The 137,554-nt window shown below is 55.5% G+C and overlaps 5 protein-coding genes across 11 annotated transcripts; 4 read left to right on the forward strand and 1 right to left on the reverse strand.

The window, feature by feature from the left end:
• Window positions 1-9,236: 9,236 nt before the first annotated feature.
• On the forward strand, window positions 9,237-33,626 carry POU2F2 (POU class 2 homeobox 2). Its single transcript, XM_081217213.1, has 16 exons — window positions 9,237-9,929; window positions 10,620-10,685; window positions 10,798-10,832; window positions 10,974-11,030; window positions 14,077-14,193; window positions 14,449-14,685; window positions 25,108-25,213; window positions 25,303-25,394; window positions 27,732-27,893; window positions 28,194-28,335; window positions 28,426-28,574; window positions 28,653-28,829; window positions 30,096-30,162; window positions 31,529-31,730; window positions 31,864-31,937; window positions 32,195-33,626. Exons 2-16 carry the CDS (start codon window positions 10,628-10,630, stop codon window positions 32,524-32,526), a joined length of 2,007 nt encoding a protein of 668 aa, XP_081073339.1. The 5' UTR covers window positions 9,237-9,929; window positions 10,620-10,627; the 3' UTR covers window positions 32,527-33,626.
• A 7,482-nt stretch (window positions 33,627-41,108) lies between these two features.
• ZNF574 (zinc finger protein 574) lies at window positions 41,109-53,793 on the reverse strand. 3 transcript variants are annotated; one of them, XM_081217212.1, is made up of 2 exons: window positions 53,507-53,793; window positions 41,109-44,173 (listed from the first exon to the last, which is right to left on the reverse strand). In XM_081217212.1, the coding sequence occupies exon 2, from the start codon at window positions 44,151-44,153 to the stop codon at window positions 41,457-41,459; it is 2,697 nt and encodes an 898-aa protein (XP_081073338.1). In that variant the 5' UTR covers window positions 44,154-44,173; window positions 53,507-53,793; the 3' UTR covers window positions 41,109-41,456. The 3 variants fall into 3 exon arrangements, with proteins under 3 accessions (XP_081073338.1, XP_081073336.1, XP_081073337.1); XM_081217210.1 differs by having other exon boundaries at window positions 53,429-53,509; XM_081217211.1 differs by lacking the exon at window positions 53,507-53,793 and adding an exon at window positions 46,449-46,603.
• Window positions 53,111-104,520, forward strand: GRIK5 (glutamate ionotropic receptor kainate type subunit 5). 4 transcript variants are annotated; one of them, XM_081217206.1, is made up of 20 exons: window positions 53,111-53,238; window positions 56,724-56,852; window positions 57,160-57,324; window positions 59,651-59,748; window positions 59,845-60,010; window positions 62,683-62,861; window positions 64,654-64,707; window positions 64,807-64,968; window positions 66,568-66,720; window positions 67,087-67,191; window positions 67,318-67,425; window positions 77,891-78,094; window positions 90,790-90,903; window positions 91,091-91,200; window positions 91,612-91,785; window positions 96,587-96,752; window positions 97,302-97,527; window positions 99,351-99,479; window positions 99,574-99,695; window positions 103,527-104,520. In XM_081217206.1, the coding sequence occupies exons 2-20, from the start codon at window positions 56,774-56,776 to the stop codon at window positions 103,953-103,955; spliced, it is 2,943 nt and encodes a 980-aa protein (XP_081073332.1). In that variant the 5' UTR covers window positions 53,111-53,238; window positions 56,724-56,773; the 3' UTR covers window positions 103,956-104,520. The 4 variants fall into 4 exon arrangements, with proteins under 4 accessions (XP_081073332.1, XP_081073334.1, XP_081073333.1 ...); XM_081217208.1 differs by lacking the exon at window positions 59,651-59,748 and having other exon boundaries at window positions 57,160-57,350; XM_081217207.1 differs by lacking the exon at window positions 64,654-64,707.
• Window positions 104,521-113,118: 8,598 nt separating this feature from the next.
• Window positions 113,119-129,437, forward strand: ATP1A3 (ATPase Na+/K+ transporting subunit alpha 3). 2 transcript variants are annotated; one of them, XM_081216815.1, is made up of 22 exons: window positions 113,119-113,203; window positions 113,299-113,358; window positions 113,501-113,704; window positions 115,154-115,267; window positions 115,381-115,515; window positions 115,973-116,090; window positions 116,224-116,492; window positions 117,996-118,194; window positions 118,272-118,381; window positions 118,464-118,598; window positions 120,895-121,087; window positions 121,380-121,555; window positions 121,641-121,777; window positions 122,760-122,910; window positions 123,031-123,199; window positions 126,018-126,172; window positions 126,251-126,374; window positions 127,153-127,298; window positions 127,858-127,988; window positions 128,512-128,613; window positions 128,883-128,974; window positions 129,290-129,437. In XM_081216815.1, the coding sequence occupies exons 1-22, from the start codon at window positions 113,201-113,203 to the stop codon at window positions 129,316-129,318; spliced, it is 2,952 nt and encodes a 983-aa protein (XP_081072941.1). In that variant the 5' UTR covers window positions 113,119-113,200; the 3' UTR covers window positions 129,319-129,437. The 2 variants fall into 2 exon arrangements, with proteins under 2 accessions (XP_081072941.1, XP_081072942.1); XM_081216816.1 differs by having other exon boundaries at window positions 113,120-113,203; window positions 128,889-128,974.
• A 4,878-nt stretch (window positions 129,438-134,315) lies between these two features.
• Window positions 134,316-137,315, forward strand: RABAC1 (Rab acceptor 1). Its single transcript, XM_081217867.1, has 5 exons — window positions 134,316-134,474; window positions 134,767-134,979; window positions 135,294-135,391; window positions 136,887-136,988; window positions 137,071-137,315. The coding sequence occupies exons 1-5, from the start codon at window positions 134,419-134,421 to the stop codon at window positions 137,157-137,159; spliced, it is 558 nt and encodes a 185-aa protein (XP_081073993.1). The 5' UTR covers window positions 134,316-134,418; the 3' UTR covers window positions 137,160-137,315.
• The last annotated feature ends 239 nt before the right edge of the window (window positions 137,316-137,554 follow it).

Genomic DNA, 137,554 nt, shown 5'->3' on the forward strand with positions numbered 1-137,554 from the left:
AAGGCTTTCGCCAGCTCTGCCACTCAGCTGCAGACCCGGGAGGACAGCACCGGAAATGGGTGGTGCTTCTCTCCCTGCTTTGGGTTGTGTCCCAAAGCTCGCTTCTGACATGGATGATGACTATGTCTAGGGTGGAGCATGGGGGTGTTTTGGTGGGGTTTTGCTCCACCCACACCCCGCTGTAATGTCCTTATTACCCTCATTTCCAAGTCCCCCAAAACATAAATCCTAAATCAAAGCAGAGCTTACTGGGCAATGCAACTTCAAGACAAGGCCCCAGTACCACTGCCACCAGACTGCTTCCAAGGAGACCCTCCGGTATAAAAAGGCTGCATCTGAGAGAGAGAGAGAGTGGGAAAGAGGTGGACCAGGAGGCAGGAGGTCTGAGTTGGAGCCCAGCTGATGCTGTATGGTCTCTGAATCTCCTCAGTGAAATGGCCTTTACAATATGGAATCTTGTGGAGTGTAGCTAGAGGGGGAACTGCCCCCTCTGTGTGTGCAGATGTGAGGACCGCGGTCATTCCCCCCCCACCCCGCCCCGTGGAGTGGGTCTCCCTGCCTGGGCGTCTCTGGGTGCACAGGGCCCGTGTACAGGCAGAAAGGCACTCACGAAGGTCTGCCTGTGTGTTATATCGTGCGTGAGGGTGCGTGGGTGTGAATGTGGGCACACATGGCCAGGAGGTATGCCTGGGCACACTTGGGTAGATGTGTCCTTGTGCCCGTGTGTCCGCGTGACGGAGCACAGGAGGGGGATCTGTACACGGGAGCGTTGGTAAGGAGCGTTGGTGTTAGGGCTTGTGCGCAGAGGAGTGTCCCCGTGTGTCTGGATGTGCACACGTGTGTGTGAGGTGCTGGGGTCCATGTGTAGAAACACTTGAGCGTGTGTATGAGAGTCTAGGCGTCCGTGTGCGCGCGCGTGGTTTGGGGGTCCCTCAGCGTGGGGCGCAGCGAGTCCTGCAGGGCCCCGCAGCGGGCAGATGGGTTATTTGGAGGCTTCAGGCGGCCCTGCAGCCTCGGACCGGGCGCGGGGAGGAGGAAGAGGGCAGCGGGCTCGGCCGCGCCTTTGTCTGCGCCGCCGTGGGCCGGGAGTCCGGCGCCTTTGTGTGACCCTCGCAGGTGTGCGCGCGGGGGCGGGGAAGGGGACTGGGAGCGGCGGGAGGGGCTCCCTCCTCCGCAGCCGGCCCCGCCCTCTGGCCCATTGGCTGGGCGCTGCCGTCCTCTGGCGGGCGCGGAGGGAACAGCTGGTCCGGGAGCGCCGCAGCGCGAAGGGCCAGCCAGCAGCCCCGGGACCGCGTACTTCCCTCCGCCCCAGCCACCTACGGCGCCTGCATTTGCCCCCTGGCAAACCTCTTGCTGCTCCAGGGCAAGGCCCGGACCTGCCGCCGGTCCTACCACTGACAACGGGTACCGATTCTCCCAGTGGTGGCCCCGGACGCCTCACCTGCGGGCAGAGGCACGGCTGGGTTCCCGACTCCCCACAGCCTGCGGAAACCTATCGCGAACACATCCTGCTGCCCTGCTTCTTGGCTTCAGCGTTTCTTGGCTCTGGGCCCTTGGGGAGGACACCTCACTTCTCTGGTCCTCAGTCTTTTTGTCTGTAAAATGGGGCAAATAGTGAGCGCCTCCAGAGATGATGCCTGTTAAATGCGAGGTGCAGGGGGCCTAGCATTGGGAAAGCCCCCCTCCCCCGACCCAGAACTCCTAGCCAGTGTTTTAGTGGTGTTGTTATGGATCCACCTTCTCTCCCAGACCCACATGCCCTGTTCCAGATGTGTTGGCAAGGTGGAGGCGGCACAAGGGCTAGGGGCACCTTCTGGGGGCACAGCTGTAGGAGTCAGCTCTTCCAGCCTGCTTGCACTCTACGCCACTACCCGCACTTCCCCAACACACACACATGATTTGGGGTCCGCTGCCTGCTGGGGTGGGCCTTCGGGCACGGGTATTTTCCCTTCCGAAGGGGGCGGGCCCTGTGGTTTCCTCCCTGGGTGACTTCCGGCGGAGAGGGCTTGGCCCCCAGAGAGGGCGGGGAGATGGCACAGTCGTCCCCCCAGCCCTGCGGGGCAGGCAGCATGGTTCACTCCAGCATGGGGGCTCCAGGTAAGGGGCCCGAGCACTGGCAGCACCGTGGGGCTCGTCCTGCCGGCCGCTTGCCGGCCCGCCCTGCCCCTCCTCTTCAGCTGTCTCCTTTGCCCTTTGACTCTGTACCTCAGCAGCTGCCCCCTCTTCCCATCCTGGGTTCCCACTTCCAGCTTCTCTTTCCCCTCCCCTTTCACATCAGCACGGGCCGGGGTGGGTAGGGGGGCGCCGGGGGGCTTCCGACCTCTTCTCGCCTTCTCTGCTGCCCTGTTCTGAGGGGTCTGGGGGAGGGGGATGGAGCCAGGTGTTGGTAGCAAGCTCCTATACAGAGGGCTGGTGGGTGGGCGACATGAGTGACCCTGGGGAGGGACAGCACAGGGGCTGGAAGGCTGGGTTGCTGGACCTTTGAGTGTGTGCGTCTGTGTCTGTGCGTGCGCGCGGTAGTTCCGAGTGTTCTGTGTGCGACTGTCAGGTGTCCCGTGTGTGAGGGGCTTTTGTGTGTGGCATTAGGGGGGTAGCCTTGGCAATGCTCTCTTGGTTCACTTCCTCACTTCCTTCGCCTGAGATGTCCCCTCCTCGGGGTGGCCTTCCCTTCCTGCCCCATCTAAACTGGCAACCAATCCCGCCATCCTGAGTCCCTTCGCCCTGCTTTATCTCTTCTTCATGGCACTTATCACTGCCTGAAAATTTATTACGTTTGTGTGCTCATGACCTGCCTCATCCACCAAATGTCAGTCGACTGAGTGAACGTCGTGCGCCAGGCACCATACAAAGCGATGTGTATTTGTCGCTCATTTGACATAATGTGTCCATCTCTGTGTGAGGATAGTTATCTCTCCGCGGTGCTGATGGGAGAGTTAAGTGAGGTAATAGGTAAATGCTTACCACGGGGCCTGGAACTTGGCAAGCGTCCATACTTCAAGGTTGTTTTGTTTGCGGCCCTCTAGGTCTGACCATGGGGATGTGTGGGGATGTGTCCCATTTGTGGGTGTCTGCGGGGATGATTGGTTTGGTGCATGTCTTTGTGCATCCGTGTATGCGGGCATCCCTGTGATCTGTCATCGACATGTATTTATTGAGCAGTTCTGTGCTGGATGTTGAAAATAGAGCTGAAAAAGGCAGCTTCAGGGGTGTGTCCTCCTGGAGTCCCCAGTCCAGTGGGGGAGACAGACCTGTCACCAGACAGGGAAGGAGGCACAGGCTGAGGGGTCACGGCTGGGACAGGGGAGGCACAGGGGACTGGGGGAGCCCAGGAGACTTGCCCAGTTCAGCTGATGGGGTGTCAGGGAGGGCTTCCTGGAAGAGGGCGTGTGTGGTCCGAGATGTGGAGGATGAGTGGGTATGAGTAAGGCAAGGGAGGCAAGGAGGGCTGTGAGACGGAAGGAAGGCCGCTCGCCAGATGCTGTGTGACTGTTTACTGAGGTGACCATGTATGCAGCTGTGGTTGTGTGTGTGTGTGTGCGTGCGTGTGCATGTACAGTGTAGACACAGGGACCCAGGGCATCTGTACACGCATGCCGTCTCTTCCCTGTCTGGGGTTGAATGGGGGCTTTGTACGTGTTGGGCGCTGGGTTAAACCCTTTACTTGGGATTTCTCACAGAATTGCCCTGCCTGTGAGGCCTGCCCTGGGTTCCCTGGCGTGGACATGAATTAATACATGTGTGACCTTGGGCAGATCACTGCTTGGTCTTGGGCTCTACATCTGTGACCTGAGTTCAGGGGTCCACCTTGGCCATCTCCCAGGAGGAGGTGACTCTGGGAGTGTGAGTACATGCATGTCTGTGTGTGTGTCTATCTGAGTTACCTGTGTGTATGTGTGTGTGTGTGTGTATGCACATCTCTGTCTCTATGTCTGTGACTGTGTGTGTGTGTATGTGCACGTGCGTACACATCTGTGTCTGTATGTCTGAGTGACTCTGGGTGTCTGTGTGTGTGTGTGTGTGTGCGTGTACATCTTGGGTGTGTCTATCTGAGTGACCTGGGTGTCTGTGTGTGTATGCACATCTGTGTCTATCTGTGTGTCTGTGAGTGACTCTGGGGTGTGAGTGTGTACGTGTCTGGGGGTGACTCGGTGTGTGAGTGTGTGTAAGCACAGGTGTGCCCACACACGTCTGGGTGTGTGTTTTGCATATCTGCCTGTGTCATTGTGTCTGGGCTTGTGTCTTCATCTGCAAACATTCCTGTCTGGGATCTGTGCACACCTGTCCCTGTGTGCGTTTGCATGGTCTCCATCCGTGTCCGGGGCCCTGCCTGGCTGTGGCTGCAGTGTCTGTGGCAGCTTCTGTCAGCGCAGCTGTAGGGCCACCTCTCTTGTTGTGTCTGCTGCCTGTATCTCCATCCGTCCCTCCTGACACTCAGAAATGTTCAATCCCTGGAGGCCGCCCAGGGACAGCTGTGGGGTATGCGGGTGTGAAATGCGACTCCTGGGGAGGCTGGGCTGGGCCAGTGAGCGAGCAGAGGTTCCCGGCAGTGCAGACCCTGCCCACAGGGGCTCCCAGGCCACAGCCTTGATTGGAGCAAGCTTTGTAGACAGGGGACCCAGGGGACAGGCCAAGCGGGGCCAGGAGGGGTGAGGGGAAGCCCTTGGGCCCTCTATATTTAGCCCCATTTTCGGTAAGTGCTAACGAGAAGCTGGCCCAAGTCTGCTAAAACCGGCTGGGGGAAATGCAGAGGAGAAGTGAAAGTCCGGGGAGGGAGGGGCGAGGAAGGGCGGAGGGGACCCAGCATCCCAGGCCTGGGGCAGTCGGGCAACTGAGTGTGAGCCCAGGGGCGTGGCCGCCCCTGGTGGGTCTGACCCAAGGATGGTGGGGTTTGAGGGGCCCAGTCGGGCTCTGCATTGCTTTTGCCTGCCTGTTCCTCTAAAAAGTGGCCCGCTGCCTGCGATGGGAGAAGGGAGGGGTGACCCTAAGCAACCAACCAAACTTCCCTTGCGAATGAACGAGGCTTTGAGGGGGGCCTTCTGAAGGCGCCAGGGGGCTGTAGCAAATTAGAATCACCTGGAGGGGGGCTTAAAAGTTTCGGACGCCTAGGTCTCTGTCCCAATGAAATCAGAGTATCGGGGGGAGGGATTAGGCATCAGTATTTCTCTAAAGTCAAAAGAGAGAGAGAGATTGAGAGAGAGAGAGAGAGAGAACCCTGCCTGGGCCAAGGCTGAGGCAGCCTCCAGGGTGAGCAGGCTCAGCAGGCCCCTTGCCAGGGTCGCTGCGCCCTCGAGGGTCCCCATTAAGACATCACTTAGCTTTGGGTCGTGGTGGAAATGGAGTTCCCTATTCATTGCTGGTGGGGATGATTTGATGAGACCCTTTTCTTGGGTTGGGCTCTGATGGAGGGGAAGGAGAGGGCAGCAAAAGAGGCCTGGGCAGGGCCTCCCTGGTGGCGCAGTGGTTGAGAGTCCGCCTGCTGATGCACAGGACGCGGGTTCATGCCCCAGTCCGGGAAGATCCCACATGCCGCGGAGCGGCTGGACCCGTGAGCCATGGCTGCTGAGCCTGCGCGTCCGGAGCCTGTGCTCCGCAACGGGAGAGGCCACAGCAGTCAGAGGCCCGCGCACCGCCAAAAAAAAAAAAAAAAAAAAAAAAAAGAGGCCTGAAGGACAGCTCTGGCCATTTTGCTGTTGGCCCAGCTGAGCGCTGCAGGGGTGCGCGGGCTGTGTGGAGGCTGGGAGTAGTGGGGGGCAGGGTCAGTGAGAACAAGGGAAATGGAGTGCTGGAAATTTCCCCTCAAGCCACTCTTTCCTCTGCAGCCAGTATCCCTGCAGAGGGGATGTTACCTTAAATGTTTAGGTTGGAGCTGCTTGGGGACTGGGGCTGAGGGTCGCAGTGTCAGGTGACAGCAGGGAGAGGAGACGCTTTCATGCTTTCGTTCATTCCAAAGACACAGCCCCAGACTGTGCAGCCTGGGCCCTAAGGAGCCCACAGTCTGGGACGGGGGTCACTGTCCAGGCTGTCAGGGTGTGCTAGGGGGCAGGGCGACCCCAGACGAGAGAGGCACTGACCGCCTGGGCAGTCAGGGAGGACCTCACAGAGGAGGTGACGTGGAGCTGGAGCCTTAAAGAGGAGCAGGAGTTGGCTAGTCGAGAAGGAGAGGGTCGCCCCAGGTGGGAGAAGAGCAGAGGCGAAGGCCTGGAGGAGGGAGAGCCGGGCCACCCTTGTTCATTCAATCCACACGTCCCACTGGGGACCGCAGATGAGTCAGAGCTGCCCCTGAGGGGTTTCTAGCCTGAAGGAGGAGACATTCTGGGGCCCAGATGGCTACAGCCTTTAGGACAGCGACAGGGGAGATGGAGCCAGGGTGGAGGGAACAGGGGAGAGGCCCTCTGCCTGAAGTTGTCGGGGGCGGTGACTTCGCGGAGGACAGAGCCTGTGCTGGGCCCTGGAGGGTGAGGAGGAGATCGCCAGGCAGATAGAGTGGGGAGCAGCGTTCCAGGCAGAGGGACCAGCCCACGCCAAGGCCTCGGGAAACATTTGTTAAGTGGCAGACAGACAGCAGGACAGAGGCAGGAACAAGAGACAGAGAGAGCTGCAGGGAAGGACGGACGCTCAGCAAACATAACCTTCTGAGCTGGGTGATGCTGGGGACCCAGCGATGAGTCAGAGCAGGCCTTCCCTCTGGTCTAGTGGGAAAGGACTGGGGCACAGGTGACAACAGCCCTGCGGGCTCGGGGCTAGGATGGCAAGAAGGCACGACCAAGGGAGGCTGCATTAGTTTGCTAGGGCTGCCATAACAAAGTACCCCAGACTGGATGGCTTAAACAACAGAAATTTATTTTCTCAAAATTCTGGAAGCTAGAAGCCCAAGGTCAAGGTGTCAGCAGGGTTGGTTTCTTCTGAGGTCTCTGTCCTTGGCTTGAGATGGCCATCTGCTCCCTGTGTCTTCACACGGTCTTCCCTTTGGGCATGTCTCAGTCTCAATCTCCTCTTCTTATAAGGACCCCAGTCATATTGGATCAGAGCCCACCCTAAGGGCCCCAAGGGTCTCATTTTAACTTCATTACCTCTTTAAAGATCCTATCTCCAAAGACAGTCACGTTCTGAGGTACTGGGGGTTAGGACTTCAACACAGGAATATTGGGGGACACAGCTCAGCACATAAGAGAGGCCGAGAATGAGCATGGACTCTCTGGGGTGGAGGTGAGGTCAGAGGCCAGCCTGGTCTGTCAGCAGGAGGGACATTCGCTAGCTAGGTGAGGAGTAAAGAACCTGAAGGTCTGGACTCCCCGTCAAGCAGAGGGAGATACCTGGCATGGCTGAAGAGAAAGTTGCATAAGTGGCAAGAGATGGGCAGCAGAGGGTGACAAGGGTCACACCCTAAAGGCCAGGATGAGGAGCCTGGGCTTTTCTTAGGAGACGGGGAGCCATGGAAGGGTTCAGGGCTGGGCGGGGAGCTCCCGTGGCAACGTGGACACTGGCTGGGGGGGTGCGGGGAGGGGGCTGGGGCACGGCTTTCAGGGATGCTGGGAGGGGTGGGATTTAGGGCCACGTCAGGATTTGTGGTTGCCTGGAGCAGGGCCAAGGTCTGGGAGATTTAGAGCCAGGATCAGGCAGGACTCCCGCGTCTGATGCACCAGAGTCATGAGGGGGCCTCATCCCCTGGCTCTCTCAGCATACTTAGCCACTTGCTGCCCCCTTCCCAGTGCCCAGAAACAGGGCCTGAGCTCCTGTAGCATCTGGGCACCTGCACCCCAACCCTCATAAGCTCATGCCTTGACTATATGCTGGCTTATTATTTTTATTGTTATTAGCTTAAAATTTTATTTATTTATTTGGTTGCACCGGGTCTTAGTTGCAGCAGGCAGGCTCCTTGGTTGAGGCTGGCCGGCTCCTTAGTTGCAGCACGTGGGCTCCTTTAGTTGCAGCTCAAGGGCTCCTTAGTTGCGGCTTGCCGGCTTCTTAGTTGCACCATGTGGGTTCCATTAGCTGTAGCTCAAGGGCTCCTTAGCTGTGGCTTGCCAACTCCTTAGTTGAAGCACATGGGTTCCTTTAGTTGCAGCTCAAGGGCTCCTTAGTTGTGGCTCGCAGGCTCCTTAGTTGCGGCATGCGTGTGGGATCTAGTACCCTGGCCAGGGATCGAACTCTGGCCCCCTGCATTGGGAACGTGGAGTCTTAACCACTGCGCCACCAGGGAAGTCCCAACTCAAAATTTTTTTCTTTTTTTGTGAAAACATACCATACATAAAGTGCTCAAATTTTAAGCGTACAGCTTGATGAATTTTTACATATGTGTAGACCCGCATAACCACCAAAGAGAACATTTCCAACCCCTTGCAGGCTTCCTCACACCCTCTCCCGGTTAGCACCCCCCAAGAGGTGCCCACTAATCTGACCTTAATCATCTGATGTCATCCTGCCTGTTTCTGAGTTTCACATAATTGGAGTCCTCCTGTCTGTCCACTTTTGTGTCTCACGTCTTTACCCCGGCATCATGTTTGCGAGATTCAGTGTGTGTGATGCAGGAGTTGGTTCTTTTCCCCGGCTGTGGAGTATTTCATTGTATGGATGTACCAGTGTTGTTGACCCGTTCCCGTTAATGGGCCCTTGAGCTATTTCCAGTGGCGGGGACTGGTTATGAAAGCGCTGCTGGGAACACGTGTGCCGGGGGTGGTGATGGTGGGCAGGACGCTCCTTTCTCTTGGATGGATGCCCGGGAGTGGATGTGCTTGGCCACAGGGAAGGGGCACAGCTCGGCTTTCTTGAATTGTGCTTGTATTGATTTACACTCCCACCAGCAGTGTGTGACCTGGCTTTTTAATCAGGAATTTTAAATCCGAGTGGCGTTCCGTGTCGAGTAATTGCAAAATTTCTGGACTTTTTTTTTTTTCTCAGTTGGTGACGCTGTCCCAGCTCTCTCTCTAGCTGGCCTTCTTTAAATATCTTGGATGCAGAGCACACCAGAGTTGGATAGCTCCTTTGATAGGGTGGGGTCTTGGTGGGGATTTGGAGTGAGCTGTAGGGGAGACTTTAGGGTCAGAGTCAGGGTCAGGAGTAAGGTCTGAGGCCGAGTTGGGAGTTGAGGTCAGCAGAAGGACTCGGGCCGTCTGGACAGGAGCTGGGAATCAGGGTGGGCAAAGGGGATCCAGAACGGGTTGGGCAGAAACCCAGATTTGTGTGGGGGTCTAGGACCAGGAAGAGCTGGGTTCAAGTCGGAGTCAGGGTGAGCTTGGGTTGGGGTGACGGTGAGAGATGAGGTGGTGAAAGTCACGACGGGCCCATCAGAGACCGCAGCGATACTGATCAGAAGTGGGAGCCCTGGGGCTTCCCTGGTGGCGCAGTGGTTGAGAGTCCGCCTGCCGATGCAGGGTACACGAGTTCGTGACCCGGTCTGGGAAGATCCACATGCCGCGGAGAGGCTGGGCCCGTGAGCCATGGCCGCTGAGCCTGTGCGTCCGGAGCCTGTGCTCTGCAACGGGAGAGGCCACAACAGTGAGAGGCCCTTGTACGGCCAAAAAAAAAAAAAAAAGAAGAAGTGGGAGTCCTGGAGTCACAAAGACCCAGGTCCGATGAGGGTGCCTCTGCTGCCTCACCGTGTTCTTGGGGAGGTGCCATCCCCCCTGGAGCCTCAGTTTCCTCCTCTGTACAATGGGGGTAATATTAGCACCAGCTGCCGGCATGAGCTCTGAATCATACTTGGCGCTGTGCTTGGCCCTGGTAGCACTCACCTTCCCGTGACCAGCATCACAGAGCGGTGAGGACGGGGGTTTGTCTCCATCGCTTCGTGTCCCCTGCTTGCCACTCCCCTCGGCCACCTTCTTTCATTTCCTCTGCCCGCGCAACTCTAGGGTGGGATTGCGTCTGTAGGGGCAGGGACTGTAGGTTGGATTGGGGCGTGCAGCTGCAATTCCAGGCTGAAGTCCCAGGTAAGGTCTAAGATTAGGTTTGAGGACAAGGTCGGGGCAGAAGCAGATGGGGTCGGGGTCACAGAGATCAGGGTGGGGCCGCCTGTGTGCTGAGTACCTGAAGGGGAGGTCGGTGGGCGTGGGGTATGGACAGGAAAGTGGTGGGCCGGGGAGGGGGCCAGAGGGCGGCTGAATCACAGCTGGAGATCTGACAACTCGTTCCTTTGGGGATGCTGCAGTCCCCTCACACCTCCCAGGCCCTACTCAGAGTGGAAAACATGCCTCACCGAAACCTGGTGAGGCAGGATGGGCGCCTGGGCGGCAGCCTGAGAGGAAGCCTAAGGCTGACTCGCTGCTCTGGAGCATCACCAGCCTCCCCCTGGGCGGCCAGAGCCTTGTCAGGACCAATGGCCAACCTCTACCCTCCCACCCTGCCCCAGGGTCTCACAGGGGGGTCGCGGGCTGACCCTCCCTGTGCCACCTCCTGGAGGGGTGAAGGGGATCCCCAGGGCCCGAAGGCCCCTCACCTGTCCTGCCGGAGGAGAGCAGAGACTCAGAGCAGAGGGCACGTCTCCCGGAAAGAGCCACTTGCAAGGCGGCAGGGGGTGTGGGAGTATTTGGGGAGAGGCTGGGGTGGTGCCGGAGGAGGGGCCCCAGAGCTCTTCAGGCTTCTGCACCCTCACCCCACTTGCATCCCTCCTCTGTCCCCAGAAATAAGAATGTCTAAGCCCCTGGAGGCCGAGAAGCAGGGTCTGGACTCCCCGTCAGAGCACACAGGTGAGTGGGGAAGGGAGCAGGGAGGGCAGAGGTCACCACGGGCGGAGGGCAGGTGCGCCGGGGGAGTTTTGGGGGTGGCTCGTGACAACTCACCCTGTCCCTCTCCTTGCAGACACGGAAAGAAATGGACCAGACACTAACCATCAGGTCAGGGGGGGGAGGGGGAGGGGGAGAAGGGAGGGGGAGGGGGAGAAGAGAGCAGAGGGGAGCTCTGTGGGGGAGGGGCAGGGTGTCCGAAGCTGCTTCATCTCACTGTTCCCATCTCCCACCCCAACTCGCTCTTTGCAGAACCCCCAGAATAAGACCTCCCCGTTCTCTGTGTCCCCGACTGGCCCCAGCACCAAGGTAAGCACCTGTCAGGGCAGCCAGGGCAGGGGGAGAGGTGTCCTGCGATGGGCCGGGGTTGGCATTTGGGAGAGGGTCCCAGATGCCTGCCGAGGGCCCAGGGCCTGGTACCTCGGTGACAGGACTCCTCCAGCCGCTGCCCCTTCTCACCCTCGGGCTCCCGCCCCAGGCCTGTGACTCACCAGGGCTCCTTCCCCTTCCCTGGGGGAGTGGGGGTGGCCAGGGAAATCCCCCCCAGAGCCCCAGGGCGATGAACAACAGGAAGCTGAGGGCCCCGCCCCCATCCCAACGTCCCTGACCGAACAGAGGCCGGCCCCGTCCCCCCATCCCCCCAAGCACACACTCAGGGGCCAGCGGAGGACTGGGGAGCCGGGAGGGGAGGGCAGGCCCAGTGAGGATGCTGGAGGAGAGGACGATGGGGAGGCCGGAAGTGACCACGTAGAGCAAATGCCAGATCCAGATGGGGCCCTGCTCCTGGGCACTGCTGGGCTTCCTGGGGTGTCTGGGGCCCAGGTCTCCACCCTCCAGTCTGGCGGGGGCAGCCGGCAGGTTCAGAGGCCTGAAGATGGCGCAGAGACAGAGGAGGGGGCACGGGCAGGACCCCTGACCCCAACCAAAGGTGGCAGAAGGATGGGGCGGGGGCCCCAGGAGCTGCTCTGTGACTATGGGAGAATCACTCCCCCACTCTGGGCTTCTCGGTTTCCTCTTCTCTAACATGGGAAATGGGAATGGGGGGTGGAGAGGGGGATCTCTGAGGTCCCTTCCATGGCTGGTGTGCCTTGATCTGCTTGGTGGGCAGGTGTCTTGTTCTGAGGGCGCTGGACGGGACCCAGGGAGAAGGGCTCTGACTCTGACCGTCTTCCGTCTGATCTCAGGCTGGGCTCTGGCCATAGCCCTTGGAGCTGAGAGCATCCATCACCCCCACCCCCAGCACCAGCCCTCCAGCTGAATCTTTGCAGCCTCTCCTTGCTCCACCGCAGCCCTGCTTCTCCCCTAGGAGACTAGTGGGGCCCAAGGAAGAAAGGGTTCTCACTCCCCTTCCCCAACCTGGGCCTGCTTCCCGGGGAAAGCCTGAGGCAGAGAGAGCGGCAGCGGCCTCTGACTCTGGGTCTCCATCCACAGCTGGTCTCCGCTCCTGGCCTTTGCTGTTCCACCTCGCTGCATCTCTTCTGTGTCAGTCTTTCCCTAATTGCAGTGATTCATGTGCTTCCATCATGATTTCAGACAAATGCACACACCACCGTGTTCAATTATTTACATCATAATTTTGTTAAATTGGCTCAATTAAAAAAAAACATTTTATTATGGAAAGTGTGAAGCAGATACAAAAGTAGAAGGAAGACCATAGCGAAAACAAACCTCCAGGTACCTGTCAATCGGCCTCAACAATGATCAGCTCATGAGCTGTCTTGCTTTTTCAACAGCTGAAATAAAACGTTTTTTTAAATGGAAATTTCATGAATGGAAAACCAGAATCACTTGCCATGGAAATAAATACAATGATTATTAAAATGTACCCAGAGACTCTTGCCTACTGTCGGGTATAAGCCTGAGACGGGTTTCTCTGTTTGTTAAAAGGGGCGATTAGCCAGGGTTGGAAGGTGTTAGAGACGTCCTAGCACCTGATGGAGGCTTAAAAGAGAGAGGACAGGGCCCTGAGGGGGTTAGTGTTCTCACCATGGCACACAACGTTGGTTTTTTAAAAACTTTTAATTAAAATATGACACACACTTAGATCCCCAGTGTACAGCTCTGTGGATTTTCACAAACTGGACACCTGTGTCACCAGCACCAGATCAAGAAACAGAACACGACCAGACTTCCAGAAGGCCCTTTATTTCCCCTCCAGGGCAGCCACTGCCCTGACTTCTAGTACCTACTACTGTTTCACGCTGCATCCCTGTACCCCTTAGACTTTCTGACACTTGTATCCCGTCCCTTGGGGCATGCCACTCACCCTCTGTTATTTGGCCCTTTCCCAGGCCTCTGTCTGTCTCAGTCTGTATTGCAAATGCCACGCTCGCTCCTGCCAAGTCAGTGTGTTGCCTTACACAAGATGCTTTCCCTCTCTGGATCTCCTTTTGCAAAACACTGTTGGGGCACTGGGCTGAAGGATGATCCCTCATGTCCCCTCTGGGCCTGAGAGTGTGCGACTCATCAAGCCACACCTCCCACCCCATGGGTCTTTCACCAGCAGACCTCTCAGGCAAGGCCACCATTGTCTGGTATTTTCAGGTAGGAGAGGAAGAAGGCTGGGACCCCTCTAAGCTGGTCTGTCCTACGTGGTGGATGCGAGATGCATCTGTATCCTCCACAGAGAGAGGAGGAGGTGCTCAGCGGACTCCGGGGTGGAGGCTGAGAGCCGGCAGCACCTGGGCCACATCTGGCCTGCAGACGTCCTTTGCTGGTCCTGCAGCATTTTTGCTTTGGGTTTTTTGCCGGCAGAAGCTGGGTGGGGCTGGGCAGGCCTCCCCTTCCGGCAGGCGGGCATGCTCTTTTCAGCCCACTCCGTCCACACTCGCCCAAATCACCCATTTGTGCTGTCTGCCTGCTTCCTTAGGCTTTGAATTCATGACCCATATTCTAAGGCGGTGATTTTTATTTCATACCCTAATCCTCTTTCTTCCAATAAAGTCTTACTCCACTGGACAGATAAGAGGTGCACCTCTGGCTGAGGCAGATGAGGGGTGTGGCACACAGGACCCCCTTCTTTGATGTCCCGGGGCCCCTACTGGCATCCTTTCCCATTTTAAAGATGAGGAACTGACCCCCAGGAGGGTAAAAGCGCTCTCCAAAGGTGACCCTCTCCTGTCGGGAGTTCGGGTGTGTTAGCCTTTCCTGATTGGTGCTGAAACTTGGGCCAGAAAGGTGGCCCGAGGTCCCCGCGGGCCACTGCAGGCCCAGCCTCCGCACCCCAGTCTTCTCCCTTGGTGGTGCGGGGCTGCCGTTGCCACACACGTGCCCTCTCTTTGGTTCACAGGTGGGCATTCTCTCTGGCCTCCACTTAACATTCTGGGGTCCCGGACCCTGCCTCTCTCCCCCCCAGATCAAGGCTGAAGACCCCAGCAGTGACTCAGCCCCAGCGGCACCCCTGCCCCCCCAGCCAGTTCAGCCGCATCTGCCCCAGGCCCAACTCATGTTGACGGGCAGCCAGCTAGCTGGGGTAAGTACTTGGGGTGCACGGGGGCAGGGACAGGCCAGCCCCCTCCCGTCTGTTACAGGACTGGTGGCCTGGGGAGTCCCGCCCGGGCCACGGCCACGGCCACTCTCTCAACGCCTGCCTCTCTCCCTCCTCTGTTCTCTTGGAAGACCTGCCCCCTAACCCGCTTGGCTCAGGCGCTAACCCCTGTCTGCTTTCTCTGCTCCCCCCACGCCCCTCCTCCGGCCCCTGCCGCCCCCGCCCCCGCCCCGCCCACAGCTCACGGCGCTGATGCCAGCTCAGCAGCAGCTCCTCCTGCAGCAAGCGCAGGCCCAGCTCCTGGCCGCCGCGGCCGCCGCCGCCTCCTCCTCCTCCTCCTCCTCTTCCTCCTCCTCCTCGACCTCGCAGCCCCCAGCCTCCTCCGGGGGAGGCGACCTGCCGCCACCACAGCCTGCCAGCCAGCCCCCCGGGACCCCACAGCTCACCCTGTCCCAACCCATCCAGCTCACAGCACAGGTAAGGGCAGCCCCGGGGAGCACACGCCCTCCAGCGGAGGCCCCGAGAAAGCCGAGACGGTGCAGGGGGCTGGCCGGTCCACGCGGACCGTTCTGACCACCAGCGCTGGGCCAGGCAGTCCCCGGCAACCCCAGGAAGCCTCGGGAGATGCTGCCACCCATCTTTCAGAGGGGTAAAGCGAGGCTCAGGGGGAGGACACCCTCTACGCGATGGGCGCGCCTGACTCTCTGCTTTCTGTGCATCTCGCTGAGGGTCCACAGCCACCTGGGAGGCTGACACATTATCCTCAGTTTACAGCAGAGGAAACCAGGGGTCACCTCCATGCACAGGACCTGTGTGGTTACAAAAGAAAGGCTGAGAATCAGAATCGGTGCCCCACATCGAGCGCCCTGGCTCATCCAGTGAGACGCTCTTTCAGAAAGGGGCCTGTGGTCTGTGAGTTAGGAAACACTGCATTCTCTCTCCCCATTCTGGAGACTTCTGGTCTACGTGGAATCATGCACGAGTGGCTGTATTAGCTTCCAGGGCTGCCATAACAAAGTATCACAAACTGGGTGGCTTAAAACAACAGAAATGTATCATCTCAGACCAGAAGTCCAAAATCAAGGTGTCAGCAGAGCTGGGGTCTCTCTCGAGGCTCTACACGAGAATCCCTCTTTGCCTCTTCTCGCTTCTGGTGGTGCAGGAAATCGTTGGCTTTCTCGTAGATGGATGACTCCAGTCTCTGCCTCTGTTGTCATGTGGCCATCTTTTCTCTGAGTGTGTCTGTCTCTGTGTCCAAATTTCCCCTTCTTATAAGGACACCAGTCGTTGGATTAGGGTCCACCCTAATGACCTCCTTTTAACTTGATTACATCTGCAAAGACCTCGTTTCCAAACAAGGTCATATTTATAGGCACCAGGGGTTAGAACTCCTACCGTTTCTTTTCTTCTTATTTTTTTTTTAATGGCCGCACCACGCGGCATGTGGGATCTTAGCTCCCCGACAAGGGATCGAACCTGTGCCCCCTGCAGTGGAAGCATGGAGTCTTAGCCACTGGACCACCAGGGAAGCCCCCTACCGTACCTTTTTAGGGGACACAATTCAGCCATGATATTGGCCAACAGACTTCCCATAAGGGTGGGTGGCAGGAGCGGAGCCGAGGCCGGGCAGGCCTCCTCCTCCGACAGGCTGCTCTTTCCAGCCCGCCCCTTCCTTCCACCCCTGCCCATGTCACCCGTTTGTGCTGTTACCCTGGTTTCCATAGAGCGTTTGAGTCTGTGGCCCATGTTCCAGGGCAGTGAAGGGCCTGGCAAGTCCTACAGCGAGGGACTGGCCTATGCTGTCTGCGCCAGGGAGCTGTCCACCACCTGCGAGGCTGTTCCCTTGACAGCGGTCGGCCTTCGATGGGCCCGTTCCACTGCTGACCATCACTCCCACTTGGGGCTGTCCTTAACACTGAGCGCGTCTCTGTCTCCTTAGAGCTTCCTGCCACCGGGCCTGGCTCTGCAGAAACACAGAGCACTGTGGCCTCGCTGCTTTGTAGCGACTCTTCCAAACAGGTCCTCCCAATGCCTGGCTTGCCACCATTGCCATAGGTAGTGTGTCGGGTGCTGCCTTTGTACCAGGCACTATGCTAACGTGACCTCCTTGAATCCACAAATCCTCATCCTGGCCAAGGTGCCGGTGGCGGGCGTGCCGGGGAGGCACAGTGACTTGCCTGCCCCAGGTCACACCGTGAGCTCAAGTGGCAGAGCCAGCGTGGAAGCCAGGCCTGGGAGTCCAGGGCTCTGACCACGGGATCTGGGGCTGCTACCTCTAACTGGCACCCCTCCCACTCGAGCCACCAAAGACCCCAGCAGCCGGTGATCTGTTTGCCTTGTAGCACACACGGCTCTTCACTGAGCAAGGCTGAGGCTCAGGGCTCCTCCAGTCTTGGTGTTCCTGCTCCTGTTCTCCTTTCTACCTGGAAGTCAGTCCCCTCCCTTTACCTGGAGAGCTCCTCTCCATCCTTTCAGCCCCAGCTTGGGAGCCTGCACCTCCAGGAAGTCTTCCATGACTTCCCTCCCTCCAGCTGGTTTGATTTCCCGCCTCCTGTCTCCTCTGGGGGCCCCCAGCCCATTGCCTCTCCTTCTGCCACAGCCCTGATCACCCAGGGCTGTGTCCACCTATGCCCTCGGAAATGTCTGTTGAAGGAGCACAGGCTACAGGGAGGGAGGAGGGACGGGGCAGCCTAGCGCAGACCCAGCCAGGCCCTCAGCCCCTGTGAGCAGCAGGCACTCCTTCTGTTCATACACCCCCAGAACCACCTCTTCCCGACTCCCTATGGACACCAGCAGCAGCAGGCCGACCCTCTGCCACCTGTAACCTGCCCAGGCCCTGACTCTCAAGGTCCCCTCGAATCCCTCCTGCCCAGCCCTTTCCCCTCTCTCCTCCTGCCCCAGCTTCCCTCAGCTCTGATCTCCATCTGTCTCCTGCAAGTGCAAAGCTGGGCTGAAGTTGTTTCCTGGGAGTTCTGTCACCCTGTGATCTCACTTCCCCAACAGACCAATGTTTATCCCGTACAGCCCACGAGCCGGTCACCATACTGCGCCCAGGCCGTGGTGGGGACCACCGTCCTTCTGCCCTCGCTGCCCGCTGCAGCCACAGCTGGCCTCGGCCCTGGCCTGGACCCCCTGCCCAGCCTGTGTTGCCCTCGTTTCGCAGACACTTCCTGCCTGCTGGGTCAGGCCCTGGTGGGAAGCAGGCATGACTCAGACCCAGCCTTGTCCCCAGAGGGGCTCCCTGTCTTGTAGGGAACCAGACACACCAATGAGCCACTAAGAAATGCTTTACTTGAAAAATAATATGGAAGTCAAAAAGCATCCATAACCCTATCACTTTAAAATGATATAAAGTACGAAGGGAAAGTCCCCCTTCTGTCCTTCTAATGCCAACTTCCAAAGGAATGTCAGTCAGTTTGGCAGGAACCTTCCCTGCATTTCCCTAGCCTGCACAGAAGGGACAGTTATAATACAATTTTACCACTGACTTTTTTTTGGCTGCGCCCCTCGGCTTGTGGGATCTTAGTTCCCTGACCAAGGATCGAACCCGGGCCCTCGGCCGTGAAAGCACAGAGTCCTAACCACTGGACCGCCAGGGAAGTCCCTATAATACAGGTTTACAATTTGTGTGTCCAGCACTCAACTCAGCATGATGCTTTCTACCGAGGGGGCCACACAGGCGTTTACTGAATCAATGAGGGATGTTTTGCTGCAGCTTTTCAATCAAGGGTAGGGAAGACATCTCTCCAGGGGAGTAATTCAGAATGCCTGGGGTAGGGTAGGCATTGACTGAAAGTTTACATTAACTGTTAAAACATCATTTTGTATTTGGAGAGCGGCGGCGGTGGGGGCGGGGAGGAACGTCCGTGTTTTCGTAATATGACCACGGCAAATAAAGCTTGAGAAGATCTTTCAGGGGGTAAGACCTAGTGAAGAAGGGTTTCCCAGAGAAACCTGCTGGGTGTGGTGGGGATGCGGGAAGAGAAAGGGGTCTGTGTCTGAGGGAGTCAGGGAAGGCTTCCTGGAGGAGGTGGTATCTGAACCGAGCGGGGGAACAAGTAGGAGTTTACCAGGTGGATGAGCTGGGGAAAGGGTTCCAGGCGTGGGACTGGTGAAGGCAAAGCGAGAGAGCAGGGCAGGCTTGGGGAGGTGAGGGGTGGGAGGCAGCAAAGGATGAGCCAGGAGGGGGTGTCAGTGGGGCCACAGCCACACTCTAGTCAGCTGAAGAGGAAAAGGGACTGTTTGGCTCCAATCACAGAAAAGGCCCAACCTGGAACATCAGGCCTGGCCCCAGGGATCTGTCTCCCTTTTCATTCTGGGTTGGGGGTAATGGGTACCAGCACTTCAAGACTGGCAGCCACCCTGCCCAGAGAGAAAAAACACACCCAGTGGCCAGGTTTGAGTCGTTGCTTCCAACTCCCGGGAGGGTGGGGTCAGCCCCACCTGGACTTCGTGACCTGAGAGTGGGGGAGGGCAGGTCCCCAAGAGGAGGAGATGGGTCCTGCTGCTGGAGAAGGGGCGGGGGATGCCAGGTCAGCTCAGCCACCCACCTGGCACCACAGGCCCCAGAGTCCAGGAGCTGGGCCGGTCCAGAGGCATGCCAGTCACCCCAGAACTCCTGGGCTGGGATCTGCTGTTGCTCGTCTGTCCTGGAATTTTAGCATGAGGGAGCATGGCATGTAATGTGCAATTGGCAGGTAGGTGTTTTTTTCTCCCTGTTGAATGGTTCTCTGCGCCACAGTGTTCTGCCGCAGTCGCCAGGACCTCGTGGGCTCCATGTGGCAGGGCCAACCTCTGGGGGACGGGGGGACGTAGCAGATCCGACGCTAGAGTCAGGCTACCTCTGTCCACCGCCCACCTCCAACCTTTAGAGCTTCCCCTAGTGGAGGGACTGGAATAATCATAGTCATTTATTCATTCAACTAGTACTTATCGAGCACCTTGTGTATGCCAGGTGCTCATTCATGGCCCTGAGGGGACAGCTGTGAACAAGGCAGAGGTGGCTGCCCTTGAGGACATTATGTTCTAGTGGCGAGACAGTAAACAAGTAAACATATCAGCAAAACAAGACGGTTTTAGTATAAGTGAAATGAAGAAAATGACACAGGGCGCTGTCCTAGATGGAGGAAGCCACTTTTTTTTTTTTTTCTTGCCTCGCTGCACGGCATGCAGGATAGGGGATGGAACCTGTGCCCCCTGCAGTGGAAGCGCAGCGCCTTAACCACTGGACCGCCAGGGAAGTCCCAAGGGAGGAAGCCACTTTTAATGGGGTGGTCAGGAAAAGTTTCACTGAGAAGGTGGCCTTTGAGAACCGAGACCTGAATGAGTCAGGCATGAAGAAGGCAGTGGGAGAGATTAGGAAAGGGCAACAGCAAATGCAAAAGTCCTGAGGTGGAAACCAGCTTGACTTGTTCAGGGTACAGGGGAAAGTGGAATGGCTGGAACAGCAGAGTGAGCGGGAGACAAATAACTGGTGAGCTGGGGAGGCTGGCAGGACTGGCTTTTGCAGGGCCTCGTGGGCAAGATCAAGGAGTTTGGAATGTGTGCTGAGTATGATGGGAGGTTGTTGGGGGTTCTAAGCTGGCGGGGGTCCCAACTGACCCTTTACAAAGCTCCCTCCAGCTGCTGTGGGGAGAATGGACTAGAAGTAAGGAGTGGGAAGTCCTTGCAGGCATCGAGGGTTGGGGGGGTGGCGATGAGGGTGAAGGTGGGGTCCGGGATGCTATTTTGTGTGGATCCGATAGGTCAAGCGTGACTCCTGGGATTTTGGCTTCAGAGATTGGTGGTGGTGAGGTGGTTTCCTGAGCTGGGGGAAGCAGGGGAGGAACAGGGTGTTTTGGAGGGTGGGGCTAGGGAACCAGGAGTTTCACTTTGGACGTGGTAGTGTTCAAAGAATCTGTTAATCACCCAAGTGGCAGACATCAAATAGGCAGATGGATATTTGGGGCTGAAGCTCAGTGGAGGGTCTGGGCGGGAGCTAGAAGTTGTAAGTTTTCAGGAAGAGGATGGAGTGGTGGAGCTCCCGCCCTCAAGAGCTCATGGGGTGACATGAGGCGGCTGATGTGAGGGTGCAGTGCTAGCAAATGCTGGTGTTGGAGGAGTAGGTTGTGATTTCCAAAATGCTTTGAGAATAATAATATTACTCAGGCCTCAAAACAACCCAGTGAAGAGTTAGACATTATTACTCCCATTTTATAGATGACAAAACTGAGCCCTGAGAGAAATGACTCAGTTATAAAGGACTGCCATTTACGGAGGACCACTTCAGTGAACCAGGGATCAGACTAAACGTTCTACACCTGTTGTCTCATTTAATTCTTTAACAGCTCCATGAGGTAAGAATTATTGAGGTGTCACCTGAGGAAGTTGAGGCTTAAAGAGGGTAAGGAACTGCCCATGGTCTCACGGTGTGTAAGGGACAGAGTCAGGTGTCTGGCCATCTCCAGAGCCCAGGTGGTTCCAGGACACCATGCATTGTCACCCTATACAGTAAGGCCCAGAGAGGCAGCTGGCTTCCTCCAAGTCACACAGCAAGAAGCAGGCACGGGAATTCCCTGGCGGTCCAGTCGTTAAGACTACGCACTTTCACTGCCAAGGGCCCGGGTTGAATCCCTGGTCGGGGAACTAAGATCCCCAAAGATCCCACAAAACAACAACAACAACAACAACAACAACAACAACAACAAAAAGCAGGCACGATGGCCAAGACTCTAACCCTCACGGTTCTCAGCTGGAAGGGATCCTTGCACACCGAGGTGACACGGGAACTCCCTCTGCACCATTCTGGGGGTGCAGTTTCACCTAGATGGCCCCCAGGACGGTGCTCACTGCCTCCCTCCCTAGGCGGCCCCTTCCACAATCGATTGCAAGTAACTTACATGGTCCCCAGACCCCATCCCTTCCCCACTCTGGACGTCACTCTAGGCTGTCCACGTCTTCGCAGCACGCAGTGTCCAGAACTGGTCAGAATTTGCCGTATCAGGGACAGCAAGTGAGTGTCGATGTGCATGTGGACACCATCCCCGCTGGGGCTGCGGGAGTGTAGCGTGTGAGGCCAGTCATGGGGGAGAGGGGAGTCGGCCCTGCGCGCTGGAGTGAGGCGGCGCACCTGCACGGCTCTGGGGCCCCAGCGGCCTCTAGTTCCTGCTCAAGCCTGCCTTCTCCCCACCAGGTGGAACCAAGCCCAGTGGGTGATTACTCTGCAGTTCAGCCATATGAACCCATATGTGTCATATGAACCCTGTGTCTCAGTCTTTCTGCCCCCCGTCTGTGGCCAAGATCCCACCTGTGGCAAAGCACAGCCAGCCTGCCCCCAAACACCACCAGTCCTAAGGGTTACCTTATTTATTCACTGAAAATTCATGGATTGCCCGTTCTATGCCTGCGCTGGGGCAGGGGAGTGAAGAGAATATAGCGATGAGCAAGAAGTTGTCTCCTCTCTTCGCGGTTTTAATGGGCTGTGCTAGCTCTCTGTGCTGGTTTTTCTCACGGGTTAGGGACGGAGCAGATGATCCACTACGGGGGGGCCCTGCGGAGCGCTGGCATCCCTCCGCCTACTCCAATTTCTCCACCCTGTCTCCGTCCTAACACGCCCCCAAGTGGCTTCAGCTGGCGTGCCGATTCAGATGGCTCTAGGTTGTGGAGAAATGGCGCCTTCTACTGGCTAACCCCAGTCTTTTTTTTGTTTGTTTTGGCTGCGTTGGGTCTTCGTTGCTGCGCGCGGCCTTTCTCTAGTTGTGGCGAAAGGGGACTACTCTTTGTTGCGGAGCTCGGGCTCTAGGCGCGCGGGCTTCAGTAGTTACGGCATGCAGGCTCAGTACTTCTGACTCATGGGCTTAGTTGTTCCGCGGCATGTGGGATCTTCCCCGACCAGGGTTCGAACCCGTTCTCCTGCATTGGCAGGTGGAGTCTTATCCACTGTGCCACCAGGGAAGTCCCTAACCCCAGTCTTGAGGCAGCTCACTGTTCACCCAGAATCTTCTCTCTCTCTCCTTCTTGAATTCCTTTGGTCAACCAGCGTTTGGGGATCATCCACCACGCCCAGGCACCTTTCTGCATGAGGGTTACAGTGAGGAATAAGGCAAACAAATCTGTGCCCTCGTGGAGCTGGCACCAACCCTTTCTGAGGAGACAGACAGGAATCTGATGTTGCTATGAGGGAAGGAAAAGAGCAAAATGTTAAGAGAGCGACTAGGGGGAGAAAATCTCCGTGTCAGAGCAGGTGGCCAGAGGAAGCCTCTCTGAGGAAGGGGCATTTGATAACGGCTTAAATGATGATGAGGGGCCAGTTATGTGCAGATCAAGAGCGGGGGTGGGGGGGAATAGCACGTGCAAAGGCCCTGAGGTGGGGATTTCTTTCTGGGTTCAGTGGCAGGAGGGAGACCGGTGTGGCTGGATGAGTTAGGGAGTGAGAGAGTCGAGGGAGGTGAGGAAGGCCACGTCATGCAGGGCCATGGCAAGGAGCTGGATGTACAATCGATATAACAAATTTGATGAAAAGGGACTTCCCTGGCGGTCCAGTGGTTAGGACTCCACGCTTTCACTGCCAGGGCCCAGGTTCAGTCCCTGGTCGGGGAACTGAGATCCTGCAAGCCACCTCACAGCCAGAAAAAGAAGAAGAAGAAGACAAAATTATAAAAAAAGATTAGGTATGGGGGTCTTGGAAGGGTCCACCGTAAATGGCAGGCCTTGAAGCCCAGGCTTCACTCCCTGCCCAGGGTCAATCCAAGTGCGGAAGAGAAATAGCCAGGCAGGCCTTATTGGGTGGGTGGGGAGGGTCTCAAAAGGGAAGGCAGAGTGGATGCAGTTTCAAAGGATATAGCGTAGGATGTCAAACTCCTTAAACTGTATTCTTAGATGACTAGCAGCTAGAGTGAGAAAGCTGAGAGGTCAGGGAGCATCTGGGGACTCTGTCCACTTGCTAAAGCACACGGAGAAAGCAGAGGCCTTTGCGGGTAGACAGGGAACAGCCTGGAACTCTTGTAAGATGAGTGGTTGGAAAAGCAGGGATGCTGGGCATAAGTGACTGCTCAACTGGGTGAGTGGGGGTGGGACACCTGGGTATTTATTCCTTTATTTGGACAAGGTAAATGTTCAAAATTCAAGAGGTACAGAAGGGTTTATAGCATTGCCAGTTTCTGGTATCTTTTTTTTTTTTTTTGTGGTACGTGGGCCTCTCACTGTTGTGGCCTCTCCCGTTGCAGAGCATAGGCTCCGGATGCGCAGGCTCAGCGGCCATGGCTCACGGGCCTAGCCGCTCCGCGGCATGTGGGATCTTCCCAGACCAGGGCACGAACCCGTATCCCCTGCATCGGCAGGTGGACTCTCAACCATTGCGCCACCAGGGAAGCCCTCTTGTATCGTTTTTTAAGTATAATCTATGCATACCCAAGCAAGTACCAGGGTATAATTTTTTTTTAACACAAACAGTAGCACATCATACCCACTGTTTTGCCTCTTGAGCTTTCCATTCAACAGGACATTTTTTAAAAAATTATTTATTTATTTATTTATTTATTTATTTTTGGCCGTGTTGGGCCTTCGTTGCTGTGTGCGGGCTTTCTCTAGTTGCGGCGAGCGGGGGCTACTCTTCGTTGCGGTGCGCGGGCTTCTCATTGCGGTGGCTTCTCTTGTTGCAGAGCATGGGCTCTAGGCGCACGGGCTCAGTAGTTGTGGCACATGGGCTCCGTAGTTGTGGCTCGCGGGCTCAGTAGTTGTGGCTCGCGGGCTTTAGAGCACAGGCTAAGTAGCTGTGGTGCACGGGCTTAGTTGCTCCGCGGCATGTGGGATCTTCCCGGACCAGGGCTCGAACCCGTGTCCCCTGCATTGGCAGGCGGATTCTTAACCACTGCGCCACCAGGGAAGCCCTCAACAGGACATCTTGAAGATTGTTCCCTATCAGGACAAAGAGTGTCCTCGATCTTTTTGACGAACACATAATATTCTGTCATGAAGATCTACCCTAATTCACTCACCCATCCCCCGCTGCTATACATTCAGCTTGTTTCTACTCTTTTGCTAAAACACTGCTTGCTACTGGGAGTATCCTTCTAGTGAGGTCATTCTGCACAAGTGCAAGTGTATCCCTAAGATAAATTCCTAGAAGTGGAGTGGCTGGGTCAAAGGATACGTATACTGGTAATTTTGATAGACGTTGCCTGATTACCCTCTCACCAGCGATGTGCAAGAATTTTTGTTTACCCTCACGCCCCAACATAGTGTGTCATGCACTGTCATCAGGTAAAAATAGTATCTCGGTACAGCTGTAGTGCATCTGTCTCCAGATTTCCCCGTATTATATGGACACTAGTCGTACTGGATTAGGTCCCACCCTAATGACCTCATTTTAACGCGATCATCTGCACAGACTCTATCTCCAAATGACGTCACACTCTGGGGTTCTAGGGGATGGTTATGATTCCAACATATCTTTTTTTTTTTGGTGGTGGGTGGGGCGGAACCCATTTCAACTCATAAGTGTGCCAGAGAGTTTCCAAAGTCTCTGTATCAATTTAATCAGCCGCTAGGGGCTGGAGTATTTTAAAGCTAATCCCAGACATGATGTAATTTGCCTTGGGAGTGTTTTAAAAGGAAGGAGGACTTGGTCTGATTTACATTTTTAAACGATCCTGTTTGTTCTGTGGGAATATAGGACAAGGCAAATATTTCATCAAGAAAGAAAAGGTAAATAAAGAACGAGCCCTCCTGTGATGACCCGTGTAGGATGCTCCGGCCTCCTGGATGCCCTTAGCTCAGGGCTGCACCCAGTGACCCAGGCTCCGTCCCTCTATGCCTTATGCCAGCCTGCCCTGTGGCACACCCCTCGGGGCTCAGGCGATGCAGAGGGAAGAGCCGGGCCAGGACTCAGGCTGTCGTTCTCTCCACCCCCCTCCCTGCCAGGACATCCAGCAGCTCCTCCAGCTCCAGCAGCTGGTGCTTGTGCCGGGTCACCACCTCCAGCCACCTGCTCAGTTCCTGCTGCCGCAGGCCCAGCAGAGTCAGCCAGGTAAGGCCCTCACCCCGGATGGCCTCCCCAACGCCTCCACAGAACTCTCTCTGCCCCCTCACCCCATGCGATCCCTCTTGTCCCCCCAGGCCTGCTACCGACGCCAAATCTATTCCAGCTACCTCAGCAAACCCAGGGAGCTCTTCTGACCTCCCAGCCCCGGGCAGGGCTGCCCACACAGGTGAGTGGTCCACTGAGTGCGTCAGGCTGTGGCCAAGTGGCGTGGAGTGGTGGTGAGTGAGGGTCTCCTCTCCATTTGCCGCCCCCCCCTCCACAGCCACAGGGGACAAGATAGGAGTCCGGAGCCCTGGGGCCCAGCGCTGCTCTGCTACTAATTTGCTGTGGGACCCCAGGCAAGCCACTTTCCCTGTCTGAGTCAGCTTCCTCCTCCATGGAATGAGGGGAGTCAGCCAGACCAGTGGCTCTTAACCCTTGCAGGCACATGGGCTCCTTTGAGAATCTGATGGATTATTTGAATCCGACCCCCACTGCCCCAAAATGCACGTGTGCACAAACACAAAATTTCAGGGGGTTCACAGGCCTTTAGGGCATGAATGCCTCAGATCCCTTCCAGCACTCCAAATGGGGGGCGTTCCCTGAGGGTCTGTTGGGTACTAGTTCGTGTCCCCTTCCCAGACCAGAGACTGCAAACAAGGGCCCACACTCATTTAAAAATTGAGTTAGTTGTCCACAAAATTCCCGGAAAACACCAGATTTCCAGATTCTTTTGACAAGCCAGAAGCTCTGGGAAGGCTGGATCTGTGTACACGTGGCATGAGCTCAGGCCGCCTCCTGGAAGGCTTGAGTTCTTCAGGCTGCCTTAGTGTCCTCCTGCCTGGTCCCCATGGCCTTTCTTGAAGTTTGCTGCCTGGGTTCTAAACTTTTTTTTTTTTCTCTTTTTCCTGGCCGCACCTTGGGGCTTGAGGGATCTTAGTTCCCCAACCAGGGATCAAATTCACGCCCCCTGCAGTAGAAGTGTGGAGTCCTAACCCCGGACCACCAGGGAATTCCCACTGGCTCCTAAACTTCAATAATTTTTCATGATTATGGATTTTAAAGTTCCCTCCTACCTATTTTTTTTTTTTTTTTACGGTACGCGGGCCTCTCACCGTTGTGGCTTCTCCCGTTGTGGAGCGCAGGCTCCAGACGCGCAGGCTCAGCGGTCATGGCTCACGGACCCAGCCACTCCGTGGCATGTGGGATCTTCCCGGACCGGGGCACGAACCCGTGTCCCCTGCATCGGCAGGCGGATTCTCAACCACTGCGCCACCAGGGAAGCCCCCTCCTACCTATTTTTTAAAACAGCCCTTTTAAAAAATATATGAACTGTTTCAAAAAACCCAAAAAGTTAATTAATTAATTAATTAATTTATTTATTTATTTTTGGCTGCATTGGGTCTTCACTGCTGTGTGCAAGGCTACTCTTAGTTGCAGTGCGTGGGCTTCCCATTGCGGTGGCTTCTCTTGTTGCGGAGCATGGGCTCTAGGCGCACGGGCTTCAGTAGTTGTGGCACGCGGGCTCAGTAGTTGTGACTCACGGGCTTAGTTGCTCCGCGGCATGTGGGATCTTCGTGGACCAGGGCTCGAACCCGTGTCCCCTGCATCGGCAGCCGGATTCTTAACCACTGCGCCGCCAGGGAAGTCCGCAAAACCTGTCTTGGCCTGATGCAAGGCAGCGTGTGACTTTTCTTTATCCCTCGTATGTGGTACTTGTGCTTTGCTGACAGCTGTGGATATGTCCGAATATGGGGTGATGCCTTGACCCTAACGGTAGAGGTTCACATTATCTATGATATATGCCCTATGTAGGCTTTCTAAAATCTGAAAAAATTCTGAATTCCAAAACACATCTGGTCCCAGGGTTTTGGATAATGGATCAAGGACTTGTGCGTCCAACATCCCTGTACCCACCACCTACTTAGATGTTTTATTTTTAGGGAAATGAAGCATTCCAGAGAGAACTGTTGCTTCCTTGTAAATTCCCCCAGTCACCCTCCTTGTCTATTTTTAAAAATACTTTTACTTTATTTGCAGCCTACTCCCTTTTAACCCGATTCTCCCAACAACCCCATGGGGTAGGTAGAATAGCCATGATTGTTCCCATTCTGCAGAGGGGGAAACTGAGGCCCAGGGAGATTAAGAAACTTGCCTGAGTTACCCAGCAATTCGGTAGCAGAGCTGATCCTTGATTCCCTGCCTGAGAGGAGGCTAAAACCACCAACCCTTCCCCCAGCTTCAGGGAAAGAGCCTTTGGTGAAAGGAGATGGCTGCTCCTTATGAAGTCTGCAGACTGGGAGGAATGTGCAGAGAGTTTCAGGCAGTGAGCGGGCCCTTGTGGGGTAGCAGAATGTCACCTTGATTGGCAATGAGTGTGGAGGGGCCACCTGGGGGTGGGTGGAGGGGAGTCTGCAGGAAGCGGCTGGACGGCAGGGAGGGAGGGAGGGGGGACAGCGCAGCCAATGCTGAGCCCCGTCCTGGTCCTCGGTCCTGCATCCCACCCGCCTGCCCACCCCACCAGGCCGTGACCCGCCCCACGCTGCCCGACCCGCACCTCTCGCACCCGCAGCCCCCCAAATGCTTGGAGCCACCATCCCATCCCGAGGAGCCCAGTGACCTGGAGGAGCTGGAGCAGTTCGCTCGCACCTTCAAGCAACGCCGCATCAAGCTGGGCTTCACGCAGGTCTGGGGCCACCCAGCAGGACAGGCGGTGGGCGTGGGGTGACAGGGCGGTGTGACCAGCTGGTGGCCGGGGTGTTGGGCCCTAGTCATCTAGTGGGCGGGGTAGAGAGCGTAGCCATATGGTAGGCGGGGTGAGGGGCGTGACCGGCAGGTGGGCAGGGGGAGGGAGCGTAGCTGCCTAGTGGGCGGGGTGAAGGGGGGCATAGTCACCTGGTGGGCGGGGTGGGGTGTGGTCAGGTGGGCGGGGCTGAGCCCTTTGCCCGGCTCTGAACGCAGTCCCATCCCTGCCCCACTGGCCCAGGGTGACGTGGGTCTGGCCATGGGCAAGCTCTACGGCAACGACTTCAGCCAGACGACCATCTCCCGCTTCGAGGCCCTCAACCTGAGCTTCAAGAACATGTGCAAACTCAAGCCTCTCCTGGAGAAGTGGCTCAACGACGCAGGTGGGACTTGGGCTGGGGGCTCCCCGGCGGGCTGCGGGCGGCGGGCGGGGGGAAGCGCCCTCTCATGACCCTGTCTCCTCCCGGACACAGAGACTATGTCTGTGGACTCAAGCCTGCCCAGTCCCAACCAGCTGAGCAGTCCCAGCCTGGGTTTCGACGGGCTCCCCGGCCGGAGACGCAAGAAGAGGACCAGCATCGAGACAAACGTCCGCTTCGCCTTAGAGAAGAGTTTTCTAGCGGTGAGGCCCCACCCTCCCGGGCGGCCCTGAGGGCTGGTGGGAGGATGGGCCTGGGGCTAACGAGCCCTCTGCCCGCAGAACCAGAAGCCTACCTCAGAGGAGATCCTGCTGATCGCAGAGCAGCTGCACATGGAGAAGGAGGTGATCCGCGTCTGGTTCTGCAACCGGCGCCAGAAGGAAAAACGCATCAACCCCTGCAGCGCGGCCCCCATGCTGCCCAGCCCGGGCAAGCCAGCCAGCTACAGCCCCCATCTGGTACCAAGAGCCCCTCGAGGGGTGGGGCCACAAAGCTCTGGCACACCCTCGCCCCCTGGCAGGCACCTCGTGTGAAGCACAACCTACCCGGTTGGCCACAGTTCCTAGAACAGAGGCAGGGAGAGTCACCCTTGGGAAGAGGCTGTCACAGGGGTGGGGCACAGTCACACAGAGAAACACCGTTTCCAGGGAACTGTGGTCTTACATGGGGGATACAAGCACCCACCGACACACACTGATGTAGCCGAACACAGAGTTATCACAGGATGTAGCCACACGGGGATGGATACTAGGTAAAGGATACAGGCATCCCCACTCACACAGGTTCACGACCACACAGACGCTGGCAGGGACATCATTATACCCCTGGGTGTGCACTCAGGTCCACAGCCTGCTCGAGATCAGACACACTGGGACATCCCTTTATTCCTTCTAGTGTGGAAAGGGTTGTGACACTACAGAGAGGAGCAAGGGGCCCAGGGAGCCCCCTTCCCCATGGTGTAAAGGAAGGAGGGAGCATCTAAGCTGAGTCGTAAGGACAGAGAGAGTTAGTCAGCCACGTGAAGGACAGGCAAAGGGATCTATGTGCATGAAGGCCTAGAAGCCAGAGTGCCGAGCCCAATTTGAGGAACTCCAGTGCGATTTAGTGTGATTGGAGCTGGAATGATTATTTATGAATGAGTGTGGGGGTAGGGTGGGGGATGGGCAGGGGCCAGACACCAAGTCAAATGCTGAAGGAGCTTGAACTTGAACCGTAGGCAGTGAGGCGCTAAGGATGAGTTTTGAGCCTGGGAGGGACTGGGTCACATTGAGAGTGAGGCTTCTGGGGTCGATGGAGGATGAGACTGGAGGCAGGGAGGCTAAGAAGGAGGCTGGTGGACGGTCCCAGAAAATCAAGCAGTATAACATCTCAACACTGTGATGCAGAGACACGCCTTATCCTCATAACCCAGCCCACCCCCTAGCCTCACAAGCACGTGTGCTTGCGCGCTCTCACATATACACACGCACATACTTCAGACCTGCAACTGGACAGTGTCAGAGGAGAGGCAGGGAATGACTGCCTCCTGTCTGGGCCCCAGGATCACCTAGGGTAAACGTGACGAAAGCTGATGGAAAGCGCTTGGCGTGATACAATCAGCCTTGCAGCCAGAGCCGCCTTTCTCCGTTTTGGAGGCAGAGGTGTGGGGATTGTAACCACAGCGACCACCGTGGGAGCTGCTGGAAGACAGTGGCCTAACCATGCCTTCTTTCCTCTCTCCCCAGGTCACGCCCCAAGGGGGCGCCGGGACCCTGCCGTTGTCCCAAGCTTCCAGCAGTCTGAGCACAACAGGTCAGAGAGGGCAGAGGATGTTGAGGGGGGACTGGGAGAACACAGTGCAGGCCCGAGCGCAAGATTCTCAAGCGGTTCAGGGCATCCCTAGGCCTCAAGGCTGAGCCTGGAGGTCGGGGGGGCAGGGCAGGGAAGGGGAGAGGGCAGCCTCACCGCTCCCTGCCAGAGCAGCTCAGGCTTCATCTGCTCCATGATTTCATGTGAGAAAAGCACGGGGCTGATAAAGGTGATGTATTTGGGTTCTCTTTCTGGCATTTATGAACTGTGTGAACTCCAGAAGTGACCCTACTTCTCTGAGCCTCAGTTATAAAATTATTGTGAATATAACATACATACAGAAGCTGTATCCATGAATATATACACAGAAGAGTGTGTATGAGTGTGTGTGTGTGTGTACACACACACACACTCACACACACTTTTGTACCCAAAGCCCTCCTTTGCCCCTTCCTGGGGTAGGGCATGTATAACACCATATGTAAGAATAATAGAAAAACAAACGCCATATTTCCCCTCCCAGGTTAAGAAATAATAAGTGGAAGTTTATAAAGTAATAAGGGTGTTCCTGGCACTGGTCTAAATTCTTTATAAAGAATATTGACCCATCTTGGGCTTCCCTGGTGGCACAGTGGTTGAGAGTCCACCTGCTGATGCAGGGTGCCCCGGTCCAGGAAGATCCCACATGCCGTGGAGCGGCTGGGCCCGCGTGAGCCATGGCCGCTGAGCCTGCGCGTCCGGAGCCTGTGACCCGCAACGGGAGAGGCCACAGCAGTGAGAGGCCCGCGTACCGCAAAAAAAAAAAAAAAAAAAAAGAATATTGACCTATTTAATCTTCACACCCATTTTATAAGATAGGCTCTATTACCTTCCTCATTTTCCAGATGAGGGAACTGAAGGCCAGAGAGATGAAGGTACTCACCTGAAGGCACAGCTGGGACGTCACAGAGCCGGGAATTGCTGTCCTGGGTGTCTGGTCTCAGTCCGGGCTCAGAGCCCTCTCAGCCTCAGTGTGCACAGCCACATGCCCGTGCCTGGCCTCTAGAGGGAGCCATAGGGCTCTCTGTCTTCTGGGAACCCTTGGTTCTTTGTATACAGGGGGCCAGAGGTGAGATTCAGGGCTGGATAAGCAGGGTGTGAGCACGCTCCTGGCATAGGGCACAGGCTCAGTGGGTGGCAGCTGCTCTTACTGCGATTACTGTCACCGTGGCAGAGGCACAAAGAAATGGTCGTGAGAAGAAAGGGCAGGAGGCCTCAGTGTGTTCTGACTGAGATGCTGCGGGACGGGGCAGGGAAGACGAGCAGGAGTTGACCTCAGTGGAGGACGAGTGGAAGCTGAAGTCTCCATCTCTCTGTCTCTCTCTGGCAGTTACTACCTTATCCTCAGCTGTGGGGACCCTCCACCCCAGCCGGACAGCTGGAGGGGGTGGGGCCGGGGGCGGGGCCGCGCCCCCCCTCAATTCCATCCCCTCTGTCACTCCCCCACCCCCGGCCACCACCAACAGCACAAATCCCAGCCCTCAAGGCAGCCACTCGGCTATCGGCTTGTCGGGCCTGAACCCCAGCACGGGGTAAGTGGGCAGCTGCAGGTAGGAGGCTGTGGGGAGAAGCAGGGTCGCTGCTGCTTCCAGGGTGGGGAGCTGCGCCCCCAGTTCTGGGGGGGGGCCTCTGCCCCCGCTAATGCCTCTGCTTTGCCTCTTGCAGAAGCACAATGGTGGGGTTGAGCTCCGGGCTGAGTCCAGCCCTCATGAGCAATAACCCTTTGGCCACTATCCAAGGTGCGTGCTGCTGCATGTCACTCCCATCGCCACCAGCCCTGTCCCCCAGGGCCTCGAGCCCCCATCCCATTCCTGCTCCAGCCACGCCATCCTGCCCCTGCTCACTGCATCGCTCGCCTCTTCATACCCATCTCACCTTTGGGGAAGGTGTGAGGGGTGCTGATGGGGGTCCGTGGGTCAGACGGGAAGATGGGGGGCACTGCGGGTGGGACGCTGGAAGGCACCCCCAGCCCAGCCTCTCTCTCTCTCCCCGCCAGCCCTGGCCTCTGGTGGAACCCTGCCCCTTACCAGCCTTGACAGCAGCGGGAACCTGGTGCTGGGGGCGGCTGGCGCGGCCCCAGGGAGTCCGGGCCTGGTGACCTCGTCACTCTTCTTGAACCACGCCGGGCTGCCCCTGCTCAGCGCCCCGCCTGGTGTGGGCCTGGTCTCGGCAGCTGCTGCGGCCGTGGCGGCCTCCATCTCCAGCAAGTCTCCTGGCCTCTCCTCGTCCTCGTCCTCGTCCTCGTCCTCGTCCTCCACTTGCAGTGAGGCGGCTGCACAGACCCCTGGAGGCCCAGGGGGGCCCGAGGTGGGGTCCAAGCCTGAGTGAGCGCCCGCCACGCCCCCCCTCCTCCTCCTCTGACCCCCGCCTCCGTCCCCCACCTGGGAAGAGGGCGAGGAGGCCATTGGTGGGGATGCAGAGGGTCCTCGGAGCAGGAGTGACAAGGGAGGAAAGACCAAAAAACAAGAAACAAAAAAACAACCAACCAAAAAGAAAGAAAGAAAAAAAAGAAAGAAAGAAAGGAACCAACCAACCAACAGAAAAAAGAAAACCAAAAATAATCACAAAGAAACCAGCTGCCCCAAAGGAACAAGAAGTGAAAAACAAACATTTAAAAAAAAAAAAAAGAAAACCAAAAACAAACAAAAAATCCCTCACCAAACCGAACAAACCAAAAACCAGTCTCGAGCCAGACCTCAGTGTGCTCACCCTCACTGCTACGACACCAAATAAGAACCCCAGCCAGGGGCGGAGAAGCCTCGGCAGGGCGGACACGCGGGCCCCTGGCTGCGGGGCGAAGCCTCCCGCTGCATGCGGCGTGGGCAGAGAAGGAAAAAGAGAATGTGCCAGCCTCCCAGCCCCAGCCCTCAGTCCTGGGCCAGCCAAGACAGGGAGGGCACAGCCTGGGGCTGATGGGGTGGGCTCAGAACCACCCGCCAAATATTCTTTTCCAGAAGGTGAAAGAGAAAGGGCCTGAACAACTTTACACCAAATATTCAGTAGCTTCATCCAAAGGATGTACAGAATTTTTAGCGTTGTGCTCAACAGAATGTGTCCCTGTCATGTGTCCCCCCTCTCCCCTGGCCCCCAGCTCTCCCTGCCCCAGGCAGGGGTGTCTCGCTTTAACCTCCTCCCTCCCCCAGCCAGGGGAGAGTTCAGGGGAAGGCCTGGGATGACTTTTCACCCCTTGTACCTCCCCCTTTTTCCCTCTGAAGGGTGGGCTAGGCCGTTTTGCCAAGGTCTAGCTCTCACATGTCCCCCCTCAACCCTGTCACCCTCCTCTGCTCTGGAATCTCCCCCCATCCCTAGTCCGAGGGAAGGTGGAAGCTTCGGGCACGAGAGGATGAGGTGAGGGCATTCAAGTTGTCTTTTTTTCCATCCTCGTCTGTCAGTTTCCCTGAAAAAAAAAATTCATATTCCAGTGCCTATCCGTGGGGTCCTTCACGTTCTTTGACATTGACCAGAAACCAAAAAGATAACTCACCCACCCTGTGCCCCTCCGATACTGGCAGATGCCTCTTCCTCTCCCCTCACACACATGCACACACGCACGCACCCCAGTGGTGGGGTTCCTCGAGATGGCGTCCCCATCAGGGTCTGTGTGGCGGGGACAGTGCCGTGACCTGTGGTCCCCATCCGAGAGGGCGCTGTGGCGGCCACCACTCCCACAAGACCTCCCTCAAGTCTTGGCTGGACCCTGTGTTTGCCCAGCCCTGGACACATCTCGACGGACAGAGGAGAGACCCTGCTGGGAGCCACGTTGCCCTCCTGCTGTTGTGGAGGCCAACAAAGTTTTGAACCAAAAAAACAAAAACAAAAAACCAAACAAACAATAAATTAAAACTAGAAAAAAAAAGAATTTATAGATATATATATATTTAAGGGAAAGAAGACGAGGACTCTTCAAAGGATACGAAGGAGCCGCGAGGGGGAGCCAAGCCCCTGCACCAGTGGCCCAGGCCCTTGGTCCCCGAGGCGGATGGAAGGACGGATGCTTCTTTCTCTTCACAAATACCTCATGGACGTCGTCTTCGGGAAAGCCGGACGGGGGCGGCTGGGGCAGGGCCTGTCCCTCAGCCAGGGCGGATGGAAGCGGGTGGGCAGGGCTGAGAGAGGGTGTCAGGGACAGGGGTGAAGAGCCCCAAGCTCCCCGCCCCCCCAATCAACTGAAAAAGCTTTAAAAAAAAAAAAAAACAGGAAAAGAATAAGAAAGCAAAAAAGAATGGACGAAGGAAAGCTAACGAACTTCCGGGTGGTTTGATTCCGCCTTCGAGTTCTTCTTCTGTTCTCTGCAGCCTGTCCTCTCCCCTGTCTCCTCCTTTCTCTTGGTCTGTCTCTCCCTCTTCCTTCCCTCCGCTCTCACCTCTCTTCATCTCCTTCTTTCTGTGTCTCTCCTCAAACCAAAGTGTTGCTGTGAAGGACGCGAGCCATTGAAATCAGAGTGGCCCCTGCCCCTCGCCGGGCAGGAGCAGAGGGAGGGGAGAGCCCCGGGAGATGGGCAGTGCCGCCGGACACTTCCGAGGAGAGGCAGACAGAGCCTCGGACACCACCCAGGGCCCCGAGGCCTCGGCGTTCTCTTTCTTGTCTCCCTTCTCCCACTCGGGAAATGAAACTGTTCGGCTGGGACATGGAGGCAGCAGAGGCTCAGCTGTTTCAGGGGTCTCGGGGTGCCTTGTCTGGGCAGTGGTGGAGTGGCTGCCCCGCCCACCCTGGCACCGATGGGGGCCTGGCCTGCCGTCGACCCATCCTCGCCAGAATGTAAGCATCTCCGCTGAACCGACTCCCTGCCCTTACCCTACCTCTGAGTTTGTCCATTTTTATTTCCTGAAGAGAAGGGACTGGCTAGAGGGCCTGGGCCCCAGCCCAAGGGTGGAGAGGGGGCCAAGGGCTCCTGAACAGATAGGAAGGACATTTGAGCAGAGCCAAGTGAAAGGAATTACAACCAAAAACCCCTCTGAGAAGACAGGCAGCATGGAAGGCATGGTGGAGATGACTCGAACAAAAACTATGATTCTAGACCAAAAAAAAGGAAAAAAAGAAAAAAAAAAAAAAAAAAGAAAGAAAAAAAGAAAAAAAAAAGAAAAAAGAAAAAAAAAAAAAAGGAAAGAAAATCCAGGACTCACCACCACCCACTTCATCCTGCTTCCTCTCCATCAAGTCCTGCCACCTGGGACCTTCCTCCTCCCCAGTGTGGGAGGAGCGGGGCAGAGGGGAGAGGAGGAAGCAGGGGGCAGGGATGGGGCTGATGCCCTGACATTGGTGGAGGGACCCCTGTGCAGCCGGGGTGGTGGGGACCCTCCCCGTCCGACCCCCATAACTGGGAAAAGAAAAACAAGAAAAAAAGAAAATTCCTGGGAGGGGGAAAAATAACCAAATCCCAAGCTTTAACTACAGCTGTGAAACCAAATATTGGGAAGGGGGTGGGAGGGAGGGAGGGGCAAGTGTGCCCCAGGTCTCCCCCCTGGGCCCCCCTCCCCCGAGGACTCGAGATAAGGCACCAAATACCTCATAGAACTTTAATGTTAAAAAATGGAAACCAAATATTGTTGGCTGGGGGCCAGCCAGGGCAAGGGGCCGGGGGCCTGAGGGAGCCAGGGTTGGGAAGGTGATGGGGGAATTCATGCCCCCCAACCCCCTCTGCCCCTTTCACTCCAGTCCCCCACCCCGTCTCGACTCCGGGAAACAAAACTATCTCATTGTTTTTATTTTGTGGTCTGTACAGAGCCTGTGTCCGTGTGTCTGTGTGCGAGCGAGAGAGTTGGGGGGCTGGGGAACTTTACGTGGGGTTGGGGAAGGAGACCCCAGGCTGGGTTCTGGGCTAGGTGAGATGTCTGAGGTGGGGGGCCAGGGGCCTGGGCTAGAAAGGATGATGAATGGGTTGGAGAAAGTGGGAGCCCTCTGAATTTCTCCTCCCAACCCTGACCTCCTACTGGAGGGAGGGACAGAGACTGGGTCTACCTAATGGTGGGCCTTTTAATTGTGCCAAAAAAAAAAAAAAAATGCCAGTAACTAAAACACCTCTCTCTGCTCTCTTCTGGGAGGGTGGGGGTGGAAGTGGGAGGGAGGGCTGGGGGAGGGTAAGTGGGGGTCAGTGGAGATGAGGAACCCAAGCCTCTGTATGGATTGGGGCTAAGATCAGAAGGGGTAGTAAGGCTGTGAGTTTCCCGCACATCTCGTCCCTGGGGAAGGCCAAGAGAGGGTCTCCAAGCCCTGCACCCTGGGAAGATGGGGTAAGGGACTAGCCACGTAGTAGGGGACCTCTTGAACTGGCTAGATTTCCCCCCCTACCCAAATCCCAGGGTGCCTCTCTCTCCCTTTAGCCCAGGGTAGGGGGAACTGAGTGAGAGCGAGAGTGAGACAGACTGAGCAAGACTGAGACACGCGGGCCCCCACTGGCCTCTGAGTGGGAAAGGCAAGTGCGAGAGATAAAGGCCTCCAAGAGAAAAAAGAAACAAACCAAAGATTTAACCATTAAAAAAAAAAAAAAACCCACAGACAACTCCGCTACCTTTTTATATGTTGGAAAAAAAAGTGAAAAAAATTAAAAAATAAAAATTAAAAAAAATACACAAAAATTCCAAGCCGCAGTTCCTTCGTGCGGTTTGAACTTTGACCTCAGCAGTCTCCAAAGCAAGATAACGATGAGAAAGGTGAACAAAAAAAAGAAAAAATAATGTATATTTTTAAGTATTTGTCCTTGAGATGTTAACTCCTGTTAAACAAACACAAAAAGGAGAGAAAAATCCAGAGAGAATTGTTGCTGGGACGGAGACAACTATTTACTATGTCTGTGACCCCTCCCCTCTGCCTCACCCTCCTCTCCTCTTCCCTTTCCTCTATCCCTGCTGCCCCTCCCCCAGCCTGTCCCCCAAGCCCAGGGGCTCAGTGTTTATTTATTTATATAATTGCAGGGTGACTGGGGTCCTCTCTCGACAACTTGTAGAGAGGTCCTTTGAACCATGGTAGGGTGGGGAAGGGGCAAGGAGTCTTTGGGGAAAAGCCGGGGCCTGACCTTTGGTCAGTTCCTCTCTGCGAGCTCCTTTCTGGCTTCTTATCCCACTGCTGCCACCACCTCCTCCCAAATCCAAGGCTGCACTAGGGCAAGGTGACCATCCCACCTTGTAAAGATCCAACTGGCTTGGCCCTTTTTGGGGTGGGTGTCTCTCGCCTACTCATTTGAAAGACCAGGTTGGAATGGGGATGGGAAGAGGTGGCAAGTAGTGAGCAAGGGAGACCAAGAAGTGGCATCTGGAAATTGAGTAGGCCCTGGAGGAGACCTGCCTCTCCTCCATTCTCAACAAGTTAGCCCCCCTTTCAGTTCTGTTTGACCCCTGTGTTGGTAGCCCCTCCCTTCCCATCCTGTACCCCCTCCCTGTCTCTTCTCGTGGTAGCGGGTTAGCGTTTCAGTGTTCTTAACTCCAATCTGCTTGTTCATTGTACAATGTGCTTCTTTTAAGGCCCCATTTTTGTAACTTGAGTGTGTCATTCATCTGAACAACATCAAAAAATAAAAAATTAAAAACTGTACAGAGAGAAATACAGCCTCTTCTCCCTTGGTCTCCTCTCTGTCTTGGGAAAGGTGGCAGGTAAATCAGGGTATGGGGTGGGTGCATGTGTGCTGTGGAGGGGAGGGCTTTATTTCTGTTCAGGGAATGTTCAGAAGTAAGGCCTGAGCAATTTTTTTTTCACCAATTAAAAAAACAAGCCTCGGGGCTTCCCTGGTGGTGCAGTGGTTAAGAATCCGCCTGCCAGTGCAGGGGACACAGGTTCGAGCCCTGGTCTGGGTAGATCCCACATGCCGCGGAGCAACTAAGCCCATGCGCCACAACTACTGAGCCTCCGCTCTAGAGCCCGTGAGCCACAACTACTGAGCCTGTGTGCCACAACTACTGAGCCTGTGCTCTAGAGCCCGTGCTCTGCAACGAGAAGCCACCACAATGAGAAGCCTGCGCACCACAACGAAGAGTAGCCCCTGCTCTCCGCAACTAGAGAAAGCCTGCACACAGCAATAAAGACCCAATGCAGCCAAAAAAAAGAAAAAGAAAAAACAAGCCTTGAGACTTAGAATGAATTCAAATTCCTGAATTTAAATCTCAGTTCTGCCATTTTATAGACATGTGACCTTCAACATGTGAGCCTGTGTCCATATCTGTACCACAGAGACAATATGTAGCCTGTGGGGTTGTAAGAATTAGATGATGTAGGTGCTTAGGACAGATCTCCAGCGTGCTGACTTCACTAAATGAGAACTATGAGAAAGGCAGGAAACGAGAGAGTAGTTCCCTACTTCCATCCACAGAGGACTAACAAGACCCTTTAAAAGCAGAGTTGACTTTGAAGTTGTCTGGTGGTACAAGATACACACCTGACTTCTTTTTCAGAACATTAGGTCTCTCATTCACTCAAATTTTTGTGCTCATCTTGACTAAGTCATTTGGCAGGAACAACCGTGTCACAGGCCAGACCACGGGCTGATCCCCAGGACCTCACTGCTGAAAATCGGAAATGGTGTCAATAACTGTGTTTTCTCACTGCCGTCGGGTCTTCTTGTCACCGTTCCATCCTCTAACATATGCCTGGCACACAGGTGCTGGGATTCTGCAAATTCAATAGTGAGGGATAGGGGAACAGGAGAAAGGGAACGAGTAGGAGAGGGTTTGATCATTTCGAAAGAGAAAAGGTATTAGTACTGCACCGTTTTGGCAAGAGAGAAAAAAAAGAAAGTACTTCTCCAACTCTCAAGCCAGGTCAGTAGGGATGGGGCAGTGGGATGTTGGGCTGGAAGTTCAGAATAGTACCCCGAGGAAGGTCATTTGTTCCAGCCCCCTGACTGTAGGGGGTGCAGTCAGAACCATACAGCCCCAAAAGGTCTTTGTCACCGAGGCCAGCCTGTGACAAGCACAGATGCCACAGCTGAGAGCACTCTGGAGCTGAACTAGGCATCCACCTGTAGCCTCGTAAACGTGCTCAACTGCTCTACATGGTCTCCCCTGTACAGTCATACTTGGGCCTCGTATCGTCAAGAACATATTGTCCCTAGAGGACCACTGTTCTGTCCCCTTGACAGTTCTGCTTAAGCAGCTTCCATATCCAACAAAAACCAAGCAATGCAAGGTTCTTTTTAGTGGGGTCTGCAAGTCACCTGCATCAGAATTGGTGTGTTCAAAACACAGATTCCTACGTCTCACCAAGACATGCTTGCTGGATCCAAATCTCTGGGGAAATTGCCTCACACACATTAAAGTTCAAGAACCTTTGCCTGTCCAACGCAAAGCCCAGCATCCAAGAAGGGTTTGATTAGTGCGATCTTTTTTAGGAGAGTGGTCCAGCTGAGGACCACGGAAGTTTCAGTAGGGTGACGGTGAACAATGACTTGTTCATAAACATGTTTGCACACGCAAACTTTTCTCAGGGTGGGAGTCTAAAGTTTTCATCAGAGGCTCTAAAAAGGAACCACAATAGAGGAAGGGTGATCCCCTCCACTGTCACCCAGCTGCTTCTCTGCTGAAAGCATCTTTATCTTGGGGTCAACCAGAACCCTCAGGGATTTTTCCTCCATTCCTGTCCCTTGATTCAGCCTGATTTTTATCTGGTTTTGCAAAGATAAATCCTCCAATTGTTCTAAGCATTTATTTGACTTTCTGGATGTTACAGCTCTTCCTGAAAGGAGGCAGTTTGAGAATGAATCTTTACCTGTGGATTAAGGGGCTCTGGCTTGCTGGGCTAAGATGGCTAGAGTCCTCTCTGCAGGGTATGAGGTTACTGAAAGATGGTGCCCACGATCAACACCCTCTGGTCGAAAACAACTGCTTAACAGATTAAGTACTCCACTTCATTAGGAACTGTCGAGATATCAAAAGGCTGAGTGCTTTGCCTTTTTAAAAATGAAGAGAAGCATAAGCTCCAGTGCCCACAGATGGCTACAGGATTGCTGAAGGGAGTTGAGAATAATGGAGAGGCAGAGTGGGCGGCTCTCAGGCCTCCCTTTCCCCTCGTGTCAATGCAAACAACTTCCCTTTACCTCTCATTTACTAGGGTTCCAATAAGAATTCTAAAAAGACTACAGTAACCCTGGGGGGTGGGTATTTTTCTTGGAGTGTGGCTCTTAAAGACTAGCACAGGAGCCGAGCATTTCCACCAGTCACACACTCACCATCTCCTCTCTCCATCGCCCTCCCCCAAGTATGGAGAAGGCAGAAGAGTGTAGAGGAATGTATATAGGTGCGTATAGGTGATTAAACCAAATCAAACTACACTGCCCTATCTGGTTTGAATGACCTTGGGCACCGCTTTTGACTTCAGATTCCTTTCCTACAAAACGTTCTCTTCACGGGATCAGTGTGAAGATCATTCCCAAAAATGTAGGAAAATACTTCAAACTGGGCATTCAAACATCAGTCAGCCACCCCAACCACCCCTCTCCCCACAGCCAACATCCGTGGGCTGAGCCGGAGGCCAACTCCAAGTGGGTGTCAGAGCACCTCCCCTTGTGAGGCTTCCTACCCCCCGAGACTGTTACTCAGAATCTTCTCCAATCCCACAGCTGGATCTAGTCCCAGAAGCCACCTCCTCTACTGCCCCGGAGATCATGCCTTTCCGAGACCTGCGTTTGCCTTCAGGGATGCATAGTGAGAAAATCAGATGGCCTTGAAGGAGACGGCTCACATCAGGCCAGAGAGAAGTGAGAACAACCTGAAAATTTTCCTTAATGTTCCTGCCACCAGCAGAAACAGCTTCAGGCTTTTCTATGGGGCTGTGGGGACCTCTAGTGGCAAGAGAACCATGATGCCCCCATCTACTACCACAGTGAAGTCCCTGCTCCCTGAAAGCCATGCCCATGGACTTCAGGTCCTCCTCTTTAGTTTCCGTTTACTGAGCTCCACTACTTGCCAGGGCCTGTTCTAAGCACTGGGAATGCAGCCATGAAAAGTCAGACCCAAGAACCTGGGGCTCACAGCTCCCGAATTCCACCACCCCACACGGCCGGGCCAGACAAAAGCACATAAATGTCCAACTCAGTCTTTATTGACCATTTCACCTTGGGGGCAACAGGTGTGTGTGGTGGGGGGGCACCTTTATGCACGTCAAGGACCCTAGAGCACCCCCCTCAGAAGAGAGAATAAATCCAGTTACAGAACTTACATGGCAGTTGAGAGGGGTGGAAAAGGGGCACAGTATGTACAGAGACTTAAGGGGATGGTAGAGAAAGTTCTTCAGCAAGAGGGCACGGTGGTGCTGAAGGAGGACATGAGGCAGGGTCAGCCACTGATCTGGACCCCCTCAGCCTCAGCCAGAGGGTAGATCTCAATGGCCTCCACCAGGGGCAGAGCCTCCACTGCAGTCTCCATCACAGCCAGGCCGACGGCAGCCTCTGCCTCTGCCAGCTGCTGCCGCACAGCTGCCTGATGCTGCTGCTGGTGGGTCTTGCGGTGCTTCCATAGGTTGGAGAAGGAGCGGTAGCTCTTGCCACAATCGGGGCAGGAGTAGGGCCGCTCGCCCGTGTGAATGCGGCGATGTTCTGCCAGGCGCATGGAGATGGCAAAGGCTTTACCACACACTTCACAGGCGAACGGCCGCTCACCTGTGTGCAGGCGGCGGTGGTCCTTCAGGTGGGTACTCTGACGGAAGGCCTTGCCACAGTCTGGACATGGGTATGGCCGCTCGCCCGTGTGGATGCGCCGGTGTACCTGCAGCGACGTTTCCGTGCTGAACAGCTTCTTGCACTCGCTGCACTCCAGGCCACGGCGTCGGGCAGGGGCCGCAGGGGCTGCAGGGGCCGCAGGGGCCATGCCTCCAAGGGTCGTTGGGGAGGCCACTGGTGTGCGAGCAGCCCGTGGGGCCCGAGGGGCCGGAGGCTCCTTAGCCAGCACCTCCCCAGGCCCAGCAGCTGCGTGGGCTGCCTCGTGGGCCTGCAGCCGAGCAGCTGAGCCCACTTTCTTGCCGCAGGTGCCACACTCAAAGCGCCGTGGGGCCTGGGCAGCGGCAGCTGCACAGCGGTGCTCATGCAGCCGCAGCGAGGAAGGGAAGGCAGCACCACAGGACGAGCAGCGGTGGGGCTGGCGCCCGGCATGGGCCACAAGCTGGTGAACCTCCAGCAGCCGGCGCAGCAAGAAGGAGCGGGGGCACTCGCGACACTTGTAGGGGTACTCGCCCGTGTGGTGGTAGCGGTGCATAAGCAGGCGGTAGGGGCGGTGAAAACGCACTCCGCACTCCTGGCAGCGGTAGGGGAAGTGCTGGGCGTGCACCAGGCGGTGCTGCCTCAGGGTGGAGCTCTGTGTGAAAGCCTTGCCGCAGTCCCCACACCGGTAGGGCCGCTCCCCTGTGTGCGTGAGCCGGTGGCGGGCCAGGTTGGCGGGCGAGTTGAAGGGCTTGGAGCAGTCCGGGCAGGGGAAGGGCCGTTCACCTGTGTGTGTGCGCAGGTGGTTACGCACATGAGACTTCTTCTTGAACATCTTGCCGCAGATGCTACACTTATGGCGCCGTTCCAGCCGGTGCACAAAACGCTGGTGCCGTGTCAGTTGTAATGCCTTGCCAAATTCGCGGCTGCACAGGAGGCAGCGGTAGGTGCCTGGAGCAGCGGGCCCTGCTGGGCTCTCCTCAGCAGCGGGTGGCTCCGGGGCCTCTGGCTCTCCAGTCTCTGCTGGGGCTGGCTCAGGGAAGCCAATGACAGGCTCCTCCGGTGGGACTGGTGTTGTGGGCAGAGGGACACCCCCAACCCCATGGGTACGCCGGTGATAAAGGAACTTGGTGAGGTTGACAAAGGTCTTTCCACACGGACACGAATGCAGAGGATTTGGGGTGTGCGCTCGACGGTGGGCCAGGAGGAGGGCCTCTGTGCCGAAGGCCAGGCCACAGTCCACACACAGGAAATGAGACTCGCTGCTATGGTCTCCGAGGTGCTGGTCCAGACTGGAAGGGCTGGGGAAGACACGACTGCACAGGGGGCACTTAAAGACACCCTCCCGGTGACTCCGCAGGTGCTGCTGCAGCTGGTGAGGTGAGAGAAAGAGCTGGTCACAGGCTGAGCAGAAGAGCTCCTGGGTGGCTGCCCCGCCTGGCTCTCCACTGTTGTTCCTCCGTGCCCTGCGCCCCCGGCGATCGCGTCCAATGGCTTCACCGTTGCGCAGCTCGTAACTGTGGTCAGAGGATGGCAGGGGGTCAGGCTGAGACACAGGCACCTCTGCAGGTGATGGGGTCAGAGTCTCCTGCTGCAAGGCAGGCTCCTCAGACTCTGGGGTGGGAGCCGGGAAGTGGGTGGCCTGATGCTCCAGGAAGTCGCCTGGCAGCTGGAAGAGCTGCGAGCACTCAGAACACTTGTAGAGGAGCAGCTCCACCTCAGTCACCACCTCGGTGGTGGCAGCGGCAGAGGGGACAGCTGCCCCTTCCCCACCTTCTTCCGCCTTGCGGTATGAGTGCTCCACAGCCACGCGGGCCTGGCCCACGGGAGACCCCAAGACAACTGGGGATCCCAGGACAACTGGAGCCGGAGGCTTGGTGGGAGTGGCCCTGAGGTGCGTCTGCCGGTGGTTCAGCCAGAGCTCCTGGCTGGCGAAGAGAGCCTTGCAATCCACACACTCATAGTGGATGGTACTGGCGCTCAGGGGGGGCGCCTTGGGTGGTGGCTCAGCTGGTGCTGCCTCCTGGGGCGCCATCATCTTCAGGTGCAGCTCCTGGTGTTCCAGGAGCTGGCTGGGTGACATCAGCAGCTGCCCACACTCCAGGCACTGGTACTGGCTCTCCTGCACTAGGGTCTGATAGAGGCCCGTGCCAGAAGCTGCCTCGGTGGCCACAGTGACTCCAGGGTCGGCCACACCCACCAGCTCAAAGTGCTGCTGGGGCACGTGGGAGTTCTGATGCATGAGCACCTCCTCCAGGGATCCATACAGCTGGTTGCACTCAGAGCAGACATAGCGGTGCTCAATGTATAGGACTGTTTCCTCTGACTCCTCAGTCATGACGGCGGCAAGACCCTGGGCTGGGAGAAGTGGGGACAAACTGTATCTAAGCCACGGCTTCCTCAGCCCTTCCCAGGCAAAGTTCTTTCCCTTTATCAGCCCACTACCAAAATCCTACATCAATTTCCCCATCTAACTTCTTGCTTCCATATTTCCACTCCCTAACAATCCTTCCTCTCCTGAACACACAAGAGACCAAGCACAAAACCTTCCCCGCAGTCCGCTCCCAGTGAATCTGCCCAAATCTCACCTCGGCATCAACTAGCATTAAACTCCACCTGCCAGATCCTTGCCACCTGTCCAATCTCTCATTCTCCGGCTTCACAGCTGGCCCAAAGCCCCAACCCATCACACAGGACCCTCTCCAGATTTCCTTCCACTGACTCTTCTTACCAACACACTACCCCATCCCTACCCCCAGCTGCCGGGGAGAGTCCTCACACGGGCCCAAACCACCCACCGTTCACAGCTTCACTCCTCCTCTGCTTCCACCCCCAGGTTCTCTCTCTCTTTTTACACCCCCGACCACTCAAACTGCCCCAGGGCGCTGCCACTTTCGGCACCCTCTCACGGTGCAACCCTCCTCCTTTGTACACAACCCGTCACCCGCTAACTTTCTCCCTTTGGTGCCCAGGTTCCTCACATCAGTAAACTTTTCTCACATTGGCCGGACCCATCTCCACACGCAGACCTTTTCCAAACCTTAACCACTTCCCCGTGATCCCCAGATCCCCCTCTTCTAATTATTTAACTCCCACTACACATCAAGGCCCTCTCCCACAACCCTAAGGGCCTATCCAGGAGGCCCAGACCCACCTTCACAAAAGCCTAATCCTTTCTTCACATTTAGACCCTTCCCACCACCCTAACTCATGTTTCCAGGGCACCCAGACACCCTTCACATTAATCACCTACCTCTTCTGTGCACTGAGACCTCATCTACAATTCTCTCTGGGGTGCCCAGACCCCCTCTTCACACTGATTTCAACCCTCCTTCTTTATAGACAACCACCCTAGACCATTCAGGGATTCCCAGAACCTCTCTTCACATATTCTTCTTTGCAAAAAAGACCCCTCCCACCCTAACCCATTCTTGGGATATCCAGACACCATTCTTTGTATCAACCTAAGCCCCTCTTATTTGCAGAAAGACCCAACCCCACCCTAACCCATTCCAGGGATGCTCAGACCCCCTCTTCATATCCAAATTCCTCTTTTCCACAAAAAGATTCCACACATACTCTATTCCAAGGATATACAGACTACACTTTATAATGGCTTAAACTCCTTTCCCACATACCCCTCCCACTGTCCAAATCTCATTAAGAATACCCTGAAATCCCCTCTTAGGCAAAACCCCTCCCCCCACCACCCTAACCCGGATACATAGCCAGACCCCTCTTCCTCACACCCAGGGCCCTCTGACCAGCCTACTACCCTGCGGCTACCCAGACCTCCCCCCCTTAACACACAGATCTCTCTCACCACCCTAACCCCCTCCAGGGATCCCCAATTCCTACTCTTCACCTTGACCTAATTCCTAGTACTTTTCAGAAAGACCACTTCTCCTCCAGTTATTTTAGGGATACCCAGACGCCAGTTTCACATAACATAACCCTTCTTTGCACAGAGACCCCTCTCAACCCATTCCAAGGGTACCCAACGCGCCCCGCCCCCACTGTGGTTTAACTCTTCACATTAATGTAACCCCATTCTTCACACCGGGACCTCTCCCTCCCCCTCAGCTCTAAATCTCCCCTCTAGGCCCATCCATTTCCTGATATCTTTTCAAACCAAGACCCCTCTCATTGGCCTAACTCTCCAGGAATAACTAGACTTTCTCTTTATGTTAACTTAACCACCTCTGTTCTCACGGCCTAAACCCCTCCCTGGGCACCCTACTGCCCTCTAACCGTCCACCTTCCTTCGGTCCTGGACTGTCCCAGAGCCCAGCCCTTTGCCGCGTACTCCCAGGAGCCTTGGAGACCCTCCCGGGGGCAGCTCTAACGCCTCCCTTACCACCCAGGTCCCTGCTAGCCCCCAGCCCAAGCCCCCTCCCTCCTCACTCGCCCTTCCCAGGACTCTGGCCCCTTTCCCACCCGCCACCCAGACCCGGCCCCGGCCCGGCCCCCGCCCAGCTTCCCGCGCGCCCCGCGGGCCTTTGGTGCCGCTCCGCCCTCACCTCTCGGCGCGCGCCCCCCTCCGGCCCTCAGTGCGCAGGCGAGGTGACGAGTGGAGGCCGCGGGGGGAGGGTGGGGAGCCCGGCCGGCCCTTCACACGCCCGCCCGCACTTACCCGCCTCAGCCGTCTCGCACCCCCCGGGCCCCGGCCCGGGCCGCAGCTCCCCTCGCGCGGCAACCCTAGCTCTGCGCCCTCTCTAGCTCCCGCCGTCCCCTCTCGCCTGCTCCGCAGCCTCGTTCTCGCCCCCAATCACCCTCAAGAACGCCCCTCCCACCTTCCTCGTCGGCCGCCGCGCCGATGGCGAATGAACCCAATCATCGCCTGTCTGGCCCCTGCCGTTCTGCCAATCGACGCTCACGTCTCCGAGCCCTGGGCCAATAGTATGTGACGTTGGGATCCCCCGCAGCGCCCAACCAATCCTCCAGCGATGTTCTCTCACGGCTGGCCCCCGGGTTGATAGTGCCCGCCCCCTTACGCCCCCTGAAGGATGTTCCTCCTCCACCTCCTCAGCGATTCCGTTTGAAGGCTCTAGAGGGGAGGACAGCGCGGTGACGTCAGACGGTGGAGCGCTGCTTCGGGCGCCATGTTGGGGGTGCCGGTCGGGAGGCGCTTCGGGGTCGAGGGGTAAAGTGGGGGAAATTGAGGCACCCGACACTCGGAGGGCGAAGGCGGGGGACTCGAGGCGCAGGAATCCCAGAGGAAAGAAAGGAAAGAGTGAAGCACAGTCAGCGCGAAGGGGAGACGGGAAACTCTAGCAACAATTGCAGGGAGAGAAAAAGGGGAAATCAAGGCTCCAGACTCACTTCATTAGAAAGAAAGGAGTAGGGACTTCCCTGGTGGCGCAGTGGTTAAGAATCTGCCGGCCAATGCAGGGGACACAGGTTCGAGCCCTGGACGGGGAAGGCCCCACATTGTCGCCGAGCAACTAAACCCATGCGCCACAACTACCGAGCCTGCGCTCTAGAGCCCGTGAGCCACAACTGCTGAAGCTCGGGCGCCTAGAGCCTGTGCTCTACAACAAGGGAAGCCACTGCAATGAGAAGCCCGCGCACCGCAACGAAGAGTAGCCCCCGCTCTCCGCAACTAGAGAAGGCCCGGGGGCAGCAACAACAACAAAACCAACACAGCCAAAAATTAATTAATTAATTAATTAAAAGAGGAATAAAGGCAGCAAGAAGGAAGGGGAGAAAAACCGAGGGCCTCTTGAGGGAGGGGGAGAAGAAATGTCGGAGGAAAAGCAAGGAGAGAAGGAATCAGGGAACAAGGAAAACCTGAAGGATAAGGGAGGAAATGGGAAATGGAGGAGAAAACATAATCAGGGACGGGGCAGTTTCATTTGTTTTGTTTTGTTTTCTATTCGTGATTATTTAATAACCGGCTATGATATGCCAGGTCAAAGTTAATCTTTGTAGGGATAGAGAAGGAACAAGAAAAGTCTGTGCTCTCGTGGAGTTTACCTTTTAGTGAGGGTAGAAAATATCAGGTACAAAAATAAATGTAGGCAGCCAGTGATAGTGTTGTAAAGAAAATACAGCAGGTGGGCAGAGGGTGTGGAATGGACTTGGGTGGCAGGGAGGGCCTCTCTCTGAGGTCACTGAGGAATGACAGGAAGGAGCTAGCCAGTAAACTACTGGTGGAAAGTATTCAGATGGATCATCATTTTTCCCCAAGCTCCCCTCAACCTAGGCCCTGGTCCAAGAGAATCTCAAAGGAAACCAAGTCCAGGACAGTGTCTCTCCCGCCTTTATTATCAAGGCTTTCAGAGCCAGGACAGACAGGACAGAGGAAGTTGCAATGGGGATCTCGAGGGCCCCTTCTCTCCCTGCCATGGTACCCACAGGCTTCCTCTAGCCAAGGGCAGAGGTCTGAATCCCTGCCTGTTGGGAAACCTAGTCCCTGCCCCACCTCCCTTACTCAAGTGTCACTAAGGTCTCAGGCCAATCCCGACCCCAGGGCTGAGCCAGTGGGTGTGGCAGTGCCCAGTCCTCAGACAGCTCAGGCAGTTTCATTTGAAGAAACAGGAAATGTAGGGGGTAGATGACCTGAAGGACAACCAGGGTGAGAACCTGAAGAAAGTGACCCTGTAATGTCTGGACTATATTCTCCTTTCTTCTAGGGTGCCCTCCTTCCAGGCTGATGCCCCCAAAGCTCAGGGAAGCTGGAGTACCTATGTGTTCAAGGAGCTCTGGCCATTCCTACTCAATGTCCCCTTCTGGCCCTCAGAGCCTTGGGAGCAAGTTGCCCCAGCACTGTTATGTTTCCAGTGCTACTTCCCAAGGACAGGAGCTGCAAGAGATTCACTTGTTCTACCCCCCCCCCCCATTTCTCAGATGAGTAAACTGAGTCTAGAGGAATTGGTCATTTACTTTCCTAAGGCCAAAAAGCTCCTAGGGGACCCCAAACACTGAGTCAGACCTATGTCTGACTCTTCAGCCACTCTTCTTGCTATGTCCTTCGATTGGATTCTAACTGGGTGTCCTAACTTTCTACTAGATTAAACTCTAACTCCAGACCCATGTAATTAAACCAGGCTGCCTGGATTGGTATCCTGGCCCTGCCACTTCTTAGCTGTAGTCTTGGGCGAGTCAACTCCTCTGTGCCTCAGTTTCCTCACTTGCAGGATAATAGCCCCTGTCTTGTGTGGTTGTGAAGCACAGAGTAAAAGCTATGTAAGAGTTAAATGCTGGAGGGGGTGTGGAGAAAAGGGAACCCTCCTACACTGTTGGTGGGAATGTAAATTGGTGCAGCCACTATGGAAAACAGTATGGAGGTTCCTCAAAAAACTAAAAATAGAGTTGCTTTATGATCCAGCAATCCCACTCCTGGGCATATATCCAGACAAAACTATAATTTGGAAATATACACGCACCCCTATGTTCATAGCAACACTATGTACAGTAGCCAAGACATGGGAGCAGCCTAAGTGTCCATCGATAGATGAATGGATAAAGAAGATGTGGTATATATATATATAATGGAATAGTACTCAGCCATAAAGAATGAATGAATGCCATTTGCAGCAACACGGATGGACCTTGAGATTATCATACTACGTGAAGTAAGTCAGAAAGAGAAAGGCAAATACCATATGATATCACTTATATGTGGAATCTAAAATATGACACAAATGAAGATACCTACGAAACAAACAGACTCACTGATATAGACAACAGACCTGTGGTTGCCAAGGAGGTGAGGTGGGGGAGGGAAGGATCGAGAGTTTGGGATTAGCAGATGAAAACTATTATATGTATGATGGATTAAACAACAAAGTGCTACTATATAGCACAGGGAACTATATTCAATATCCTGTGATAAACCATAATGAAAAAGAATATATATGTATAACTGAATCACTTTGCTGTACAGCAGAAATTAACACGTTGTAAATCAACTATACTTCAGTAAGATTTTTTTAATTAAAAAATTTGTTTTTAATCTATGTAAGAGTTATTTTTATTAGGCTCTCAAGGAGCCTAGTAATAATAGCTAATGTGTCTTGAGTGTGTTATGACTTGCTGAGTATTATGCTCAGTGCTTTCCATGCATCATCCAGTTTAATCCTCTCAATAACCCTGGGAGGGAGGAACAATTGCTCTCACTTTGCAAAGAAACTGAGGCTCAGAGAAATTAAATAACTTGTCCATCATTAGGAAGAGACAGCCAGGACTGTAACCCAGGAGTTGACTCCAAGGTTTATACTCTTGGCTCCCAGGCTCTACTGCCTGGCAGGTGGGACGTCCAGAGTGGCATGCTAAATGGATGAATGCAAGAAGTAAAGGAAAGAAGTTGGTGGTAACCAGTGAGCTCTAAAGCTAGTCATCTGGATTTGCCCTCAGGATGAAATCGCCAGGGGCAGGAACCAGAAAACCTGGAAGCTAGACTCAGCCTTTGACAGGCTCCGTGCCCTGGGGCAGAGTCTCACTCCTGCCCACTTGAAAATGCAAGGGTCAGGGCTTCCCTGGTGGCGCAGTGGTTGAGAGTCCGCCTGCCGATGCAGGGGACACGGGTTCATGCCCCGGTCAGGGAGGATCCCACATGCTGCGGAGCGGCTGGGCCCGTGAGCCGTGGCCACTGAGCCTGCGCGTCCGGAGCCTGTGCTCCGCAACGGGAGAGGCCACAACAGTGAGAGGCCCGCGTACCGCAAAAGAAAAAAAAAGAAAGGAAAGAAAATGGAAGGGTCAGGCTTGATTTATCAGGCCCCTTTCTGTTGCGACCTTCTGCTTGTATTTCCCAATTTATCTGGATTGACTAGATCCCTTCACTGCAGATGATACAGGAGTAAGCTGAGGCCTGCGTCAGTTTTTCTGGAGGTGGTGGCACAGGACTAGGACTTCTGGGACAGGTTCAGTCTAGGATAGGCATTCTACGCTGGGGTCCCTGCATAAGCAAAGGCCTAGAGGCCAGGGCCAGTCTGCGCTTTCAGAGCGAGCTGGAGCTGAGGGTGGGTGTTGGGGGCCCCTTAAGTAGGGCGAGGAGGTGTATGTAAAGCCGGTGGGCCTTCAGGGTCAGATGTATGTGTCAGAAGCATGTGGGGGATGCAGGGGGCCTCCCATGCCAGGCCGATGTGAGAGTTGCCACGTGCAGAGTGTATGCGCGCGAGGCATGTGGTCACGTGTGCTGGGGGCTGCACGTGAGTGTCTCAGTGTCTCCTCCCCATCACGAGCATTGGGGGTGGTGGTGAGTCATGGACTCAGCCTTCAGCGCCAACTGTCATGTTCCTTCCCCCCAAATTTCACCCCCCACCCAGCCGTGCACCACCCACCCCCACTCCAAGATCTGTATCTCTGCTTCTCTCTTCCATCCCCCTGCCCTGCTCAGCTCTCTCCAAGAGGGAGGGAGTCTTCCACTTCTGCTGGCTCTGCCCTCCAGCTCCCTGCCCTTTCCCACTGCCTCTGTGCTTGGGTGAATCTTCTCCCCACCCACTCAGGTCCCCAGGATTTCTTTCTGCATGATGGAGAATTCCCATACTCACCACCCATCCCTTCACCTCCATGGGGGCTATTTCTATTTCTGGGGGCTTCTCCCTTTTCTCCATGGGCCGGCTGCTCCTGCCTCAGTGGGCCTTTTGTGTCCACATTCTGCCTTTGTGGGTTTTCTGGTGTCTGTGGGCCTCCCTCCATTTCCGTGACCCTCTCCCACTTTTCTTGGCCCTCCTCCTTGTCTCTGTAATATGCGTCCTTGTTCCAATTTCTGTGGTCCTCTCCTCCTGTCCACGGTCTTCTCCTGTCACCATGGACCACTCCCCATGCCTGAGGAGTGCTTTCTGTTCCTGTGGGCCTCTCTCCATCTTTCTGGGGGCTCTCTGAGTCCATGAGCTGCCCCCTGTCCCCATCTTCATGGGGGGCTCTCTGAGTCCACGAGCTGCCCTTGTCTCCGAGGTCCTTAGCTTGTCTCTGTGGTCTGCTCTCTGATCTAGATGGCCCTTTCTTTGCTCTGGGCTTTTCCCTGTCCTTGTGGGGTTTGCGGACATTGGTCCACCTCCGTGGCTCTTGATGGCTGTCTTGCTGTTTCTCTGCATTTTTCTTCATCTCTGTAGCCCTCTCTCCCAGCTCCATGGCCTTCTCCCCAGGTCTCCCTGCCTCTCAGCTGTGTCTCTGTAGACTCCTGTGCCCAAGGGCTGCCTGGGCAGGGCGGTGGCATGGTGTGGTGGAGGAGGTGGCCGGGGGTGGGCCCTCTGTCCAATGCAGCGCCTTCCCCTCATCAGCATTCTCCTCACCGGGGGGCCCCCCAGTTCGGACCAATACGGGCTCCCCCTCTCCCGACTCCCGTCCCTCCATCTCTCTCTCTCTCTCTCTCTCTCTCTCTCTCTCTCTCTCTCTCTGCCTGCCTGCCTCCCTTCCTCCTGCCCGCCCTCCTCCCCATCTCTCCCTCCCTCCTTCCCTCCCTCCCTCATCTCTCCCCCCCCCCGCCCCCCTGCGCTCCAGGACCCAGCGCGGGCGGCAGGCGGGCAGGCAGGCAGGCGGCGGCCTCGGAGGGGAGAAGGAGAAGTGGTGGTGGTGGTGGTGGCGGCAGCGTTGGTGGCAGCCAGCAGCAGGAAGGCAGGCCCAGCTGGGGACCCGGAGCCGGGGGCTGCTCCTCACAGGGAGCCAGGGGTCCATGGCCAGGCCCTCCTGCTGAGGCCCTGCGCTGGGTGCCCCCGGGACACCCCCTCCTCCTTCTCCCTCTTCCACCTGCTTCTCTCCATCCTCCCCTCCCTCCTCCTCTCCCTCCTCCCTATCTCTCCACCTCTCCGGCCCTCTCATCACTCTTTGGGTCTCCCAGCACCCCGTCCTCCCCAGCCCCTCCACTCCTCCGCCTCTCCCTGCCCCCAGCATGCTTTCCCGCGGGGGCTGAGGGCTTGAGGTCCCCAGGCCCTAGCCTCTTCCAGGGCAGGGCCAGGGCTCCAGGGGGGGAGGGGGGAAGGGGTGGCCCCCTCCCCCCCACCAAGCCCTCCCCTCCCCCACTTCTCCCGATGGCCGGCTTCCTTGTCTCCACCCAGTCCTCGCCCCCCGTGGCCCCCCCAGGCCGGCCTGGCTAGGGGAGGGGGCGGGGGCCCTTGCCTGGGCCGGCTTCCCCCTCCCCCGGCTCTGCCTGTGCCCCCTCCCTTGCGTTTTCACCTTCCTTCCTCCTTCCCCTCCATTTGCTCCTTCCCCCTCTCCTCTCTCCCCTTCCCTCCTCCATTTTCTCCTTTCCCCTTCTTCCCCTCCCCGGCGGCCCTCTCCTCTTCCACCTGTCCTTCCTCCCTGCGCCCCGGGAGCACCCCCATTTTGGGTTAGTTGGGGGCCACTGCCGGAGGTGGGGGAGGGGGCCCTGTGGACTGCCCTCTCCCCCCGCCCCAGCCACACCGCCCAGCGTCAGAGCATCTCCTCCTTGTCGTTCCTCGGGCCTCGAGGGAGCCCAGCCCTCCGTCCCACCAGGATCCGTGAGTGTCTGCAGGATGGGGGTTGGGCTGGGGCCGGGCCTGGGTCCTGGAAGGCTGGACTCACTGCGGCCTGGTGGGGCCCCCCCCGCCGCATTCCCCTGCTCCCCGGAACGGCAGATACCCTCCCCCACCAGGGGCCTGCCCTGCGCCCTCCATCTCCCAGCCTTCTTTCCCCTTGGCCTTTCCTCACCCCTTCTCCTGGGTACACAGCTCATCTTGCCTCCCAGCCCCCAGCGGCTGGGCTCCTGAGGGGCTGTCTGGCTCTTACTTGCGGTCTCACTCCCTCTCCGGGACTCCTGGCTGGTCTCCGCCCCTGCTTGCTCCAGCCTCGGCCCCGCGGTGACCGGCTCACACTCTGTTTCGGTCTCTCTTCTTTCCTCTGAGGCTCATCCTCTCTGCCTGCCATGCGTCCCATCCCAGCCGGTCTCTACCTCCTGGAAATGTCCTTCCGTTTTGGAATCTCCATTTCATGTGTCTCTTGGGCCTCGCTCTGGCTCTGTCCAACTTGTTTCTCCTTACTGCTAGCCCAGCCCTTTCTTGGTGTGTCTCTGCTGATCTCTGTCTCCGTCTCCCTCTCCTCCCTCTGTCTCTCAAAACTCCCCCGTCTCTCCTCTCTCTCTTTTGGGAGGATCCCATGCCTGGTCTAGCCCTCTCTCCGCTGCCCTCTGTCCCCTGTTTGCTTTGCCTGTGCCTCTCCTCCCCTGTCTGCCTCTCTAACTCTGGGCTCGGAGGCTGTCTTCCTTCTCTTACTTTTCTGCTTTCTTCCCCCGGATCCACTCCTCATCCTGTCTCCTCCATACCTCACTCCTTAGCAACTGCCCCCCTCCATGGTCCACTTTGTCTTTTCTATGGTGATCTCCCCCCAACCCCCATTCTCTCTTCCCACTTCTCCATTCCCCTGCCAGGCCTTTGGTTCCCATTCCTTCCCTCCCTTTGGGGCTTGCAGGCTCTGGGAATGACCGCCCCTTCCAAGGTGCTCTGAGTGATGCACCTCTGTGTGGACTTGCCCCCCTTATGTGGGTGCTTGTCCTGTCTCCTCCAGGTCACTCACTCTTCCTCCCTCAGTTTCCCTCCCTGACTCTCACTTCTCGCCTCTCCTTGTTTGGGAGTCTGTCTCTCTATCTTGTGTCTGTCCCACTTGACCCTTCCTCTTCTCTAGAGAAACTGTGTGGCTCACATACCTTTTCTCTCTGTCTCTTTCCGACTAGCCCCCCTTCTTTTCAGAGTTTTGCAATTTCTCTTCTCCCCACGGTTCCTGTACCTGTTAGTTGTTTTGCCTCACCTCATTTGCCCTCTCCCCTTTGCGATATCTCTCACTTGCCCACTTGTCTGTCTTCCTGCCCTGGCAGGGCCCTTTCCGCCCACTCAGCTGCTGTGTTTCCATCTTTATCTGGCTTTGCCTAAGTACCTGGGCCTGTGAGACTCGGGCCTGATTCCCTGCCCTTCCTCTCCCACGCTCTCTGTCTTTTCTCTGTCCCCTTTGGTATCTCACTTGTAGGTGATGTGTGTGTGTCCTTCTCTCTCATTTAGCCCCAGTTACTTACTTTTGGTCTGTCCGTTTTTCTGTCTGTGCCTTCCTGTGCCTCTGTGTCCATCTGCTGCCCCCAGCCCTGTCCCTGGACTGTCTCTTTCGGCTTCCACCCGTGTCTGCCACCTGTGGGTCCCTGCCCTTCTGGCCCCTGTCTCATTCTCGGTCTTTCTATCTATCCTCTAGTCTCTGCTCCCTGATTTGCCCCCAGAAGCCCCTGGTGTCTCAGGATGACCCCCTCACTCCCGCCTCTCTCCTAGCCCCGCCCTCCACATCCCTCCCCCTGTGAATTCTCCTTCCAGCTTCTCCCTGCTTCTCTTGCTCCTCCACCCTTGACAGGCCTTCACCTTAGATGCCGATTACAGTCCACAGGCCCCAGGCTGTCCAGCAGGCCCTCCCATCCCCAGCCTGTCTTTCCCAGAGGTCCCGAGAGAGAGGGATCTGCTCGAGGTCACCTGGGAGTCGGTGGCAGAGCAGGGACTGAGGGGGGGGGGGGTCTCTTGTGGCCCTGGCCTAGGTTTTCTGGCTTCAAGGGACGATCTGAAGTTTGCATTGTGCCTCTGTCTCCATTAGCAATTTTCATTCTACCATCTCACCAGCTTGAGCCCTCCTTCTGTGGGCATGAGTGGGGTGCGGGGAGCACCCCAGGCTCACCTCACAGCACTCTAGACCTCTCAGTAACCCCCTCCCATGGAAACCCAAGTGTCCCTTCCCTTGGGGGCATGGCCCTTGGCCAGGGGCCACGATGCATCTGGCCAAATTCATCCCTGCCCAGTGGTCACCCTGCAGAAGCCCAGGGCACCTGGAGCCGTTGTGGGGAGCAGAGACTCATTGTCTGCCCCCTGGTGCAGGGTGCGGGGGCACAGTTTGGCACCCGCTTCTGCAGACAGTGCACCCCTTGCTCTACTCAGTCTTCCCATCCAGGTCTCCGGTGGCATCTCGAGTGGGTTTGTGTCCTCTCTCCATTCTGTCTTCCTGTTCTATTCTGTGTCCCTCCTGTGTCTTGATTTCCCTCTCTTCTGCCTGCCTGCTCTCCTCCTCTCCCTGCCCTGCCCTTTCTCTCTCCATCTCTGTGTCTCACTGTCTTCCTGTCTCTTCCCTCTTTCTCTTTCCTAGTCCTGTCCTCATCTTCCTGTAACTCTCCTGTTTCTCTCCATTGCTATCCCCGTTCTCTTGTCTTCATATCATCTTTCTGTTCCCTTATATTTTGGCCTACTTTCCCTTTCTCCTTTCCTGAGTCTCTTGGTATCCCTCCCACCTCCGGCCTCTCTTCCTCTTTCTGTCTCTCTGCTTCCCCCCTTCCCTCTCTTTACCCTTCTTTTTTCCTTTTTTCTTTTTTAGTCCCTTAGGTGCCTCGAGTCTGACCATCTGACTCCATCTGTGTGTCTCCATGTGTCTTTCTCTTCCCAAGTCTCCTAACTCCTGGATACTCTCCCCTCCAGACCCTGGATGTCCAGGCCTCTCTCCCTGTGGGATTGTGGGAACCAGGGACGTCAGGAAGGTGGCAAGTGGGGCCTGGGATGGGGTTGCCTAGCAACCACTGCATCCTCTCCAGCCGGTTTCTGTTGCCTAGTAACAGCTGCCTGCCCAGAGACAGGGGGCGGAACTGGGTGGGGGGGTGGCACTTCCTGGTCTCCTCCTGGGGTGGGGATGGTTCCTAGAATTCACTCTTACCTGAGATCCTTTTCATGCCTGCCTCCCATTTTGGTGGCTCTAGCAGTGTTTCTCCCACTCAGTGCCTGCGTGCTGTGGGCTTCTCCCTGCTAGTGCTCCTCTGATTCTCAGCTCCCTCTATAGTGATGCCTTCAGTCTCGTCAGCTCTAATGAGGGCAGGGCCCTTCAGAGCTCAGCAACAGTGTCCCAGGCTCTGTGGTCCCCACCCCATCCAGCAGTCCCCAAAGGGACTCAGAGGCCCCCATATCAGCAATCTCCCCGTGGGCTGGGGGTCTCCCTGCAGGTGGCGAGTGGGGGCCGCGGCAGCTGCGTCCCCATGAGGAGGGGAGGAAGATGCCGGCTGAGCTGCTACTGCTGCTGATTGTTGCCTTCGCCAGCCCCAGCTGCCAGGTGCTCTCATCACTGCGCATGGGTGAGGCCCTACAGCGCCCCCGCTGGCCCCTGCCTCCTCACAGACCCTCCCAGAGCCCTCCCTGGGGCTCTTTTCTGGGCCTGCCAGCCCCTCAGGACCCAGGGATCTGGGCCTCGGCCCGGCAGCCCCCGGCTCCTTCCTCCCCCGGACCTAGGTGTCTGGATCCTGGCTCTCTCCAACCTCAGATCCGGGAGTCTGGAGCCCTGATCCCATCTCCAGCCTCCCTCAGAGCCAAGGAATCCAGGAGCCCAGCCCTTCCTCCCTCAGGACCCAGGAGTATGGTCCCCCAACTCCTGTGTCCCCTCAGCTGCCATCCTGGACGACCAGACGGTGTGTGGCCGCGGTGAACGTCTGGCCCTGGCCCTGGCCCGGGAGCAGATCAACGGGATCATCGAGGTCCCAGCCAAGGCCCGCGTGGAAGTAGACATCTTTGAGCTGCAGCGGGACAGCCAGTACGAGACCACGGACACCAGTGAGCAGGGCCACAGGGGCCGTGGGGTGAGGCCGGGCAGGCTGGTGGCCCTCCATCTGCTCCTCGGCCCTGGCCGCCTCAGCTTGCCGTGTTCTCTTCCAGTTCCATCTGCCCTTTCCTTCCTGTCTGCACTGCCCTCTCCTTCCCAGAGATGGTGCTGCTGGGCCTGGGGCGGTGGGGAGAGCATCAGCCCCCGTGCTGCCCTGGAGGAGCTGAGGGCCTCGTTTGAAAGAGAAGCTTCACAGCTGGTTGGGGGCACTTAGCCCCCAGAGCTAAGTAATGAGGGGCCCAGGCAGCGAGGCCAGAGTGCCTCAGGGGGCAGGGACAGCGAAGGTGTTCTGGAGAAGACGAAACTGAAGCTGAGCTCTGAAAGATGGGCAGGATATAGAGGGAGAGGTGTTGCTCAAGGTATGCCCCGTGGAACACAACCAGCCCTATAGTAGGGGTGCATGAGTCTGTTGAATACTCACAGACTGAGCAAACGTCCCTTGAACAGACGTGCTGGGGACATAGACCTTCGGGAGATGCTGCCTTCAAAGGTATTTTAGACAGATTTCTTTCCTGCAGGCCTTTATCAGAGTCTTTGTTAGGTTCATGTGTGTTTCAGATCACTGAGAGGGAGAATGGGGTCCAATGTTTCCTGGACTTTTTTGACTGGTATAGCACAGAACACAATGAGAGACCGGGCTGGAGGGTATGGAGGGAGATGGTATTCCAGGCATGTGCCTGTAGTCTGGAGCTGGGGCGGAGGGGAGGGCTGAGTATTTGGAGCCCAGGAACTTGATGTGGGGTTGCACCTACCCTGAACACCTGGACTCAGGACGTGTTTGGGGGGATCGTGAGAGACTTCTGGACTGGAGTGTGACTCGTCAGTGGGTGGTGAGGCTGGGCAGATTGACAGGCCAGCTCGAGGAGGTCTCCAGGTCAGGTTGAAAGACACTACCTTCACCTACAGGCAGTGGGGAGTCATTGATGGGTTTGGAACAGGGAGCTGCTGGAAGAGGAATCTGGAAGCTAGATTTGAGTAGCTGGCGAGGAGACTGGTGCGTGCCTGAGTTGACAACCCTAAAGTAGGACAGGGAGGAGGGCTCGGAGAGAAGCGGACAGATAGGAGAAAATCTGGGGACAAAAAAGAGACAGAATTTGGTGACTAATTGGCCATTAGGAGGAAGATAGACGGCAAGGAGCATTTCCAGGTATTTGGAGTGTGTAACTGGTGGGACCCTCACCAGCATGGAAGACACAGAATGAATAAGTTTGGAGGAGGATGAGACGTTTAGTTACGCTGCTCTTAGTTGGATGGCAGAAACCCAACTCGGGCTGCCTTAAGGAAAAAAGAGGACTTACCAGCTCATGTCACTAAAAGGCCTAAAGATTAATTTCAGGCTTGGTTGAATCCAGGTACCCAAATGATATCCCAGGATTGTTTCAGGCAAGGCTTAATACAGGCACTCAAATGATGTTCCGGGAACCTCTTGTGTCTTCATCTCTGGGTCCTACTTTCCTCTAAATTGGCTTCATTTTCAGGAATGCCCTCCGCAGCTGGTGGCAAGATGGCCTCAGCTGCTCAAAACATCGCATCTCACCAGTTTAGCAAACCCAGTGATAATTTTAGCAGAGGACCTGGGGAAGGCGCTCAGTGGCCTAGTTTGAGCCTGTCCCCATCTCTGAACCGATCCCTGTGGCCAGCACAATGTGGTTCTTTGATCCTGGGTCAGGTATCAATCAATTCTGGGAACCATGTGATTCCCTCAGGAAAAGTTAGGGTTCTGCCACGGGGAGGATGGGCACTGGACAGGTAAAAACCAAGGCTTCCGTCCACCTCCCAGTCTTGAGATGCACACGTGTTTAAGGAGAAAGAAAATGAAAGAAAGGAGCAAGGAAATGCAACAGAGGAATGGTGTTTGGGGTGTAGAGTGTAGAGGGGACCTTGGCTCTGGGTTCAGGGTAGAGGGGGTGTTGGATGCACCTTAGGTTGTGCGTGGTTAAAAAGCTTAAGAGAGACAAAGGCTGAGAAACCAGGCACTGGATTTGCAGCCAGAAGGAGGTCCTTGGTGTATCCTCTTCATTTCTTCCTTTGTCTCTCTCTTGGTCTGAGCCGGCCCTCTGTTGCCATGTCTCCCTGTCTCCCTCTGTCTCATGCCCCCTCCTTTTGTCTCCTGTGGTGGGCTGGGTCAGGGACTGGGCTTCTGGGTCCCCCGGTGGTGGAGGAGGATCAGGCAGCTCCATGTGGAGTGTCGGGTTGTCTCCTGGGCCAAAGCAGTTCCCTGAGGGCAGGGACAGAGAGGAGGAAGAGGGTGCCTGAATCTGCGGTCTCTTCTCACAGTGTGTCAGATTCTGCCCAAGGGGGTCGTGTCTGTCCTGGGGCCCTCGTCCAGCCCTGCGTCGGCCTCCACCGTGAGCCATATCTGTGGGGAGAAGGAGGTGAGGCGGGAGCGTGGGGTTGGGGGGGGGTGATCCCTGGAGGCGAGGGCTGGGGAGGGGGGAGCAAGGTGGAAGCAAAGGTCCTTCTCTGTTCAGATCCCCCACGTCAAGGTGGGTCCCGAGGAGATGCCCCGCCTTCAGTACCTTCGCTTCGCGTCTGTCAGCCTGTACCCCAGTAACGAGGACGTCAGCCTGGCGGTCTCCCGGATCCTCAAGTCCTTCAACTACCCCTCGGCCAGCCTCATCTGCGCCAAGGCCGAGTGTGAGGGAGGAGAACTGTTTTTAATTTAATTTTATTTTATTTTTCTGGATGCACCGCCCGGCCTGTGGGATCCTAGCTTCCCCGACTGGGGATTGAACCCAGGCCCTTGGCGGTGAGAGTGCAGAGTCCTAACCACCGGACCGCCAGGGAAGTCCCACGAGGGAGGAGAACTGGATGCCTTGTTTTCTATTTCCCCAAACTCCCCTTCCCAAGACATCTAGTCTCTCACAGTCATGAATGCCCCCTGATTTTAAGGCCCGGGGGATCCAGACACAGACTCTCCTAGTCTCCACCATCCCTTCCCCTTCAGGAACCCAGACCTCTGGTTCCACAGACCACCCCCTCCCCACCCACTCTCGCCCCCAAAGAGACTCTTTAGTCCGCAGATGTGACTGGGCACGTGCTCGGAGCAGGACCCCTGCTAGGTTCCGGTGGTTTAGCGGTGAACAACGCTAGGCGTGGTCCCCGGCTTCCCGGAGCTCCGGGGCCACTGGGGGACGCCATGGTTGAGCAGTTGTGATGCGGAGTGTTGCAAGCTCTCAGGACTTAAGCGGGGGTGATCCAACCCTAGTCTGGGAGGTTCAGAGCCTGCCTCCCAGAGATGGGGACCTCTAAGCTGGGCCTGAAGGGTAGGGAGGAGGTGAGGTGGGAGAGGAGAGGAAGAGCATGTACCAAGCAGAGGGCAGGGCAGGGCAGAGGCGAGGCCCCGGGAGGCTCAGAGATGCTCCCAGCGTGGGAGCAATGAAGCAGGACCCGGGAACGGGGCATGATCACTGAGGGCCTTATGTTTTTCCCTGAAGACGATGGGGGCAATGGAAAGTACCCACACCGGGCAGGGACGAGTGTGTTGCAGGAAGAGCTCCTTGGGCTCTTTGGCTGCAACACAGAGGGCAGACTTGGAGACTCCATGACACGAGAAGTGGCATGGAGAGTGGCTAGAGGCGGGGAGGGATGGTCCTGGTTAGGGCTCAGGTGGTGGCACGGGGACGGAGGGGCCAGGATGGATTTGAGGAGAGTTGTGAGGGAAGGGAGAGGGTGGGGTCATGGATGGTGACCAGGTCCTGCCCGAGGAGGAAGGGACAGTCAGTTCAGGGGCACACGCTGGGTTTGAGGTGTCTTTGAGACATTCAAGTGGAGACGTCTGGGAGGCTGACGGGCTTGTGGGTCCTGCTGGAGAGAGAGAGGGCCGTGCTCAGTCACCTCCAGGAGGGATTCCTCTTTCAAAAGGTATTCACTGCACACCTGCCGTGGTCCAGACTTTTTTTTTTTTTAATTTTTACTTATTTATTTTACTTATTTATTTTTGGCTGTGTTGGGTCTTTGTTGCTGTGCACAGGCTTTCTCTAGTTGCGGTGAGCGGGGGCCACTCATTGTGGCGCGCAGGCTTCTCACTGCAGTGGCTTCTCTTGTTGCGGAGCACGGGCTCTAGGCGCGCGGGCTTCAGTAGTTGTGGCGCACGGGCTTAGTTGCTCTGAGACATGTGAGATCTTCCCGGACCAGGGCTTGAACCCCTGTCCCCTGCATTGGCAGGTGGATTCTTAACCACTGAGCCACCAGGGAAGTCCCCAGACGTTGTTCTTGGTATTAGGGATGCGGCGGTGCATGAGCCAGGCCCTTGTCAAACCTAATGAGCAGAGCCAGGCAGTGGACATAGAGAAGACGTGGTCTGGTCAGGAGCAGTGAGTCCTGTGGACAAATAGAGGAGGATGACGGGAATTGGGAGAGCTGGAGTAAGGGGGTGCAATTTGAAATAGAATGATTGGCGTGGGCCTCACTGAGGAGGTGATATCTGAGTAAAGATCTGGAGCCTGGGGATCTGGAGAGGAGTGTTCCAGGCAGAGGGAACAGCCAGTGCAGAGGCCGTGGGGCCTGTGTGTGTGTGTGTGTGTGTTTGTGTGTCTGTGTGACAACAAGGAGGCCGGCGTGGCCGGAGCCAAGCGAGTGGGAGAGGAGGAGATGAGGTCAGGGACACAATGAAGCGAGTCGGCAGATGGAGTTGGGCCTTGGAGGCTGTGAGGACTTTGGCCTTCACTCTGAACCAACGAGAAGCCATTGCAGGGTTTGGAACAGAGGTGGACACATCTGCTTTACAGCAGCAGCTCTGGCTGCTGTGTAGGGAACAGACTCTCTGGGGGCAGGCGTGGCCGATGTCACAGGCGGGAGATGACAGTGGCTCGGGCCAGGGCCATGACGGGGACGCGGTGCCATGGGGTGTGTTTTAGAAGTAGAGCCTAGGTGGATTGGCCGTGGGTGTGAGAGACAGACAGAGGCCAGGCTGCCGTCGAGGGTTCTGGCCTGAGCTCCTGGCCGGCTGGAGTCTGTTCACTGGCCCGGTGAGGTGTGGTGGTTTGGCGCGGAGCGCAGATTGTGGCTGTGCACACGTGAGGTGTGCGACGTTTGTCACGCAGCCCGGTGGGGGCAGAAAGGTGGCGGGAGACAGCGATCTGGAGGCAGCGGGAGGTCTCGGTTGGGACTTCAATTTGAGAGGACCCAAGCATCAGGCCCCTGGGCCCAGCACCCCAAGAGAGCCAGCTTCACTCCGAACAGCCACCCCACATCCTGGGCGAGCCCTGGTCCTCTCCCCAGCTACCCCATGCCAGAGAGGAGGGAGCGGCCGCCCCGTCTCCAGGCACACGGAGGGGCTCTAACCCTGGACCCCACCCCTCCCTCAGGCCTGCTGCGATTGGAGGAACTGGTGCGCGGCTTCCTCATCTCCAAGGAGACGCTATCGGTGAGGATGCTGGATGACAGCCGGGACCCCACGCCGCTGCTCAAGGAGATCCGAGATGACAAAGTGTCCACCATCATCATCGACGCCAACGCATCCATTTCTCACCTCATTCTCCGTAAGGTGGGTCCCCACCTGATTTCCCCTCTCTGGTGGGTCCCCTCTCTGATTTCCCTACAGGGTCAGGAGCAGAAACATGGGGTGACAGAACAAGTCAACCAAGGCCCACGGGCCTCAGTTGTCACATGGTGGTCCGGAGCCCCGCTTCCTACGTGCAAACACTAAATAGGAAGTTTTGTCTCTCAGCTCAGCTGCTTGCCGGCTGCACCCTTGGTTGGACCCTGGACAGTCGCCTTCCCTCTCTGTTTATGCTTGCTACCTCCGTGGGGTGCCGTGAGGGTTAATGAGTGAAAGGTGGGGGAGCACTGGGACAGCCCCTGGCCCAGAATAAACGCGGGCGTAGTGGGAGCGCCCTGTCATCTTTACTGAATGCCTCTCCTACTCTGTGTCGAGGTGTTTGCGCGCCTTCTTTAATTTGGCTCTCAGGACTTCCCTGGCGGTCCAGTGGTTAGGGCTCCGCGCTTCCACTGCAGAGGTCCCTGGTTCTATCCCTGGTCAGAGAACTAGGAGTCCACAAGTTGTGCAGTGTGGCCAAAAAACAAAAACAAAAACAAAACAAGGTAATTTGGCTCTCACCCCAACCTGCAGGGCAGGGCAGGTATGATACCATTTTTTGGATGAAGAAGCAGGGGTTCTGGCGGGGGGCAGGGAATGGACTGTCTCAAGGGCACCACCCAGGAAGGGCCAGCGCAGGACCTTTCCCCATGGGCCCTCCGCAGGCCATCCAGTGGTGACCCACATTCATTAATCATTCATTGTTCCCTGCTCTCAATTTTTCCTCATAATCTAATCTGTATTATTTATTTTTCTCCAGTTTTTTAAAAATTAAAACCATATATCATTGCCGATCGTAGCTAACAGGAAGAAGCGTGGACGGAATCCACAGGGCTCTTGAGGCTTAGAGAAAAGATTTCGGGTTCTGGAGGCAGACAGTGCAGGCCTGGGCCGGGGTCCCAGCCCCTCCTGTGTGAGCCAAGTGACTGGTGGTCACTTTCCTCTCGAGCCTGCATGTTTCTGTCCTGGAATGGGCTGTAACCCATGTGATAACAGCTCCTGCCACACAGGCAATGCAGTCTGGTGCCGTTTCATGTTCTAATGCTGGTGGCAGGACAGAAGTGGGCACTCCTGGCGTGGAGACGTCTTCTAGCTTTGTTTTCCTTGAGGACTGTGAGAAAGGGGGCTCACAACATGCATCTTGAGATTTATTTATTTTTATTTATTTTTTTGGCCGCGCTGCACGGCTTGCGGGATCTTAGTTCCCTGATCAGAGATTGAACCCGTGCCCCCTGCAGTGGAAGCGTGGAGTCCCAACCACTGGACCGCCAGGGAATTCCTGAATCTTGAGATTTAAATTGGCTGCCTTTCATTGCAAAGTGCTTTTGAAGGTTACAGGGGGTGGTTGTTCTGACCTGTGATCAGGCTGAGCCCTACACATTAGCAGCCCAAACTTGGCTTTGGGGCAACCTGGGGGTTAAGGTTACGGTTGCCCTCCCCCACCCTGTTTCTGAGGTGTCCCTTTGCCTGTCTCTTCTAAGTGACCTAAAGAGGGAGGCAGGCACTTGAGGGTGTCATTCTCTCCTCCAACAAAATCTTCATCCCACCTGGGGCACTAGTCACCCTGCGAGACATGAGTGACCAACGTCTCCCTCTGCCCCCACTTGTCTCCTTTTCCCTGTCTCTCTCTGTCTCTGGGTGTTTCTTACTGTTCCTCATGGGGTGTCTCCTTGCAAGGCCTGTCTCTAAATCTCTCTTGCTCTCTCGGCTTCTCCCCATGCCTGCCCGCTGTGTTCTCCAGGCCTCGGAGCTGGGAATGACCTCAGCATTTTACAAGTACATCCTCACCACCATGGTGCGTACCCCCTGCAGCCCCTGAAGCCCCCATCTCCCTCTGCAGCGTCTGCCCTGACATGGGCCCAGCCCCTCCCTCACCCCCTCTTCTCGGTCCCAGGACTTCCCCATCCTGCACCTGGATGGGATCGTGGAGGACTCCTCCAACATCCTGGGCTTCTCCATGTTCAACACCTCTCACCCCTTCTATCCTGAGTTTGTGCGCAGCCTCAACATGTCCTGGAGGGAGAACTGTGAAGCCAGCACCTACCCCGGCCCCGCGGTGAGCTCACACCCTCGCCCCTGGCACACAGGCACCCTGCACACAGACACTTCCGAGGCCCCTTCAGGCCTTGGCCAGTTGTGCTCAGAACCCTCCGGTGCCCCACTCGCTTTCTGAGAACATCCACGAGGCCTCACAGCGTGGCCCTGAGCTAAGTCTGACCCCTTTCTTCCTCTCCACCTCCCAAGCCGCTCCAGCCACATGGGTCTCCTCCAGGTGCCTCTGCTGCCCCAGCACATGCGCACCTCAGGGCCTTTGCACTTGCTCTTCCTGCTGCTTTGCGTGCACTTCCCCAGGGAACTAGCAATTCGCTCCCTCCTCTCCAAGTTACTGCTCAAATGTCCCCCTGTTTACAAAATTGCAAACTACCCACCTTTAGCCACCTTCCCTGCCAGATTTTTCTCCATAGCATCTATCTTTGCTTATCTAATCACCATGTGGCTTGCTCTATGTTTTGCTTAGAGGTATGTACAGATATTTAGCTTGTAAGTTCCATGAGGGCGGGCGTTTCTATTTTGTTCACCATGGTATCCCCAGCATCTAAAACTACCTACTCAGAGTAGGTATCCGATAATATATGTTGAATAAATGCAAACATACAAAAGATGCATATTTATGTGTATTTGTTCACAAACATCTAGCCATACACCAAGGTACTGAGACACTCCTACATGCACAAAAACTCACACAGACACTGAGCCTTGCAGTCAGACATGTGCGTGCAGGGCCATTGCACACATACACGGACAGGGGAGCATCCATCCGCACCCCACACCTACCCACCCAACACGGATATTCAGACCTTTGCCCCACCCAGCCAAGACACGCTCTCCCAGACACACTCCCATGTTGGCCGGCACCCGCTCGGTGGCCAGTTTGTGTCGAGCCCTCCCTGTGTGCCAGGCGCTATTTTGAGCACTTTGCATGCATTGTCTCTCTTGAGCCCCACGTGAGCACTCGGAGGCAGAGATAACTGTCACCCTTCCTTTACAAGGGAGGAAACTGAGATTCTGAGAGACGTGTGGACTTGGCTCTCTACAGGAAGTAGTACGGCCGGGCCTTCAGCTCAGAGCCTCCCAAGCCCTGGACTCATAGCCGTTACACTCTCCTGCTTCCTGCACATCAGGCCCACCCTGTTTATAGATAAATAGGCATGTTTGTCCAGCCCCACCCACATAAATGTGTCCCCAGACACACTCAGACAGGGGCTGTGGCTGTCTCCCCCCACCCTCCATGACCCTACATCAGCCACAAAGACACACGGATTCCTGCGCCCACCGACATCCCCCTTGAGGGTGACAGCTGGCCGTCTAGGCAAACCCTCTCAGACGTGCCCTTCCCCAAACAGACACGGGCTGCACGCAATCAGGAAGAGCTGCCCCCATGGCAGCGTGGGCAGCATGCACGTCTTTCCCACTATCATCTCCGATCCCCTAGAAGACCCTCCTCGCTTCTGACCTGCATGGTTTTATGTTCCTGGAGAGAGGAGAGTTGTCTCAGGGCTTGGGGGTGGCACCACGGGGCTTTGGGGCTCCCCTGGCTGAGCTGCATCTTTCCCATCCCTCCCCATCTCTGCCCTCCCCACACCCCACACCCCAGCTCTCAGCTGCCCTGATGTTCGACGCCGTGCACGTGGTGGTGAGTGCCGTCCGGGAGCTGAACCGCAGCCAGGAGATCGGTGTGAAGCCGCTGGCCTGTACGTCGGCCAACATTTGGCCCCATGGGACCAGCCTCATGAACTACCTGCGCATGGTGAGCTGGGAGCGGGGAGGGCCGAGGGGGCGTGGCAGCCTGCCTCCCGGGGAGGGGGTGCTCACTGTGTCCACCCCGCGGCCCCCCCCCGCCCTGTCCCCCCACCTCCAACCCCGGCCCCCGCCTCCTGTTCTCCCTGGGCCTCACGCTCCCGTCTGTCTCTCCTCTCCCGGCCTTCCTCTGCCTGTCTGCGCTGCTCTTGCCCCGCTTCTTTGTTCCATCTCCTCTCGTTTGCTGGCATGTTGTCTTACTCGTTTAACTGTGGTCCTTCCTGGTCCCTCTCCCTCTCTCTCGTCTCCTCCATCTCTGTCTCTTCCCCTCTGGGCCCCTGCCACCCTTCCCTCTGCCCTCCTCCCGCCCTGCTAGGTAGAGTATGACGGGCTGACTGGGCGGGTCGAGTTCAACAGCAAAGGGCAGAGGACCAACTACACCCTGCGCATCCTGGAGAAGTCTCGGCAGGGCCACCGTGAGGTGAGCATCCCCAGGACGATGTCAGAGACTGGATGGAGCTGGGGGCCGGGGCAGGGCGGGGCAGGGCCCAGAGGGCTGCGGCATCCTCAGGCAGGGCCTGTGCTGACAGTGCCCTCTCTGCCCCAGATCGGGGTGTGGTACTCCAACCGGACCCTGGCGATGAACGCCACCACCCTGGACATCAACCTGTCGCAGACGCTGGCCAATAAGACGCTGGTGGTTACGACCATCCTGGTGAGTGGCCCTTGTGGGGACAGGTGGTAGATGAAGGTGCCTTTCCTGAGCGGTGCCCCAGGCCAGTCCTAGTGAGAAGGAGGGATGCCTGGGCTGGCACGGCACACAGACCAGTGGGGACATGACCCAGGCACCCAACAACTCCTGACTGTGGCTGCAACATCACCAACCTAATTGCTGCTGGAGCAGCGGTGGGCACAGATTCTGCCATCAGAGCCAGGTCCAGCCCTGGGTACTGCCAGCCTGCCGACGCATGGCAGAGATGGGAACGACTGGCCTCATGAGGATCCCACGAGGCGGTACAGGCGGGGCGCCTCTCTCAGCGCCTGGCCCAGGGTAGGCCCCTGTAAATCACCATTGCTAGAGCAGTCGTTTTGTCACGTTTGCCCACCGAGTGTATTGACACTTATTTAATATCCATCTTGAAGAGGCTCAGAGAGGTGAAGTGACTTGCCCAGGTCACACAGCAAGTATAAGGCACAGCCAGGATGAATGCCATGTCTCTTATAAGGCATAGCCAGGATGGATGCTGCGTCTCTGAGTCTCCAGAGCCCAAGTCTTGACCACTGTGCTCTGAATGTCCAGTCCTCTCCTTCCTGAGCACCAGCCATGGAGATGGTCCTCTAGCCCCTGGAGTGTCACTCCTGCATTTTACCATACCAGAGACCGAGGTGCCTTCATGTGTCAGCGAGGATATATGGAGCACCTGTTCTGCACCAGGCACTGTGCTAGGCCCTTGCAGGTGTCACTCATTAAACCTTTCAGCTAGTCGGTGAGGTTTGTCCTATCTTCCTCCTTTTGAAGGTAAGGAAACAGGTCACAGGGCTTGTCCCTGCTGGAGCTGAGTGACATGCTCAGAGCCCCTGCCCTCTCTGCTGCACCCTGCTGCTTCCTGCCAGGAGCCCAGGGAGGGGAGGCGCACAGGACCTGGGGAGCAGGAAGCTGCCTGAGCCGCTGGGCTTCATAGCAGCTGGGTCCCTGGCCCGCTGGCATCCGTTGTCTGGGCGAAGCCCCTCGGTAACCGTGAGCTGGGCCGGCTGATAGCTGTGGATGCTGAGGTTGAGAGGATTACCCAGGTTCCGCAGGACGTCGGAGGCCCCTTAAAGCAGCATGTCACAGAGCTATTTCCTCTGTCCCTAGGGAGCTCCTGACCTAATGTGGACCTCCTCCGGGGAGGGCCAGATGGCTTACAGATGGGAAACCAAACACTTCGTAACAGCCTCACTCAGGGGCCCTGAGGACCAGGCCAGGCTGGCTGGGAGACGGAGCACCTCTGCATGTGTGGGAGTGGAGCCAACCCCAGAGGCTTCCTGGGGTTCTCGGTGGGGAGCAGGGGCGGAGGTCAGGGAGGGGGTATCAGGAGAGCAGGGCTGTGACCCCCGGGGGGCTTCCAGTCTTTTCCCACACTTGTCTCCCGTTCTCCCCAGGGCCCCTGAGCCAGTGTTGCCCTCTTCCTGACCTTCATTCTTCTCTTGATGGAGTCATTCATTTGCTCATTCATTCCACAAATATTTACTGAAGCTGCCCTGCAGCCAGACCTCACACATATTCTGGAGGCGGAGGAATGAGTCCCAGGTGGTCCCGTGGCCTCCCTATCCTTGAGTGACCCTGCAGTGAGGATCCCAGTCTGATGGAGACAGACCTGGACACAATCATTCCCGCACAGGGTAATAAGGGACCCCCACAGAAAGGAGGGGCTGCCTCAGCCTTCGAAGGCCTGAAGAAGGCTTCACAGAGGAGGTGGTGTTAGGGCTTTAGAAGCCGTGTAGGAGTTGGGTGCACAGAGAAGGAGGGGCCTGGCCTTCCAGGCAGCAGGAACCACAGGAGCAGGGGCTTCAGGAGGTGTTTGCCAGATCGGATGCGGAAGCAGCGGCCTCAGTGTGCACAGCCGGACCTGCCCATTCGTTCACTAACATTTCCAGACTTGTGTTTCTGGGCTGGGCCTGCTCCAGGCACTTGGGGATTCAGACATGAGTCAACCTGGCGCTGGGTGCCGGGGACAGGAAGCTTTCAGGGCTTGTCTTATTCCCTGCTCCGTCCCTTGGGCCTGGGGTGGTGCCTGGCACCTAACAAACATGGAGGGGTGGTGAGTGCTGTGACAGAGGTGGGGAAGGGTCTCTGGGGAACTTAGCTATGCTTCTCCTGGTCGTTAGAGACCGTTAAGCAGGAAGGGGCAGGGCCAGATCTGGGTGTCAGAAAAGCGGGGCCCTGAGGGAGGCTGCAGGAGAGAGAGACGCCCCAGGTTGGGGAGGTTGAGGCCTGAGCTGTCTGGGGCTGTGGGGACAGAGGGGATCTGATGTGGGATGTTGATGGGCTGGGCTGGGGGAGGGAGCAGGTGGGGTGGAGGCTGGGGCTGTCCCTGGGTGGTGCCCACACATCTGGAGCTGAGCGAGGGCGGGCTGGTGCCAAGACCGAGAGAGGTCCCTCAGGGAAGCTGGGGGTGCAGGAGAGGTGCCCCAGGGGATGAGGTTTTGCAGGGCCCTTCCCCAAGCCCCAGGCCCTTACCCCTCCCAGAGAGGTTCTCCCTTCATCAAGCTGTGACATCTCGTCCTGCTCTTTGGTGCCTCTGCAGTCAGACAGACCTCACTTGCATTCCTGGCTTTGCCTGAACCTCAGGTCATCCAACTCTCTAGGCTCCATACCTTCATCTGTAAAATGGGTCTAATAGTCCCACCTTGAAGGGCTGTGGGAGGATGGCATGAGATCAGCAGGTGCCCCTGGCAGTGTCCTGCTGGGAAGATGTGCTGAGCACATGTGAATCCCTTTTCTCTCCCCATCTGGCATCATCAGTAAGAATAGCAGTCGGGAATTCCCTGGATGTCCAGTGGTTAGGACTCTGCGCTTTCACTGCTGAGGGCCAGGGTTCAATCCCCGGTCGGGGAACTAAGATCCCACAAGCCGCGTAGTTGGGCCAAAAAAAGTAAAGAATAGCCATCATCGTGGCCAGAGTCTTTGAGCTGTATGCTGAGCTCTTTGCTGGTGTTACTCGGCGTTCGTGGCAGCCCTGAGGCAGGTACCGTTGTGAACTCCGATTTTCAGACAAAACTAAGGCACGGGAGGGTTAGGTGACGCGAATCGCGCAACTAGAGGATGGCAGAGCCCACGTGCTTCTACATTGCACCACACCACATCGATTTCTGCTTCTTTCCAAGCCCTCGCTTCTGCGTTCTAGGCCTGGCCCTGCCGTCCGTACACTTTGTGACCTGGGTGGGTCTCTTCTCTCTGTCCTCAGCTTCCTCCTGTAAAATGAGGGAACTAAAATATTCATAATAAATTGAAGGGGGAAAACTAGATCGGGGTCCTTTAAACTGCCCTCCAGGAAGTCTTGGATATGGAATTGGGTCCTGGCTTCACAAAAGGGTTCAGGCAAGCAGCTTGTGAGGAATGTTCTAGAACCCACCCTACTTTAACATTTCTTAGTTTCAAGGGATTTTTATAGAAGTGTAACATGCATACAGAAACTTGCACAAAGCGTTAAGTGTACCACTCACTGAATTTGCCATAACTGAACACACCTGTGGGACCAGTTCTCCCACCCCCAGCTCTCCATATGCCCCTTCTGGTCTCTAACCGCCCCCCAGGTTAGCTTTGCCTGCTTTGAACTTCACATAAATGGCATCGTATTCTATGTTCTCTCTCTCGTCTGCCTTCTTGTGCACAACACGTGTTTGTGAGATTCACACACGTTGCTGCAAATAGTTTAGTCTCGTTATATGTCCTGTTATATGAACGAACCGCGATTTACTTACCCACCAAACTGACATGCATTGAAGTTGTTTCTAGTTCTTTTGTTATTGTGAATTGTCCTGCTGTGAACACCCTACCACACGCCTTTCGGTGAACATGTATAGGCATTTCTGTCGAGTGTCTTTGCAGGAGTGGAATTGCTGGAGTTTTCCAGCCTCGGTAGATGCTGCCAAAGCATTTTCCAAAGTGGCGGTACCACTCCCCATTCCCACCAGCAGTGTGTGAAGGAGAATTCCAGTCGCTCCTCAGTTTTGCCAGTGCTGAGTATAGGAAGGTGCCAACCCTATTGTAGTTTTAACTTACATTTCCTTAACGACCGTGGAAGGTGACCACTTTTTCATTTATTGCCTATTTGGAACCTTCTTTTGGGAAGTCCCTGCTCAAATCTTTCTCTATTTTTAGAAAATTGGAATATCTGACCTTTTTACTGACTTGTAATCTATTTATATGTTCTGGATATAAGTTCTTTGTTGGAATACGCATTGCAGAGAACTTCTCCCACTTTGTGGCTTGCCTTTTCACTCTTGGTGGTATTATTTTTGGCTGTGCCGTGCAGCTTGTGGGATCTTAGTTCCCCGACCAGGGATTGAACCTGGGCCCTCGGCAGTGTAAGTGAGGAGTCTTAACCAGTGGACGGCCAGAGAATTCCCCTCAATGGTATCTTTTTTTTTTTTTCCCAATATTTATTTATTTATTTGGCCGCGCCAGGTCTTAGTTGCGGCATGCGGGATCTTCGTTGCTGAGTGCAGGATCTTCGTTGCGGCGTGTGGGATCTTTAGTTGCAGCTTGTGAACTCTTATTTGCAGCATGCGGGGTCTAGTTCCCTGACCAGGGATTGAATCCGGGCCCGCTGCATTGGGAGCACAGAGTCTTAGTCACTGGACTGCCAGGGAAGTCCCCCCAGTGGTATCTTTTGATGAAAAGATTTTAAATTTTCCTGAAGTCCATTTTATACTTTTCTCCCCGCTTTACGGTTAATGCTTTTATTTATTTATTTATTTACATGCTTACTTATTTATTTATTTTTGGCTGTGTTGGGTCTTCGTTGCTGCGTGCGGGCTTTCTCTAATTGTGGCGAGCGGGGGCTACTCTTCATTGCTGTGCACGGGCTTCTCATTGTGGTGGCTTCTCTTGTTGCAGAGCACGAGCCCTAGAGCGTGTGGGCTTCAGTCCCTGTGGTGAGTAGGCTCAGTAGTTGTGGCACACGGGCTTAGTTGCTCCACGACATGTGGGATCTTCCCAGACCAGGGCTGGAACCTGTGTCCCCTGCATTGGCAGGTGGATTCTTAACCACTGCACCACCAGGGAAGTCCAGTTAATGCTTTTAGAATTTAAGAATTCTTGGCATTTCCCTGGCGGTCCTGTGGTTAAGACCCTGCGTTTCCATGGCAGAGGGCATGGGTTCGATCCGTGGTCGGGGAACTAAGATCCAACATGCCACGTAGCACGGCCAAGAAAAAGAATTCTCTGCCTACCCCAAGTTCATAAAGCTAGTCTCCTATATGTTTCTTGAAAACGTAATAATTTTGCCTTTTACATTTAGATCTACAATCCACCTAGAATTGATTTTTATGTATTATGTGAGGTAGGGGGGATCAGAATACATTTTTTCCATATGGATGTTTTATTGAATGGTACCATTTATTAAAATGTTCATTCTTTCCCCCTTCAGCACAGTCTTACCATCAAGTATCCATTTATGTGTGGGTTTCCAAACTCTCCATTCTGTTGTCTGTCTGTCTTTGCTCTAATACCACATTGTCTTAAACACCACAGTTTTATTTATTTATTTTATTTATGTATTTATTTTTAACATCTTTATTGGAGTATAATTGCTTTACAATGGTGTGTTAGTTTCTGCTTTATAACAAAGTGAATCAGTTATACATATGTTCCCATATTTCTTCCCTCTTGCATCTCCCTCCCTCCCACCCTCCCTATCCCACCCCTCTAGGTGGTCACAAAGCACTTAGCTGATCTCCCTGTGCTATGCGGCTGCTTCCCACTAGCTATCTATTTTATGTTTGGTCGTGTATATATGTCCATGCCACTCTCTCACTTTGTCACAGCTTACCCTTCCCCCTCCCCATATCCTCAAGTCCATTCTCTAGTAGGTCTGTGTCTTTATTCCCGTCTTACCCCTAGGTTCTTCATGACCTTTTTTTTTTTCTTAGATTCCATATATATGTGTTAACATACGGTATTTATTTTTCTCTTTCTGACTTGCTTCACTCTGTATGACAGACTCTAGGTCCATCCACCTCACTACAAATAACTCAATTTCGTTTCTTTTTATGGCTGAGTAATATTCCATTGTATATATGTGCCACATCTTCTTTATCCATTCATCTGTTGATGGACACTTAGGTTGCCTCCATGACCTGGCTATTGTAAATAGAGCTGCAATGAACATTTTGGTACATGACTCTTCTTGAATTATGGTTTTCTCAGGGTATATGCCTAGTAGTGGGATTGCTGGGTCGTATGGTAATTCTATTTTTAGTTTTTTAAGGAACCTCCATACTGTTCTCCATAGTGGCTGTATCAATTTGCATTCCCACCAACAGTGCAAGAGTGTTCCCTTTTCTCCACACCCTCTCCAGCATTTATTGTTTCTAGATTTTTTGATGATGGCCATTCTGACCGGTGTGAGGTGATATCTCATTGTAGTTTTGATTTGCATTTCTCTAATAGTTAATGATGTTGAGCATTCTTTCATAACACCACAGTTTTAAATTGTCTTAATACCCAGTAGGGTAAATCCTCCAGTTTTCATGTTCTTCTTTAGGATTGCTTTGGTTCTTTTGATCTTTTACATTTCCATATGCATTTAAATATCATCTCTAAAATTTTTTAAATATTTTAATATTAAAATTTTAAACTGGGGGCGGGACAGAAGTTAATTAAAGAGGATTAAGTCGCATTCAGTTTAATTCTACACTAAATAGAATTCAAAGCGTGTGGGGAGGGCGGGAGTGAAAAAATCCGTCCCCTACCCTCTCCAGTCCCCCATTTTTTTCCCCATCCTCCCAGATGTGTCTGAGCATGTACAAGCCCATACCCACTTTTTCCTTCACAAAGGATAGCATATTGTACACGTTGTTCTGTAGCTTGTTTTTTTCCTCTGAATAGATCTTATAGAGCTTGTTATTTTAGTAGTTGCCTGGGATTCTTTGATGACATCAATAATCTTTTTAACCTGTTCCAAATTAGGCTGTTTCAGTCTTTGTTCCTAAAACAAGAAATGCTGCCATGATTCTCCTGGACCTACATTTTTGTGTACAGGTGCATAGCCATTCGTAGGATGAGTTCTTAGAATCAGACTTAGCAACATCCCACTGTCCGTCTGCAATGCTGGGCTTCTGCAGAAGGTTCTTTTTGAAGGAATCTGAAAACCTTGGATTAGAGGCTTCTTAAAACCCTTGGATCTGATGGTCTGGGGCTGCGGGTTGAGTGCTAGATCATTGTTTTCTGACCTAGAGTTCTGTACACAGGCCTCAGTGCCTGTTTTTGGCTCTATCAGCTGCCACCTGATCCTGAGGCCTCAAACCCAAATCCAGAACCCAGGTGCCTCAGTCTTGAATTTGAAGATCAGCTTGGCCTGGTGGGAGGAACGAGGGCTTTGGAGAGCACAGCAACTGGGTTTTGAATCCCAGCTCTGCCCAGTCTCCCCTTCCTACTGCCCGGCTTCAGCTGTGTGACCTTGGGCAAGACACCTGACCTCTCTGAACTTCGGTTTCCTCCTGTGTACATCAAGAGGGCCGCATGAGCGCCTTCCAACTCTAACACTGGGTGTTTGTCTAAGAATTCCTGATTTCTGATTCTCTAGCTTTGATACCCGGCCAGGCCCCCCCCCCCTTTGTCTAGCTTCTCCCAGCTCTGCTCTTGTTTAGTCTGGCATAGGGCTTAAGAGCAGAGCTTTGGACTCAGCCTGACTTGTCCATCTCAGCCACTCACTACTTCACTTCTCAGGACCTGTGTCCCCATCTCTCAAATAGAGGTAATAATACTGACCTCCTACGCTGACAGAGTAGCTGTCACACAGCAAGCCCACAAGAAATGCTAGCTGCTGCTGCTATTATTAGTATTATCTCATTCCTATTCCTGGTTTCACAGTTTTGAATTTGAAAATGTGGCTTGGGAGAGAGAGAAAAGCTCTGACTTCCCTCTGTCCCATCTCCCCTCAGCTCTGGGACTTTGTTGGGGTCCTGGAATCTAGTCTATAGGTACCTTATAGCACCTATCACTGTATAACAAACCGCCCAAAACCTGAAGGTTTCCAACAATAACGATTATTATTTCTCACAATTCTGTGGGCCAACTAAGCAGTTCTGCTGAGCTCACTGTGGTTGCATTCAGCTGGTGTCTAGGCTGGGCTGTTGGCCGGCACATCTCGGTTCACTCATTCTCCCTCATCCTTCAGCAGGCTGGCCTGGGCTTCCTTTTTTTAAAAAAATTATTTATTTATTTGGCTGCATCGGGTCTTAGTTGCAGCACGCGGGATCTTTTGTTGTGGCTCATGGGCTCCAGAGTGCGCAGGCTCAGTAGTTGCAGTGCATGGGCTTAGTTGCCCCGCTGGCATGTGGGATCTTAGTTCCCTGACCAGGGATCAAACCCATGTCCCCTGCATTGGAAGGCGGATTCTTAACCACTGGACTACCGGGGAAATCCTTGGCCCGGGCTTCCTTACACTGGGGTCCCAAGAGATCTCTCTGAGGGCCCAGGCTCTGAAAGTCACACAGCACTACTTCCAACACATTCTGTTGTCCAAAGCAAGTCTCGAGGGCCGCTCAGACCCAAGGAGTGGAGAAATCCGCTCTATCTCTTGACCGGAGGAGCTGCAAAATACTGGGCATCTACCTCGGAGCTCAGTAATTTTGGGCTGAACGAATGAGAGGTGGCAGAGGTCACTTGACCTCTGTGAGCCTCAGTTTCCACATGTGTAAAGTGAGTCTAAGGATACCTCCTGTGGAAGGTCACTGTGAGGAATTTTTTTTTTTTTTTGCGGTACGTGGGCCTCTCACTGTTGTGGCCTCTCCCGTTGTGGAGCACAGGCTCCAGACGTGCAGGCTCAGTGGCCATGGCTCACGGGCCCAGCCGCTCCGCGGCATGTGGGATCCTCCCAGACCAGGGCACAAACCCGCGTCCCCTGCATCGACAGGTGGACTCTCAACCACTGCGCCACCAGGGAAGCCCCCTTTTTTTTTTTTTTAATGGTCACGCCACACAGCTTGCAGGATCTTAGTTCCCCCAGCAGGGATTGAACCTGCGTCCTCGGCAGTGAAAGCATGGAGTCCTAACCCCTGGACCACCAGGGAATTCCCACTGTGAGGCATTAAATTGATAAAATCCAGAGAACGCATACAGCACAGGGGCTGGTACTTCACAGGTGTTCAATCCACATGGTAACCATATGGGTATTATTGCCAAAGCTCTTCGGGCTGATTCCTAAGTAACTCCTTTTATTCCTAAGTCCAAAGTGACACTGTACAAACAACCATTTAGACAATAACTATGTAAGGTAAGTATCCCTTTAGTTACCATCATCTTCATATGCCTTGTCTTACTAGCACTTGGAATATTCTCTCTGCTTTTGTCCTTATTTGGCACAAAAAGGGTTGGTAAAGTTTGCTCAAACCCCTCAGAAATAAGCATCAACATAGCAAAACAGCTGTGGGCCAGAGATTGCAAACTGTCAGGTGTTTGTTTAGCCTGCAAAGCATTAAAAAAAAAATGGTATTAGAATTTGAACTGTTGCTAACCTTTAGAATCAGGAGATTTTACAAAACAACCTGGGTTTCCAAGTTCTCTTGACATTGGACCATCTGGCATCTCAGGCCTGCTTCCCTTGTGGCAGCATCGGGCTGGAGCTAAATCCTGGTGGGGCAGATCCTCTTTGATCCCTTGGTGGCTCATGAAGTCAGTTTAATGGGTCGTTATTGGTTGTGTAGAAAACTGACGTAGAGCGGGACGGGAAATAGGGTAATTCTGCCACGGTCTTAAGGGAAAGGCCTGCTTTGTGGAACTAAGTCTAGTTACATGTGTGCAACTGTGAGCACACAGACGTATGTGTATGACTTGGATTGCAAGTAAAATATATATCTTACTGCGGGTTTTAGCCAAAAGTTTGAAAGTTTGGCACAATCTCCATCCAGTCTGATTCATTCAAGTTACCTGCCTCCCTTGTAGCCATTTGAGCTTGAGATGAGGTTGTCTGGTGGAGATCAAACCAGTTTCCTGCAATCTGCTAGGGCCTGGCAGGGTCCCTGTGCTTTTTCCCTGGTTCTGAGTATTTGTTTTTGTTTTGGTAGTTATTTTTAGTTTTAGTTTTTAAATTGAAGTGTAGTTGATTTACAGTGTTGTTAGTTTCAGGTTATACATATATAGGTATGTATATATACATATATTCTTTTTCAGATTCTTTTCCCTTATATCTTCTTACAAAATATGAGTAGAGTTCCCTGCGCCATAGAGTAGGCCCTTGTTGGTTATCTATTTTATATACAGCAGTGTGTATTTGTTCATCCCAGCCTCCTAATTTACATGCCCCCGCCACCGACTCTGAGCATTTGTAAGCAGGGGATGAAGGCAAGGACTCCGTCATCTCCACTCTGCGGCAGGTTCCTGATCTGGCTGCAGCCTGGGCCCTGGGACCCACGACCCAGCCCCCAGATGCCCCAGTCTCTGACCCCCCACCCCTTCTCTCCTGCTTCCCCAGGAGAACCCGTACGTCATGCGCCGGCCCAACTTCCAGGCCCTGTCCGGGAACGAACGCTTTGAGGGCTTCTGCGTGGACATGCTGCGGGAGCTGGCCGAGCTGCTGCGCTTCCGCTACCGCCTGCGGTTGGTGGAAGACGGGCTGTACGGGGCGCCCGAGCCCAATGGCTCCTGGACGGGCATGGTCGGCGAGCTCATCAACCGGGTACGGCGGGGCTGGGGCTGAGGAAGGGGCCGTGGGTTGGGTGAGCAAGGGTGGGCGGGCGGGCAGCCAGTGGTGCCTCAGAACCAGCCTGGTGCATACAAGGGGCGGGAGCCGATGGTGCGCTGTGTCCCTGTGGCTGGTGAGCACCATGGGGCGGGCACAGTGGGGAAGAAGGGCGATGCATCCCTTCCCATGTTCCGCTTTCACATGCTTCCCTCACGCCACCTTGGCTTAGTCGGTGCTCAGAGATGTGTTGAGTGAATGAAAGAGACGTAGAGTGGGAATTGGACAGACGTGGAGGAGATGGAGAAGGCTTCCTGTGAGAGGCAGGGATAGGGCTAGGCGGCCGGGACGTGCTCTGTGCCCAGCACCTGCCAGGAGGTGGACGTGGAGGCTGCCTGTTGCGCTCCCAAGGTCACGCATTCAGTAGGTGTTTATTGAGCACCTAATGTGTGCCTTGCACCACGCTGGCGCGGGATATAGTGGTGAGCACAGGGGACCTGGACCCTGCTCCCAGCAACTTAGGGCCCCACTGAGATGCAGAAAAGCAAATGACCACAAGACAGAGCCATTGGCTGATGGGGAAAACTCAGAGGAGGGACCCAGAGGCTCCTGACCCAGCCAGGCATCCAGGGAGGGCTTCCCAGAAGAGGTGACGCCCAAGAAGATTCCCAAAGAGTGTGAAGGAGTCAGCAGGGTGAGGGGGGCGGTATGGGAGAAGGGCAATGTGTTTGATGGCATTTACAAACAGTGGGGGGTGGGTTGGGAACATGAGTAAGAACAAGTTCGGTGTGGGGCGTATTAGAAGAGCAGCTGGGCCCTGAGTGTGGGCAGGATTTGAATGTAGGTGAGGAGGGCAAGAGGCAGTGGGGTGGGGGGTGGTAGGCAGGGGTGCAGCGGAAAAAATATTTTGGAGTCAGACCAACCTGGGTTTGAGTGCTGGGGTGAGTCATTTCTTTCCTCGGAACCTCAGTTTCCTCACCCTAGCATGGGGATAATGATACCTGACAGGTCTGTAGTAAGGTTACAGACACGCTGCACACGTTGCTTGTCATAGGTGGTTCATCTTTTTATTCCACTCATGAGAAGCCATGTGGGCGAATGCCCAAAAAAGACAAACAGGCCCCCAGCTTAGGGGCACGTCCAGGGCAGGTGTGTGGAGCCGGGACCTGTGGCCACAAACGGTCAGGGTGGCCTTGACATTGGACTTGGCTGACAGCGTCAGAGTCTCTCACCCTCCTGAGCCCCTGAATGTCACCAGGAGAGACGCAAAAAGGCCACTTTGCTTGACAAGGATGTGTATCCCGTAAGGCACTGATTTTCGAAAGTTGTTTTGACTGCAGAGCCTTTGTCTGCAGGGCCCTGGACAAAGCAGAGCTGCTCTGGGGCAGACAGAGGTTGGGGGTGTCCCCCGGGTTCTGGTGGCTCGGTCTCCCTCACCCCACCCGGCTGGCAGGCCCAAGGCACTGCCCTACAGGCAGCCAGTTGGTTGAAAGCTTCTGCCCTGGGTGGGTTCAAGAGGCTGATGCCAGGGCCTGAGGAGACAGGAGGCAGGAGCTGGTGGCCGGACGCCCACCTCGCTGGCAGGCTTCCCTGTGACCTCATTGCCATAGCCTGGTCCCCAGTCTCGTAAGCTCAGAACTTTTGTTCATCAGGGCCCCCAGAAATAAGACTCCAGGAGGGCAGCCCTCCCCAACCAAAGTCACCATCAACCGGACATCTGTTTATTCAACTGGACATCTGTTTATTCATCAACAAAGAAGTCCTATTCACAGCTGTATGACCTTGGGCAAGAGTCTTAACTCCCTGTGCCTCGAGCCTTCCCTTAGGACTTGGTGTGAAGGTGCCTGGGGTGAGCATAGCAGGGCTGGGAGCTTTTCTCATTGGTTACTGCTCTTGTGGTCCTGAGTCCTGTTTGAGTCTCTGCTGAGCATTTGTTGTGTGACCTTGGGTGAGTTACATAACCTCCCTGTAAAACTGGGGAAATAACAAATGCTAGCACAGAGGACTGTTGTGAGCATGAAAGGAGTTAATCCATGTAGGGGCTTGGAACACGGCCGGGCAGGTAGTGGGTGCTGTGTGCCTGTGCTCTCTTTCTATCACTGTTAGTGTTATTCCTGCCAGCACATACATACATTCATGCGTTCATCCGTCCTCCAGCCAGCTAGTATTTATTGAGTGCCTACTGTATACCAGGCCCTGTGATACACCCTGGGGATTCAGTGGCCTGGCCTGGCCTTGCTCTTAGGGTTAAAGACTTTGGCCCCCGCAGCCAGAGGTCCATGGGATGTACCCCCTGCACACAAAGGGCTGAGCTGGCTCACATGAGGAAACAGAATCATGGGGGCTGCTGGATGGCCTGCGGGGAGGTCAGGGGAGGCTGGAGAGGGCCAGGATTTGGTGACCGCCTGTGGCGGGGGCGGAGGAGAGAGGACATGAGCGTTCCTTCTGTTTCTGGCTTGGGCAGCTGGGCGATGGCGATGACATTTAGGGAGAGAACACTGGAGGAGGAGCAGGCTGAGAGTGCAAAGGATGGGCGGAGTTTGGCCTCTCCAAGGCTCAGCTGCCTGCTGTGGGATGGCCAAGTACACTGAGCTTCGCACAGATACTCAGCACCGTCCTCGCGGCAGCGGCAGCTGCTGTTTGTGGACTTCACGCCACGTGCCAGGAACTTTTCAAGTGTTACTTAATTCTTCTGATAATCCTTCCTGGCCCAGAGGATCACTGCCCTCTTACCGATGTGAGATCAGGGGCTCAGTAGTGAAGGGACTTGCCCCCAGCATGCAGGGCTGCAGCCAGCTGTGACTGACCCAAGGCCTGTGTCCTTTCCAGACACCCAGCAGGTACTTGGGAAGCCTAGAGTGGTCAAGGTGGTGCTCACGCCGTGCCAGGCTCTTGTCCGAACTGTATGAATTTGTGTTAACTCCTTGACTCCTCACGGGCACCCCCTGAGGAAGGCCTGGTGTTTGCCCAGTTTTCTCTAATGGACAGAGTAAGGCACCAAGATACTGTCCAGCCCACACGGCTAGTGACAGGCAGAGCCAGGGCTGGCACCTCAGCAGGCTGGCCCAGAGCTGACAAGTGACTTCCAGATGGAAGATGGCCCAGGGCACCAGCATCCCCCCCAGCCACACCCCCACCCCCAACCCTGGGCCAGGCTCAGGGCTTGTAGGCCAGTCTGGAATTATGGTCCATTTATTCCACCCAGTGGCCACTGCTGGAATTACCTTTCTCCCCGCCATCACCGCCGCGCTGTGAATTCAGGCCCCGCCCCTCTCACCAGCCTCCTCACGGGCCTCCTGGCCTCCCGTTTCTCTCCACTCCAGTTTGTCCTCCACTAGGATCTTTATACGAGGCAAGTCTCACCTATCACTCACAGGCTTTAGCTGTCACCCCCCGGGGCCCTCCGGTCTGGCCCGTAAGGACAGGGCAGATATCTTAGGTCGGGTTTCCAGGAAGCAGATTCCGAGGTGCAGATTAGCAGGCAGGTGTGTGCGGTGCCCTTGGAAAGCAGCGAGTGGAGGAGGAGGCCTGGGCAGAGGGAGGAGTTGAGCTGTGTTGCAGTCATGACTGGGCCTCAGCCGTCCCACGGCAGCTCTGGAGCTGGGATGGCCATCAAAGACATCCCCCTGGGCTTCCCTGGTGGTGCAGTGGTTGAGAGTCCTCCTGCCGATGCAGGGGACACGGGTTCGTGCCCCGGTCCGGGAAGATCCCACATGTCTCGGAGCGTGAGCCATGAGCCATGGCTGCTGAGCCTGCGCGTCGGGAGAGGCCACAACAGTGAGAGGCCCGGGTGCCACAAAAAAAAAAAAAAAAAAAAAAAAAAATCCCCCTGAGGTAAGGGGGAAGGCTTTTATGCCCCCCACCAACACGTCATTGGATGAGGGCTGTCCTCGGGGAGGGTCAGGACCTGGGGCAAAGGGATTCTTCCACCTACAGAGCAATCAGCCACCAACACCTGGGGCCATGAGTGCCTGATCCGGAAGGAGGGTCTGGGCGGCCACCACGGTGTCCACTACAGCTGTGGGCTGATTAGACGCCAGACAGAGCCAGCTTCAGGTTGCCCCCTTTCCCGTGTGGTCCCTGCTGAGCCACTTCATCTCTCTGAACTAGCTTCCCCTCTTGAAGTGGGAATGATGTTCCCTCCCTCACAGAGTTTTGTGGGGAGTGGGTGAGGGGGAAGCTGGAGGTCCCAGAACAGAGCCCGAGTTACCGGGGCCTTGCAGGTAAGGAGTTTGGATGTTCTTGTTATTGTTTTCTTTTTGGCCAAGCCAAGTGGCTTGCAGGATCGTAGTTCCCCGACCTGGGATTGAAGCCGGGCCCCAGAATTGAAAGCACCAAGTCCCAACCACTGGACGGCCAGGGAATCAACCCCCCCCCCCTTTTTTTTCTCCTTTTTGTTTTTATTTATTTATTTATTTATGGCTGCGTTGGGTCTTCATTGTTGTGTGCAGGCTTTCTCTAGTTGCAGAGAGCAGGGGCTACTCTTCGTTGTGGTGCCTGGGCTTCTCATTGCGGTGGCTTCTCTTGTTGCGGAGCACGGGCTCTAGGCACGCGGGCTTCAGTAGTTGTGGCTCACGGACTCTAGAGCACAGGCTCAGTAGTTGTGGTGCACGGGCTTAGTTGCTCCACAGCATGTGGGATCTTCCCGGACCAGGGCTTGAACCTGTGTCCCCTGCATGGGCAGGCAGATTCTTAACCACTGTGCCACGAGGGAAGTCCCTTTTCTCCTTTTTGGATGTTATTTTTATTGTGTTATGAAGTCACTGGAAGGTTTTAAGCAGGGAACATGCCATGATCTAATTTGTTTATTCTTTTTTTTTATTGAGGTGAAATTCATATAACATAAAATTAACCAAATTTAGTGGCATTTAGTATATTCACAGTATTGTGCAACCATCACCTCCATCTAGTTCCAAGACATTGTCATGACCCCCAAAGAAAACCCAAACCCATTAAGCAGTTACTCCCAATTCCCCCCTTCCCCAGCTCCTGGCAACCACCACTCTGCTCTCTGTCTCCATGGATTTACTTACTCTAGACATTTCATATAAATGGAATCAGCCAATATGTGGCCTTTTGTGTCTGGCTTCTCACACAGCATGATGTACTTGAGGTTCATTCACGTTGTAAAATGATGAGTACTGCCTTTTCAGGGCTGACTAATAGTCCATTGTATGGATATAGGACCTTGATTTAATTTCAAAATCATTTAAAAATGATTACTCTGGCTGCTGAGAAATAACTGTAGTGGACCAAGAGTAGAGACAAGGTGGTCCATTTCAGAGGCCTTTAGAAAGTGTGGAAGAGAGAAGATGCTGGCTTGTGCTCGAGTGGTAGCTGTGTCACGTGTACCACCAGGTGGGATGTGTGCCAGAGAGTGAGAGGAATCGAGTGACTCAGGGTTTGGCTAAGCAACTGGGCCAATGGCAAGGCCAGTTTCCACCATAGGGAGGATATAGGAGGAGAAGCCTGGTGGGGTGGGGGGTCGGGGGGATAAGGATTATCTCTGGGCGTGGGTTGTTTGAGATGCCTATTTGAAATTCAAGGGGGAGACAAAAGGATTTCCTTGTGTGACTGAGCATGAATTATTTACTTAACTTGTCCACTATTGATGGATATTTGGGTGGTCTCCAGTTTTTGCAGGCATAGACAATGCTACCATCAATTGGATTGGCGGGGGTATTCCTGAGGGATAAGTTCCAAGTGGTGGAAACACTGGTTCAAAGGGTATGAATGGTTTGTAAGTATATACTGCCAAATGGTCCTTCAAAAAGCTTCCACCAATTTATATTCCACCAAAAGTTCACGAGAATGTCAAATTTTCCACAGTCTTGCCAACAATGGGTATTATCAATCTTTTAAAAAAACCTTTGCCAATCTGAGAGGCTAAAAATATCTCATTGTTTTAACCTAAACAGAATGTCACATGGCTGCATATTAACTCCCATGTGGATGTACTGTAATTTATTGAAGCATTTTTTATATTTAGTTGTTTCCAGGTATTTTTAGATGTTTGTTTGTGCTGTTATAAACAACCATAAGCAAACATCTTTATGCACGAAAGCTTGGCTTGCATTGTAGCTGATTAGGATTGAATCTCAACAGAATTACCAGGTGAAAGAGGAAAACCCTTCATATGGCTTTTGTTATATACTGTTGAACTGCTTTCCAGAAAGACTACATCAGTTTCTGTTTTTTTTTTTTTCTTTTTTAACACCAGTTTCTATACAAGCTCCTTCTTGGCACTGAGGCTTTTGATGGATTTTTAGATATTCAGACAACCTCCTGTCATTTTCATAGATGGCAAGTCATTTTGATTTTTCCTGCTTTGTCTGGTGGACCACAGTAGGGCTTATGTGGCCAAGTGATAAATGGAGTCTGAGCCCAAGTTCCACTCAGCGTGGGCCTGATAGGCCCTTGGACTCACTCTGTGTTTTTCCAGGTCCTGGTTGTATAATTGGAATAAGCTTTCTGACCCGTGGAGTCAGGGTCATTACGGTAGAAAGAGCCAGTGGAAGCCCCTAGAACTCCCCCTGTTTCCCAGGCTAGTAATCCAAAAGCAATTCTACATCCTTTGGAGGAATTGCAGAGATTAGTGCCGCCATTAACGGCTTGAAAGAAGCAGGGGTAGTGATCTCATCCTTGTTCAACTGGCCTGTTTGGCCCGTGCAGAAGGCAGATGGATCTTGGAGAATGACTGTGGATTCTTGTAAATGCAATCAGGTGGTGACTCCAATCGCAGATGCTGGCCCAAATGAAGTATCTTCTTTTTTTTTTTTTTTTTTTTGCGGTACGCGGGCCTCTCACTGTTGTGGCCTCTCCCGTTGCGGGGCACAGGCTCCGGACACGCAGGCTCAGCGACCATGGCTCACGGGCCCAGCCGCTCCGCGGCATGTGGGATCTTCCCAGACCAGGGCACGAACCCGTGTCCCCTGCATCGGCAGGCGGACTCTCAACCACTGCCCCACCAGGGAAGCCCCAAATGAAGTATCTTTACTGGAGCAAGTCAACACAGCCATGGGCAGCTGGTGTGAGCTACTGATCCAGCAAATGCTCTTTCTCCAAACCACTTCCCAAGGACCACCAGAAGCCAGGGGTATAAACCTTCAGTCTTGCCTCAGACTGACATCGACTCTCTTGCTTTCTGCCATCATACAGACCAGCGGTCCCCAACCTTTTTGGCACCAGGGACTGGTTTCGTGGAAGACAATTTTTCCACAGACTGGCGGGGGGATGGTTCAGGCAATAATGCGAGCAATGGGGAGCCATGGGCAGCGACAGATGAAGCTTTGCTCGCCCGCCGCTCACCTCCTTCTGGGGGGCCTGGTTCCTAACAGGCTGCGGACCGGTGCTGGTCCACGGCTCGGGGTTGGGGACCCCGATATAGAACACCGAGAACTTGGTCTCTTGACGCTGGTCCATCACATTGGCAACATTTTGCTAATCAGATCTTATGAGCCTGAAATAGCATTTAGTGAGGAGGTTGGCAATAAACCCACGGCTGATATCAGTTAGTCAGTGTCCAATCTGGAGACACAACAGCACCAGTTACTTGAACAGAATCATATCAGCTATTTTTGTTTGTTTCTTTGTTTTGTTTTGGTTTTTTGGGTTTTTTTTGGCTGCACCTCGAGGCATGTGGGATCTTAGTTCCCTGACCAGAGATCGAACCCGTGCTCCCTGCAGTGGAAGTTCGGAGTCTTAACCATTGGACCGCCAGGGATTTCCCCTCTTATCAGCTATTTGAACAGAGAGAATTTAATACAAAGAATTGTTAACTAGGGATTCCCTGGCGGTCCAGTGGTTAGGACTCCATGCTTTCACTGTTGAGGTCCTGGGTTCAGCCCCTGATCAGGGAACTAAGATTCTGCAAGCCACGCAGTGCAGCCAAAAAAAAAAAAAAAAAAAAAATTGTTAACTAGATGTAAAGTTGTTAACCCACTAACTGAAAGAGTAAAAAGAAATCTAATGGATCCTGAAGGTAGCAGCTGGAGGAAGCAGCCACCACCCCGAGGGCTAAGGGGAAAGGGGAAGAAGTTGGAAAGATTAAACCTTAGAAACTCAGACGAGGGTCCCAATAGAGTTGAAACTCAGACCTTTGCTGTTTGTCTGGTATTGTGGATATTTGGTGGGTTTTTTGGATTTGAGCAACAACTTATACCTGGGTATAACTTGTATGTGCTGCTTTAATCCCTTTACCAAGCAACCTGTAAGGCTTTTCATTTTGAGGGAGGCCCAGAGCATGCAAAAGCTCTGCAGCAGGTCCTGGCTTCATGCAAGCTGATCTGCCACCTGGGCCTGATGACCTGGCAGATCCCGGGAAGTGTAGAGTGCTGGTGGCAAATAGGGAAGCAGACACCAAGAGGTGACTCGCATGCAGACCTCTAGGGTTTTGAAGCAAATCATGCTGTTTTCTGCAGATACTATTCTCCTTTTGAGAACTGCTCATTACCGGGCCCTGCTAGACACTGAACACCTACCCATGGACAGTGAGTGACCCTGTGACCTGAGCACTCATGTGACCTGGGTACTGTCATTTTTGCATCAGTCAGGGGTCTACCGGGAAACTAATCACTCCAGGTATTTGTGGGTTTTTTAAAAATATTTATTAATTTATTTAATTTTTGGCTGCATTGGGTCTTAGTTGCAGCATGCGGGATCTTTGTTGCAGCATGCAGGATTCTCCGCTGCAGCGTGCAGGCTCCTCCTCATTGTGGCCTGCGGGCTTCTCTCTAGTTGTGGCGCACAGCCTCAGTAGTTGTGGCACGTGGGCTTAGTTGCCCGGTGGCACGTGGGATCTTAGTTCCCTGACCAGGGGTCAAACCCACATCCCCTGCATTGGAAGGCAGATTCTTAACCACTGGGCCACCAGGGAAGTCCCCAGATATTTGAATGAAGATAATTATTTACTAGGAATAAAGTTGCTAACTAGTTAACTGAGAGGGTAAAAGCTGAAGTCAAGGCAGGAATCAGCAGTTTTTCTGCAAGGGGCCACATGTAAATATTTCCAGCTTCCAGGTCGTTCTGTCACTACTCAACTCTTCCACTGTGTGGAAAGCAGTTGTAGACAATACCTAAACAAGTGCGCCTGGCTGTGTTCCAATAAAACTTTATTTACAGAATCGGGCAGATGGTCTAGACTTGGCCTGAGGGCCGTAGCTTACACACCCTTGCTCTCTCTCAGGCATCAAGGAGGCAGCAAGGCAGGAAGTGGCTCTGTCTCAAGTTCTGAAGGAGCAGAGAAGAGCTGAAACTCGGAAACAGAGGAAGGGCTCTGTGGGGCGGAAACTCAGACCCCGAGGAGGGGGCACTCGCCAGCTGGTGCTGGTGCCCCAAGAAGGGCTGGGCGAGGCTGGTTCTGCAAGTGCTGGGAAGCTGCAGACTGAACTTGTCTGCTGCCCTGTGGAAGAAATGCTGCTGCCTTTGGTGCAGAAAGTCTGGGGACCCGAGAGTAGACCAGAAGGAGCAGGTAACTCTCCTTCCTCCAGCCTGGCAGCCTTCCTCTAGTGCCCCCTGTTGGCAGAGCCTGTCAGGGAGCTGGTGGCACAGCACAGATGGTTTGCACAGAGCTGGTGTCCAGGGTGGGCTGGGGCAGGGGGACAGCCACAAGTGCTTTGGTTGGTGTTTAGGCGTTTAGACAATCCCCCTGTCATTTCTACAGGTGGCTTATCATTTGGATTCTTCCTGATTTCATCCCAGAGATTAGACTGTCAGGGTTCCCTTGGAGGGAAGTCTTCTCTAAGGAACAGGTGTCCCTTTTGGGAAATGAAGGGGGAAGAGGAGGAGGTGGAAAGGGGGCAGGGGTTTCAAAGACTCTGAGAGGAGTCTAGAACTTGCAGCATTTAAGGATCTGTCTGTCCTCCATTCGGAATTCATCTCAAATCGGACCACCTCCTCTCCACCTCCACTGGCCCCGCCCCCAGCATCTCTGTGGGCATCTTTAGTCAGTTTCCACTCTTGCCCCTGTGGTCTGTTCTCAGGGCGGCCAGATCACGTTACCCTCCGCTGCTCACACCTTCTGATGTGATGTCCTCTGTTGCCCTTGGGGTAGAATCCGGCCCCCTTCCCCTGGCCTGCAAGGCCCTGCAGGGCTCTGGTCCCCACTCTGCTACGTTTCCCACCCCACCCCCCTTTCTGCTCCAGCCACCCTGGACACTGTCTTAGGTGCAGTGGGAAAGCCACCCAAGGGTTTTTAAACAGGTGACTCTCATTTTGGATGGGGGTGGTGTTATGAGCAGAGGCAGGGGCCCAATGAGGAGGCTGTCCTTTGCCAGGACAGACCTTCTGTGGGTGCATAAAAATAAAGATTCCTGTATTAGCTGACATTGTTCCCAGCGGTTCACATATTAGTCACGAGAGTGGCAAGTGCACAAGAAAGGAGAAAACCAGGACTTCCCTGGTGGTCCAGTGTTTGGGACTCTGCTCTTTCACTGCCGAGGGCGCGGGTTCGATCCCTGGTTGGGGAACTAAGATCCCACAAGCGTGGGGTGTGGCCAAAAAAAGAGGGGGGGAACCCACTCCTTACTCTCAACACCCAGGAATTCCCAGGGGTAGGCTCTGAATCCGGTGTGTTCTGGGCCCTTGCCACACGTGGCCGCCTCTGGATTCTGCCTTGGGGACGTGCCATCTCTCTCTCACCCTGCCGTAGTTGTTTCACCTGTGCTGTCTCTCTCTACTCTTGGCTAATCTTCTGCGTCTGTCCTCTTTCCCTGACATCGAATTGTCTTTCAGATCTCTTCTCTCCTAGACCCTGGATGTCATTTTGGGTCCACGGGATCTCTCCCCGACCTTGGTTTTGTTTTCAGCCTGTGCCACCTCTCTGCAGTATCTTTGGGGCCTGTGCCCTCTCTCCCCACCCCGGTTCTGTCCCAGTCTGTACCACCGCATGTGGTCTCAGTCTCAGCCCCTTGGGGGGTGAGTGTGTCCCTCCTCCCAGGCCAGTGATCCAGGACCTTGACTCTTATTTCAGCCCCAGGGGGAGGGCTCTACTTGAATTTGGAGTCAGTGCTGGGGCCCGGTTGAGCCCTGGGAGATGGAATCATTATGCCTGGAAGAGGTATCCTGGGAGCTGGGTTCCAAACCCAGGAGACAGCTCACTCCCCTCCCCCCCAATTTTACAGAGGACCAAACTGAGGCCCAGAGACATGGAAGCCCCTGCCCCTGGTCACCCAGTGAGCTTGGGGCAAAGCCAGGGCTCTCTACTCCCACCCCCAGCCCTTCCCAGCACCCTGCCCCCTCTGTCATGTATGTGCACACATGAGGCCACGTGTTCGGGTGTGTGCACTGTGCCTCTAGGGAATGCCCCCCACGATGTCATCACTCCTGTACAGTGCACGTGTTTGTCTGCCTGAGTCCATGTGGACAGTATGTCACTGGGTCAGCCTGTGTCTGGGCACGCATGTGTGGACATGGTATGGTGTGCACATGTGGTGTAGACCTGACCGTGTACAGTGCTCATGTGTGCAGTGTGTGTGTGTGTGTTTGTGTGTGTGAAGTGCCAGGTTTTTTCCCAGCCTGTGTCCTGCCCACAGCTAACGACTGGCTGACGTCCACTTGGGCAAGAGCGAGATGGCCCCTTTGGGTCAGGCATTCCATTGTGTCAGCCAGACCCCAGCACATACCCTTTTCTCTGCCATACCCCACCCACTACCCACCCTTCACCACTTCAGACCTGGACCCCAGCCACCCCTCCCCGACTCAAGACCACATGCAGCTTCTCCTGAGTTCATTATCTCAACTGAGCCAGGCATGGTCCTGTGTGTCAGGGGTGGCTTCATGCACACATCTAGGTCCCTGGTGTCTGCCAGGGGCAGGAGAGTGGAGGTCGTGTCTCTGCTTTATGGTCCCCAGCCCCTGCCTTTACTCCCTAGTGCCCTTTCCTCTCTGAGCCTCAGTTTCCACTTCTATAAAATGGGCCTAGTAGTGGCCCTCAGGGAGCTGTTAAGAGGATTATACAAGATAATCTATATAAAGTGGCATCTAGCATGGAGCCTGACACATAGTAAGCACTTGATAAATGTTACCTGTTCATTGTTCATACAGAAGAGAAAACCAAGGCTCCAAGAGGGTCCTGAGTGGGTCAGCGTCCAGGCATCTCAACTCCAATCTCAGGCTCTCTCTTTAGGACACCGACATAGTGGGAGTGGTGGGGGTCAGCGGTAGGTTTTATAAAGCAGGGTCTTAATGATGAACTTGACTGGGGAGCAGGAGAGATTGGATGAGACAGGGCAGCCGGGCAGGAAGGAGGCCACAGGAGCCGCTTACAGCAGACATGAAATGACAAGCGTCCAATTGGAAGCCCGAGGTGCACTCTTTTCTTTTTTTTTTTTTTTGCGGTACGCGGCCCTCTCACTGTTGTGGCCTCTCGCGTGGCGGGGCACAGGCTCCGGACGCGCAGGCTCAGAGGCCATGGCTCACGGGCCCAGCTGCTCCACGGCCTGTGGGATCTTCCCGGACCGGGGCACGAACCCGTGTCCCCTGCATCGGCAGGCGGACTCTCAACCACTGCGCCACCAGGGAAGCCCCCGAGGTGCACTCTTGGATCCAGTCCCCTGGCTCCTTCTGCTGTCCTCTCTCTTTGCCTCTCTCTCAGCTTCTGATATTCTAAGTCGCTTCCTCAGTGCGTTCTCTCTAACTGCCCATCTGTCTCCCTGGCCCGCCCATCTGCCCCCGCCCCGCTTTCCCTCCAGCAGAAGGCAGACCTGGCTGTGGCTGCGTTCACCATCACAGCTGAGCGGGAGAAGGTCATCGACTTTTCTAAACCCTTCATGACCCTGGGAATCAGCATCCTCTACCGCGTGCACATGGTACGGTTCCCCTGGAGACGTGGGGGTGGGGGTGGGGGTGGGGGCTGGTGCTGGGGCCGGACACCCAAGGGAGGCAGAAGCTGTGAGCTGGACCTCGGATCGGCTGGTGGGGCTCATGGGCCCTGGGGCTGGGAGAGGGGCTCAGGTCTGTGTGGCTCCGGCTCTCTCTCACTCTGTCTCCCACCAGGGCCGCAAGCCTGGCTACTTCTCCTTCCTGGACCCCTTCTCCCCTGCTGTATGGCTCTTCATGCTTCTGGCCTACCTGGCTGTCAGCTGCGTCCTGTTCCTGGCCGCCAGGTGAGTCCACTACCTGCTGCCTGGGAAGGAGAGGGCGGGGAGGAAGCACGAGCTGGGGTCTCCATGCCTGACCTTTCTGTCGTCTGTCTGGACCATCCTCGGCCTCCACTTGGGGCCTTGGATTCCCTGCACCCTCCCTTCTCCCTTTCTGGCCCTGTCTCTGTATTTCCTTCTTGTGGTTCTGACTTTTGCTCCGTGGTTCTCTCTGGGCCTCTCCCCTTCCCGTTCTTTCTGTCTCCCTCCCCTTTTGCCTGCACTGTCTCTGTTTCTCTCTGTGTGTGTGTGTCTCTCTCTGTCCATCTCTGTCTCTCTTCCCCTCCGTTTTTGTCCCCCCATCTCTTCTGATCACGGTGGCTCTCTCTTTCCTCTGTTCCTCTCCTTTTTCTCCCCATTCCCCGTGTCTCTCCACAGGCTGAGCCCCTATGAGTGGTATAACCCGCACCCGTGCCTGCGGGCACGTCCCCACATCCTGGAGAATCAGTACACGCTGGGCAACAGCCTCTGGTTCCCCGTGGGGGGCTTCATGCAGCAGGGCTCGGAGATCATGCCCCGGGCGCTGTCCACACGCTGCGTCAGCGGAGTCTGGTGAGAGGCTGCCTGTCTGCCCCAACCGGGGTTGGCGGAGGTGGGGAGGAGGGCGGGGGGGTTCTGAGGCCTGGGCCCATTCCCGTGTCCCACGCCAGCTGTGTGACAGGAAATGGGGTGGGGGCAGCTGAGCCCCAGCTCTGCCACTCACTGGCTGTGTGACCTTGGGTCTCCATGCCTCAGTCTCCTCATCTGAAAAACGGGGATAAAAATGCCCATGTCTCAGGTTGTAAGGATTCGGTGTGGCTAAGGGATGAGAAAGTGCTTCTGCTGACCTGAGGGGTTATAATCAGGACAGTATTGGCCTTGTTACTGCTGTCTTAGACATTGCCTGGGCAGTCACAGAGACACTGGAATCCTTGAACCAGGACAGCCTTCACTGTCCAGACGCTGAGGCTGAGGCCCCAGACAGGGATACCTCCCTCAAAGTCCCACATGGATCCCGTAACTTTTTTTTTTTGGCCCCACCTCGCATGGCTTGTGGGATCTTAGTTCCTTGACCAGGGATTGAACTCGGACCCTCAGCAGTGAACGCACCAAGTCCCAACCACTGGACTGCCAGGGAATTACCCAGACCCAGTAACTTATTTTGAATGGAACTTATTTTGCCCCCAAGACAAGCTCCAAGAACCTAGGTGTCAGAGAACAGACACTGACAACTGGTGGTGTCTGGCCCATAGTTTAAAAGTTTTTGAATTAGTTGGCATTTAAAAATTGGGTAAATTCACTTACAAATTCAGATTTCTCTTTTTGTTTTGTTTGATTTTGGCCAATCTGCGTGGCTTGCGGGATCTTTGTTCCGGGGCACAGCAGTGAAAGCCCGAAATCCTAACCACTAGGCCGCCAGGGAACTCCCCAAATTCAGATTTCTCACTTTTCTCAAAGATTTGGGAGATCTGGTAGTGCTCGGGTGGCGTTCCCACCTGGCGTCGATGCCTGTTCCACTGGCCCCAGTCCTCTCTCCCTCCTTCAGTCACTTTTTTTTTTAAATTTTTTTTTGGGGGGGCTGCATTGGCTCTTTGTGGCTGCACGCAGGCTTTCTCTAGTTGCAGCGAGCAGGGGCTACTCTTCACTGCGGTGTGCGGGCTTCTCATCGTGGTGGCTTCTCTTGTTGCGGAGCACGGGCTCTAGGCGCGCGGGCTTCAGTAGTTGTGGTGCACAGGCTCGGTAGTTGTGGCTCGAGAGCCCTAGAGCGCAGGCTCAGTAGTTGTGACGCACGGGCTTAGTTGCTCCGCGGCCTGTGGGATCTTCCCCGACCAGGGCTCGAACCCGTGTCGCCCGCATTGGCAGGCGGATTCTTAACCACTGCGCCGCCAGGAAGTCCCCCTTCAGTCACTTTCTGGCCTGGCTTCCATAAGCACTCACATTTGCCACCCTATCTTTGAAATAGCAGCTGGGCTTGGTTGCAGTTCATATAACTCTTCTCAGCCCCTTTTCCTCATTAGAACCACAGAAAGCCAAGGAGCATGCTTAGGACAAGGAATATTCTCTGATTTTATGGATTAGAAGATCGAGACCCAGAGAGAGGAAGTGGTTTGCTAAAGAGCATGCATTTTTTTTTCTTTTTTAAGATTTTATTATTTATTTATTTATTTATTTATTTATTTAATTGGCTGCGTTGGGTCTTCCGTTGCTGTGCGCTGGCTTTCTCTAGTTGCAGCGAGCGGGGGCTACTCTTCGTTGTGGTGTGAGGGCTTTTCATTGCAATGGCTTCTCTTGTTGTGGAGCACAGGCTCTAGGCATGCAGGCTTCAGTAGTTGTGGCACACGGGCTTCAGTAGTTGTGGCTCACAGGCTCAAGAGCGCAGGGAGAGCATGCATTTGGCTAGACGCAGGGTTGGGCTGAGCCAGCCTCCCGCCCCAGTGCCACCCACCCCGTAGGCCCTGGGTGCCTCTCCAGGGCAAACTGAGGCATTGGGCCTTCTCCCCCTCAGTCAGGATCCATGCTCAGTAGTCATTCAGCAAGAGGTGCTTCTCAGGCCCTTCCATGTGCCAGGCACTCCGGTGGAAAATCAGTCCTCAAGAGGCAAAGGAACTGAGAATAAACAGATAAATAAACACAAGGACATCATATTTTATGCCAAGAATATGTCCCGAAGATATTGTTTGATTCAAAACTTGTTTGTTCAAGACTAACCATAATGGTGGCAGGTTTTTCTCTTCCCCAGCTAAGCGAGGCTGACTACCATCTGGCAGTTGTTTGCAACTTGCTTGGTCCATTGGCTTTGAAACTTTTTGTTTGTTTGTTTTGGTTGCACCAGGTTTTAGTTGTACCAGGCGGACTCCTTAGTTGCGGCTCCAGAGCTCCTTAGTTGCAGCATGTGGGCTCCTTAGTTGCAACATGTGGGCTCCTTAGTTGCAGCAGGGCTTTCAAACATTTTTTTTCTTTAATTTTTAAAAATTTCTGGATGTGCCGCATGGCATGTGGGATCTTACTTCCCCGACCAGGGATTGAAACCGTGTACCCTGCAGTAGAAGCTTGGAGTCCTAACCACTGGACCGCCAGGGAGATCCCTAAACTTTTGAATCTTGATGATTTTTTTTTTTAACATTTTGGAATTGGCATCATGTCAGGAGTTATACCCTGTATTCATTTCCTGTTGCTGCTGCAACAAATTACCACAAACTGCGTGGCTTAAAAACAACAGAAATTTATTCTCTTATAGTTCTGGAGATCAGAAGTGCAAAATAGATATGACTGTGCTAAAATCGGAGTGTTGGCAGGGCCAATTCTTCTGGAGGCTTTGGGGGAGAATCCATTTCCTTGCCTTTTCCAGCTTTTAGGAGCCGCCTGCATTCCTGGGCTTGTGACCCCTTCCTCCATCTTCAAAGCCAAGAGCATAACATCTTCAAATCTCTCTTTCTGACTCTGACCTCCTTCTTCCACATAAGGACCCCTGTGATTCCATGGGCCCAACAGGATAATCCAGGCTAATCTCCCCATCTCAAGACTCTTAACTTAATCATATCTGCAGAGACCCTTTTACCTGTGAGGGAACGTACTCACAAGTTCCAGGGATGAGCATGTAGACATCTTTGGGGGGCAAGCCTTTCTTCTGCCTACCACACCCCCCGACTAAACTGTATTAACATTTTTCCCCCTTTTTTTTTTTTTTTTTTTTTTTTGCTGTACACCGGCCTCTCACTGTTGTGGCCTCTCCCGTTGCGGAGCACAGGCTCCGGACGCGCAGGCTCAGTGGCCATGGCTCACGGGCCCAGCCGCTCCGTGGCATGTGGGATCCTCCCGGACCGGGGCACGAACCCACGTCCCCTGCACCGGCAGGCGGACTCTCAACCACTGCGCCACCAGGGAAGCCCGTATTAACATTTTTAATATAATGATGTATCAGATGTATGTAAACTGTGCTATTAAAGAACCAAACAGTGTGCAGTGAAAGAACAGTAGAGAATGAGGGTGCTCAGGAAGGGCCCCTCTGAGGAGGTGCCATCTAGGCTGTTTCATCTGAAGGTTCAAACAGGCATGCCTGCCAAAGAGAGGGAGGCGCATTCCAGCCAGGCACGAGAGGGATGCATGTGTGAGGAGGTGGCTGAGAGGGCATGAAGGGACCAGTCCCCCAGTCAGGTGGGGGACCAGTGGCCAGCTCTCTACAGCCCATCCCTTCTGCTCCAGTCAGGGACCCTCTTCCCCAGCTGGGCGTTCTCTGCCCCTTCCCATCGCCATCACCCAGGAAGCCCCCAGTCATGCCCCCTCTCTCACTGGTGCCTTTGACCCCAGGCTAACTCTTGTCTCCACCCCGAGTCTTCCCCCACATTCAGTCATTCAACGGATGTTTCTTAATCTCCAGGTGTGACCTCGGCCTGGTGATTCAGCAAGCCAGGGCCGGTGGTAGGGCTATGGGGGTGGGTGCCAGTGCTCTAGGGACTTGGCCGCCACCTGAATAGCAGCAGCTTGGCCAGAACTCCCCTCCTGGGCCCCTCATCTCATGTCCACACGGGCCATAGCCTCCTGCTGCCACACCCAGGGGCTCGTCATGGTTCAGGAAAGCTCTGCCTTGGAAATCAACGTTTCTCTTCTTTCTTTTCTTTTAATTAATTAATTTATTTTTGGCTGCGTTGGGTCTTTGTTTCTGTGTGTGGGCTTTCCCTAGTTGCGGCGAGCGGGGGCTACTCTTCGTTGCGGTGCACGGGCTTCTCATTGCGGTGGCTTCTCTTGTTGCGGAGCACAGGCTCTAGGCGCGTGGGCTTCAGTAGTTGTGGCACGCGGGCTCAGTAGTTGTGGCTCTCGGGGTCTAGAGCACAGGCTCAGTAGTTGTGGCGCACGAGGCTTAGTTGCTCTGCGGCATGTGGAATCTTCCCGGACCAGGGCTCGAACCCGTGTTCCCTGCATTGGCAGGCGGATTCTTAACCACTGAGCCACCGGGGAAGCCCTCTGGAAGCAATTTTTTTTTTTTTTTTTTTTTTTTTGCGGTACGCGGGCCTCTCACTGTTGTGGCCTCTCCCACTGCGGAGCACAGGCTCCAGACGCGCAGGCTCAGCAACCATGGCTCACGGGCCCAGCCGCTCTGTGGCATGTGGGATCCTCCCGGACCAGGGCACGAACCCACGTCCCCTGCATCGGCAGGTGGACTCTCAACCACTGCGCCACGAGAGAAGCCCTGGAAGCAATTTTAAACCCAAGGAATCTGGCTCCAGATTCCATGCTCCCAGCCCCTCCACTAGTCAGCAGTCAGCCTTCTAGATGCTGGGGTCACTGAGGGGGGCACCACCAGTGGGGCGCATGGACACAGGGGCAGGGTGGCAGTGGTGGCTCCAACCTGCAGCTCACCCCTCCCACCCCTCAGGTGGGCCTTCACCTTGATCATCATCTCCTCCTACACGGCCAACCTGGCTGCCTTCCTCACCGTGCAGCGCATGGAGGTGCCCGTGGAGTCGGCCGACGACCTGGCGGACCAGACCAACATTGAGTACGGCACGATCCACGCTGGCTCCACCATGACCTTCTTTCAGGTGGGGCCCCCGGAGCCACCCAGGCTTGGTTTCGGGATCCCCGCTGTGCACAGCAGCTCAGGGTAGGGCAGTGCATTCCTCAGAAGGTTCCCGCAGGGCCCGTAGGAAGTAAGCTGTCCCGTTTGGCTTGGACGCAGGTCTCCCTGAAGCAGGCTGGGCCCTGGGTATATATGGTTGAGCATCTGCTCCCAGCTTCTCTGAATAAGGCCTGGGAACACTGGGAAGACAGGGCTGGGTGTCAAGCCGAGCCGAGGCCCAGGGGTGGAAGAGAGAAAAAGGGTTGAAAAGCAGGCTGTGGACCCTTCTTCCCAAGCCTTCGGTGCTCAGGATCCTCGCTGGGCTGGTGGGTGTGGGGTTGGCTTGGATCTGGCCTTGAGCAGTCTGTCTGTCTTGTGTGTCTCCTCTGTCTTCGGCCCTTCCTGTCTTCCTCTGGTCTCCCCGCTCTCTCGGTTTGAGAGAGACTTTCTAGAGGGCAGGGGACAGGGCTCAGGGGAAAGGCAGGAGTGGAAAGACCCTCACCCGTCTTCCCCTCATGCGCCCTCTGCCCAGAATTCACGGTACCAGACGTACCAGCGTATGTGGAACTACATGCAGTCGAAGCAGCCCAGCGTGTTTGTCAAGAGCACAGAGGAGGGCATCGCCCGCGTCCTCAACTCCCGCTACGCCTTCCTGCTCGAGTCCACCATGAATGAGTACCACCGGCGCCTCAACTGCAACCTCACCCAGATCGGGGGCCTCCTCGACACCAAGGGCTACGGCATCGGCATGCCGCTGGGTATGGCGGCAGTGGGGCGGCGTGGGAGGCCGTGGGTCCCCAGGCAGCTGAAACCAAGCTGTGTGAGCAGGCCAGGGAGTAGGCCAGGCCCTTCCCGAGCAGGCTGGGTGTGCTGCGTGTGGCCTCCTAGCTGTGTGGCCTTGGGAAGGTGACGCCGCCTCCCTGGGCCTCTGCGCCCTCCACCTGCCTATAAACAGGCCTAGGAGCGATCAGCTCCAGCCCTGGAGGGCTGTTGGGAGAACCCGGTGGTACTGTGCACAAGTCAGTGCGTGTGAGCCGTGAGGCTTGCTGCCTTCCCCCATGGGTCCGAGGGCCCCTCGAGGGTGAGGACCTGGTTTTATTTACTTCATATTCTCTGCACCAAACCCACAGCCTGGCTCAGAGCAAGTGCTCCAGCAACATAATGGATGTTGCTGGATGGGTGGAAGGGAGGGAGAGGGAAGGAGGGAGGGAGGAAGAATGATGGATGGATCTGCCAGGGAGGCTTGGACATGCTTTTCCAGGGCTTGGTGCTGGAAACTCACCACCAATTTTGCCACCAAATTTTGGCATTTCGGCTTTTAAACCCACCTATATTGTGATGACCACTGCATTTCTTAGCTTTGACTACATAACAAATTACCCCAAATCTTAGCAGCTTTGTGGTAGGGTCAGTGCTGTATCAGGGAAGCAGTATAGCCTGGTGCTTTGAGGGACAGGCTCTGGAGTCACAACAACCTGGATTCAAATCCCAGCTTCCTCCCTGACTCAGGCAAGAGTGTCACCTGTTTCATGCAGATAATGAGGGTGGTAACACGTGCCTCACAGGATTATTGTGAGACTTAAATACACTTCTGTAGGCCAAGGGTCTGGCACATAGTAGGTGCCTGATAAATACCAATCACCCCACTTGCCTATATCCGTAGTTCCTGGCACCTGGTAGATGCTCAAGAATTATAGTAGTGAATGAAGAAATGAGTAGAGGGTAGGATATGGGTGGGATGTTTGGGGCCCAAGGATGGTTTAAGGGGAGGATCTGAGGGTAGAGAGGAGAGAGGTGGTCCAGGGTTGGGGCCACGCAGAGGAGAGGTGTGGCTGGGGATGCGTTCACTTGGCAGATCTGATGCCCTACTGTGTGCCAGGACTGCTCTGGGTGCTGGGATGCCACAGTGGGGAGCTAGCTGCTCAGCCCCCACCTCCAGCCGTCTACTAGGGGTGCAGACAGACAGTAAACACGTAGCTTTATAATGTGATGTCAAGCAGTGCCAACTGCTTTGAAGTAAGTAAGGGGAAGAATGGACAGGGAGTGGGGTGCTTGCCGTCATTTTTAATAGAGTTAGAGAAGAGCCCCTGAGGCACCCTGTGAGCAGAGTCCTGAGTGAAGTGAGGGAAGGAACATTCCAGGCAGAGGCAAAGGTTCTAAGGGAGCCCCAGGTGGTGGGACCAGTGAATGCAGAGTCTTGTTGAATATTTGAAGATTTTTTTTTCTAGCTGCAAACAGAGCCATTGGAGAGTTTTAAGCACCAGAGAGGCGTGATCTATGGCTATGTTTCTGAAATTGTCCCTCTGGCTGCTGTGTTGAGAAGAGCCTGGCAGGGAGAGAGTGAGGGGGGGGCCACAGGGAGAGGGACCGGTGACAAATGTGACAAGTGGGGGCTTGGCCCAGGGCTGGTTGCAGGGGAGGTGGCGAGCAGTAGTCAGATTTGAAGGTGGGCAGGGAAGGTGCTGGGGATGCGGCAGAGGGGGAAGGAGAGCAGCTGCAGAGGGGAGGGAACATCTGGGGTTTGGGCAGGCAGGGCTCCAGGGTCCCGATGACCGTCCACTCCACCGTGTGCCCGGTCCAGGCTCCCCGTTCCGGGATGAGATCACACTGGCCATTCTGCAGCTTCAGGAGAACAACCGGCTGGAGATCCTAAAGCGCAAGTGGTGGGAGGGGAGCCGGTGCCCCAAGGAAGAGGACCATCGAGCTAAAGGTCAGCCACTCCTGCATGCCGTGCCCTTCCCAAAGGCCCCTTGCCGCCCCTGGCCCACACAGCCGGACCCCTGGCTCTCCCCCTCCACCCCCAGGCTTGGGCATGGAGAACATCGGCGGCATTTTTGTCGTGCTCATCTGTGGCCTCATCATTGCTGTCTTCGTGGCAGTCATGGAATTCATATGGTCCACGCGGAGGTCCGCAGAGTCAGAAGAGGTGAGGGGGCTGGCGAAGGGTGTGTGGGAAGAAGTGGGACCCCAGGGGCAGGGGGTGTGAAGACTATGGCATTGGGAGCCGTTACTGGAGGATTGAGAGGGTTGGGGGGCTGGGAGCTGGGGACGTGAGAGGATCAGAGCGACTCCAGGGGTCCAGGAGGTCCATGAAGAGGTGACAGTGGGGGGCTCCCTGACGGTCCAGTGGTTAGGACTCTGCGCTGTCACTGCTGAGGGCCCAGGTTCGATCGCTGATGGGGGGAAACTAAGATCCCACAAGCCGCGGTGCGGCCCGGAAAAAAAAAAAAAGACGGAAGACGGGAGAGAGGGTCCACAGACATGAGGAAGGACAGGGGGGAAGAGGGCGCAGGCAGAGATGAGGCTGCAGGGGAAGGAGTGCGGAGGGGCAGAGAGAGAAGGGTACGGGGAAAGAATGAGGTGGTAAAGCACGAAGAAACAGGAGGAGAGACGGGGCAAGGAGAACGCAGCGGAATGCGACAGCAGGAAGGCAGACTTGCTGGCTGGTCTCAGCCCGTACGCGGGCATGGTGGTCCCCAGCCATACTCCTGCAGTGCTAACCCCGCGGGCCCCCGTGCTCCTCCGCGATTCCAACCTTCCCCTCTCTCTGCCAGCCTCCAGCCCCTCCTCCCCCTCCTTGCTTTGAGCCCGTGACCTTGCTTCTCCTGGCCTGAGAAAAGCAGAGGAGTCGGAAAGCATGCCAAGCCCCACCTCTACATCCGGCGACCCTCCTGCTTTCTCCACTCGCCCCGTTAGTGACTCTAGATGAACATCCACGCTTCTCGCTAAGGCTTCTCCACATGCGCCCCGTCCCCTCCTCTCTCGCCTTCCCACGGACATTCCTCAGCTGTTCTCTCCTTCCCTCCAGCATCACCCGCTTTTCTCTCCTGGATCAAGGCCATGTGATCTTCAAGGAACCCTCTCTGGACCCCGTTTCCCCTCCTAGTCACCACCCCACTTCTCCCCTTCTGCTGTAGCCTTGACAGGGTGTGTCCCTCTGCTGTTTCCAGTTTCTGTCCTCCCATTCCTTCTTGGACACACTCCCATCCAGCTTCTGTCCCCACCCCTCTTCTGAAGCCAGCCTTGCCACCAGTGACCTCCGCATCTGAAATCCAGCGCCTGAGTCTCCGGCCTCATCATCGCGAGGCAGCCATGGGCTTCAGCACAGCCGGTCACTCCCTCCTCACAACCCTCTCTTCCCTGCTCCTGCCTCATTTTCCTCCTACCTCTCTGGCACTGTTTTGTTGGGGCGCCCTAGGGCTCGATCCTTGGACTTCTTCTCTTCTCCTTCTCCATTCTCTTGGCGATCCCATCCAGCCAAATGGTTTGTAAGACCATCTGTGTGCTGATGACTCCTGTATTATTTATCTTTTGCCATGTAACAAATTATCCCCCAATTTAGCAACTTAAACCAGCAGGCTTCTATCAGTTCACAGTGTCCATAGGTTAGGAATCTGGGAGCAGCTTAGCTGGGTGGTTCTGGCTGCCCAGTGTCTCTGGTAAGGTCATGGTCATGATGTTGGCTGGGGCTGCTGTTGTCTGGAGGCTCGACTGGGGCTGGAGGACCCACTTCCAGGATGGCTCACTGTCTCAAAATGTACCTGTGGGGTTTTAATTTATGGAAGTGACTGAGCAGAAGAGGCCAATGCCAGTGAAAGAAGAATTTATTACTTACATTACCTGACAGGAGGGGGCCTACCACGATAGGGCCGCAAGGAAAGCACCAGATTTGGTCAGGAGGCAGAAGAAGGGAGAGAGAAACCTAGGGCAGAGCCTTTATTGGGGTTTCCATGAGAAAGGCAAGGCAGCTAAGGAAACGGCTTAGGACTGGGCAGTGTGAATACTGTCAGCAGGCTCTGGACTAGTGGGGTGGTCTCTAATTGTCTGGTACCGGCCCTGGGTTGATTTAGGGCAGGGGAAATATTGGCTTGGTGTGTGAGAGTCAGATAAAGGGGGCGTATAGACTCAGGATTGGTTGGTTTTCATGTGAAAGGCAGGTTCCCAGCCCTTTGCTATCCCTAACAATTGGCTAGCTCTGGGAGGGCAGTCTCTCCCTGGCTAGCAAGATGTTTCAGATGTCAAAACATCCTAAGATAGAGAGAATAAAAATACACTCATTCACATAGCCGTTGGCAGGAAGCCTCAGTTCCTCACACAGGGACTTCTCCGTAGGGCTGCTTGAGTGTCCTTACGCCGTGGCAGCTGAGTTTCCCCAGAGCGAGTGATGCAAGAGAGAGTCAGGAAGAAGCCAAAATGTCAGCTGACCTAGCCTTATTCTGTTGGTCACACAGTGAACCCCATACAAAGGCAAAGGGGAGTACACAAGGGTGTGAGCACCCCAGGGGCAGGATATGGAGGCTGCCTACCATAACCCTCAAATGTGTATCCCTTACAGGGACCTCTCCCTGAACCCACGTTTGTAAATTCAGCTCCATACTTGACATCTCCACGTGGATGTCCACCAGGTAGTACGTGACATCACGTGGCCAACACAGAGCTCCTGCCCACCCATCAGGCGGTGCCATCATTCCAGTTGCTCAGGCCAAAATACGTGGAGTCACCCTTCACTCCTCCCTCTTTCTCACACCCTCTATCTGATCTCTTAGCAAAAACTGTTGGCTCCACCTTTGAAATATACCCAGAAATCAACCCCTTCTCACCTCCTTGGCCACCACCACCACTGTGGTCCAGCCACCGCCATATCCCGTCTGGTGATCGTAGCAGCTTCCTAGTGGGCCCCCTGCTCTTGCCCTTGACCTCCCTACAGTCTGTTCTCAACACAGCTCCAGAGTGATCCTGTGAAATCACAGCAGTCCTATGCTTAAAACTCTCCAGTGGCTCCTGTCTGGCTCAGAGTAAAAGCCAAATCCTTACAGTGGCCTCTGGGCCTTACACAAGCCGGCCCCCGTTGCTCCCCTGACCTCATCTCCTCCCTCTCCCCTTTGCCCACCGCACCTTGGCCACCCTGACCTGCTCCACATTCCTGCAGCACCTCACACCTGTATCCAGCTGAATTGTCTGCCTTCCCTCCTGCCAGGCCCCACGCAGCTCATCTTGCACTGCCTTTGTCTACTTGCAGGTCCTCTTCTCAATGAGTCTCCCCTAAAGACCCGCCTCAAAATTCAGCATCACTCCCCACCTACACCCCCACCTATTTTCCCAATTTAATTTTTCTCCAAAGCCCTCATCACCATCTAACGTACAACTTATATTTACATATTTATGTTTTGTCTCTGCACACTGGAATATAACCTCCATGAGGGCAGGGACTTCTGTCTGTTTTGTTCTCTGCTGTATCTCCAGTGCCTGAAACAGTGCCTGGAACACAGTAGGCGGTCAGCAAATACATCTGGCAATAGTGCGTGTGTGAATCAGTGGCCGAGGATGGAGAACGAGTACGAGGGAAGGACTAGAAGCAGTTAGAAACTTCCGAGTGAAAAGGCAAGAGGAAAGAGTAGGAAGAGGGGAGCGTGGACCGGAGGTGGAGGGCAGATTTAAGAACAAATCCAAAGAAGAAGGGAGACGGGAGCGAGAGGTGGAGGAGACGCAGGAGTTGAGAGGTGGAGAGACGAGACAGGAAGAGCACGGGGTAATAAGGGAACTGTGAGGGAAGAGAATGGGAAAGGAGGAAAGGGTGGAAGGAAGAGAGGAGGTGAAAGGGCGTGCAGGAAAGAGAATGCGAGGTGGACACAGGGGTGGGGCAGGGAGAGCAGGAGGGTGTGGAGAAGGTTGCCGAGAGGCAGAGGGGAAAGGAGGGGGGAGGGGCGGCGGCAAGGAGGTCGCAGACAGTGACCACCGCGCCCCGCGCCGCCCCCAGGTGTCGGTGTGCCAGGAGATGCTGCAGGAGCTGCGGCACGCGGTGTCCTGCCGCAAGACGTCGCGTTCTCGCCGGCGCCGGCGCCCGGGAGGCCCAAGCCGGGCCCTGCTGTCGCTACGCGCCGTCCGCGAGATGCGCCTCAGCAACGGCAAGCTCTACTCCGCCGGCGCGGGCGGGGATGCGGGCAGCGCGCACGGGGGCCCCCAGCGCCTCCTGGACGATCCGGGGCCGCCCGGCGGGGCCCGGCCCCCCGCCCCCACCCCTTGCACCCACGTGCGTGTCTGTCAGGAGTGCCGGCGCATCCAGGCGCTGCGGGCCTCCGGAGCCGGCGCGCCCTCGCGTGGCCTGGGCGCCCCCGCTGAAGCCACCAGCCCGCCCCGGTCCCGGCCCGGCCCCGTCGGCCCCCGCGAGCTGGCCGAACACGAGTGATCACGGGCGGGGCCGGGCGGGCGACCGGACTGACCGCAGGGACTGGGCTCGCCCCAGGCCCCGGCCGCCCTCGCTTCCCTGGTGGGCGAGGGACGGGACTTGTGCCCCCGCGCGCCGGACGCCGCGATTTTGCCTTCGGTTCCCGATGAAGTCTGAGGCTCGGCTCCGGAACCTGCCTGCGCCCCCTAATGGACTCGCCAGAGGGTGCCGCGGACACCCGCACTCCGTCCCCCACTGCGAACAAGAGGAGCGCAGGAACCGAGGACTCCAGGGGCCGAGGACTGCAGGGGCTGTTCCCGGAAGCGGAAAGCAGTTCGCGCGGAGAACCCCATCCTGGGACTGCTCGGGCTCCCCAAGACTTAACGCAGCCCTCCCCACTTCTGGAGAAGTGGGAGGCCTCTGGACAGATGGGTGTCCCCTGGTGCCCCTCGACTCTTCTCTTTCTCTCTTTTTTTTGGGGAGAAACCTCGGAATTTCTATGAGACCCCCACAGGGAGGGGGTCAGTTGGGCCCCCATCCCTCCCCCTGCCACACCCCAGTCCCCGTTGGAATAAAAAAAGAACAAAACCCCAAAACTGGGGATACCCGGGTCTCATTTCCTAGGGGTGCGAGGGCACTGAAGGCTTGGGCTCCCCGCTCCAGGGAGTCTGCTGAGAACCACAGACTGGATGGTCACTCCTGCACTCTCCCGATTCTCCGCCCTGCCCACAGACAGTAGGTCAGCCCAGGTCCGGGCAGCTGGCCCTTCTCCACTGACCTTCTCTCAGGGCAGAAGGAGGCTGCGACAGAGACCCTGAGACAGATGGAGAGAGATACAGGGATCTGGAGAGGCGGAGACACCAGGAAAAGGAGACATAGAAAGACAGAAACCAGATGGGGCTGGGGGAGGGGAGGGTGAGCGAACAGTTCAGTGTGGTGGTGCCTGGGTGGCCCGTATGGTGGCAAGTGTGTGCCTGGGCCAGGGTAATTTGTCATGACTTTGCAGTCATGTGCGTGTGTGTATGTGTGTACCTCCGTGAGCCCATCTTCAGCTGTGTGACTGTGACCCTGTGTTTCTGCTGAAAACGTACCTCCCCAGCCCCCAAGAGAGGAGGTGAGAAATCCCAGTCCGGGGGAGGGAGGAGGTGGGGCGGGATAGGCCGAGGGCTGGTTGAGCGGGGAGAAGGGTGGGTCTGCTTTCTGGCCACGCCCTCCCCCGCCCCGCTGGAGGTTTCTGTGGAAACTGCAGCTGAGAAAAGACAAGTGAAGGTCACCCAGCCAGAGCCAAAACGAGGCCGAGTTCCAGGGGGAGAGATGGAGAGGTGGAGAGAAAGAAAGAGATGGGGAGAGGATGGCGGAGAGACAGAAAGGGAAGAGACAGAGATGGGGTAGAGGTGGGGAGAGACTATGGGGGGGCGCAGAGAGAGATGGGGAAATAGGGCAAAGGGGGAGACACAGGGAGATACACCATGACGAGGTGGGAGAAGGGTGAGACAGAATGGAGAAGGGGACGAGGTGGAGACCGAGAAAACAGGGAAATTAATAAGAGACCCGGGGAGTTGGGGCTGAGAGAAGCAGAGACTGAGGTGGAACAGAGGTGAGACAAGAAGCTGTAGAAAACTAGATGAGGACGGTAGGGGGCCCGAGCAGTGAGGAACTCTAGACAGAGAGAGGGACCAAGCGAGGCAAAGGAGCGAGGCTGGGCCCCGCCCCTCGGGCAGGGGGCCCAGAGCTCGGGAGCTGTCCGTTCAGCACCGGCCTGCTGGGCTTGGCGGTCCTGGCGCGCAGCATTGCCGTCTCCCTTGCAGGACCCGCCTGCCTTCTCAGTGTTTGGGCAGGCCACACTCCGGGGGACCCCGCCTGGCACACGGCACCCCCAGTCTCCATCTGGCCTCTTCTGTGTCTCAGACCCTTGCCGTGTGTGTGCCCCTCAGAGACAGGTGTGGGGATGAGCTTGTGTCTCAGGGTCTCTCTTGTTTCCACATCTCTCACAGACTAATCAATGTCTCTGCCCTTGGGCGGGACTGTCAGTCTGTCAGGGTGACTAGAATATGATTGCAGACATTTCTGGCCTGTCTCCCTCTCTGTTCCAATACCAAGCAGATCTCCTCTGGGGTCTTTCCCCGTTTCGGAGTCTCCCCCACCCCCATTTCTGCGCTGTCTCCCCAGCCTTTATCCCTAAGTCTTCCCAGTGTGCCAAACGTGTCTGCCTGGCTTTCTATGTCCCTGTGTCTCTCTGTCGTCTTCACTAAGTAATTCTGTTGATCTGCCTCTTACGTCTGTTTTCTCATTTCTGTCTTTGCCCATCTCTCTGTCTTTGTTGGTGTTTCTGTTTTTCTGTTCCTATTTGCCTCTCTCTGGTTCTGAACTCTGTGTGTCCATTTCTTCGCTTAGTCTCTCCCTTCGTCTCTCTTGCCGAGTCCTCTTGTCCCCATCCATCCCTGTGACCTTCATAAATCTTCCCTCCCCCCCCACCCAACTTCCGCAAAGCCTCGCGCTGGGAACACGGTGCACAGTCATCAGTCTCACCAGGCTGAGGAGTGCATGAGGGGGGGACATGAGCCTGTGTCTGGGATGTGGTGTGGGGAACCTGGGTCTCCCCCAGTCCAGCTGGAAAGCAGGAGAGAAAGCCAAGAATCTCCTGGGATCCTGACATCCCCAGGCTTCTCTGTCACCCCAATCTCCCTCCCATGGTCCAAGCCCATCCCTGTAGGACAAGGTGGAGGGGGAAAAGATAATATGTTGACAGGTTCTCCCTCCTTCCCTCCCTCCCCCTGGAAGGGGGCAGAGTTGTAGGGGGGCAACTACCAGGGCTAGAAGATGTGGCTCCCCTCCTTCCCCAGTCTCCATGGAGACAGGCCAGGTCTGCAAGCCCAGCCTCCTTTGCTGCATATGCTGCCTCCTTGTTACCATGGCAACAAGGGACAGCGGGGAGGGAGGGGATGGGTCAGAGCACAGGATTGGGCTGAGGCTCTGGGTGCTGGGGGAAGCCAAGGAACCCACCTCCCTGCCCCCTTTTACTCTCTGGCCCAGTTTCCCTGTCCATGCCCATCTTTCCGTGGCTTTGAATCTCTCACTCTTGTCTTTCTCAGTTTGTGTGTCTCACTCTGGCCTTCACTCTTTCACACATTTCGGTGACCAGGTCCTTAACCTTCCCCTCTCACCTGCTATACACCAGGCTTACTCTGTGCCCCTTGCCTGTCCCCCACATCTCCACTCCCATAGGTAGGGAGGATACCCACATTCTGAGAAAGCTACAGGGACGGGCTCTTGCCTGCTCTCTGCCCCTTCTGCCATTCCCAGGGAGAGTCTGGGAGTGTTCCTCGTAGAGCAGAGAGGTGGGGGTAGGAGGCTGTAACACCTCAGGCTCCAGTGGGTGGCTGACGGAGTGTTGTGTGTATGTGACAGGCCTGGGGTGTGGGTGCTGGCTGTGCATCTGTGTGTGTATATACATACCGAGGTGGGATGTGCGTGGTGTGTGGGTGTGGGCATTGGGGGTGTGTTTGGAGCTACAGCAGAGGTGTATGAGAAGCACTGCAATACATGATGTGTGTAGTGTGTGAGGTGTGTGGGATGGTGCTGTGTGATCTGTGTCGGTGAATTATTGTGCTGTGTGTGAGTCTGTGTGCACCTTTTGTCTGTCATTCACAATTAGCAACACTTGGGCAATTTTGCACTGTGGGCCTTTGCTTATGCCTGGATATATTGGGGAGGAGTGTGTGTGATGTTGAGTGACGATGAAACAGTGTTCACAAAACCTCAAGTGGTGTCTGGGGCAGTGTGAGGCCTGTGGGTGTGCTATGGTGCTGAGTGTAGATGTGTACTGGTTTGTGGGTCCACGGATTTTATGGTTATGGCTCTTTATGTGAGGTGGTTTAAGGCCAGCTCTGATGGAGTATGTGATGTGCATATCTGTGAGGTTGTGTTTGAGGGTGTGTGTTAATCTACATGGCATTTTATGACTCTGATTCTATGGTGTGATGGGGTGTGCAAGGTGTGTGTGCTATGTGTGTTTCATTTCTACATGTTTGTGAGTCCCTGGGGTTGTTTGATGGGGTAGTGTATGGTGTGTGGGAGGCTATTAGCTGGTGTGTGATGGAATGTGATTGTGAAACTGGTGGTGAGTGGTATGTGTGTCCACAGCATCTGTGCTGTCTGGGTGATGGTCATGTGTGAGTATGATGCTTGGTGGAATCCTCTGGCTGTGATGTGTCTCTTGTGTACCTGTGCAGTTGTGCCTCGTTGGATCAGGGCTCCTACCCCCACTGCAGCTTCCCTGCTCACTGTGGGGTCTTCCTTGCCCCTTGTGCCCCCTCCATCTCCCCCTCCTGAACAGCACCCCACAGTCCCCAGGGTTCCCCCCTGCCTCACTGCAGAAGAAGGTGCTCTGGCCCTCCTGCCTTATTGCGGTGATTTACGGGGCTTTCCCCCCACCCGGTGGTGTCCACCTTCCACAGCGCACTCCTCCCTCTGGTGGCACACAATGAGGGGGATTCTGGGCTTCTCCCACTCTCGGCGCCCTTTCCTCGGAGCCGACGCCCCACACTGCGGGGGTTTCCAGGTCCCTCATTTCGGGGGTCTCCAGGTTCTCCGCCTCCTGCAGCGTTCCCCCTACGCCGCCTCGCCGCCCCTTTGCGGAGGGTGGGGGGCGGGGAAGACAGCTGCAGTACCGGGGGCGGGGCCGAGGGCCGTCCATCAGAGCGGCGGCGCCCCTGATTAGCCAGCGCCGGCCCCCCTGCGGGCGCGGGCATATGAGGAGGAGGAGACGGCGGCCGCTGCAGACTGTGTGCAGTGGGGCTGACCGCCGGACGGACGCGCGGACTGAGGCGCGGGCGCTGCAGAGCCCCCCAGCGCGAGCCCGCGCCTGAGACCACCCTGAGGCCGCTGCCCCGGCCCCTGCCCCGCCCGCCTGCCCCTGTCCCCCGGAGCCGCCAAGATGGGGGTAGGTGCTCGGGCCGGCCGGGCGATGCGTGTGTGTGTGTGTGTGTGTGACATTGTGGGTCCTGTGAGATTGGGGGTCTGCGGGGGCCGGGGACTCTGGGACCCCTGCTCTCCGGGACCCGGGTTCAGGAACCTGTGAGCCGGCTGACCCAGCCCGTCCGTGTGGTTGTGTCTCTGGTTGAGTGTGTGTGCGGGGCCGCCTGGCTGGGCGGGGGTCTGTGGCGCATGTTGGTGTGTCCTTTGTGTGCGGGGCCCGCGGGGCACGGACCCGCCCTCAGCATCTCTGCCTGACCTGGTGCGGTTGCCTGCTCAGCCGTATGTGTGCGTGTGCATGTGTGCGTGTGTGTGCTCCTGGCTCTGTCAGGCCCTGCAGCACCGTCCGCCTGCGATTGTGTGGCCCGGGTTTGTGTCTGAATGTCTGCAACCGTGTCTGGGTGTGTCTGAAAGCTGGTGTTTGTGTCTGGGGGCGTTGAAGCCCGTCTGCTTCCCTGGCCAGGCGGGGACAGGTCCAGACTATGGGATGAACACCAGATGACCTCTCTTTCTCCTTCCAGGCCTGGATGGGGGTGCTCCGCAATGCGGAGTGGCCTGGGGCTGCAGTGTGTGTCTAGCTCCTAATCTGGGGGAGCAGACACAGGGGCTGGGGGGAGCAGGAGAATCATGGCGGGGAGGCTGAGAGCCTGACTGAGGGCGTATGTATGCAAATGCGTACGTGTGTGTATGGGGGGAGGGGTTGTGCATGCCTGGCTATGCCCTTTCCTCCGTGTCCGTGTGTCCTTGTCTGTCTGTGAGTCTCTCCAGCAGATGCTGCCTCCTCCCCTGGCTGACCACCTGACCCCCGCTGCAGCCCTGGATTCCTCCCTGCGTGTCGAGCGGGGCCGTGGGGGGCTAGAAGGCGGGTGGGCTAGGATGGGTGGGATGAAGAGAGAGAGAGGGTCAGGATGGGAGAGGCTAATGGAGAGGGAGTATGAAGGATGAGGAGAAAGATGGTGGATGAAGGCTGATGGGCCCAGGGATGGAGCTGGGGAATGGGGCTGCAGATCTGTGGCTTGGGGTGGGCGAGGGGAGAAGGAGAGAAGAACTGGGTGGGGAGGGGACTGGGAGAGAGAAGGGGGAGGTGGGAGTCAGTGATGGCTTCCAGGTAAGTGGAAATGGAGGGGAAGCTGAGGTCAGATTGGAGGAGAGGACTGGGGCTAAGTGCCTTAGAGAAAAAAGGAGTGGGAGGGTCTTAGGAAAAGACCAGGAGGAGAAGTGAGGCTCTTTAGACATGGGAGGCAGAGACATGGAAAGCAGAGAGAAATGGGCAGAGACTGAAAGAGATGCTCTGAAAGAGACAGAGAAAAAGAGACATAGAGACAAAGAGACAGACACAGGCAGAGAGACATGGAAAGATGAAGAGAGACATGAGTGGGACATAGACAAGGAGAGACAAAGAGAGAAACTGAGGCTGAGATGAGGAGACCCAAGGACAGACATTTCCTATCCAGAGACAACCAGAGGCAGCCTGAATGACAGGAAGAGGGGACAGAGGGCAAAAGGGGAGGTCGAGGCAGAGACGCTGAGATGAGGCCTCAGACACCTTGAAAGGGGGAGGGAGAGGCAGGCTGAGGGGCAGAGGCTGCGTGAGCTGGGCAAGTGTCAGGGGAGGCGGACAGCATGGAAAATGGCGAGGAGCCGCAGAGGCCGGCTGCAGCGAGGCACGCGTGTCCCCCACCCTCAGAGGTGCTCCCTCCTGCCCTGCAGTGCGCCCATCTGGGCCTCCTGCCTTGACTGGGAAAGCCTCGGCTCCCCCTCTAACAGATGGAAGCCCGCCCCCAAGGGAGTCTGGTCATGGCAAGGGCAAGGAGGAGCCAAGGCTTGTCTGCCAAGGACTGGGGTATCCCAGCCTCTCCCCCATCAGCCCCAGCATCCAGGCCCCCGGCCCCTCCTCCCCCACAGCCCAGGATCCAGGCTCCCGGCCCCTCCCCGCTCAGCCCCAGCATCCAAGCCCCCAGCCCCTCCCCCCTCAGCCCCAGCATCCAGGCCCCTCCCCCCTCAGCCCCAGCATCCAGGCCCCCGGCCCCTCCTCCCTCAAACCCAGGAGTCCAAGGCCCCCAGACCCAGGATCCAGGCCCCCAGACCCTCCTCCCTAAGACCCAGGATCCAGGCCCCTGGCCCCTCCCCCCTAAGACCCAGGAGTCCAGGAACCCACCCCTAGGCCTCATAGGGACCCAAGCATCAGCTCCCCAGCCTTCCCTGAGGTTTCGGGGTGGGCAGCTGGTTTTCTTCCCAACTTCTCCTCTCCTGCCTTATAGGCCTCCATCTCTTTCCTCTCCTGCCTTCCTCTTATTTCTCTAACTTGTGCCCATGACCTTATATCTGCACTCTCTCCATCCTTGGGTCTACCCCTCTGTGGAGTCTGAGACCCCTCCTGAAGCTGGGGGTGGAGGAGTGTCCTCCCTGTCCCCCAAGCCTCCATGTTCCATGTCAGACGCAGTGCTGCTGCAGGGCTGGCCCAGAGCCAAGCCTCCCTCCCACCCCCTGAAACCCAGGCTCCCAGGCCTCCAGGCTGCAGTAGCCTCCCAGGCTCAGCCTCCCAGTCTGGGAGCAGACAGCAGGCAGCTCAACCCTCTACAAGGTCACGAGGGGATTAGCACTGAGCTGGACTGAGCCTGGGATCCCAGCTTGGCCCTGGCCCCGTAGGATCTGTCAGCGCTCCTCTACCAGCACCCGGCCTCACCCCACCCCTCCTGCCAGCCTCCAAGGACACTGCCTTCCCCATCAGCCCAGGTCCCCAAACTGGAACTTCAGTCACTCCCCCTCACGCTACATCCAGTTCTAGCCAAGCTCGGGGGCCTTTGCCTCTTGCTGTTCTGCACCCCAAATCCCAGCCAGCTCCTAGTCTGTCCTCCAGAGGCCTAACCATGCCAACCCCTTGTCCAAACCTATCCATGGCTCCCACCAGCCCCCAGGAAAGAGTCTAGGCCCACAGCTTGTCAGTCAAGGCCCTCAGGACTGGCTGCATGTCCAGCCAGGCCACCACCCCTGTGCACAGTTGGCTGCCTCCCAGGCGTTGGTCCCAGCTGTGACTTACACCTGGAGTGCCCTTTCCTTCCCCTTCCTGCCAGGCCTGTGGGGTCTCCCAAGATTTGCTGGGTCCTTTGAGAGACAGAGACATCCATGGGATTGGGGAGAGAGGCCCAGAAAAAGAGCCAGGCAGAAAAGAGAGGGAGAATGATATATGGGGAGACCTTCAACTGGAAGGACAGAGATGCCGAGATGGACTCGGAGAGGGAGAGATGCAGGGATAGAGGGGAAGATGGCTGAGCGAGATCGTGAGAGATAGACCAACAAGATGGTTGAAACAGTAGAGACAGGGAGAGACACACCAAGCATTACAGAAAAGGAGGTACCTCGAGAGATGAAATCAGAGAGAAGTAGAGAAAAGCCTGGAGAAAGATACAGACAGAAAATACGGACACTCGGAGACAGTCTGAGATCCCTGCACACCAACTGGGAAAGAGATAGGAACCCAGAGAGACAGACTCAGCCAGACTCAGGGAAAGAGAGTTCAAGAGATAGAAACAGATATTGTATGAGATGGAAAACATAAAGAGGCAGAGATCAGAGAGAGACCAAAATCAAAGAGAGACACACACAGAGGCTCAGAGAGAGAGAGAGAGAGAGAGAGATGGACAATATGAAGTGATGAGGGAGAGAGAGATTAGAGAAACAGCCACAGAGAGACAGAGATACACACACACGAAGAGAAGGAAAGATAAAGAGGTACAAGGAGACAGAGACAAAACAGAATAAGACAGAGAGGCACAAACAGAGACCTGGAGAGACAGATCAAGAGAGAGAGACAGACGTAGCGAGAGACAGACAGACCTAGCAAGAGACAGACTAAGTGCCCAGGGAGAGGGAGAAAAAGACACAAAGAGATAAAAAGACACATGGAGACTGAAGGGGAGAGACCTACAGAGAGAGAGAGAGACGCACAGGCAGACCCAGATGAAGACTCTCAGGGACAGAGACCCAGAGATACATGGAGCCAGAGACGGAGAGGCCAGTAGGAAGAGGTGAGACTCAGGGGTTCTGAGAGATACCCAGAGCCGCAGGGCAGAGACAGACTGAGCCCCCAGAGCCAGCCCCTGCCCAGAGACGCAGCTGCACAGATGCAGGGCTGGTGTCCCCTTGTAACCCCTTCTCGCCCGCAGTCTGGTGGCTCTGACAGCTATCGTGTCGCCACCTCGCAGGACAAGAAAGATGACAAGGGCTCGCCCAAGAAGAGCAAGGGCACCAAAGACCGCCGGGACCTGGATGACCTCAAAAAGGAGGTGGCTATGGTAAGTCCCACTCTCTGCACCCACCCAGAGCAGGCCCCACCCGCCCCTGCCCGGCCTCCTCGCTCACCCGATCCCCCCAAACTCCTGTTCCTCAGACAGAGCACAAGATGTCAGTGGAAGAGGTCTGCCGGAAATACAACACCGACTGCGTGCAGGTGGGGCCGGGCCGGAGGGAGAAGGGTCCGAGGGGGGAGGGGATGGGAAGCCGTGACCCTTGGGTGCCTGGGGGCACTCGGGAAGTGTTGGGGGTGCCAGGGTTGCTCCGGGAGGCTTCTGTGTGAGTCTTGTGTCCCCTAGGGTCTGACCCACAGCAAAGCCCAGGAGATCCTGGCCCGCGATGGGCCTAACGCGCTCACGCCGCCGCCCACCACCCCAGAGTGGGTCAAGTTCTGCCGCCAGCTCTTCGGGGGCTTCTCAATCCTGCTGTGGATCGGGGCCATCCTCTGCTTCCTGGCCTATGGCATCCAGGCAGGCACCGAGGACGATCCTTCTGGCGACAACGTGAGTGCCCTCCACCCTGCCGTGCCCAAGGGCTCATACATGTAGGGACACATGTGCACACCCAGCTTCTCCCTTTAGACTTTTCAAAGCCCAGCCTCCAACTTTCTCTCATCTAACTTTCACAATCACCCAGTGAGAGAACCAGAGAAGCTATGAGGAAAACTGGGACTCAGAAAGGCGAAGTATGGGACTTCCCTGGTGGTCCAGTGGTTAGGACTCCATGCTTCCACTGCAGTGGGCATGGGTTTGATCCCTGGCCAGGGAACTAAGATTCCACAAGCTTCATGGCTTGACCCCCCCAAAAAAAAGGCCAAGTAACTTGCCCAAGGTCACACTGTAAGAAGTGTGAGTTGGGGGTCCATCCCAAAGCTGTGTGACCTCAGCGGCCTTGAGGATAGACACCAGCAGGTGGTCATGGCCTGAAAGATGCGCAAACGGTGAGTGGGCTCACATAGAGACCCAGGCACAAGCACCTGCTGATTTGTCCCATCCTCTCAACACATGGGACACACACGGTCTCAGCAGACACGATGCCCATAAACACAGACCCACATTCTGACTACATGGAGATCCTTGCACACACACATGTGCACACGTGCACATATATACAACAGTGCAGAGAGTCAGTGCAGACAGTCACACTTGTACACAGATTCAAACACGGCCACACAGTTCAGACACATAGGCACAGACAGACACCGACATTTACTGATAGACAGACATAGGAAATCAAACACACACAGAGTTTCAGGCATAACCTGGTGACAGACAGAGGGATGTGAGAATCAAGTACAGACAGTATCCTCAGAAATTAAACCTAAACAGGCAAACAGACAGACTCAGAGTCTCAGACCCACGCAGACCAACAGAGAGAGACAGAGACAGAGATCCACATACAGAGACTCAAACACAAACAGTCCCGTACATTTAAAGCCAGGCATGCAGGCAGATAGACACATTGACTTTAACAGAGACAGACAAATGGACAGAGAATAGCGTACACTCAGGTTCTCTGACACAGGCAGAAAGACAGACAAACCCACAAAATAGAGAGATGGACAGACTCAGAGGCTCAAACACACCTGTGTTCAGAAAGAGGGACACAGGGGAATTCCCTGACGGTCCAGTGGTTAGGACTCTGTGCTTTCACTGCCGAGGGCCTGGGTTCGATCCCTGGTCAGGGAACGGCCAATAAATAAACAAATAAATAGATAGAGATAAATAAATAAATAAACAACAAACATTTTTTAAAAAGAAAGGAAGAAAGAGGGACTCAAACATGGACAGGCAGACAGAGACACAGACCCTCAAATGGATACAACCTGTGGTCAGACATACAAATACAGACCCCCAGTGACTCAAAGCTCTCTTCCCAGGTTCCACAAACCTTGGGATGGGGGTGGTGGGGAGTTGCTCCAGGGCGGGCTGTGACCCTGCATCTCCCCACAGCTGTACCTGGGCATTGTGCTGGCGGCCGTGGTCATCATCACCGGCTGCTTCTCCTACTACCAGGAAGCCAAGAGCTCCAAGATCATGGAATCCTTCAAGAACATGGTCCCCCAGGTGAGGGGTACCCAGGAAGGGGCCAGATGGAGGTGAACAGGTGGGCAAGGCTATGCCGAGTGACCCCAGGTAGAGGGAGTCAGGGAGGTGACTCTTCTCCATTCTACCCCCAGCAAGCCCTGGTGATCCGGGAAGGTGAGAAGATGCAGGTAAATGCTGAGGAGGTGGTGGTCGGGGACCTGGTGGAGATCAAGGGCGGAGACCGAGTCCCAGCCGACCTGCGCATCATCTCAGCCCACGGCTGCAAGGTGGGCCAGGGGCCTGGGGCCCAGCTCTGCCCTTCCTGGAGTGGCCCAAGAGTCCAGGCCCCCAGCCCCTCCTCCCCCAGGACCCAGGAGTCCAGGCCCCAGCCCCCTCCTCCCTCAGACCCAGGAGTCCAGGCCCCCGGACCCCTCCTCCCCCAGGACCCTGCAGTCCAGGCCCCCTCCTCCCTCAGATCCAGTACCTCTGACCTCCAGGTCCTCCTCCCTCAGACCTACAGGTACCTTAGGCCTTGGCAAGAAGCCATGTACCCTCCCCAGCTTCAAGAGCCCAACCTCTGTCCTCCCAGACACAGGCACCCAGACTTCTAGCTGTGACTTCCAGGGACACAGCCTTCAGCCTCATTAACAAAACAAATGAACAAACAAAAATCTTGAAATCTCCTCTGGACAAATGCCCCTTGACCCCAGGCCCGCGGTTGACACCTGTCTCCTGTGTCCCCAGGTGGACAACTCTTCCCTGACCGGCGAATCAGAGCCCCAGACCCGGTCCCCCGACTGCACTCACGACAACCCCTTGGAGACTCGGAACATCACCTTCTTTTCCACCAACTGTGTGGAAGGTGAGGCAGCGGGGAGGGGCGGTTCGGGCACCCAGGTGGGGCCGGGCTCGTCCAGATAGATGGACGTGCCTCAGGGGCTCGGGGTCCCTCTGAAGCTCGCTGAGGCTCAGCCCAGTCCCCTCTGACCCCACAGGCACAGCTCGGGGCGTGGTGGTGGCCACGGGTGACCGCACTGTCATGGGCCGCATCGCCACTCTGGCTTCCGGGCTGGAGGTGGGCAAGACGCCCATCGCCATTGAGATCGAGCACTTTATCCAGCTCATCACTGGCGTGGCTGTCTTCCTGGGCGTCTCCTTCTTCATCCTCTCCCTCATCCTCGGATACACCTGGCTCGAGGCTGTCATCTTCCTCATCGGCATCATCGTGGCCAATGTCCCAGAGGGCCTGCTGGCCACTGTCACTGTAAGGCCCGGACCCTCGGGTCTGAGGGAGGAGGGGGCTGGGGCCCGATGGCAACAATCTTGATTGCAACTTGGACATCAAGGGCCAAGCCTGCCACATGTTGAATGAGGAGGGTCCTGGGGCTCAGAGGGCCTCACTGACAAAACAAACCAACAGGGAATCCCCTGACGGTCCAGTGGTTAGGACTCTGCGCTTTCACTGCTGAGGGCCCCCGGGTTCAATACCTGGTGGAGAACTAAGATCCCACAAGCTGAGAGGCATGGCCCCCCCAAAAAAACCAAAAAAAACCCAACAAAGAATCTTGAGAAATACTGCCAGTCAGAAAGGGCTAACAGCCCTATCATTTTTTTTTTTTTTTTTTTGTGGTATGCGGGCCTCTCACTGTTGTGGCCTTTCCCGTTGCGGAGCACAGGCTCCGGATGCACAGGCTCAGCGGCCATGGCTCACGGGCCCAGCCGCTCCGCGGCATGTGGGATCTTCCCGGACCGGGGCACGAACCCGTGTCCCCTGCATTGGCAGGCGGACTCTCAACCACTGCGCCACCAGGGAAGCCCCAGCCCTATCATTTTTGAAGTTAACTTACAAAATTAAGAAGCACAACCTCATGGTAAAAAGTCTAAAGAATACATTAAAATAGTTAAAAAAATAAAATAACAGTCCCGACCCACTGCCCAGCCGTCAGCCCCCCTCCAGAAGCAGGCTGTCTGCCCTGTTCCCGGCAACGGTGGGCACATTGCCACGTGTGTAGTAATTGTTTTCAGGGTACACAGAAGGGACCATCCTAGAAATACTATTCTGCTCCTTGATGCTTTTACTTAATAGATCCTGCAAAGTTTTCCATATTAGCATATTCAAAGCTACTCTAAGTCAAAGGCCTTTTATTGACCTACACTATACAAACAAGAGTTGCACATATGAAGGTACTGCCTGATGAGCTGGAGGCAATTGAACACACCCCAGGTCAGCTGCCCCCAGATGTAGTTCCCTAGAAGCCCCCTCAAGACCTGTTCAGCCCCTTCCCTCCAACCCCAGGGTTACCCCTAGGATAGACTGGCTTCAAACAGTGTAGCTTTTGTACTTCACATCAGTGGAATCATTCAGCAGGAACTCTTGTTTCTGGCTCATCTTTCGCTGAACACTATGTTTTTGAATTTCACCCATGCAGCTGTAGGCAGTGGTTGCTTGTTCTTTTTCACTGCTGTATAGTATTCCCATCTTTTATTTCCCCAATTTATTTGTCCCTACTGCTGTTAGTGGACATTTGGGTTGTTTGCAGTTTGGGGCTATTATGTTACTGCTATGAACATTCTAGTATATTTCTTTGGGGTGCACCTGAGCCCATTTTTCTGGGTCTGTACCTTGGGTGGAGTGGCTGGGCGACACCCCATTCTTTGCCCAGGATTCTCTCTGGGCTGGGCAGTTGGGTTATTAGCAGTTGTGTTGCTGGCCCAACTGCACCCCCTGACTCTACCTGTAACTCCCCTGCCTTTCCATACACTCCAGGTGTGTCTGACCCTGACCGCCAAGCGCATGGCTCGGAAGAACTGCCTTGTGAAAAACCTAGAGGCTGTAGAGACCCTGGGCTCCACATCCACCATCTGCTCGGACAAGACAGGGACCCTCACCCAGAACCGCATGACGGTCGCCCACATGTGGTTTGACAACCAGATCCACGAGGCCGACACCACTGAGGACCAGTCAGGTGAGGGTGGGGCCCAGGCAGGACCGAGGGGGCCTGGCTCCCGGACACCCCCCAGCCCTGACTCGTACCTTTTTCAGGGACTTCATTTGACAAGAGCTCACACACCTGGGTGGCCCTGTCTCACATTGCTGGACTCTGCAACCGTGCCGTCTTCAAGGGGGGTCAGGACAACATCCCTGTGCTCAAGGTGGGTCTGGCCTCCCGCTCGCCTCAGCTTGGGCCCTGCCCACCCCGCGCTACTCTACTCTGACAGCCCTCTCTCCCCACAGAGGGATGTGGCTGGGGACGCCTCCGAGTCTGCCCTGCTCAAGTGCATCGAGTTGTCCTCCGGCTCCGTGAAGCTGATGCGCGAACGTAATAAGAAAGTGGCTGAGATCCCCTTCAACTCCACCAACAAATACCAGGTACCCTAGGCTCTCCAGGAGAGTGGGCCTGGATCTCACTTCCTCTACGATGCCCGAAAAGCAGTCAGCTCTGCCCTGCTGCCCTCCTGCTTTGGGCAAGTTATTAACTTTCCCAGAGCCTTGGTTTCCCCATCTATAAAATAAGCCCAAGAGTATCCACCCAGTGGAGAGAGGAACACAGACCCGGGAGTGAGCGCAATGTCTCTGTTGGAGTGGGCAGCAGGGGAGTGAAGACCTTCCTGCAGCAGAGTGGGAACCGGCCAGAGATCTCATTCATCCATTCAACAAATATTTTTTTGAGCAGCAACTACGTGTCAGAGGCACTTCTGTTAGGTGCTGGGGCTACAGACGGCAGTGAAGTCCCTCCTCTCACGGAACTTATGCTCTAGTGCCAGGAGACAGACAATGACAAAGGCATGAGGACATTAGGAAATTTGGAATATGTCAGCCAGTCACCATGCTGAGGGAGGGAGCCCTGCAGGCATCTGGGGGCAGCGGGCACAGCGTGTGCAAAGGTCTTGACGAAGGAGTGTGTTGATGTACTGAATAGCCAGGGAATGTTGAGCCAGGAAATGTGGTGGGAGGGGAGGGCAGTGGGTGCTGGGTCAGGTCCCGTAGGGCCTTGTGGACATGACTTGGGTGTGACCCTCAGGGGGACATGAGCCACCGAGCAGAGGCAAGATGGGACCTGACTCACAGTTTTTAAAACTGCCTTATTGAGAGATACAGTTCACACACCATAGCTCACCCACTTAATGTGCATAATTCAATAGTTTTAGTATATTCACCGATATGTGCTATCATCTGCCCAGTCAAGGTTTTTAAAAAATATTTATTTATTTATTCATTTATTTTGGCTGCGCCGCGTCTTAGTTGCGGCATGCAGGATCTTTAGTTGCGGCATGCATGTGGGATCTAGTTTCCTGATCAGGGATCGAACCCAGGCCCCCTGCATTGGGAGCTCAGAGTCTTACCCACTGGACCACCAGGGAAGTCCCTACCCAGTCAGTTTTAGAGCATTTCCATCACCTCAAAAAGCAACCTCACACTCCTCGGCTTTATCCCCCTACCTCCCCCACCGTCTCCCCGAGCCCTAAGCAACCACTAGTCTACGTTCTGTCTCTATGCACTTGCCTATTCTGAACACTTCATATAAACAGAATCATACAATATGTGTTTTTTGATGTCCAGCTTCTTTCACTTAGCACAATGTTTTCAAGGTTCCTCCATGTTGTAGCATATATCAGTGCTTCATTCCTTTTTATGGCTCAATAATTTTGCATTGTATGGATAGACCACATTTTGTTTATCCATTCATCTGTCAATGGACATTTGGGTTGTTTGCACGCTTTGGCTACTATGAATGATGCTGCTATGAACATTCGCCCCCAAGTTTTTGTGTGGACATCATTTGCATGTCTCTTGGGTATATATCTGGGAATTGCTGGCTTATGTGGTAACTCTGTTTAACCTTTTGGGGGACTGCCAGAGACTGTTTTCCAAAGTGGCTGCACCATTTTTCACTGACTCTCATTTTTTAAAAAAATATTTATTTATTTGGCTGTGCCGGGTCTTAGCTGTGGCACACAGTATCTTCGTTGCCTCGTGAGGGATCTTTAGTTGCGGCATGCGAACTCTTAGTTGCAGCATGTGGGATCTAGTTCCCTGATCAGGGATCGAACCCAGGCCCCCTGCATTGGGAGCGCGGAGTCTTAGCTGCCGGGCCACCAGTGAAGTCCCGTGACTCTCATAGTTTAAAGGCTCCTTCTGGCTGCCATGGGGAGGAAATGTTATGGGGAGGGGAGGGCAGAAACAGGAACTCAGTGTGGAGGCTGCTGTGATATTTCGTGAGAGATGGTGGTGGCTGGATGGGAGGGCAGGGCGGGTGAGAAGAGGTCAGAATCCGGGTACTTCAGAGGTGAGCTGACCAGATTCGGTGATGGGTCAGATGTGGGATGAGAGGTTGTCGGGCAAGGCAGAGAGAGAAGCATGTATCCTAAGGACCCCTGAGATTTCTGTGAGAGAGACACAGAGGGGAAGAAATATCTGCAGGACGGAGAGACAGAAACGGGCAGGGATGAGCAGAGGTCTCTGTGAGAGAGCCCGAGAAACAGCTGAAGATCTCTCAGGTAGAGAGATTTGGGCAGTGCCCTCTGGGGGAGCCTGGCGGTGGTCCTGGCACCCGTGGCTCTGGACGGGGCGGCGGGGGGGGTCCTCTTCCCCAGCTGGGTGCAGGGCAGCCTCCGGGTCCCGCCCTGTGAGGCTCAGGCGCGGCCGCCTTCTGCTCTGTCCACAGCTCTCCATCCATGAGACCGAGGACCCCAATGACAACCGGTACCTGCTGGTGATGAAGGGCGCCCCTGAACGCATCCTGGACCGGTGCTCCACCATCCTGCTGCAGGGCAAGGAGCAGCCGCTGGACGAGGAGATGAAGGAGGCTTTTCAGAACGCCTACCTCGAGCTTGGGGGCCTGGGCGAGCGTGTGCTTGGTGCGCACCAAGGGTGGAGCCAAGTTGGGGCAGGGGCTGGGCCAGCTCTGGGGGCCCCTTGAGGGTAAGGAGGGATGTGAGGCTGCCCAGAGCCTGGCTCAGAATAGGGCCTCCCAGAATGCACCATGAATGAATGAATGAATGAATGAATGAGACAGGAAGGCATCTGTCAGAAATGGGTGTTGACTGACTGTCTGGCCAACTAGGGAGCCTGACTGCTGGGACCGGGAGCTGTGGGCAGGAGGCAGGGAGGACCGAGGCTGGAGCCCCTGTGCCCCTCTCCCTGCACCAGGTTTCTGCCATTACTACCTGCCTGAGGAGCAGTTCCCTAAGGGCTTTGCCTTCGACTGTGACGATGTGAACTTCACCACCGACAACCTCTGCTTCGTGGGCCTCATGTCCATGATCGACCCTCCCCGGGCAGCCGTCCCTGACGCGGTGGGCAAGTGCCGCAGCGCGGGCATCAAGGTGTGGCCCGGGGCAGCAGGGAAGGCAGGGCCAGGGGCCCAGCGGCCAGCGGTGAGCCTGGACCATTTGCATATGATACCTGCAGGTCATCATGGTCACTGGCGATCACCCCATCACAGCAAAGGCCATTGCCAAGGGTGTGGGCATCATCTCCGAGGGCAACGAGACTGTGGAGGACATCGCCGCCCGGCTCAACATCCCCGTCAGCCAGGTCAACCCCCGGTAAGCCCTGCCCTGCCCAGCTCAGGTCCCTCTGGGACTGCGGGTCCCCCCCTCCTGGGCCTCCTCTGTTGACTCAGCATCTGGGTCCTGTTCCTCTTCCATCGTGAGGATGGGCAGCCTGATGTTACAGCTGTGTGGGGTTAGCAAGGGGTAGGTTCGCATCCCAGCTTTGCCACACATGAGCTGTGTGACCTTGGGCAAGTCACTTAGCCTCTCTGCGCCTCAGTTTCCTCCTCTCTAAAATGGGCTGCTACTAATTCACATCTGAGAGGATTCTATGAGACCCCTTATTTCTGTATCCGTCATTCTCTCTTTTTTTTTAAAGATTTTATTATTTATTTATTTTTTAATATGTGGTCTTAATTAATTAATTAATTTTATTTTTGGCTGTGTTGGGTCTTCGTTTCTGTGCGAGGGCTTTCTCTAGTTGCGGCGAGTGGGGGCCACTCTTCGTCGCGGTGCGTGGGCTTCTCACTATCGCGGCCTCTCTTGTTGCGGAGCACAGGCTCCAGATGCGCAGGCTCAGTAGTTGTGGCTCACGGGCCTAGTTGCTCCGCGGCATGTGGGATCTTCCCAGACCAGGGCTCGAACCCGTGTCCCCTGCATTGGCAGGCAGATTCTCAACCACTGCGCCACCAGGGAAGCCCCCCATCTCTCTTTTATGTCTTTGTCTCTGTCTCTCTCTGTCTCTCATCTCTGTTCTGACTTCCTTAGCTTTCCCACCCTCATGTCTCTCTGTGTCTGTCTCTATTTCCTAGTTGCCTGCATATCTCTATTCCTCTAAGTCCAGTGTCCCAAGGTTCTTCCTGAGGTCTGCCCTCCATCCCTCCTACTGCAGCCCCCTACTCCTGTTTCCCTTCATCTCTGACCCCCAGAGCCCTTGTCCCTCTCTCAGAGCCTGGTCCTCTGTCTCTCCTGTCTGTGAGTCTGTCCAACAGGTGTCACTGCCCCACATGTCCTGAACGCTCTCTGCCCTTCCCAGGGATGCCAAGGCCTGTGTGATCCATGGCACCGACCTCAAGGACTTCACCTCTGAGCAGATCGACGAGATCCTGCAGAACCACACTGAGATTGTCTTTGCCCGCACTTCCCCCCAGCAGAAGCTCATCATTGTGGAGGGCTGTCAGAGACAGGTGGGCTCAGGCTGGGGTCCCTCGGAGGAGGGGGCCGGGGGTCTGGACTCCGGGGTCCTTGATGAGAAGAGGGTTTGGGGCCAGGCCTCTGGGCGTCATCCTCACCCTCTCTCCCTCCAGGGAGCCATCGTGGCTGTGACTGGGGATGGCGTGAACGACTCCCCCGCCCTGAAGAAGGCTGACATCGGGGTGGCCATGGGCATTGCCGGCTCTGACGTCTCCAAACAGGCAGCAGACATGATTCTGCTGGATGACAACTTTGCCTCCATTGTCACGGGTGTGGAGGAGGGTGAGTGAGTTGGCCCAGGTGGCCCTGGAGACTGGGGTCCCTGCATGAAGCCCGAGAAGGGGGAGGGGAACAGGCCAGGGCTGCAGCAGATGCACGGCGGGAGACCACAGAATCCCACCAGGCCCCTGGCAGAGCCTGAGCTTGTCCTTTTCAGTTTTCTTCCCCTGCGGAGTTGGGGGCTCCCTGGGGGCAGGACTCAGCCAACGCACTTCTGGGTCCCAGTGTCGCCCAGCACAGGCCCAGTCTGGTGTGCAAGGCACATTCGGAAGCATTAAAAAACAATACTCATAGGGACTTCCCTGGAAGTCCAGTGGTTAAGACTTCGCCTTCCAATGCAGGGGGTGCGGGTTCGATCCCTGGTTGGGGGGCTGGGACCCCACATGCCTCAGGGCCAAAAAACCAAAACAGAAAACAGAAGCAATACTGTAACAAATTCAATAAAGACTTTAAAAATGGTCCACATCAAAAAAGTCTTAAAAAAAATACTCATAAGTACAACCTCAGGGAAGCAGAGGGTCCTGAGGGAGCCCTGAAGAGGCCCCTCACCCAGCCTGGTGTCAGGGGCCAAGGGAGCCTCCCCAAGTGGACAGGGATCGCCTGTGCCAAGTCTCTAGGGCCATGTGGGAATTTTCACGTAGAGAAGTGCCAGCGAAGGGAGTTGCAGACAGAGGCAAGGCCTCAAGTTCTCAGGCAGGGCTGCCGGGCATCACTTCCTGACGGGCCTGGATGCGGCCACAGATGAGGCTTGTTCACATTCAGTTTTATTCTGATTATCAAAGTAATTCATGATAATTATAGAAAATGTAGAAAAGCATTAAGAAGCAAGTTGGAATCACCCATAATCTTACCATCCAGAAATAATCACTGTTCATGCTGTGCTGCATTATCTTCCAGTCTCTCTCTCCTATTTGAAATGTCCCCAGTGTAAAAAATAACTCATGATAAGAGAGAATTCTGGCGAGTAAAAGCTGAGCCTACAGTGTCAGGTTCAATGCCCTTATCCCTTGTCTCCTATGGCCCAGAGGACACATGGTTAACCCTTTCTCATCCCCAAGACATCCTCCATGCACCTGCAGAGCACACACTCATGGAGGCGTTCACGCCGCCCAGACATTTCTTGGGCTCCTTACCTTGTGTATGGTGCCAGGGGCTGGTGATACAGCTGTGAGCAGAGCAGACATGGGTCCTTGCCCTCAAAGAGCTGGGAGAGACAGCCTTCTGCAAGTTAACAAATAAATTGTAACATAACAAACATAATTACATATTGTGACAAGTGCTAAGAAGAAAACCAACAGGGTGCTATGCTAGATGGGGTCCTACCTGTTTATTTATTTATTTTTTGGCCACGCCGCGCAGTTTGCGGGATCTGAGTTCCCTGACCAGGGATCGAACCCGCAGTGGAAGTGTGGAGTCTTAACCACTGGACCACGAGGGAAGTCCTCTGTGCCTTTTTTTTTTTTTCTTTTATAAATTTATTTATTTATTTATTTTTATCTGCGTTGGGTCTTCATTGCTGCACACAGGCTTTCTCTAGTTGTGGTGAGTGGGGGCTACTCTTTGTTGCAGTGTGCGGGCTTCTCAGTGCGGTGGCTTCTCTTGTTGCAGAGCATGGGCTCTAGGCACACGGGTTTCAGTAGTTGTGGCTCATGGGCTTCAGTAGTTGCGGCTCATGAGCTCTAAAGCACAGGCTCAGTAGTTGTGGTGCACGAGCTTAGTTGCTCCGTGGCATGTGGGATCTTCCCGGATCAGGGCTTGAACCCGTGTCCCCTGCATTGGCAGGCAGATTCTTAACCACTGCGCCACCAGGGCAGCCCCCCTCTGTGCCTTCTTAATGACACACCTTGTTGCTCATCAGCACACGGGGGAAGGTGGAGGGAGGGGCTGGCTGGGTTCATCTTTAGTTTCTTTTTACTTTATACACACTGTACTGACTGAATCTTTATTGGGATATGGCATTCACACAAAGTCAGGCAGCTCCGTGACTTCTTATGCACGCACGCACCCACACAACCACCGGACCCCCATCAAGATAGAGAACATTTCCAGCCTCCTGTTAGGGTTCTATCAGGTCCCCTCCAGTCTATATCCCCCCTCCCAGAAATAACCGCTATCCTGACTTTCAGCACCATGGATTTGTTTCCAACCTCTTCCAAGTGGAATCATGTCATATGAATGCTTCTGTGTCTGGCTTTTTTCACTCAACATAACATCAGTGAGATTCATCCATGGAGTTGGGGGTGTCAGTAGCTCGTTCCTTTTTCTCGCCGGGTGGTATTCCTTTGTGTGGACAGACCACAGTTTACTTATTCACTCACCTACTGATGGCCAGCGGGTCAGTTCTGGTTTTGGGCTATTATAACTAAGGCCATGGTGAACATTCTTGTACTTGCTTTTTGGTGGACATTAACACTCATTTCTCTTGCGTATAAACCTAAGGTGAGGATTGCTGGGTCAATAAGGCAGGGATGTTTAACTTTGAACAGAAACTGCTGGGAATTCCCTGGTGGTCCAGTGGTTAGGACTCCATGCTTTCACTGCCAAGGGCACTGGTTTGATCCCCGGTTGGGGAACTAAGATCCCGCTAGCCACACTGTGCGGCCAAAAAAAGAAAAAAAAGAAAAGAAACTACCAAGCAGTCTTCCGAAGTGGTTGTATTTTGAGAATGTTTGAACAGGGGCAACATGGTTGGGCATCTGTATGGAAAGGCAGGCGGTGGGGGGATGGATTAGAAAGGAGGCATGGACTGGGCAGGGAAAGGGCAGAGGGACCAGGGTGCCCTGGTGTGGCTGCCGAGGTCTGAGCCTGCCCCTGCCAACAGGCCGCCTGATCTTCGACAACCTGAAGAAGTCCATCGCCTACACCCTGACCAGCAACATCCCCGAGATCACGCCCTTCCTGCTGTTCATCATGGCCAACATCCCGCTGCCTCTGGGCACCATCACCATCCTCTGCATCGACCTGGGCACTGACATGGTGAGGCCCCGGCCACCCCCAGGCTCCGGGAGGGTAGGGTCCCCCCCCATCCCCGACTTACCGGCCTCTCCTGCCCAGGTCCCTGCCATCTCGCTGGCGTACGAGGCTGCTGAGAGTGACATCATGAAGAGACAGCCCAGGAACCCACGCACGGACAAGCTGGTCAATGAGAGACTCATCAGCATGGCCTACGGACAGATCGGTGAGGACCTGGGGACCCTGCCTTGCTTATGGCTGGATGCCCAGTGCCTGGCCCACCGTGGGTGCTCAGAAACCTTGTGCTGAATGAGTGGCGTGAAAAGTAGGACCTGGTGCTGGAGGTTTGGAAGGAGTGACTTACAGACGGGTGGTGGTCACCAAGGTGGGGCTGGCACAGGCGCAGGAAAGGGCCGGGGCTGCACCTGGGGAGCACATGGGATACTGAGTGGCAGATCGGGGCTGGCCCCAGGACGGCCACTCCCCCTGCTCCACCCACCACCAGGATGGGAAGGACCAGTCAGCCTGTGAGCTCTCTGAGGGCAGGAGTGAGCCCCACGCCCCCCTGCCTTCTCCTCCATCTTTGCTGGAGGTGAGGTGTGCAGTCTTACAGGTGCTGAGCGCCCTGTTGCTGGGAGTGTCCCAGGAGGCAGAGGCTTGGTGGCGGTGGTCAGAGGCCTAGAGAGGTCATTCCTGCCTAGGGGGTCCTCAGGGGTTTCCTGATGTCCAGGTGGCCTGGCGCAGGTGGGAGGGAGCCTCCAGGTTCTCCCCTCAGGAGAGCCCCGTCTCCAAGGTTCCTGCTCCAGGGAGCCAATCTCAGGGGCTCACCACCAGGTGGCACCCTCAGATGGCCCTCTAGGAGCTCAGCCCCGGATGATGTCAGGCAAGAGGACCGGGTAGCTCACCATCCTCGCGGTGTGGGTGTCAAGGGGCCTCAGAGGTGCCCTGGGCTGGCTGCCTGCCCCACCTGAGCCTCTCCTCCTCTCCCATCTCTCCTCCCCCAGGAATGATCCAGGCTCTTGGTGGCTTCTTCTCCTACTTTGTGATCCTGGCAGAAAATGGCTTCTTGCCTGGCAACCTGGTGGGCATCCGGCTGAACTGGGATGACCGCACCGTCAACGACCTGGAGGACAGTTATGGGCAGCAGTGGGTGCGTAGGGCTGGGTCCCACATCATGGCCTGGGACCTCCCAGGTGGGGTCCCTGCCCACAGCATCCTGGGCTGGGGCGGCCATCCCAACCATGCAGGGGCAGCTTCCTATGATGGTCCCTCTGCCCCAGGGGTGGCATCAAGATCCTCGCTGGACACAAGGGGCCTCCTGGCGCTCTTGCCCCAGCCCATCGCGGTCCTGGCCACCGGCCATGCTCTCTGCCCCACCAGGCGAGACGCCTTTGCTGCCCTCTTCCCCATCTCTGTCTGTGCCTTCAAAGCCCAGCTGGAGTCCCCTCAGGAGGCCCCCAGGATCTCTGGTCCACAACTGAGGTCACCATTACCCTCTCTCATTCCTTGTACATTTCCTGACTCTTCCTGCGGGGCTCTGAACTACAGAGGGAAGACACGCCCCTTAGGGCATCCCATCTGGACAGAGTCCCCGCTTTGCCCTGGGGCCCCACGCAGGGGCGCAGACAAGGAGCACGTGGGCCCGGGGTGGGGCCTGGGGCTGTGGCCACACTGACCGCCGACCGGTACCCGCGTCATCGCCCTTGCAGACCTACGAGCAGAGGAAAGTGGTGGAGTTCACGTGCCACACAGCCTTCTTCGTGAGCATAGTGGTCGTGCAGTGGGCTGACCTGATCATCTGCAAGACCAGGAGGAACTCCGTCTTCCAGCAGGGCATGAAGTGAGGGCCGCGGGCGCCGGGCCTGCTCTCTGTCCCGCCCCGTGTCTGTCTGTCTGTCTGTTTCAGTTGTGCCTCTGAGTTGATTTTCTCTCCAGTGGTCACATCTATCTGGGATTCTCTGTCTCTGTCTCTCTCCATATGTGCGTGTGCACACTGCTGGGGTGTCCCTGGTCCCTCTCCAGATCTGCTTTATCTTTTTCTTTGGCCGCATGGCATGGGGGATCTTAGTTCCCCCACCAGAGATGGAACCCTGAAGTGGAAGCGCAGAGCCCTAACCACTGGACCGCCAGGGAATTCCCTGCTGTATCTTTTCATACCCCTGCCTGTGTGTCACTGTCTCTGTCATTATACTTCAGTGTCACCATCTCCCTGGACCCGTCTGTGCCTCTCTGCCTCTTTCGGTCTCCATCTCTGTGCGTCTCCGTGTCTGTCTCTGTGCGTCTGCCCTTGGCAGAGCCTCTGTCTCGGTGGGATGGGGGTGCCTGCTCGAGTTCTCTGGGTCCAGCCCTGCCTGTGCCTCCAGGAACAAGATCCTGATCTTCGGGTTGTTTGAGGAGACAGCCCTGGCTGCCTTCCTGTCCTACTGCCCCGGCATGGACGTGGCCCTTCGCATGTACCCTCTCAAGTGAGTGCCCCCACCCCTGCCACGTACCACCTGCTCCAGGATCCTCCTGGGAGCCTTCCCCGCGGGACGCCCTCACAGGGGGGCGCTGTGCAGACCCCAGCCCACAGCCATGGCCCGGGCACCCCTCTCCTTGGGCACGAAGGACCAGGGGAACATCCTCCCAGTGAGGCCCCGCCTGTCCTCTGGGACCCTGCCTGTGTGTCCCCCCCGCCCCCCGCCCCGTCTCCGCCCCACACTGACGCCCTCCTCCTGCTCTTCTGTCTCCGCAGGCCCAGCTGGTGGTTCTGTGCCTTCCCCTACAGTTTTCTCATCTTCGTCTATGACGAAATCCGCAAACTCATCCTGCGCAGGAACCCCGGGGGTGAGGGGCTAACTGGGTACAGGGGGGAGGCTGGGGGGACGGGACGGGGCAGCTGGAAGGGGGCCGAGAGAGCGCTGTGTGACTGATACTAACCTCACTCTCTGTTTCCCCCCAACCCCTCCCTCCTGCGTCGTCTCTCCACCCTCTTTGCAACTCTTCTCTCTTCCTGGCTCTCTGGGCCTCCTCCTTTCTGTGTCTTTCCCTGTGTCTCTGCCCCTTTTGGTTTCTTTCTGTGCCGCTGTCTGTCTCTGCTTGTGCTTCTCTCCGTGCCCGTCTCCCTCTCGTCTCTGTTTCTTTCCTCCTTTGTCTCTCCAGGTTGGGTGGAGAAGGAAACCTACTACTGACCTCAACCCCACCACATCGCCCGTCTCTTCCCTGCCCCTCAAGCCCAGGACAGCCCACTCCGGTCCCCCTCATTTTGTATTCTGGGGGGAGGGGCCCTCTCTCTCCTTGGCCCCGCCCCCTCACGTTATCTCCCGCCTCCCTCCCCCTCTTCCCCCTCTGGTTGGCTTCTCTCCCCGCCCCCTGCCTCTCTCCTCTCTCTCTTTTGTGTCTGTTCCTCTCCCCCTCCTCATCCCTGCCACCCAGCCCCCTCCCTGGGCTCTTTTTTACTCCCCCTCACCCCCTGGCTGACGCCGTCTCTGGTTCTGGACAATTATCAAATATATCAGTGGGGACAGAGAAGCCGCGTGTGTTTCTTGCTTGCTTTATGGACCCGGGGTGTGGGCAGGACGGTGTTCCCTGTGCTGGCACCCGTGGCTGGGTGATTCACAGAACCCCAGGAACTTAGCCTGGCATGAGCTTGGGAGTCATGGAATCTCAAAGTCATCAAATCACGGAGTTGTAGCCCCACAAGGGTTAGAGTGAGAGCAACCTGAATTCGCCAGGAGATGGGATCATGGGATCAGAACAGGGGAGAGGAAGGGAATCAGACTCCGGATCCTCTCATATTGGAGAGGTACCCGGGGAGGCGATAATGCTAATGGTTCATTGAACTCCCACCCTGTGCTCTGCCCTCTTCTAAGCACTCTACGTGTATTAGCTCACTCAATCCTCACAAGGCACAGAGAGGGAAAGTGACCTGCCCAAGGTCACACAGCTGAGAGGTGACAAATCTGGGATTTGAACCTAGGCTGTCCAAGCTCTAAGTCACTATGCTCTTCTCTCTCTTTTTGTTGAGATAAACTTTCATACAGTGACGTGCACAAGTCTCAAGGGCACAGCTCAACGATTTAAAAAATTACTTCCATGTAGCCACTAGCCATAAAGTTCTCTCATGCCCCTTTCCAGTCAGCCCCCCTCCAGAGGTAACTGCTGATCTGCTTTCTGTCACCATCGTTGAGTTGTACCAGTTCTTGGACTTTGTAACAATGCAGTCTTACAGCATGCTGTCTCATGTGTCTGGCTTCCTGTCCTCCACACCACGTCTATGAGAGTCATCCACGGTGTTCCATGTATCAGTAGCCTGCTCTTTTTCATTGCTGCGGAGTTTTCCACTGTGTGACTATTACATGATTTGTTGATCCATTTTCTTTTGATGGACATTTGCTGTTTCCACTTTGGAAGCCTCTAGGAAGAGGAACATTCTAGTAATATCCTCTGATGACACATGTGTGCATCTCTGTTGGGTACATGCCTAGGAATGGAATTGCTGATTGGGGGATAGACAGTGTTTATCTTTAATAGAAATAGCCACACCCTTTCCAAAGCTCTTGTGTCATCTGCATTCCAACAGTGTATCAAAGTTCCAGTTGCTCCACATCCACGTCAACACTTGCTATTGTCAGTCTTTTGAATTTTAGCCCTTCTGGTTGGGCAGCTCTACCACTTCCCTCAAGGCAGCCTTTCTAACACAGCCCAGAGATTGGAATGAGAGGAAGGCCTGGGGCTGGTCCCGGGCCTGCCTGCCTCCCAGCACAGGTGTCTGGGTGGTCGGGATGCTGAGAGTCCACATGAGTGTGAGTGTGTGTGCATGCCCACTGCACAAGAGAATGCTGAGGAGGAGTGCCTGAATCTGAGGGGCAAGGCAGTCAGAAGGCAGCGGCCATCTGTGCCAGAAACGCCTGTGATGCCCAGGGCAGAGCCCAGTCCAGTAAGGGTTACGTGAGCCTGGACCTCTCCTGGGGAGGCCAGAGAAACTACTTTATTCATCAGGTACAGGGTAAGAAATACTCCCATAGACAGGTGGGCAGTCTGAGGCCCAGAGAGGGCAGGGACCTCCTTGAGGTCACACAGTGGAAAAATAACCCAGGTTTCTGATTGTCTGTGCTAATGTCCTCCTACCCTCCCAGCTCCACTTCCTCCAGGGGTCTAAGAGGCTGGAAGGAGGCCTCAGGTGGAGGGACCACAGGGCCAGGGCCCATCTCTCATAATCTTTTCAGGCACCCCCTTATCTCCCACCATCCCCCTAATTCAGGGCCCACTTGCCATAGGTCCCTTCTCCCCCAGTCTCCCCTCATCCCCCTGTCTCACGGATCTTCCCATCTCTCACAGTATCTCCGTCTTAGGGCCCCTTCTCCCACAATCTCTGTTTCAAGGGGCTCCTCCCCCACATTGCCCCTACGCCAAGTCCCCTCAGAATCCCCTGATTCAAAGTTCCCGTCCTGCCCCACTCAGAGGGTTCCTCTCCAACAGTGTCCTTGCCTCTGGACTCCACCACCCATGGCCCATGCCTTTTGACACCTCCAGGACTTTGCCTGTTATGTCTTCTGCTCAGAGCACGTACTGGCGGGTTAGGAGTGAAATCACTTTTATTCGTGTTCCTATGAGGAAACCTCAAAGCCCTCATAACAAAAGTCAAACCCCAATTTCCCCAGGTCGGCCCTGGAAGAAGGCAGCTGGACCTCTGCTTCCAACTCTCTGCTCCCCAAGACTCATCTTCCTCTTGGGGGCTCTTCTGGTTACCCCTGCTGCTCCCATCACTTTGAACTCAGGTGCTGCTCCCCCATTAATGCTCTGGGCTAACTGTGGACTCACAGCCCCCGCCTTGATTTCCTGAAGCCCAGCTCGACCCAAGTGGGAAACCTGAACAAGCTTCTACTAAAAGCCTGGGGCTGACAAAGAGGAAGTGAACGGTAACTAGCCAACCTGATCTTCAAAGTATGGCTCATTTGGTTTCAGCTTGGGACCCCCCTGCCACGTGCACACAGGTGGCCTCCCTCCTATTGCTACACCAGCCCCTTCGACAGAGTCATCTTCCCCACCTTGTGGGGATGCCCTCCAGCAGGCCTCAAAGCCCAAACCCAAAAGGAATGTGATCCTTGGAAGACAGAGTTGGGAGTTAAGAGTCACCTGGATCTCCCAGGTGAGTATTCTCCTTCAGCTCCACCCAACCTTGGAAAATGAGGTCCTCAGTCTGTGTAAGGGAGCCCAGGCTTCCCAATACTTCCACACACATTTCTTTTTTGTTTTGTTTTGGAGTTTTTTTTGTTTTTGTTTTTTGGTGGTACGCGGGCCTCTCACTGCTGTGGCCTCTCCCGTTGCAGAGCACAGGCTCTGGATGCGCAGGCTCAGCGGCCATGGTTCAATGCCCAGCCGCTCCGCGGCATGTGGGATCTTCCCGGACCGGGGCACGAACCCGTGTCCCCTGTATCGGCAGGCGGACTCTCAACCACTGCGCCACCAGGGAAGCCCCACACACATTTCTTGAGGCATGCTGGTGCACCCTTCTTTCCCACAACTCACTCAGGGGCAGGGGCAAAGACTGAGAGAACTATGGCTGTGAGAGCTAGGGGAAAGAAAGGTCCATGTCTCAGATGCCAGCCACTCTGGGACATCCAAGGGGCCAGCAGCCCCTAGTAAGTTACTGCTAAGTTTGAGAAGACTGAACTCTAGAAATAATCATAACAGTCATGATAATGTAGTGGCAATAATATGGACTACCATTTATTGAGCAGTTATAAAATATCAAGACTCTTTCAAGCACTTTACATGGACCATTCAACCCCATCTCAACCCCATGAGTGTGGTACAATTACAGGGATGAACAAAATCGCACTACAGGTTGGATCTGTTTCTTTTACTTTAACCTTTGCTTCTCATTTGCTTTTGTTCACTAAAAGGATACTGTCTATACATAACGGCCTGCCTCGGGAACCCTGCCCCTCTGCCTGAATGTTAAACCAAAGTGCCTTTGTTCAGGGAAACATCCTGACCCTGTCCACCTGTGAATGGCTGCAAGAAAGAAGAAATGAACACATCCCCTTCCTGAGGCTGGCCATTCCAGGAGATATTTGCAAGACTTATGGCCTTCCTACTTCACTTCCTCACCTCCTCCCCTTCTCTGTTCTATAAAAGAAACTGGCATCCAGACCCCAGTCAGATGGTCTTTTTGAGATACTAGTCCGCCATCTTCTCAGTCTGCCGGCTTTCCCAATAAAGTCGCTATTCCTTGCCTCAACATCTCGTCTCCTGATTTACTGGCCTGTCCTGCGGAGAGCAGAGTGAGCTTGGGCTTGGTAACAGTACAACCAGGATCTTCACTGTCCAGTTGAGGACACCGAGGTTCAGGGAGGTGATGAGGTCAACACAGCCTGAATTTTGACCTCTGACCCCAGAATCCCAGCTCTTTTCGTTATAACAACTCCGTCTTTTAAAAATTCTCACCCCTTCAATAAAACTAGAAGAAAAGAAAATGATAAAATGAAAAAAAATCTCAACCCTTTCCTTTGCCCCACTTCCCTCCGTCCTATCCAAAGCAGGGGCATCCCTAGGTCCCTAACCCTAACCCATTCATCCTTGGGAGCCCAAGGGTTGTAGGGGGAGCTTTGCCCCCTACCTTAGATGCCCCCCCTCCAGCAACCATGGCCCCATCACTAGCCTCTTGAAGAAGGAAGAAATAGATTCCCACAGATTCTCTACAGTCTCGCTATTCAAAATGTGGGCCATGGACCAGAAGCATCAACATCACCTAGAAACTTGTTAGAAATTCAAATGAATGGTCTCACCCTAGATCTGCTGAGTCAGAACATCTGCGTGTTTTAGCAAGTGTTTTCTTTTATACCTTCTAGAGTCAGAATGACAGCTCTACACGGTCTCCATCGTACCCTGCACGGGGGAGTACACAACGTTTTCTGCCTTTAGAGCTCCGGCTTCTGACATTAGAGCTCGCATAACGCCCCGACTCCTGACAACCCACCTTTCCCAACTCCACGCGTCCTGCTTCTGAAACTACAACTCCCACAATGCCCAGAGGCGTCCCTTTACGCGACTACATCTCCCAAGGTGTTTCGCGAGCCATACCACCATCATCGCGCCCACTCTCTCCGACATCATCGGGACTACAACTCCCACAACGCTCGGCGGCAAAACTACCGCCCCCAGAGGCTCCAGACCCGCGACACGTCCGCTGCCGCTCCGCTGGGTGAGGCCAGGCTCGGGCGGGTCCCGCGGGGTGTGCAGGGCCTCAGGCTCGTTACAGCGGTTCTTCCCCTCATAGCACAGACATGGCGGCCGAGAAGGACCAGCAGAAGGATGCCGAGGTGGAAGGGCTGAGCGCCACGTGAGCAAGCTTGGTCTAGCCCCCCTGACCGAGACCCGGGAGTCCTGGTCCCCCGCCCCTTCCTCCCTGGGGTCCTAGGAATCCCGGCCTCCAGACACATGAGTCTGGGCCCCTGGTGTCCTCTTCGAGGACTCTGGAGTCTGGGCCCTCAGCCCCTTTCTCCCCGGGAATCCAGGAGTCTGGGACCATATCTTCCCCAGAACCCCGGAGTCCGGCCCCCCTCGGTCCTCTTCTTGCTCGAGGGTCCGGGTTCCATCCCGGTCTATCGCTGACCTGGCCCCGCACCCACCAGGACCCTGCTGCCGAAACTGATTCCGTCCGGCGCAGGCCGTGAGTGGCTGGAGCGGCGCCGTGCGACCATCCGGCCCTGGGGCTCCTTCGTGGACCAGCGGCGCTTCTCGCGGCCCCGCAACCTGGGCGAGCTGTGCCAGCGCCTCGTACGCAACGTGGAGTACTACCAGAGCAACTATGTGTTCGTGTTCCTGGGCCTTATCCTGTACTGTGTGTGAGTGCCTCTCCGGCCCGGCCCCGCGCCCACCAGGCTGCCCGGCCCGCACTGGCCGGCCCCGCCCTCAGCATTCGGCCCCTCCTCTCACTGGCCAGGCCCCGTCCCCATGGGGTAGCTCTGTCGGACCTTTTGACCGAAGGGCCAGGTCCCTACTCCCGCATCAGCCTGGCCAGGATTCAGTGTGACCAAATGTGACCTAGACTCCCCCGGCCCCAAGGACGTAGCCTGTCATCCGCCAGTGTAGAAGGTCAGGGCCTCCGTGTCGGGCCCAGTCCCAGCTGCCTGACGCATGCCTCCCTGCCCTCTTCCAGGGCGACATCCCCCATGCTGCTGGTGGCTCTGGCTGTCTTCTTTGGCGCTTGTTACATCCTCTACCTGCGCACGTTGCAGTCCAAGTTTGTGCTGATGGGTGAGAAATCCCCTGCCCTCCTCAAATCCTGGTCTCTTGGAATGCAAGCCTTTGACTCCAAACCTAAGTCCTTGTGAACCCAAATCTGCCCAAGCCTAGATTTACACAAGATCCCCCAAACTCAATCCCTTAAAGTCTCAGACACACCGGATGCTTCCACCCACTCTCAGCCCCCCAAATTGCTATTCCCCAAGCCCGGAAGATATCCCAGAACCCACCCCCACCTGCTCCTGTCCCTTAAACCTTCTCCTTCCCTCTCCCTCCTCCCTTACCTCCTGCCAAAGGCATCAGCTGCAGGTACCCACATTGGACACCAGGTGGCGACCTTACACTGGCCTATAGCTCTGCTACCCTTTCCTGCTTCCTGGGGTGGAAGTGGAGAAATCTTGGGACTTCTCAGAGAGGGAAGCTGAGGCCTGTGGCTCATGTGGTCCCAGACTGGCACCAAGCACCACTGAGAAGAAAGAGGGGCCTGAGTTCCCAAGTAGGGGAAGCTCAAGGTTTGGAGCGGGGATAAGGGGGAATTGGGATCAGACAAACAGGTAGAGCTAAGACAGAATCCTTCAGAAGCCTGCCAGTTTTGTACATGACACAGGTGGGCTGGGTGGAGGGGCATGTCGAGCAAGCCCAGGGCATGGAGGGAGTGCCTGGGGCATAGACGTGACGTGGCTTCAGCCACTGCTGCCACCAGGGCCTGCAGACCCGACCTTACAGTCTGCCTTGAGAAGGCAGACATCTGTACAGCCCTCCCTCAGTGTGCACAGGGGATTGTTCCAGGAGCTCCCGTGGAGGCCAGAATCTACAGATGCTCATGTCCCTTGTAAAAAATGACGAAGAACAATGATCCATGGGTTTCCATCCAAGGATACAGAGGACTGACTGTATTGTTTTGTGAAATCATCCAGGGACTTCCCTGGCGGTCCAGTAGTTAAGACTCCAAGCTCCCAATGCAGGGGGCCCAGGTTTCATCCCTCGTCAGGGAACTAAGATCCCGCGTGCCGCACAACACAGCCCCCCCCCCCAAAAAAAAACGAACGAAAGAAAAATCATCCAGTTTCTCAGTCAGCCACAAATCAAATCAAATTCTTGTGGAATAATATGCAGACTCAAAAGATACATCCATGTGTCAGACTTGGCCCTTAGGCCACCAGTTGGAGACTCTAGGTCTACGGGAGTGCAGGTTGGAGCAGGAGAGGTGTAGTCTGGGGAAAGGGAGGCTGCGAGCTTCCTAGTAGAAGTGGGGTTGGAGGGTGGCGAGGGGACTGAGGAAGGCCCCTTGTATTCCCATGGACAGTGGGTGGGGACATTGGAGACACGGTGGGGCCCATGGACTTGGAGGGCCTTGGCACGAGGAGTTTAGATCCTGAGGCTCCTGGACAATCTGGTGTCTTGTGACACCAGATTGGTGGCGGGGCGGTGGGGGGCGGGTATCAGGGGTTACTCTGGGAGAGGGCATGAGTATCAGAACAGCTGCCCCAGTGCCGTCTGCCCCCAGGCCGAGAGGTGAGCCCAGCCCATCAGTATGCTCTGGCTGGGACCGTCTCCTTCCCCTTCTTCTGGCTGGCTGGCGCGGGCTCCGCCGTCTTCTGGGTCCTGGGTGAGTACAGGGTCTGGGTAGCGCTGTGGGCAGTGGGGGCCAGGTGAGGCAGCCAGGCCCTGAACTGCCCGTTTTCTTGCAGGAGCCACCCTCGTGGTCATCGGCTCCCACGCCGCCTTCCATCAGGTGGAGGCCGTGGACGGGGTGGAGCTGCAAATGGAACCTGTGTGAGGCGGCTTCAGGGACCTGCCAGCCTCCCAGGCCAGCTAGCTGCCCTGTCCCCGTTCACCCCCGTCCTGCTCGGCTCTGCAGGTCTGGCCAAAGGCCCCCTTCCCATTACAAGCCCAGGGAGGGACTCCAACTTCGGAAATAAAACTGTTAACAGTCGTTCAGCTAATATTCTCCCAGGGTCTTCTGGGGGTCTGTGCCGGGTGATGCTGGGATCCTGCAGAGGCCAAGAAGGTGGGGAGCGAGTGCGCCACGGGCATGGTGGGAGGAGGGTGATGGAAAATAGGCAAGATGGATGACAGATATGATAGGACGGCCAGTGATGACAAGTTCTAAGGAGGAGAAAAGAGTATGCCAGGGGCCCCGAGACCACCCCCATATTCGGTGATTTGCTAGGA

The sequence above is a fragment of the Mesoplodon bidens genome (assembly GCF_964165515.1).
Source record: "Mesoplodon bidens genome assembly, chromosome: 18".
Classification (NCBI taxonomy): domain Eukaryota; kingdom Metazoa; phylum Chordata; class Mammalia; order Artiodactyla; family Ziphiidae; genus Mesoplodon; species Mesoplodon bidens.

Excerpts from the sequence above, each read along its gene's own strand:
- RABAC1 (XM_081217867.1), top strand. The coding sequence starts at position 134,419 with ATGGCGGCCGAGAAGGACCAGCAGAAGGATGCCGAGGTGGAAGGGCTG. Across the intron at positions 135,392-136,886 it reads GTCCAAGTTTGTGCTGATGG|GCCGAGAGGTGAGCCCAGCC; the intron begins GTGAGAAATCCC and ends GTCTGCCCCCAG. Across the intron at positions 136,989-137,070 it reads CGCCGTCTTCTGGGTCCTGG|GAGCCACCCTCGTGGTCATC; the intron begins GTGAGTACAGGG and ends GTTTTCTTGCAG.
- ATP1A3 (XM_081216815.1), top strand. Across the intron at positions 113,359-113,500 it reads ACAACACCGACTGCGTGCAG|GGTCTGACCCACAGCAAAGC; the intron begins GTGGGGCCGGGC and ends TGTGTCCCCTAG. Across the intron at positions 121,556-121,640 it reads GCCGCAGCGCGGGCATCAAG|GTCATCATGGTCACTGGCGA; the intron begins GTGTGGCCCGGG and ends TGATACCTGCAG.
- ZNF574 (XM_081217210.1), bottom strand. The coding sequence starts at position 53,453 with ATGAGCTGTGTACCCAGGAGAAGGG. Across the intron at positions 44,174-53,428 it reads CTGTGTACCCAGGAGAAGGG|CCCAGGGTCTTGCCGCCGTC; the intron begins GTGAGGAAAGGC and ends CACTTCTCCCAG.
- GRIK5 (XM_081217206.1), top strand. The coding sequence starts at position 56,774 with ATGCCGGCTGAGCTGCTACTGCTGCTGATTGTTGCCTTCGCCAGCCCC. Across the intron at positions 57,325-59,650 it reads GTACGAGACCACGGACACCA|TGTGTCAGATTCTGCCCAAG; the intron begins GTGAGCAGGGCC and ends CTCTTCTCACAG. Across the intron at positions 59,749-59,844 it reads ATATCTGTGGGGAGAAGGAG|ATCCCCCACGTCAAGGTGGG; the intron begins GTGAGGCGGGAG and ends TTCTCTGTTCAG.
- POU2F2 (XM_081217213.1), top strand. The coding sequence starts at position 10,628 with ATGTCTAAGCCCCTGGAGGCCGAGAAGCAGGGTCTGGACTCCCCGTCA. Across the intron at positions 10,833-10,973 it reads GACCAGACACTAACCATCAG|AACCCCCAGAATAAGACCTC; the intron begins GTCAGGGGGGGG and ends CGCTCTTTGCAG. Across the intron at positions 28,830-30,095 it reads CCAGCTACAGCCCCCATCTG|GTCACGCCCCAAGGGGGCGC; the intron begins GTACCAAGAGCC and ends CTCTCTCCCCAG.